Below are 127,164 nucleotides of genomic sequence, written 5' to 3'. Positions count from 1 at the left end.
TTATTTATTTATTTATTTATTTATTTATTTATTTATTTATTTATTTAAAGGAGGCTCTATGCCTAACGTGGCACTTGAACTCAAGACCCTGAGATCAAGAGTCACATGCTCTACTGACTGAACCAGCCGGGGCAGCCAGATGCTCTGCAACAAAAGCCCTTTAAATTGAAGACTACAGGGGCTCTTGATCTTGGGGTCATGAGTTCAAGCCCTATGTTGGGTATAGAGATTACTTAAACAAATAAAACTTAAAAAATCAATTAGCTATAAAACATTAGTAAAAGAAATTAAAAGAGATAGAAAAATAGAGGAACATACTTTATTCATGGATTGGAAGACTAAATATTGTAAAGATTTAAATTCTCTCTAATAGATCTATAGATTCTTGCAATACCAATAAAAATTCCAGGCAAATTTTTGGGGTGGAAATTGACAATCTGACTCTAAAAGTGATCAGAATATGCAAAGTGCCAAGATAGCCAGTCTTGAAGATTAAAGTTGAAGAACTCACATTACTAGTTATGAACATTTATTATAAGCCTATAGTAATTAAGTCAGTGTGGTACTGGCATAAAGATAAGTAGACCGATGGAACACAGTAGAAGGTCCAGAAATGGATACATGCATATATAGTCACCTGGTTTATGACAAAGGTGGTATTATAGTACAGCGGGGAAACTATGACCTTTTTGAGCAATTCTGGGTCAACTGGATATCCATTTGGAAAAAAAAATCATGATCTCTAATTCATACTACACACAAAATATCAATTCCCTATGTCTGGGATTCTGTTACTATGAGTATAGGAGAATGGCTATTAGGTAGGTAGGTATTTGATACTCTTAGTGATGTATTTATATCTGGTAAAATAAGTCTCTCCTAATTATTCTCTTTTAGAATTCTGAAATGGGGGGCAAATTTCTAGGAACACAAAACTTGCCAAGACTGAATCATGAGGAAATAGAAAATCTGAATAGAGCTATAACTAGTAAGGAGATTGAATCTGTAATCAAAAATCTCCTAACAAAGGAAAGCCCTGGATCTGATGGCTTCACCGGTGAATTCTAACAAATATTTAAAGAAGGTCTAACACCAATCCTTCTCAAACTCTTTGAAAAGACTGAAGGGAAGGGAACACTTCCTGACTCATTCTATTAGGCCAGCATTACCCAGTCAACTTCACTGGGCTAAGGGATGCCCAGATAGCTGGTAAAACATTATATATGGGTGTATCTGTGAGGATGCTTCTGGAGAGATTTGCATTTGATTCAGTAGAGTGAGTGAGGAGAGCCACTGTCCCCAGTGTGAGACTTTTTTTGGTGTGCAGTTTTATAAATATTAACACATGCATAGACTCATGTAACAACCACTGTAATCACCATATAGAACAGTCCCATCACCCTACTAAAATTCTTTTGTGGTATCCCTTTATCATCACACCCCCTCCCTAGTCCTAACCCCTGGCAACCTCCTCCTATTTGTTCTCCATCACTGTATTTTTTTTTTTTTGAATTCCATAGAAAAGGAATCATATAATATCTTAACTTTTCAAGACTACTTTTTTCATTCAGCATAATGCGTTATAGATTTATCCATGTTTTTGCATGTAGAACAAGTTTATCTCTTTTTATCACTGAGCAATATTCTATTTTATGGATTATCACATTTTGTTTATCCACTCAACTATTTAAAGTCATCTAGATTGTTTCCAGGTTTGGGCAATTATGAATAAAGCTGCTAGAAGCATTTGTGTACAGGCTTTTGTGTGAACATAGATTTTAATTTCTCCTGGGTATGGAGTATGATTTCTGAATAATATGGTAAGTGTATATTTAAGTTTATAAGAAACTGGTAGATTGCTTAAGTTTATAAGAAACTGCTAAATTGAGGCTAAATTGTACCATTTTGCATCTCTACTAGCAAAGTATGAAAGTTCCAGCTGTTCTGCATCCTTGTCAGCACTTGGTATTGTCAGTATTCTAAGTTGTATCTCATTATGATTTAAATGTAAATTTAATTTAAATTTCTCTAATGGCATCTTTTGGACATCTTTTCATGTACTTACCTGCCATTTGTATATCCTTTTTGTTGAAGTGTATAATCCATTTTAAAAATTGGGTTGTTTGTATTATTCCTGTTAAGTCTTCAGAGTTCTTTAAAGGACTTCAAGTCCTTTGTCAGATATTGATTTGCAAATATTTTCTCCCAATCTATAGCTGCCTTTTCATTGTTTTAACAGTGTCTTTTGCAGAGCAAAAGTTCTCATTTCGAAAACCAAGTTGAAGGCCAATTTATCAATTTTTGTTTTGTGGATTGTGGTTTCGGTGTCATATTTAAGAACTCTTGGCCTACTCCCAGGTCTCAAAGGCTTTCTCCCATGTTTTCCTCCAAGTATTTTATAGCTTTACACTTTATACTTATATATGATACTTCTTGAGTTAATTTTTATATAAAGTGTGAGGTTTAGATTAAGGCTTATTTTTTGCATAATGATGTTCACCGTTCTAACACCTTTGTTAACAAGACTATCCTTTCCCCATTGAAATTGCTTTTGTAACTCTGTCAAAAATCAATTGGCCACATTTGTGTGAGACTATTTCTGGACATTCTCTTCTGTTTCATTGATTGTTGTGTCTATACCTTTGCCAACGTCACACTATCTTGATTACTGTAACTCTATACTAAGTCTTGGGCGCCTGGGTGGCTCAGTCATTAAGCATCTGCCTTCGGCTCAGGTCATGATCAGGGCTCTGGGATCGAGTCCCACATCGGGCTCCCTGCTCGGCAGGAAGCCTGCTTCTCCCTCTCCCACTCCCCCTGCTTGTGTTCCCTCTCTCGCTGTGTCTCTGTCTGTCAAATAAATAAATAAAATCTTAAAAAAAAACACAACTCTATACTAAGTCTTATCATTGGGGTAATGGTTAATTCTATGTATCAACTTGGCTAGGCTGTGGTACCCAGGCATTTAATAAAACACTAATGTTTAAAGAAAGGGAAACTACCTCAGATGAGTTTGCAGACTCAAAGTGCAAAGCATATGATCAAAGATATCCAACAAACCCAATGGACAGAAGAATTCACTCCTGAGTAAAGGTAAATGATTGAGCAATGGATCAAAAAGAGGGCTTTAAATGAGTATGATTAAGATCCTTAAAGAGATAAATAAACGAGTACCATCCTTAAAGCTAAAACAAAAGGTTACAAAAGAGGCAGATATTAATTAGGGTTGAGTAGCCATGAAAAAGAACTAATTATAAATTAAAACTAAAAAATATATTCACCGTAATATACAAAAATAAGAAGCAATAGACAGGGTTATTTCTTAGTGGGGTTACTTTTGATGACTTCTGGTGTTCCAGCTTCTGAGATAAGGCTTGTGTTTATTTATTTATTTATTTATTTGAGAGAGAAAGAGACCACAAATAGAGGGAGCAGCAGAGGGAGAGGGAGGGGGAGAAGCAGGCTCCCTACTGTGCAGGGAGCCCAATGCGGGGCTCAATCCCAGGATCCTAGGATCATGACCTGAGCCAAAGGCAGACACTTAACTGAGCCACCCAGGCACCCCAAGACCTGTGGTTCTGACCTTGGGCATAAAGATATTGAAGTAGACCCAGAGATCATTTTATGACTCTACCTTGTGTTGGAAGTATCTTACGGGGTTGGGCTTGGTCAAGATTAGAGCAAAGGAGTGAGACAGTCCCTGCTACAGTCAGATACCAGGTAAACCCCTTCTCTTTCTTGTCCATTGGACTTTGGGTTCTTTAAGCAAAGAATAGGTGCTGAACTGCTATTCTTAAGTATTCTCTGGAAATTATTGGATAGCCTTGATTATCCAGAGGCTTGCTACTCCAGGACCACTGATAACTTGTCCAGCTTCATATAAACATCTTGGGAGGACAGAATGTTTTCAAGAGCTCTCCCTTTGGACCTTCAACTATAAATTTTTCAAGGTTATGTCAGAGGTGCTGTGGCTCAGAGCAGGGACTCATGAGAGGTTAAATGGGCATATAAATCAAGATGTCATCTAAACAGATGACAACTATTCTATGAGGCTATGAGAAATCCATTCATTAGACCTATGAAGAATACAAGGTCATTTGTCAGAAGAGCCCAACATATTCTTTTGGCTAATGCCGAAAAATGGAAATTCATTAAAATCGAAGGTCTGTGGAGATGGTCCAGAATGTTGGTGATCTGTTTAAATTGTCTGCTGTCCTGTTGAGTGATCCTGTTGAAGCTGTAGCAATCTTAAAAACTGGATGTTTGTTTTTCTTGTTCACAAAATGTGCTGCCCTCCCTTCCCCAGGGGGAGCCAGGGGCTTGCTGAAGCTGCACTGCAAGTTGGTACAGGTTGGTTTCAGGCTTAGAGAGCAAAGCAGTCAGGATTCTTTAGTTACTAACAGAAAAAACCAACTCAAAGTAGCTTAAGATCTCAGGGGTGTCTCATGAAAACGAGGGAAGGAATACACCTGGATCTCAAGAGGAATTGTAATAAGAACACAGAAAACCCAGTTTGAGTCAGAAATCTAAGAAATACCATCTTCATCTCAGGTGCTGTGTTTCCTGGAGAGTTTGCTTCATTCTTTCTTGCCAGATAAGCTTTCTTAGATACAAACCTTCTCCACTTGACAGGGAAAGCAGTCCCTTAGAACCAGGTGTATCCAGTCATACTTAAGATGTCAGGATCAGTTTCTTTTAGTTCAAGTTAATAAACATCTCCTGGTATGTGATTTATTTATCTAGGCTTCTGATAACAAGGCAGGATAGGGAGGTTGTTTTCAATTTGCAGAGTATGTAAGCTGATGTGTGAGGTAAAGTCGAAGGTTTAGGTATTTTAGGTAATAATGTGGTTGTCGGTTTGAGCCAAAGTCTGAGGGTCCAGGGGAAATGTGGCCAGCATTTCAACATTCTCCCACATGCACAGATGGAGTTGTCAACTCTTCCCATGTGGCTAAGACTTGGTCCTCAAAGCCCTTTTTGGTAGCTCTGTTTATTCTTAGCATTCACTGAGCGGTAGAGCTTGCTATTTTTATTTATTTAAGATCTTATTTATTTATTTGACAGAGAGAGACACAGCGAGAAAGGGAACACAAGCAGGGGGAGTGGGAGAGGGAGAAGCAGGCCTCCTGCTGGGCAGGGAGCCCGATGCGGTACTCCATCCCAGGACCCTGCTGGGATCATGACCTGAGCTGAAGGCAGACGCTTAACGACTGAGCCACCCAGGCGCTCTGAGTTTGCTATTTTTAGCTCTGTGTGGTTATAACCTTTATTTCCCATCTACCTATGTTGAGCCCCAATCTAAACCTGTGATTCTCAATAGCTTTGGCTTAGTTCTAGTACAAGCTTTCCTGAAAAGGGGCCTATTCTACTTTATCATTTGAAGGAAGAAACAGTTAGTTGGCTTAATAAATAACCCACCATCCCTTCTTTGTTCCCAATCTACGGATGACACTGTTAGCCATTTTTTATGCGGGAGGCCACTGAATACAAAGACCAGTCTGGTTATTTGGCTCCACTTATCCTGCCAAAACAAAACAAAACAATATGACGTATTCATACTTTTGTATATGGGGACCAGTGTTCCATCTATAGTAGTATGTGGAAAGAATTACTGAGTGGGAGTCTAGTAGTAGTATTTTCTGGTAGTTAGGCAGTAGCTATAGGGGGAGGTAGCTTAGGAATTTTTAAGTGTAGTTCTCAGAGCTCTGAGCTAATTATAGTAAGTTGCAAGTACAGTGTTTACAGGTAGCAATGCAGTTCCTTCCTTCCTTCCTTCCTTTTTTTTTTTTTTTTTTTTGCATCCCACAGGACTCCTATGTTACCCAGAAGAAAGGAGCAGAGCAGATGTTCCCTAATGGAGGAAACAGTATAAAGATTTCTAAGTTTAGACTTGAGACTAGCCCTCAAAGTTGACCAAGTCATGAAGTTTAGGCTTATGAGGTTAAGGAAGGGTGTGTCCACCCCCTAACTTACTGTGGTCTGCCCTTTGGACATGATGCTTGATCAAACCTCTTCCATTAGTATCAACTCCTTCTTATCTGGTCCCATTTTGTACTAAACCATGGTTTAGTAAGTTAGCAACCCAATTCCCAAACTTTGTAGGGCTAATAACAATTTACAAAAGCAAAGTAGTGCACCTACTTGGACTGATACCCATCCTAAACAGAGCATATTAAGAGAATACAGGTTAAAGGAGAAGAACAAAGAGCTTTTTTTTTTTTTTTTTAAAGATTTTATTTATTTGACAGAGGGAGACATAGCGAGAGAGGGAACACAAGCAGGGGGAGTGGGGAGAGGGAGAAGCAGGCTTCCTGCCAAGCAGGGAGCCCGATGCGGGGCTTGATCCCAGGACCCCAGGATCATGACCTGAACTGAAGGCAGACACTTAACAACTGAGCCACCCAGGCGCCCCGAACAAAGAGCTTCTTAACTGTGAGAGTGGCCAGATAAGAGAACTGAGAATGTGAAAGGCCATGGAGTAGAGGGTTTCAAGGAGGATGGGATCTCCATAGAAATACAAGAAAGAGAACTCAGAAAATACAGTTAGGAGGTCATTGGTGACCCTGGAGAGTAACCTTCAATGAACAAATGAGCTTTGAAGCCCGAGTTCAAAGGCACCAGAAATGATTAGGTGCTAAAGAAAGAAAGGCCACGGGTAAAAGCTATATTTACTAGGCATGAATGGTAGACAGAGGAGGGATCAGTGTTTGGCATAGGTTTTTTTTTTTTTTTTTTTTTTTTTTACGATTTTATTTTTAAGTAATCTTCACACCTAACACAGGGCTTGAACTCACAACCCAGAAATAAAGAATCATATGCTCTACTGACTGAGCCAGCCAGGCACCCCGGCATAGATGTTTTCAATACAGAATAGACTTGTGCATGATTGGAAACTAGAGAAAAGAGCTTATAGATAGGAAAAATACATTCATTTTTACAATTCCTGATGTGTTTAGTTTAGCAGTCAATTTTCAAGTTTTATTAGTCCCCAAAATCTTGATCCTATAATGAGGCTATATTGCCCCCATGTGGTATAGGCTGCCCAGCAACTTCATTCTAAACTAGGAATTGACAAACTTGCTGTAAACAGTAAATATTTTAGATTTGAGTAAGAGTAGCCACAGATATACATAAACAAGTGGGTGTGACCATGTTCCACTAAAACTTTATTTTCAAAAGTAAGTAGGGGATAGATTCGTCCTGTAGCCACTAGTTTGTTTGTTCACTCTTGATCTAAACCTCAATATTTGGGCTGAACATTAAAGTTATCTGGGGGTCTTTTTAAAAAAATGTGGGTGCCCAGGCCCTACCTCAGACTTATTGAATAAGAACCTTTGGTTGTGGGGCTAGGTAACTGGTACTTTGTGAAATTCCATCAGGGATCCATTGTGCAACCAAGGTTGAGAATTACTGATTCAAAGCAGTAAGTTTCTAGTTTTAAGTACAAATAATAACTAATTTCACCAAGTGGTTATTATATTATGTTATATTTTTGTTTATTTATTTATCATATATTATATTTTTAAATATAAATTTTTAAATATAAATAAGAGCATTCCAAATATTATCTTATTTAATCCTTACAACAACTCTATTAATTGGGTACAATTATTATGCCCATTTTATAGATAACTGAATTTTAGTGAGATTAAGTAATTTGTTCAAGGTTGAGGGAACAGAATATGCCACCCCCAAATATGCCACTTTGGCATAAGGATTATTTTAAGCTAAGGGTATTTGAGATTCAACAGCTGCAGAAAAAAAATGGCTTTTTAGAGCGTTCCTTATCTGACTAAAAGCAACAACTTCTGGGAAATAAGACTACCATAAATTCTTCTTGAGGACAGATCTACTCCCAGAAGGAAGGATGAGAATGAAATAGAATGAAAATGAGAATGAAAAAAAAATGAGAATAAAACCTACCTTAAATCCTTTATTTAGGGAAGTTTTATGGTCCAAAAGGAGACAAAAAGACCAAGATAGAAAACCATTGTCACAAACTTTCTTATTTCCTGTTTGTTCTCCTGAAAATCCATTTATCTTTCCAAAAAGTCATTTGTTTTCCTCTAAGTGCCTTTCTCCTCCTCCCTTTCACCTATTAAGATGGTATATAAACCCCAAACCTAATAATCTCTTTGAGTTATTCATCACTGATGTCTCTCATGTGTGTGCATGTTGCACATGTAAATAAACCGATATTTACCTCATGTTAATCTGTCTTTTGTCAGTTTAATTTGCAGGACTCCAGGAACAGAACCTAAGAGGGTAGAAGAAAAGTTTTTTTTTTCCTCACTTACAAGGTCATGTAGCTATTAAAAGGAGGAACAGGGATTTAAACCCAGACATCTGCTTCTAGAACCTGGGCTCCCCATTACTAGACTACTCTATTTATTATTATTGTTATTATTATTATTATTATTTTAAAGATTTTACTGATTTATTTGACAGAGGCAGACACAGCGAGAGAGGAAACACAAGCAAGGGGAGTGGGAGGGGGAGAAGCAGGCTTCCCGCGGAGCAGAGAGCCTGATGCGGGGCTCGATCCCAAGACCCTGGGATCATGACCTGAGCCGAAGGCAGGCGCTTAACGACTGAGCCACCCAGGCACCCCAATTTATTATTAACTGAAAAAAAAAAAACTCCATCGTAAACTATTTTACCACACACTGTATTTTATAATTTTTTTTTTAAGATTTTATTTATTTGAGAGAGAGAGAATGAGAGAGAGCGAGTACATGAGAGGGGGGAGGGTCAGAGGGAGAAGCAGACTCCCCACCGAGCAGGGAGCCCGATGCGGGACTCGATCCAGGGACTCCAGGATCATGACCTGAGCTGAAGGCAGTCGCTTAACCAACTGAGCCACCCAGGCGCCCCAACCACACACTGTATTTTAAATAAAGTATATAAAAAGTCACAAGCACTTTTCTCCAGATTTAAGTTAATGTGCTTTTTCTAGTGCCACTGAATCTTATTTTGAATCAGATTCTTCACATACCTTGTCTACAGCTTTGGCACATTACAGAAATTTATTAAGTACCCTTTCAGTTTGTTTTCTGTCCTATAGATTTTCCCCCTCTTGGCCACTGTTTGACTCCACATCTGTTTAGGCTATTAATATTATTCAAAGGCAAAGCTTTCATATGATTTCCTTTATTTTAGAGGTAATATGGTACAGTGATTTTACATATGAGCTTTGAAGCCAGACAATCCTGAAGCCAGAGAATCCAGTTTGAATTCTGCACTGTCACTGCATGGTAAGTACTCAGTAAATATCAGCTAGTCTTCTAGCATTTTATTTTATTTTATTTTATTTTTTAAGACAATCTTTTTTTTTTTTAAAGATTTATTTATTTATTTGAGAGAGAGAGAATGAGAGAGAGCACAAGAGCGGGAGGGTCAGAGGGAGAAGCAGGCTCCCTGCCGAGCAGGGAGCCCGATGCGGGACTCGATCCAGGGACTCCAGGATCATGACCTGAGCAGAAGGCAGTCGCTTAACCAACTGAGCCACCCAGGCGCCCTCTTCTAGCATTTTAATCAACTAGAATGTGTGTCTTGCTTCAATTTCTCTCTTCATGCAGAAGCAAAAAGGACCTTAGTCATCTAAGGTGCCTTTAAATAACAATAACACTACAATTTTAACTATCACCACCACAACAATAATAGCTGACATTTATTGAGTGACTACTATGTATTATCTTAAATACTTTCCAATGGATTAATTTAATTATTTCAATAACCCTATAAAGCAGGAGTTATCACTATCTTTAGTTTATAGACAGGAAACTGAGGCCCAGGGAGATTAAGTAACTTTTCCAAGGTCATGTGGATAAGTGGCAGAGATATTTTCTGAACCCAGGTTATGTCTGGCTTCAGAATCCACACTCTTTATTACTTTTCTATATTGCTTTATACTGCTTCCTATAGGAAATGCTACTGTTATGTATTTCTTCAAATCAGAAGGAATAATTTTCCAGTGTCTCCAAAAACAATGGTTCCTAGTCTTAGGACTTCACAAGATATTGAAATTTAAAAGAAGATTCTGATAAACAGCATAGATTTGCCACTTTTGACAAGAAAGGACCTCAAACTACCAACCACTACCACTATCATTTACTATTAGTCCAAAATAAAGGAGGACTTAATACCCCCAAAGTAGTATGGATATAACTTAGAAAGATAGCATCCTAATGCTGTATGTATTCATTCGTACTGTCCTTAAACTTTCCACTTTGTTGAGGACAAAGACTTTAAACAGTCTCCTTCCTTCTTCCTAATACTAGGTTAATAGCTAGATGCTACTTGCATTTACTTATTTATTTTTTTTTCATTTTAACAGTTTTTATTTCAAGTCGCATATAAGATTACTTTACTCCTGCATCTTCTCAATTGTTTCTTCCTTATATTTGCCCTTTTCCTTTCCTACTTGGTGAGATTTGGCTTTACGTTCAAGGATCTTTTTGCGGTCTTTGTTCAGTTTTAGTCTGGTGATAACCACCTTGCTAGGGTGAATGCCTACATGGATGGTTGTGCCGTTTGCCTTCTCTCGCTGCACTCGTTCAATGTAGATGACGTACTTCTTCCTGTAAACCTGGACTACTTTGCCAATCTGCTGACCTTCGCAGTGTCCTCGCACAACCTGCACTTCATCATCCCTTCGGATGGGCATGGAACGAACGTTGCACTTCTGTCTCAGCGCTTTGCAAAGAGGGAAAGACATGATCTTCCTGCAAATGTGGGAAGGTGCACTGAAATGCTGTTTTCGGTTCTTGCTCCTGTCAGAAGTCACAAAGGGATTAAACTTCATTTTGGCCGCTGGCGCTTCAGCGATGGCCGCAAGAGGGAAGAGCTAGATGCTACTTGCATTTAGATGTAACAGCTCTTTTAGTAACGTTCACAACCTGTCTTTCTAGAAAGAACCTGTATTTTGGATCTGGAAACTGACAGTGGTATTAATTAAAAGTTGTTGCTTTTTTTTTTTTAAGATTTTATTTGACAGAGAGAGAGAGACAGCGAGAGAGGGAACACAAGCAGGGGGAGTGGGAGAGAGTGAGAAGTAGGCTTCCTGCAGAGTAGGGAGCCTGATGTGGGGCTCGATCCCAGGACCCTGGGATCATGACCTGAGCTGAAGGCAGACGCTTAACGACTGAGCCACCCAGGTGCCTCTAAAAAGTTGTTGCTTTTTAACAGAAGGTGGAATAAAAGATCTTATAGGCATTTTGTTCCACTAAAGTGGCCAAAGGACTTAACAGTCTGAGTGGCCTTATTTCTCATTCTTGAAATTTTGAAAGGTGAAATAAACAGTTTTGGGATTAGCACTTCTTTCATTCCAATGCATTAAATTAGTAGTGCATACCACTGAAAATGAGAACATTTCAGTTAAAACCTTTAAGTTTGCAACAGTGACAGCATTTTAATAGGATTTTTTTTTTAAAGATTTTATTTATTTATTTTGACAGAGAGAGAGAGAGAGAGACAGCGAGAGAGGGAACACAAGCAGGGGGAGTGGGAGAGGGAGAAGCAGGCTTCCCGCGGAGCAGAGAGCCTGATGTGGGGCTCGATCCCAGGACCCTGGGATCATGACCTGAGCCGAAGGCAGGCGCTTAATGACTGAGCCACCCAGGTGCCCCAATAGGATTTTTATCTTTTGCACCTTTGATTCCCTCTGGAGTCCTGATCCCTGAGTGTTTTCAGCAAATTGCCACATCAGCAGAAATCTACATGAACACTGGCTTTATTAATTTTTTACTGATAACATTGTGAAATGAGAAGGCTCAGTGCTTACCAGTTGCACTTTGAACTTGACAACAAACATGAATTATGTATACATGGAAAAATTATTTGAAACAATTTTCTTTTAGTTAACAGTCTATTGGACCCTTGTTTTATGTTATGCCTTTAGATAAATTAAATTTGAATGATTCACAATTATAACCGATTATATTGAGCTTCAATTATAATTCCTAATTGATTCAAGCCTATTAGCACAATGTTAGTAAAAGGCAGTGGTTTGCTCCTAATGAACTTTTATATATTAGGTAATCACTAAATCACTAAAATCACTAGTCATTAAAAACAGGAGTCTCCTAAATGTCTTAGGGTGGATCCCGCAGATTGGATGTCTGGGTTCTCAAGACCTGGATTAGCATCTTTTGAGAACAGAAAGGAAGTTAGGACAAAGAACATAACTCGGAACACTAAATAGCTTCTTATTCGTCCTGGCGCCACCAGTCCAGGGTCCTGCTCCCTCACAGTTCTGTAATCTACGCTCAGTGACTTTTTTCTTTCTCAATACAAAGGAATGACCATTTTCTTTCCTCATCGATCCTTCTAGTGTTTTGTTTGGAGGATGATGGTACATCGAAAAACTTTTGAGAACCCCTCCCTCCATTTTGAGAATTCAGAACTTTATAGCTTTTGTATAAGGATTAGAGTGAAGACTCTTACAGACTCATGTTGGAATAGCAAGCACGAAGGCGGCAACGTACGGACGTTTGGGTGAAGTGAACCTGGAGTGTGGACAGAGGCGGTAGCTGAAAAATCGTGGAGACCAGGGTGTAAACTCAGTTCTAGTCAACGCGGGCATGGGTTCCAGGTCTGAGACACCAATCACCTCACAAGAGGTGTGGCGAAATTCCACATTACCCAGAACAACAGCAATCCAGACACAGGTCGACCCCTACCGAACTCCGCTGCAGGTGCTCTGTAGGCGCTGGATGATGACGTACTCCGCAGACCAGGCGGTGATTGGCTTACAAATGGGGCGTCGGCTGCTAACGCGACGCGGGGCAGTCCTCGCGAGAGCTGCGGACTCCGGTGCGGGATGGCCGCTGAGCCGGGCGGAGCTGGCGCGCGGCTCCCGAAGCCGGCTCTCCGGCCCAAGACATGGCCCGGGGGCCCGGCCTGCTAGGCCGGCCTCGCCCCGACGCGGTCGCCATGCCCAAGAGAGGGAAGCGACTCAAGTTCCGGGCCCACGACGCCTGCTCTGGACGAGGTGGGCGAGGGGGCGGGGGCGTTGAAAGACTGGGTGCTGGCGGCAGGGAGGGGGCTGGACAGCGCCGAGGCGAGCGCTCGCTTGCCTGTAATGGGAGGGCGCTGGGGCCGGAGACCTGCAGTGAGCAGGAGGTCTTGGCGGAGAGGACGCTGACGGAGAGAAGGCTTCCTCCTTTGAGGGTTGTTGCTGTATTTCAGTGACCGTGGCGGATTATGCCAACTCGGATCCGGCGGTCGTGAGGTCTGGACGGGTCAAGAAAGCCGTCGCCAATGCTGTGCAGCAGGAAGGTAGGCTGCCGAAAGACTCAGGCCGGGAAGGCGGAACTAGGTGTTTTATTTTCCTGGAACTCCGCCTCAGTGTTTTTCTTGCAAAATCCTTTGGGCATCTTCCCATAAACGTGTTCGCTGTCTTCAGTGGCCCCTCATGTATTCGGAGGAGGGGGGAGGGAGGATTAGCCAAGAGCAGTAGCGCTTTTTGTAGCAGAAATATTTTCTTTCTTTGCATCAAAAAAAAAAAAAAAAAAAAAAATCTTTGCGTACTCTTCTGTAGTTTCCACTGCTTTCTTCTTGGTTAGTCATCTTTTTCCTGTGGTTCACATGTATTCCCCACTGACTGTGCAGTTTGTTTCTTTGTGTAATAATCCTGAGGTATGCTTTTCCTTTTCTCATGTTTCTCTTACTTTCAAGCTTTTTACTCACAGGTACCTGAGACTTGTGTTTTTATGACACCTACTGTCTCCAGCATAGGAACAGGGTCAAATTGGCTTCATTTTCTCTCAAACATTGCTCCTCAGAATTTATACAAATGAGAATAGCATTTACTTTTTGTTTTTATCCTGCAGGATTTATAGTGGGAGAATAATGCGCTCCCTTTTTCTTCAGGTCTGAAGTTGACACTTTTAAGGAGTCAATCTCTGCAACTTTGGGGTCAGTTTGCCTATTGCTTTCCAGTTTTTAGTATTTAAAATGCTAAAATTTCTTTCTTCTTAGTTCTCACCTTTCTTCAGCAGACTCTCTCACACTATTGCTTCCCCCCCCCCCCTTGTTTTCCTTATCCTCATGGATGCTGATATCCTGTCTAAGTCATTTGTATTTCTGGATGGGACTCTGCCATTTCATTCTCCCCTTATTTTCTTCTAGTAAAATCTCTTTGTGGCTTGGAAGCCTCCCAGGTTCCTGCAGTGGAAGCTCTTTCTGGGGTTGGTGAGCCCTGTGACATCATTGACAGCAGTGATGAGATGGATGCCCAGGAGGAGAGCATCCGTGAGAGAACCGTCTCCAGAAAAAAGAAAAGCAAGAGGCATAAAGGTATAGGGCTTGTTTGCTTTTGGATTAGTCCTGTCTGTGGTGATAACTTGAAGCTATTCACTTTCTCAGTAGCATAAGAGGTGATATCAGTGGAGAACCAGGGTTTGGATCTTAGTAGTGGGACAGGTTTAATATACCAGGGCTTTCTGTTTTGTCTAAAAATGAGAAGAAAGGAGATAGGTAAGAGTCAGATAGGTAAGATAGTCCAGTAGATTTCTGGAGCTGTAAGCTCAACTATAGTAGCCATTCCTTGAGAACATGTCATTATTAGATGAAAACCCATATGGTAACATGAAAACAAAAAGCCTTTGCATTTCTGGATTTCTGAACAGGTAAGGAATCAAAGATGTGACAAAAAAATGTTTTCCCAAGTATGTGGATTGTATCTAACCGATTTCCTTTCAGCTGAAGCTAGATACTACTATGGACTTTTAAGTGCTCTGCAATTATTAATGTCTGCTTTATGTCTAATAGATACTGTGGGAAATAGAAAAGTATGTGATTTTATACCTAATGGCAATAAAACTCACACAAGTGAAACAAAGAAAAATAAGCTAATAGTATATAATATGCCAAACCTCCATGCAGTGGTTTGCTCTAGACTTAATGAATCAGACTTTCTTGGGGTAGTACCCAGAATAGCTATTAAAGCTAAAGTGGTTCCAGTGATCAGTTAGAGTTAGGGGAAGCTAATGTAATAAGTGATACATGTATTTTTGGTTTCAGATCTACCAGAACTTTTACCTGTACTTGAGAGTCAGATAACAAATATTTGGGGCGCCTGGGTGGCTCAGTTGGTTAAGCGACTGCCTTCGGCTCAGGTCATGATCCTGGAGTCCTGGGATCGAGTCCCGCATCGGGCTCCCTGCTCAGCGGGGAGTCTGCTTCTCCCTCTGACCCTCCTCCCTCTCGTGCTCTCTGTCTCTCATTCTCTCTCACAAATAAATAAATAAAAAATCTTAAAAAAACAAAAAAACAAAAAAACACAAATATTTGTATTTACTGAAATACATTGAAATAATTGATAATTAATGAACTGCCATCGCTTTGCAATTATGCCAATTATTGTCAGTGATACCATTGTTTTCCAGAAGGCCAAAATTAATATTTACATTCCTCATACTTCTTTGTTTTTTAATTTCTTTTTTGAAATCCTTGCTCATCATCACCATGCTATTAGAGATTTATCTTGCTCTGTTTTGTTCTTGGGCACACTCCGTAGAACAGCTTGCAGACTTTTAAAACATCCTTATTGACATAAAATTCACTTTTTTAAAGTGTTCAATTCAGTGGTTTTAGTATGTTCACATGGTTGTGCAGCTATCAACGTGCTTTAAGTTTAGAACATTTCTATTACTCCAGACCTATTAGCATTATTTCTCATTCTCTCCCAACCCTCCCACTCCCCCGGTCCACCCCCCTGACCACTAATTTACTTTCTGTCTTTATAGATTTGCCTGTTCTGGACATTTCATATAAATGGAATCACATAATATGTGACCTTTTGTGTCTAGCTTTTCTCACTTAGCATGTTTTCAGGTTCATTCATTTTGTAGGACAGGTCAGTCCTTCAGTGTTTTTTCAGTTGGCTATTTTGAATAATGCTGCTATGAACACCCTTGGACAAGTTTTTACATGGACATACATTTTCATTTTTGTTGGGTAGGAGTGAAATTGCTGAATCACATAATAACTCTAGTTTAACTTTTGAATAATTGTCAGTGTGTGTTCCTGTGTTGTATTTTATTTTTGAATAAATACAAATTTTTTTTGTATTTATATTTTTGAATATTTTGAATAAATAACTCTAGTTTAACTTTTGAATAATTGTCAGTGTGTGTGTGTTGTATTTTAAAGATTTTATTTATTTGAGAGAGAGAGCATGAGAGAGCACAAGCCAGCAGGAGGGGCAGAGGGAGAGGGAGAAGCAGACTTCCTGCTGAGCAGGGAGCCCAACACAGGTCTCAGTCCCAGGATGCTGGGATCATGACCTGAGCTGAAGGCAGACACTTGACGAACTGACTGAGTCACCCAGGCGCCCCACCGGTGTGTTTTTTGAGGTTTCCATTCTACATTCCACCAGCAGTGTGCAAAGAGATCCAGTTTCTCTACATTCTCGCCAACACTTGCATTGTCTGACTTTTTAAATCATAGCCATCTTAGTGGCTGTCAAGTGGTATCTCATGGTTTTGATTTGCATTTCTTTGATGGCTAATGATGTTGAGCATCTTTTCATGTGTGCTTATTGCCCATCTGTATGTATTCTTCAGAGAAGAAGAAATGTCTATTCAAATCCTTTGCCCATTTTTTTTTTAAGATTTTATTTATTTATTAGAAAGAGAGTGGGTGCAACAGAGAGAGCACAAGCTGGGGTCTCCCAGCTGGGAGGAAGGAGAAGCAGACTCCTCGCTGAGCAGGGAGCCCAACATGGGACTTGATCCCAGGACTCCGAGATCATGACCTCAGCTGAAGGCAGATGTTTAACCGACTGAGCCACCTAGGCGCCCTCCTTTGCCCATTTTAAATTTGGGTTATCTTTTTATTACTGAGTTGTGGGAATTCCTTGTATATTCAGGATACTAGTCACTTACCAGATATATGATTTGTGGCTTACAGACTTGTAACTATAATTCATCTTTTAGTTGTTTGCTCTGCTTTACTCCCATTAGGTTCCTTTGTTCTAGTCAGACTGGTCTTTTTTTCCCCTTCTTTCTTTAGCTTCTTTTTAATGAAATGAATATAGAAGAAGAGAGAATAGTATAAGGAATCCCACCTAGCTCTTAACCCAGCATTAACACTGACTCATGGCCATTTTTGTTTCAGCCACTGTCCCCGCACCCCAACACACACACTGTGCATTATTCTGAAGTAATTCCCAATATCCTATTATTATCTCTAAATGTTTTGGTAGTTCCCTCCAAAAGACAAATACTCTTTAATAAAAAAAAATTAGTCATGTCTAAAAAAGTTTACAGTAATTTCTTGATAGCATCAAAATCCTGTTAAACTTTTCTCTTTATTGCCATCACATGTATTTTGTTTTTCTAAGTATCTGGGCTTCCTGTTAGCTATTTATTTCAATTGGAATACTTTTGCTCTTAATCTGTATCTATCAAAGTTCTTTCTGTCCTTCATGGCTTATCTCTGTGGAGCTTTCTTTTACTGATTCCATTTCCTATGTTTTGAAATTTCTTAATAATGTTGTTTAAAACACAGTTATTCCTCATCAGTAATTACTGCGGTTTGTCCCTGAAGACAGAACATTTTTTAATAGCACTGTGCTTTGTAAAGGTCCTGATGGGTCTCAGAAGAAATTCTGATAGTCATTTACCTTCTCCTTCAGAGAGAAACTTAATGTGGGAGAAGATGGGGCTCAAACATGTTAGGACTAAGCCTTCAGTGGTCACTGGAGATTACAGGGAAGATTAGGAACCAGAAAAGAGGATGTCATTTTAGAAGTACTGGTCTCTGTTATGAAGAACCTAATGCAATAACCTGTCTGAGTCATACTGCTGCAGTTAGCTTGAAAAGTAGAGGCAGCTTTGGGGAGCTAGTGTAGGATCTTTTTGCCCAGGAAACAGAAAGAAGAAAGCTGGTTTTTGGATAGTTCTGTGAGTAGGTCTGAATTATAGGTTAGAAGTAGGGTTTGCCCAGATGCAAGTGTCTTTGTGGAGTGTGAGTTTTTACTTGGACCTGAGACACCGAGTGGACCTCAGGGTCAAGAGAATGAATCCTAACAAAGTCTGAAGGAGAAGGAGGTGGGGATACATTGTCACAGGGCATCTGAGTACTGAACGCCTATGGCTGGGATCATAGGTCAAACTGGCAATGAAATGAGGAACTAGAAGGAAAGAAACGTCTACAGGCATTTACTGAGTAATGAAAATATACCATAACTTACTGGGTGTTTTATTGAGCTTGCACTTTGAGGTTTCCTCATACCATCTTAAAACCAGTTGTTGTTTTAAATGACTGAACTGAAGACAATGTTTGGTGGAAGGGGACCATGAGGGAAATCAGGGGCAGAGTTTTTAGTGCAAAGCTGGAATTTAGAGTAGAAACCTGGGTCCGTTTACCTTAACTAGTGGCAAGGTTATGTCTTCTTACTAGTAAAATGGGCACAGTAATATTTTCTTTATTTGGGTTGAAGAATTATTAGAATGGAATGATAGTAAAGTGTGCAAAACTTTGATAAACTTTGAAAACTTCAAAATAGTATGTGAATAGTTGTTAAAGAAAGGCCTTAAGAATGAGACCCAGTCACTTGGGCAACAGGAAACGAAAGTTTCCAGCAGCTAGAAGAAGCAGGAAATGATGAGTCTGAGAGGCTTCATTGGACCTATTTAAAACTATTTTCTTAACTGTGCAAGCCCTGGGAGAATTGAAATGACTGGGGATCTTTAGATATGTCCATAATCGAAGTTCAAAGCTTATAGTTCTTTTTTTTCTGTTTCAGAAGACCTGGACGGGGCTGGAGGAGAAGAGTATCCCATGGATATTTGGCTATTGCTGGCCTCCTATATCCGTCCTGAGGACATTGTGAATTTTTCTCTGATTTGTAAGAATGCCTGGACTGTCACTTGCACTGCTGCCTTTTGGACCAGGTTGTACCGAAGGTGCGACCACAGAGACTCGCTCTGTTATCTGTGTAGCTGATTTCATTGCTGTTTGTGATTTGGAGCTACTCCCTGGATGGTGACCTCTTTTCATTTTCTCTACTCCATGCCTGGGCATGAGCCTAGCTTTGGACTCCTTGAGCCCCTCTCTAATTTAAGTTTGGTATTATTAATTTGTCCAGGTAATCGTCTTCCCTTTGGTTGCCCCCCCCCCCCATCCAGTATCCACTTTCAGCAAAAAGTCTTGCTTCAGGTCTTAAAAAGAACTGTGTTTGACTTGTCTTCAGAAGTTTATCTTAGCTAGAATTTTCGAAAGCTGTCGATGCCTATCTATTTATCTTTCTAACTGGATTGGTTGTTTCTTAGTTGGGTAGTTACCATGAAGTATCACAGAGTTTTTGTACTCATGCTGCCCCGTGTTTAGTTGTAGTGGTGAGGAAAGAGTGAATGATAGGATTAATAAGACAGCTTTTGATACCGGGTGCAGAAGTGTAATGAAGATTATAAACTGTCAGGATGTTGTGGGAAGGGATGTTGAAGTGGAAGGGTGTAGAGAACTTGCTGAGACCCGTGGTGGGAGAACCTGGTGGTTCTTCAGTACACATTCCTTTTGAGCAACTGAAGTATATTCTACTGGTGTCAAGTCCGAGACTTGCCGTTTTTTGGAGTAAAATAGGATTTAAAATTTTAACATGGTTGGAGGGCAGGATTATAAGGTATATGTGAATTGGGTTTTGCATAGCAAAGAAGCAAAAGTAGCTGAGAAATGAAGGAGGTGTGGTGTGTGTGTGTGTGTGTGTGTGTGTGTGTCTGTGTGAGTGAGAGAACACTGGGGACAAGCTAACTACTGGCCAGTAGAACAGTATAGTTAAATGGACACAGAGACCAGGGGTCCTAGGAGACTGAGGTAGAGCAGGAGAGACAGGTCACATATTGGTAGGAGTAATGTGTCGTGTTTCAGGCACTACACGCTGGGTGCCTCTCTGCCTTTGCGCCTGCGACCAGAGTCAATGGAGAAGCTGCGCTGTCTCCGGGCGTGTGTGATCCGATCTCTATACCATATGTATGAGCCGTTTGCTGCTCGAATCTCCAAGAATCCAGCCATTCCAGAAAGCACTCCCAGCACATTAAAGAATTCCAAAGTAAGTGAGAATTATTGTTGGGGCCTAACTAATGGTATGGTGGGCCTGTTATTATGGCTTGTCTCCGGATTCCTTGATGGGGAGGGCTAGGGCTGTTGGTCCCAGGCTGCCAGGGGACTAATGCAAACTTTCAGGGTTTCACTTCTCTAAGACATTCCTGCTCTGTTGGGCTGGCTTCTCTTCTCTTTACCTTAAAGCTTTCTTGTGCTTTTAGCATATTCTTTATTCTCTTTAATTTATTCTCATGCATTGTACATTGGACCACTTTAGATGATTTTGATGGTTTGGGTTAGGAAGAGCACAACTCAAATGGTAGATGTAAACTGTAAATCTTCCAGGGTGCTGTAAATCATGATGCAAAGATATAACATGAACACCTTAGTAATTTTCTTTTCCTAACGTGACCTTGATATCTGGGATTCTTCTTTCTTGTTGACCTCTTTAAAAGATTTTGGTATAGACTTTAACATACGCTAAGGGCCAACTATTGCCAAGCTCTGGGCTAGGTTGTTTCAGAGACTATAACTCACAGACTTTAGCTCTCTAAAATTCTTCCTGTATCCTAGGCTATTTCTTATATCTTGGGATTTCCCCTGTAGCTTATATTCATACATTGTATTCAAGTGTTTGGCATTCTTCTGATTTGTAAATAGGTCTGTTAGCCTTTGATCCTTTCTCTCCTTTTCTCCATAATGAAGTATCCAGTGAACCCACCTTTGCCAAGCTATACCAGTACAACAGATATGATTACTTAGGCAAGTTGATGTCTCAGCCTATTTCTCCTTCAACTAATGCCATTGTCTGAATTTTGTATCTTTTGAGTTGGTAATTTTTATTACTCTGTTCCTACCCCAAATCTGGTGTCCTGTAGCACTTTCTATTCTCTTCTATTTTGTTTTTTGGGTGTTCTGTAATGATTCTTCTCCCCTAGTTTAGCTCCCGTGTGATAATATTCCACCTGATACATATTGACTGAAAGGGTACTGTTGGTTTCAAGATTATCAGGGTTCCTTTGAGGGTCGCAAACTGAGATGGTCAGGGCCATGGGCTGAGCTCAATTCAGTATCACACTAGCTGGTGGCTTTAGGGCAGGAGTAGAATGTGTGGTGAGTAGCATTTCACCTAGCAGCTGCTTCTGCTAGTAATATGAGTGGACACTGTATCATCTCACATTTGCAGTTTCCCTCCCCAGAAACATTTGATAGTATCAGACCAGCTCTGATGAGGTGGGGATCATCCCAGAGCTAACCATGCCGGGTATCAATCAGTTGCCGGGAGTAGAGCAGCGTTAGGCAGACTCCTCGTGCTCAACACATCCTAGCGGCTCCAGTGCACAATGCAAGTGCCACTGCCTAAATCGAAAATGCCCGTGTCTGCGTGTTCTAGTCACTGCATATTAAGTTTTTAAAAGTAGATTATAAAAACCAAGGTGGTGAGAACTAAGTTCTTAATCCAGACAGTAAGTCCAGGCCACCTGGCTGCTGCTTTTGTGCCTCGTTGTTAGAGATCTCTGGAGAGGATATGGGACCTGCAGTGACAGGTGTCCCACGCATGGCCTTGCCACTTGTATAACCACAATCGCATGGCATTCAGGGAGTTGGCAGCATGCCTAAGGAAGTTGTCCCAGGTTCCTGGACTCCAGCTTTTCGTATTTGATTCTCCCTCTCTCTCTTTTCAATCGCATAGCTTGTATGGGACACTGGAGCCGCTGTGATGGCAGCAGAAGTATTTGCCCCTTAAAGCCAAGCCCATTATTTTTGATGGAACAGCGGGACGTACAGGGCATGTCTGAAGGGCAGGACAGCTGGCACGGCGGACGACCCACCCCTTATCCCCTGGGAGGTACTTAACTTCTTGTGTTAACCCTAGCTGTAGCCTGACTTTCATGGAGGGGCTTACTCTAGATAATTCGGCCCAGCTCTGTCGTTTTCACACGGGCTCTCTGCTCCCAGAAGGTCCTGAGTGGCTTGCTCCTGTTCCAGGGATGGCCATCTCTGCCTGCCTTATGGCTTTGTTATCATCTTGCCTGGTGGCTACTGGCTGCCCTTATATTTTCATATAGAGGAGTGGCTCACTGACTCAGAGAATGTCCCAGTCTCTAGAGACCATGTTTCTGTCTTTAAAGATGAGAACAGTGGGGGTTGCCTTCAGCAGCATCTGAGGTTGACTTATATCAGTCCCTCTTCTCTTTACTGAATAGCCCTGGGATTGTCTCTTTCCATGTTGCACCAGTGTCAAACTGGGGGGGTCTCTCTCTGTGCCAAAGTAAAATCTCAGCATTGGGCCTGTGGCTGGCCTTGGAGCTGTCAGACAGGTTTTTGCTGATTATTTTTTGTTACCTTACTTTGATTTTTTCCTTTTCTATCATTTATTTATTTTTGGTCTATTTTATTTTTATTTTTTTACAGTGCTTACTTTTCTGGTGCAGAAAGATTGTTGGGAACAGACAGGAACCAATGTGGGAATTCAACTTTAAGTTCAAAAAACAGGTAGGTAGTCATATCTTCTCTTTGTTTTTCAGGTAGTATGTTGTTCTAATAAATTTCACTAGGCATAAAATTGTCTTATTGAAATCAAATAGTACACATCAAAATTTGCGATAACGCCATGAAAAGAAAAGGTAGAAGGAACTATTCTGTACGAAAGAGACACAACAGTATACTAGCTGAATGAGTGGGTACTGGAGCGGGGAACAAAGGGCTGTAAAAGACACTTGGGACAATTCAAGAGATGTGAGTATGCTGTAAATGTTAGATGACATGAAATTATTGTTAGTTTCTCAGGTGTGATAATGATACTGTGGTTATATGTAAGTGTCTTTATTCATGCTGAATAGGGGTGGAGCGTCAGTGCTCCTTTCAGATGGCTTTGCCCCCTTTACCATCTTCTACATAAAATGAGAGGTGGGAGGAGAGGAAGCAAATACGGTGAAATGTCTAACGGTAGAGGGTATATAGGAGTTTATTGCACTATTTTATTAACTTTCCGTATAGTTGAAGACTTTCTAAAGATGGGAAAAACGGGAAAACTTGTTTTAACAATGTACTGAGGTTATTTGCCTATAATTTTTTTGTTTTTCAAAGCAAATGTATTTGCAGACAATAATAATTTATATGGTTTTATACCTGAGGCAGTTCGGGGAAGTCATGAGGAAAGGGACCACCGCCAGGAGGCTATTTATAAGAAGAATAGATAGTATCCTACTCCGTTTCTGCCTTTTGCTTGGACTGTACCTGAGATCTTGGCCACAGAGAGGATCTACTTTGCTTGCCTTTACTTCTTTTCCTCAGCAGCTCATTTCTTCCTTTTGTCTCCCCTATTTAGTATCTCACTGAAGAGACACATTACAAATAAGATTAGTTATCCCTCACTTGATGAGTTACAGATAAATTTGTAATTAAAGTGAATCATATTTTTCCATTGATTTTTTAAATTTTTTATTGTTATGTTAATCACCATACATTACATCATTAGTTTTAGATGTATTGTTCCATGATTCATTGTTTGTGCATAACACCCAGTGCTCCATGCAGAACGTGCCCTCTTTAATACCCATCACCAGGCTAACCCATCCTCCCACCCTCCATTGATTTTTCATAAACATGGCTTTAGGGAAGAATTTTGGTTTCTAGTCATTTGATTTTAATAAGATGTCTTCAACTGTGATATCCATTAGATGGTGGTGGTAAATCCACCATAGGACCTTTCTGGGAAGGGGCTGCAGGGCAGTCTCAGCAGTGTTCAAGCTGAGAGCGGAATTAACTGCAGGAAGGTGAATGCCCAGATTCTTTAGTTCTGAGACTTGTGGTTCTTTTATTTATGGTGCCTAGAATTAGGTGGCCACTTCTGCTTCTATCCCTTTTGTGCAGCAGATGTTCTGTGGAGTCCGACGAGTCACGAGGAATTTGCGATCTTTCAAACATTGGGGAGCCTCTGATAGAACTATAAGTTTCCATTTCTTGCCAGATGGCAGGAAATACCATCTAAATGAAGCATATACCGACTACCACATTGCTTATCCAGATGTGTTTCCTCTTCTTTCAAAGGGCAGGTTTTCCTTGATCTGTATAGAAACCAATATGTATATAAAGAGAAACAGGATTTTCACTGGTGGAGTCTTAGAGCCATCAACATTTCCTCTAAGCTGTTCAAGTAATTTTCAGTTCTCTTTAGTCCCCTAGATTAAAGAGCAAGTGTGTGGGAGGGTTGCAGCCTCCCATTCAGTATGAAGATGTTCATACCAACCCAGACCAGGACTGCTGCCTACTGCAGGTCACCACCCTCAATTTCATCTTTATTCCAATTGTCATGGGAATGATATTTACCCTGGTAAGTGGAAACAGAATGCCATCCTTAGTTCTTTCGTAGACTCTCATTATACCTAGGTTTTGAAAGAAATTTGTAAATTTAACCATTGAGGAAGAAATCTTTGAAGTATAATTTTTTTAAAAAGTTTGAAAGCAGACTTGTATATTAGGAATGGAGTTAATTATGTCTGGATATTTTATCTCTGTTTCCTTCTTATAGTAAAGGGAATGTTTTTGCATCTTCTTTGTAGTGATCATTAATATTTGAGAAACAGTATCCTTTCAGGGATAATAATGAGGCTTATATATGAGCACTGTATTTCAGGACCTTGAGGCTTGCTTGTGGTGTCGTAAATGAAATACTAAAATGTAAGGTGACCAGCTCTGTCCATTATGTGATGATGACTATTCAAGCCTTAGCTAAGAATTAGATTAGTAAATAACAGATATGTCTCTGGCATATTTTCCAGGTTTTTAAAATTTTTAACTGGATTGATAACTTGAGAGTATATGCAGTTTATCTTCTCTGTCCTTTAGGCTTATGTTCAGAGATACATGGGGTTCCCCACTCTGCACTGAAAATAGCTTTGTTCTTATTTATATATTTATTCATTCATTCATTCATTTGAGAGAGTGAGCGAGTGAGAGAGAAAACAAGAGCTGGGGTGGGGGGTGCAGAGGGAGAGGGAGAAGCAGAGTCCCCACTGAGCAGGGAGCCCCATGCAGGGCTCAGTCCTGGGACTCCAGGATCATGACCTGAGCTGAAGGCAGATCCTTAACTGACTGAGCCACCCAGGCGCCCAGCTTTATTCTTTTTTTAATGGTAAAATAAATAATGCATACTTCATGGAAAGAATTTAAATAATACATAAATACATGAAAAAAGTAAAGGTGACCTAGACTCTTACTGGCCTCTAACTATGGCCCTTTAGGGAACTGTTCTTTAATGTATCTGTTATTATGTACTTGTATACACCCACTCTCTTAAATAATTTTGTTTAATTGAGATTATACCATATATGCTGTTTTGGTTGTTAGGCACCTCTCCCCTCCCTCTAGGTTAAGTCACATTAGTGACCTAGTAATATACTTATATTCCATAGACTTCATATTCATATAATTCTGTTCAGACCAGCATATACATAAACAGATTTAGAGAATTTGTGGTTTATTTTACCAAAAATGTGATCAAACGTATGTTTCATGCATCTTGTTTGACTCGCTTAACAATATCTCATCAGAACCCCTTCAAGTCATTTTGTATAGTTCTAACCCAGTTTTTAAAAAATTGGCTTCAGTGCTAGTCTGTGTGTATGTATCCTAATTTATTCAGCCATTTGAGAGGCTTTCTTTAGCATGGTTTAAATATGAAGAATTTCATTTTGTGGCCTAGCCAGTGTAAATTTTGTCTAGACTGTCTTATTTCAGAATGAGCCGTGGGAAAACAAGGTTGTTTAATTTGGGTACTGAATTTGCTTTTCCCTCCTAGTTTACTATCAATGTGAGCACGGATATGCGGCATCATCGTGTGAGACTGGTGTTCCAAGATTCTCCTGTCCATGGTGGTCGGAAACTGCGCAGTGAACAGGGTGTGCAAGTCATCCTGGACCCAGTGCACAGCGTTCGACTCTTTGACTGGTGGCATCCTCAGTATCCGTTCTCCCTGAGAGCCTAGTTACTGCTTCCTGTCCCTGAGGGCAGCCCTGAGCTAGGCCAGTCCATTAGTAATCAGATTCCAGTTTGGAAGGGGTGTCTGGATTGTATATCTGGTTAGTAATGCACATGCTCTTCCGGTTCCCAGGGCTCCTGTTAGGGGAAGGAGAAGGATTGAATCAAGAGGAAACACAACTATGATTTATAAACATATTTTAATGTAAAAATTTGCATTTGAAAGGAGAAACCTGGCCCTATTTTCTGTGTTAAACCCCATTTGGTGCTATTGAGTTTGTTGTTCTTTATTCTTTTATCCCAGCAAAAATGGATGATCTTGCTCTAGGGAAAAATTAAACTCATCCATCTCCAAACAAGGAAGTTTCAGCATTCCCTTGTGATCAGAGAGGAGCCTTCGAGGCCTGAAATTGTTGCTACTGTTGCTTCCCGTTAAGCTGCCCCTCAAATTCAAGTGAATATTTTCTCTTCTCCCTTTACCCTTCTCCATAAATAAAGCAGGTGACAGGGTTTTCAGAATCTTACAAGATTGACTTGTGTATCTTTCTTTAAGAATACTTTTTGGATATTTATTGCGTAAATATTCTTTTGCCGATTTTGGATTTTAGGTATTTTTTTTTTTGCATGAGGTTTGATAGTGGTGGTGATGACTTTGTGCCCTTGGTACTGTACTAGGAACTTTACGTAATATCTCTAATTCTCATGATCCTGCAAGGTGGGTGATATTGTTCCCATTCTGTAGTTGAGAAAACTGCATCAGTGACTTACCCAAGGCCATATGGCCAGGTCTTTTTGCTGTATCACAGTTAAAAAAGTTCAGTTTCATTCCCTGTGGTAGATGGTGGCAAAAGGGAGTAGGCAGAGTGTACATAGATAAGAAAGTAAAAGGGTGAGTAAAAATTTGATCGTGATATTACCTTATCCCTAATCAGCCTAAAGCGTATATAAGATTGATGAAAGAGTCTTTGAAATCTGTGTTTCTAAGTAAATTGTAAAGCTAACCAAGAAAGGCAGGAAGGATAAGAAGGATAATGATATTTTCATTGAGTTGTTAGAAAGGCATTATGCTGAAGGTCATTTAAAAAAAAAACACATCCCATATTGAAACTAGCCTCCTGAACTATAAGCACTTAGTGACCTTCTTCTGCTCTGCCTGGCCCTGTGCTGCCTATCATCCTGTGTGCCTACAGGAGCCTGGCCTTTCATCCCTGCAGAAATGCTAATGTCCTGTTAGTCAGAGGACTTGCTGTAGCTGGTGGACTCTGAGAAGAGGATCACGGGTGGGATTTTGGTTTTATTGTGTGTTTGCTAACAAGGTAACCTTGCTACTTGTCCTCCCTTCTCAGCCCTCCAAGTTAGCCAGTGAGCTGGATATTAGCTGGATGTTGCCATGAGATGGGCATTAATATATTCTTAAAACATGAAAATCTTGTGGGGGCAGTTATTATCACAAACCAAGCTGTTAAATTAGTGTGTGGTTTTTTTTTCCTTAATCATCCTCCCTAACCCCTGCTATTTAAAGAATATTCTTAGGAAGCAGCTGCTTAATACTGCTGCTCGTTACCCCGCACTGAGGGTGGTACTCAAAGCTGTTCACACGGAAAGTGAGCCTTGGTCAGTGAAAATCAGAATTTAGACATGTAAATGGTAAGAAACAAAAGAACCCAAAGACAATAAGCATCCTGGACAATAAGTACCTTTCACAAGCAAAAGTTGCTTCTTTGAGGCAGAAGGAGAGAAGCACAGAGTTCTGGTTCCCTGGACTGAAGATGCCAATGAAGTAGAAGGGAATTATTCTGGTGGATCGAAGTCCTCCCCCATTTGGGAGGTACCTTTAAAAGGGGAGTGAAATTAATTGGTTTAATAACTGTGTTCTGACTCAACTTCTAAGTTTTCATACTAAACTTTATGATGATAATAGGTACAATATTAGGTATTGTCTCAGCTGTTCTCTTAGCTTGATATTGACAGACACTTGGTAAAGTGTGTTATGGCTTCAGCCTTCCCTCTGCATTGACTGAGTTGCCTTTTCTAGGATGATTCATTTTAGTGAAAGGATAAGCGAAGTGTCTCAGATTTCCTCTTGAAGAACCCCAAACCACCTGGAGAAGAGTTGGAACTTTCTGGACTACTTTTGTAAAAACTGCTTTGTAATTTTCACTTTTAAAAATACATCTCTTGATTTTGCTCTCAGGGTCAGACAAACAAAATAACACAAATTTAGCTTCATTTCTCACCCTCATAATAAATCAGAATTACTCAGATTTTTCTGCCTTTTGCTGAAGATACAAGGAAACGAAGCCAATTGGTGAATATACTGGGAAGAAGAAAAAAAAATAAATGAAAAGTTGTATGTTCCACTGATTTCAACTACATACAGCGTTTGTTGCAGAAGATACAGAACATGTTGTATGTATATTTATAAATATGTACACATTGCGTGTGTATAAAAATTCTTTGCACTTGTAACAGCGCTTACTGGGTATTGTAAGGGATTGAGTAGGCACTGTGATGACACTTCACAAACCAGATGGGAAAGATGCAATTAATAGCCACATGGGACAGGGTAAGGAGCAATTCAGGAAAATGGAGAGGTTTAACTAAAATTTGTCAGTCGGGAATTTGGCATTGAGACTGTCTTCATACTATGTCTATGTAACATTTCATATTCTAGTAACCGTGTTAGCACAGCCAAGGTCCTGAATTCAGGCGAGCAATTCACCCAAGCGCACACTACGAAATGTATCTGGATTTCAAGATTCTCCACTTAAGAAACAGATGCGACCAAAAGAAAAGTAATCAATGGGCACAAGAGGGCAGGTGTGAAAGGTGACAGACCATTGGCAACGATTACAAGGCCAGGACTGAGGCCACTTTAGGGACAGGTGGTTAGATGAGGAACAAGGGTGGAGGTCAAATGGACAGGCTGTGTGCTGCGCCTCACTGGGAGGGAGAGAGGGCGCCGCTGAGCCCCGACACTTTAGTCCTCTTGGGTAAAACGGTTCTCTGCCACCTCGGGGACTCTCCAGGCCAAGCCAAGATGGCGCGCAGTAGCAAAGTGCCTCTGGTCATGTGCCGGGGCGGGGGCGGGGCCTGGAGGGAGCCGGCCAGGCCCCGCCCTTGGGGGTGGGGCCAGGGGGAGGCCGGGGAGGCAGGGGCGGGGCTTTGAGGCGCGGCGCTTCGGCGCTGGCGGAGGCTGCAGCTACCTCGGCGCCCGCTCGGCTCCCTAGGACGTGTCGGGCTCCCCGGGTCGGGGGCGGCTCCCTTCCGCTTCGGGGCTGAGCTGCCTGGCTTTCGACGACTGCAGGCAGGTGAGCGTCCAGAATCTGGAGGTGGGAAAAGGATGCCTCTTTTCCCACCTCCAGCTCCCCTCCAGTTTGGGGAGGGGTCTCTGTCTAGCGCGCCTTGGAAAACAGCCCCGTTTTACTCCGGATGTGTCGTCTCCGGCTGGCATAGATACTGCTCCCTCCGCCGCCCCTCGCCGGCCTTTGCAGTGCCCTGTGCCCTTGGGGGTGAGAATGGGGGGCAGTGCCCGGCTTGCGGGAGGGCGTGGAGTTCGCCCTCAGCTCCATCAGCCTCGGAGGAGGGGGGCTGAGGTGGCAGGTCTCCCGGTGCGAGCTGGATGGACTGCGCCCCATTTCCCATCCTGGAGAGTCAGAGAAAAAAGCACCTCTTAGCTCCTGGGCCAGCTCCGCTCATTTGGGCACAAGAGATGCTGAGATCTTCGCGCTTATCGGGGGTCTTAATCCTTCCCGCGTTGCTACTAACACCCCTTAATATCGCTAGCTCTCTGTTCCTTGAACTGCCAGTCTCAGTCTGTGCCAGAAATGCCCCCGTCTCCGCAGTGCCAGGGCGATGGGATGGAAGGAGCGGCCAACCCGAGGTCTGGTGGGGGTGGGGGTGAGAGTGGGCGCAAGCGGAAAAGGGAGCTGGAATAGATTCCTGAACTGAGAGGGTGGGAGTGGGGAGTTGACTTTGGACCGCGCAGTAGGGGTGTTTTCCGGTATAGATCCTGCAGGGTTCGATGGTGGGTTGGAAGAGAGAGGTCGGGTTGGAGGACTTGGAAATGTGGTGTGGGTGGTTTTCTTTGAGAAGGAGGACGGATCCAGGACAAGGTGCCACTAGGTGCTGATGTCACCTTTGAGGAGAGGTATGCTGGTAGTACCCAGTAGAGAGATATGGGAATTGGGGCTGCTATTCTCCTGTTCTGTGTGGTGAGCAAGTGGTTAAGGAGGAGGCTCTGCTTAGCATGGAGATCCCCTCCTGGTGGGAGCTTAAGGGGCCCCTCCAGTAGCTAGGTTTCAGGGACTTCCCTCCGTCTTTCCAGAGGTGTTGGAACTGATACCTAGTACTTTGTTCAATACCCAGCAAACATTTATTGGGCACTTACTATATGCCAAGCTCTATACTGTGTGCTGGGTCTTCTGAAGGCAATTTAGGGCCATGGAGCAGCTGAAAAGTACACACAGTAGGCACTCTCTTAACGGCCCCTGCCCCCCCATTTTGTTACATTGCTATTAAATTATAAAAAAGCAGAGCCCTGGGCGCCTGGGTGGCTCAGTCGTTAAGCGTCTGCCTTCGGCTCAGGTCATGATCCCAGGTTCCTGGGATCGAGTCCCACATCGGGTTCCCTCCTCGGCGGGAAGCCTGCTCTCCCTCTCCCACTCCCGCTGCTTGTGTTCCTGCTCTCGCTATCTCTGTCTATGTCAAATAAATAAATAAAATCTTTAATTAAAAAAAAAAAAGCAGAGCCCTGTCCACGTGCTTTCAAACAGCTGTCTAAACTGGATCCCAACCCATCCACCCCCTACCACTGTTAACTGGCCAGGTAGCCCCAAGAGAAGCTGCCTTAGCAAAAGGAACAGTTTGAAGGATTTCCCTGGGCTATTTTCTAGGACTTTGTCCTGATGCCTGAGAAGGCTGCCTGAGATAAATAGCATCTCAAAATAATGAGATGATGAATAGCACGATGATTATTGGGGGCCAAGAATGCCCTGGACACCCGGCACAGTGGGAGATGCCATCTCTGGAAGATAGGAGAGTGTGGGGGGAGGGGGTGTGAAGTGAAACCTTGTCCAGGGATATCTGGGTGTGTGCTGATGAGCATGTCATGATGTCAGAAGTGTGGAGTATATGAGGTCTAGCCTTTGGGTGATAAGGAGGGATTGGAGGGGCAGGGCAGGGCAGGCGACCAGGCTCCTGGGTCTCTTTCCTGAGTTGATTGCTAGAATCTTAGAGTTGGCAAGAGTCATCAGGGACTTCAGTGGGTCTTTTCAGAGCTTCTGAGGATAGCAGGGTGAGAGCTGGGGAGAGGAGGAGGAGTCAGGGTTGAAGGGCCAGGGAGCTGGGGGAGAGTCAGGAGTCTTTAGGATAGAGGCACTAGAGGAGGCCTTTTTATGTCAGGGACACTCTCCCCTGGGGCTCTGGGCCCTTGGATGGGTTGCTGTAGAAGCAAGGTGTGGCTTCCGATTGGCACGGAGTTGCATGTGGCATGCGTGTCCTGGAGAGGAGCTGGTAAGGAGCAGGGAGGAGAGTGGAAGCTGGAGTGGAAGCTGCCTCAGAGTCTAGGTCCCAGGTATGGGATCAGGAGAAATGGAGGGGAGGTCAGGGGGAGGGGTGGTGTGTATTGCAGCCACATGAAGTCACCATCTGTCCCCCCTCTGGCCTGCTAGCTCACTGACCTATAATTAGCTCTGGAGGGCATACGGTGCTGGCTCACAAGAGCGTGGCACTTTGGGTGGCCAGTGGAGTAAAAAGTACTGGGATGGGCCGTGGTGAGAGGGGCAGCTTCTAGGGGCCCCTCAGTCTTTGTTGTGCTGGGAGGGTCCTGTGGGAACTGAATGCTATGGGGACAGGACCGGTGTCGGGGGGGGGGGCGCGGGGGCAGGGGCGGGGGCATAGTGGGAGAAGGAGCTCTGAGCTAGCATGGTGTGAAACTCCAGGGCTGGGCGGAGCTTGAGGACTGCCCTCTCCTCCTTGGCAATGGCCCTCCAGTCACACAGGAAACATGACTGCTGCCCAACTCTTTGCTTGGCTCTCAGAGAGCCTTGGCTGGGTGCAGCAAGACCGCCCCCCACCCCACCACCATCAAGTGTCTTCTATTCCCTTGAGTGAAGTCAGCTCTAACACAGAGCAGCTTCCTGCCTGTGGGGCTGAGAGGCCTTGGCTGGGGCTGCTTCATTCTGAGAGAGCTGGAGGAGAAACTGTCACCGCTTAATTCAATTGGTCAGACTCCAAGTAGTGCTCGGTGCTGACCCCCAGACTGTGCCAGACACTGGATATTTGGTCACATGCTACTCCCTGTAGCTTTCGAACCATTGCGTGGGTATAGTAGTCCCCCTTTTCACAGGGGATACATTCCAAGACCCTCAGTGGATGCCTGAAACCACGGATAGTATGGAACCCTATATATACTCTATTTTTTTCCCCAGGCTACACACCTATGATAGTTTAATCTATAAGTTAGTCCCAGTAAGAGATTAGCAACAATAATGATAATTATTGGACTATAAATAGAGGAATCTCCTCTCTCTAATAAAATAGGACAATTATAACAATTTACTGGAATAAAAATTATGGAAATGTGGTTTCTCTAAATATCTTACTGTACTCACCTTTCTTCTTGTGATGATGCAAGATGATAAAATGGCTATGTGATGAGATGAAGTGAGGGGAATGACGTAGGCACCATGATGTAGTGTTAGGCTACTGTTGACCTGATGTGTCAGAATCATATGCTTCCATCAGTGGTTGACCGCTGGGAACTGAGATCACAGAAAATGAGGCTATGGATTGGGGGGGGGGGAGAACCACTCTATCTGTGTTCTTTCAAGTAGACTGTAAACTTTTTGAGGGTTGATGGCATATCTTACCTACCTTTTGTATCCATAACAACTCTTAACTCAGCATTGGATTCATGGAAATCTACTCAGTAGGTTAATTGTTGGATTGGATCGAAGAGGTCTATCTTCTGATTCCCTGAATTCAATGAAGCAGGGCCTCCTTGCCACCAGAAATATTTAACCTGGAGCAGAAAAGTGTCTGGGGACCCAGTATGGTGGTGTTATACACCTCAGTGGGAGAATTAGATTCTATAGGAAGTAGGTAAAGTGAAAATCCCTAAATCTCCCATAAAGCATGGTATATGGTTTTAGGTTTCTAATGCTGAACAATAATGTTAATGTACAGATATGGTATACATTATACACATTATATATTAATTATATAATGTGTACAGTGTTTAAAAAGAGTACTTACATACAATATAATTTTGTAGTTAAGTGTCAGATGAAATAGCTGGTTTGCATTATAGACTTTTATTGCTTATTTTGCTCACCCAAGATAGTTGAATTCTCATAGATGAAATATGCTGCCCGTGTGACTTCATGGCCACTGTCTTCAGATAGATAACTGTCACTTCAAAGGGGAGCTAGTTTTCCATTCAGTTGAAGAAGAAGTTTCCTTAGGACAATGAGGGCTTCCTCATTTAGTAGTGAGCTCCTGTTCCTGAAGGATAATCAAATAAAGGCTGAGCTGTTGGGGAGGTGTGGAAGGTTGGCCTACATGACCTTGGAGAAGGTCCTTCCAAGTAGGAATGTGCAGTTCTAGGTAAGGGATGAGGTGGGGTAGGCAGTGGATGGTAGGGGTCTTTGGCAGCTGCTCCAGAAGAGGACTCTCCTTTGTGTGGCTTGGAGGATGCTAAAACTGGAGGGCTCCAGGAGGGGTCCAGACCAGGACCTTGGCCTGGGCTGTTTTATGAGGAGTGACATGCTGGGAGATCCATGGGGTGACTGCCGCCCTCTCTAATGCACAGGGAGCCCTGGGCTCGGGAGACCCTGCCGTGCAGCTCTAAGGGGTGGCAGTAAGGAGAAGGGTGAGCTGGGTGCAGTTTCTTGACCTCAGCTCGCACCAGGCCGACTGCAGAGTACCCAAAATGTTGGGCTCTTGTTTGGGGCAGAGCACCTGGAACAAAGGAGGTTTTCATTCTTTCTTTATCATCTCCATCCCTCCTTCTTCTCCCTCTCACACATTCTCACACAGGTTCAAGCCCGCGCATGCACGTACACTCTTCATGACCAGCTGTATCTGCTTTCATGATCACACACGCGCGTAAGCTCTCGTGGTGCCCACGTGCTCTTATGAGTACACATGACTTCATGACTCCCAGGTGCACGTGCTTACATAACCACACATGTTCACTCTCATGACTGTACACACAACACATTGGCATGACCGTAGACATACGTCATGAGTCCTTGACATATGACCACACACAATCTGTCTCGCCATTATGCGTACCTACCCACCATTATGCACACCCACTCACTGCCCACACACAGGCTCTCAGGACCCCGTTCTCATGACTGTTCTCTTACCCACATGCGCTCTCATGGCCATCCGTACACACCACACATTCTCATGACTCTACTCTTATATGCTGTTGCATGGATGCACATGTCCCCCCACACATTCTCTCTCTCTCATAACCACCCCCCACACCCTCTGTGACCATGTACACACACACTTTAGGACGCAGTTCTGAGTACTCTGGGCCTTTCATGCCCTGGCACCTGACAGCACTTCCCTCTTGTGTTCCTGACGCCCCTCCGGGTGGCTCTGCTTTCCGCTATGGGGCAGCTCCCTAATCTATGGGCTGATCTACTAATGCAGAGACTTCTGAGCTTTTTTTTTTCAATGCCAGAAGAACCATATTTGGCCCACAGTTTTGGACCCCTGGTTTTGAAAGATTTTTATTCTCCAAATATGCCACACTGATTACTTTGTTTCTTCTTTTGCAAACAATTTTTAAGGACATATATGAGGGTTAACCAATGGCTCTGATGAGCAGAAGTTGGCTAGGGTTACTGAACTTAATGAGGTAAGTTCAGCCAAAAGCCATGTGCTGCATTCAGGGGTGCGGGCTTCATCTTGGTTGATGCAAGTATATGATCTCTGGGAGACCTTTAGAATATGGGAAGGAGTCAGCGGCCCCCCAGTGTCACCTGTGCAGGCTTCTCAGGCTGACCGCCCTGTGACACTGATGTGCAGACTCTCCGAGAGAACAGATGTGTTTGTTTAACAGGGGCCTTCTGGACACAGTACTTTAACTTACAATGCTTTTTAGAGTTGGAACCCTTTTATACAAATGAAACCTTAATCAGATGTTCAGAAACATTGACAGATTTGGAAATTAAGAAAAGGGAGTTCAGAGTCCTTTGCTTTTACCTCCCCTCTGTGCCACGGGATCGTCCCTGAGCAGCCCCCAAAGGTACTCTCTCAGTCTGCAAATCCTGTCTTCTTTTATTTCTTTAAAGATTTTATTTATTTATTTGACAGAGAGACAGAGAGAGAGAGCATGCAGGGGAGGGTTAGAGGGAGAAGCAGGCTCTCCGCAGAGCAGGGAGCCCAATGCAGGACTCGATCCCAGGACCCTGGGATCATGACCTGAGCCGAAGGCAGACATGCTTAACCGACTGAGCCACCCAGGTGCCCCATCCCATCTTCATTTAAAGAGGTAGTTGTGATGGCTCTACTTTTGGGTATTTTAGAAGAGGAAGTATGAGAAGAAGAGACTCCCAGTCCTCCTTTCCCCACTAGCCTTTGACGTTAGTCCCCCTGGGGTGGTGATAGTGAGGGTGACCATACAGCCAGGTGTGTCTCAGTTTACACCTGAGTCCTGATGTGATTGTTCACAGTGCCTCCATTCATTCTCAAGAAGGGCCTTGTTTGGACAGTAAGTCGTATGCTCACCCAAGTGGGAGGCCATGTCTCGGGAAGAAGTGGCCCAAACCTAACTTCTGGGGAGCAGCTGGGGAGATGGGCTTCACAGAAACAGGCCCAGGGGAGCCTGTTAGAGACCTCGCTCCCTGTGCCTACTTGAATGTGCACGGCATGAGGACATGGAGGGCCTGGGTGGCCGTCAGTGCCCACGGGTCCTTTGGTAGCATTTTATACTCCTCAGATCAGTTTCTGTCTTATCTCCTTGGACCCTCATGATGACCTAGAAGATCACTAGAGCATGTTATGTGTTATGACCTTCATCTTCCAGATTTGAGAACCCGAAGCCCAGAGAGATAAAGTCTCACTGCTGGTCTTTTCGGGGGCCTGGAGAACTGGTGCTTTTGAAGGGATTTGTGCAGCCATGAGAAACTGTCAGGAGAGCTTTTCCAAGAGGTTTCCTCTGGCAGTGGCTTCCTCTAGCTATATGGATTTTTAGTTTTCTTACTGTGTTCAGAGTGGGCCCGGCCTTGAGGTGCCTTAGGAGCCTAAGGTGCTAAGAGTTACCCCTGAACGTTGGGCCGTGACCCCAGCCCTCTGTGTACGTTAACTCCAGTGATCCTCATCAGCTGTCTGAGGTGGGCATTGCTATCATCCCCTCTGGGCTCATTTCACAGATGAGGCACTGAGGCTCAGAGAGATTAAGTATCTTTCCCGAGTCACATGAGTGGTCAGTGGAGGAGTCAGCATTCAGACCCATCAGTCTGCTCCAGAGTCTGCCTTGCAAAGCAGGAGTGGCCCCTGTCTTGCTCTCAAGAAGCTTTAATTTTCAGAGGGCAAGATAAATGAACCTATTCCCAGGCCTTGAGCCAGTTTTTACCATTTTGGAGTTCCTCTTCTTTGAACTTGGGCAGGCATGGCCTGCCCAGAGACGACCCTGTCACGTGTGTCTGTTCAGTTCCGTGTGTGTTGTGACCGTGTGTTGGAGCGTCCAAAGATAAGTAGGACATGGTTCTCACCCCTGAGTCGTCAGAGGAGATGATGTGTCACAGAGAGAGGTAGGAATAAAGGGCCGTGCTGGGTCCATGGAAGGGTCGATCTTACCTAGGGAGGAATCAGAAAAGGCTCCATGGACGAAGTAGTGTTTGAGGTGGGCTTAGAAAGGTGATGAAAAGTTCTTTAGGCTGACATGGAAGGGGAGACTGAGGCAGGCTGGGTGAGATGCTAGAAGGTCGTGAGCCATAGTCAGTCCAGGGAGCATGACCGTGAGCAGGGTAGGGAGTAACAGAGGAGGAGGGTCACTGGGCTCTCAGAGGAGAGGAGGAGTGAGGGCAAGGCTTTTTGGGGTGGTGGGCTGAACAGGGAGAGGGACGGGGGAGGAGAAGCTTCTGGGTTAGAGGGAAGGAGAGGTGGCTGCTGAACGTCACTGCCCTGGGACTGTAGTATCTGAAAACCACGCAGGGTGAGGGGAGCCCGGGGCTGTTTCTGCAGTTCCTGCAGGAATGTGGTGTGGTGTGTGGGGCCCAGGGCACTGCTCACAGCCCCGTTTGGAGTCCCTACGGGGGATGGGATTGAGGGAGAGATTCGGGGGGGATGGCAGCTGAGGCTTTGGGCGTGGGTCGCTTCCGGTGGGAAAGTGGCTGCTCGGGAGCATGGTGGCAGCTGTACAGAGATCTTCCTTCCCCGGGGGGGGCGGGTGGAGGAGGGCCGAGGTGAGCAGTTCCTAGGCTGCCATGGCCTTGGACGAGGGCGAGAAATCGTGAAGGAGTCATGGCCGCTCTTCCCCTTTCTCAACCTCCATCCCCTCCTTGGAGTCAGACAGACTGGGATGGAATCCTAGTTCTTCCTCTTCACAGCTCTGTAGACTTGGGCACATGACTCTGAGACCCAGTCCTCACATCTGCGGAGTGGGAAGAATTGAGTCTTCCTTGCGAGGAATTGTGAGGATTAAAGTAAGTGAATATATGACAACAGATAGCACAGCGCCTGGCATGCGGTAAATAGCCAATAAGTCAGAGCTGCTCTCATAATCGGTATTATTTTCCTGGAGGAAAATACCTCCCTTCCTCCGGTCAAGTGGGGGCACAGCCCTCCTCTCTTACCTCATCGCTCCGGGGGGCTTCCACCCTGACACCCCCTCTTTGCCTAGCTCATGGCCCACTCACAAGGGCACAGCGCCAGCTAGCTTTGCCCTGGCCCTTTGGCCTCCACGAGCTCCCTCCCCAAAGTGGGGCCGGCCTGCCATCTGGTAGGGCAGTGGGGAGCCAGCCCGTGTGTGTGTGTGTGTGTGTGTGTGTGCGCGCGCGTGTTCATGTATGCGTGCACGTGTGTGGCTGGCCAGAGCATCAGACCCAAGTGTACAACCCTCCTGTTTGTGGGGAAGAGATGGGGGTGACTTTTGAGAAACCAGAGAGGCCTCCGATTTGCCAGACACCTGGTGTGGGTCTGACACCCGCCCCCAACATGCGCACGCACATGCACACTCACCCCTACGCCTGCTCTCTCTGGAGCCCCCTCCCTCTGTTTCACAGCCTCCCCACACTCCTCACTGGCAAAGCCCCTCAAATGCTCACTTTGGGGGCTGGTAACTGTCGCCTCGGAATCAGGACCTGAGAATGTTACTTAGAAATGGTGCAGGAGTCGAGGAGACTTCTGTTAGGCTGAGATGATAATTGTGCTATTTAAAGCTGGCCCTGGAGCCAGAAGGAGCCAGGTGTCCCTGCGTGGCTGCCCTAGAGCTGCCTTCTGCTCTCCATGCTGCACCAGCGGGGCCAGGGTGGGGGGGCCCCGGCCAGCCATCTTGGGGCATCTGCCTGGCAGCACCCTCGGGCTCGTCCTCAGCCTGCTCTCCACGATGCCATTTCACTAGGGGAGGCAGAGTGGCTCCCTGGCACCTGGCTGGGAGGGAGGCTGGGAAAGGGATGGTGGCAGCCAACCTCTCTGTTGCCAGAATGATCAGGAGGATTTGGGGAGGCCAAGTTGGACCCAATAGCTAGCACATTACCGCAGGCGGCCTGAGGTCTGTTCTCCCTTCCTGAGAACTTCCCAACCCCTTCCCCGTAAGGAGTTAGCACCACCCCTCCCATAGGCCTGCCTTTGCCCACCACTCATGGTCGTTCATGCGCCCCTGCGATCCTGCACTGCTTTCTGCTTTCCCAGCCTCTGGTTATCTGTGATCTCCTCCCTCGAGGGTGGGCAGAACAAGGGTCATGGGTTCCATCTGACAGCAGAGCTCCCAGTAGGTGGTGACAAGCCCAAGGTCATCCAGCTGATCAGTGGCAGAACTGCAGCCTAGGTGTTCAGAGTCCCAGCTCTACACTACACTGCGGGATGCCTGGGGATCTTTGGGCTGAGGCTGCTCCCAGGCCCCTGAGTTCCTGAGCACGCTATCCTCTTCTCCAAAGGACAGATTCTGCCACAAGGGGCCCCTTCCCCAGCCTGGCCTTCACTCCTGCTCTCTCATTTTTTCCTGGGGTGGGGTGGAGGAGTGGGAGGAATGAGGACCCGGCTGCTGATGAGCTTGGAGAGGTCTGGGGGGGGCCATCGTGGCGTTCAGCCTCACAGATCGGAGCATTCAGGGTGAAGGGTCCTGGACACAGTGGGTGGGAGAACTGGAGGAATTGCTGGTATCAGCACCAGTGAGTTACCAGTCCTGGCAAGACTGGGCTGGCAGCCCCTCCTGTCCACTCCCCGCTGCTCTGTGGGGCGGGGATGTTGAGGTAGGGAGGGTGCAGACCAGGGTGCTACTTTTCACCTCTGTCGTTTGCTGGGACCCTGCCCTCCACAGTGGCTGTCCAGCTTGGGGAAAGGATCCTCTGGGTTAGTGTCTGTGTCTAGTCTGTCTGGGAGCATGTGTGTGGCCGCACGCCTATGTCCCAGGTCCCCAGGGTTCTGCGTCTGCCTGCATGCGTGTGTGGGCGTACCCCCATGCCGGCCTGAACTCCTGGGCCCTCTGGGAAGGGCTGTGGGGGTGAGCTCAGGAGTTCTCAAGCTGGGGCTCTAGCTTGTGTCGGATCCAGGCCCACATTCCTCCCCAGCCTCCCTCCTGCTGCTCCCATTTTGCCTGGATCCTGAGTACTTGGGGGGGGGGGGAGGTGGCTGGGAGGATGACAGGTTCAGGTGGAGGAGGCTTGACCCTTCTCTGGTTCCCCTGCTGGGCTCAGCCCTGCCACAGGCTGGGGGCTGCCCAGGGTCTGACTCCTCACATTCGGTCCCGATACCTCCTGTCCCCTCCCTGACCGTCCCAGCCTGCCTGTTGCCCGGTCAGCCACCTGCGGGGTGTCCCTGTGTCTCCCAAATGGGGAGAGGAGGGAAGGGAGGAAAGCACCATTTATGGAGCATCTCCTGTGTGCCCAGGGCTGTGCTGGCGGCCTTTCGTCCTGTTTCTCATGCAGCAGGAGCTCTGAAGACAGCTTCCTCTGAAAACTGATCAAATGGTGGCCTTCCAGCTGTGGCCAGGGGGGTTGGAGGCCGATGGCGGGCAGAGAAACCCCCAGCTGCAGCCGCCTTCCCCAGCACACCTTCGTTTGCTCTGATCACTGGGCTTCCCTGTGCCAGGCTCAAGGAGTCGCATGAGCCAGACTGTGTACACACTAACCGCCCTAGCTGGGGACGGCTGGCAGTGCCGGCAATGGACAATTACACAGAAGATGCCCAGCCATGAGCCGGGGCCCGTGCACCTCAGGAGAGTGACACCCCGTAGCCCCGCATGACCCCAGGTTCCTTCGCATCATTCAGTTCCTGCTCCAACACAGAGGTGGTGGGCCATGAAGTCAGCATGGAAGCCTGCTCTTTACCCGGTTTCAGGAGTGGGGATGATTTGAGCCAGAGCCTCTTTTCCAAATGATGGGCATGGAGCAGGTCAGGGCTGTCTGCCACCCCAGGGTCCAGCCCATGCCTTTCCAAGGAACCAGACTGTGTCAGTGGTCAGGGTAGGAGCCACCCTGCTCCTGTTTCCTATGACCCTACTAGCCCACCCGGTGTGGACTCCCATCCACGAAGAGCTCTTTAACCCTTTCTGTGCTTACCTGGGCCTAAGTGTGGGGGAGAAGGCCATGGTGGGGGCAGAGACCCTATTCCCCCGCCCCCCACTTTCCCACCCCGTGGTCTCAGGAGGACTCTGGGCAGCCTGCTGGCTGCTCCCTTGCCACTGACTGAATCATTTCTATATTTGGCCAGGGAGGCACGTGGGTGGGGAACCACTCCACTGCGGCTGCACTTCTGACAGCTGGGGGTGGGGAGAGCGGGAGGCAGAGGCTACAGCAGGCAGCGGGCTTGTGCATTCCTTGGGAGAAGTAAGGAAGGCGCCGTCTGAGTGAGTAAGCCTGGAGCAGGGCCATGTGCCAACACCTCCCTCTCCTCCCCCACCCGCTGGTCCAGGTCCTGTCTCCTGCCCCCACCCCTGCCCGTGGATGCCCTTCTCTACTCAGCTGGTCCTCACGGCAGGCTCTTCTTCCACAGACCGCTGCCCTCCAGCAACGATGGGTGTCGCTAGACCCAGCTGGGACTCGGCCAGGCTCCAGCACTCAGCCTAAGCGAAGGGCCCTTTTCCAGCCTTGCTCCGTCTGCCTGTCATGGCCACACTCGGCTGCTGCCCGCTTGTCTGGGGACATAGGGCACCCAGCCCCAGCCCTGAGAGGTTAAGCCAGGCCCTCTGGCTCCATTCCACAGGGGCGCCCCGGGCACCAGGCCCCTTTCAGAGCAAGGGCAACTGATGCCATGGGAGAAGCCCCTGCCCACCTGTCCACTCGCCTGGCACTGCCCGCTCTGAGACCCATGCACTGGGTCCCCCTGGACGTGCCAATCCTGTGAACTCCTCCCCTGTCCCCCGACACTGAGAAGGCCCTGCCCACCCCCACCATGTGTGAGGTGATGCCCACAATCAATGAGGGGGACCCCCTGGGGCCCCCCCACGGCGCCGACGCTGACGCCAACTTTGAGCAGCTGATGGTGAACATGCTGGATGAGCGGGAGAAGTTGCTGGAGTCCCTTCGGGAGAGTCAGGAGACCTTGGTGGCCACGCAGAGCCGGCTCCAGGACGCCCTGCATGAGCGGGACCAGCTCCAGCGCCACCTTAACTCCGCCCTCCCCCAGGTAAGGCCACATTGTCTGCACCTCTCTCAGCCCCTGCACTCTCTGGGCCCTCAGCTTATCTGCACCTCTTTCCATATCAACAAATGGAATTCACAGAGCATTTAACTTTCCTTCATCTCCCTACATGGGTCCTTTCCCTGTCAGTCTCAAGCTCCTCAGCCTGGAATTGGCTTCACCTGGAGAAAGGGATGGACTTTGGTGCTGGAAGAAAACTCAGCCATAGCGGCCCACTGCAGTGAGCCCATGTGGCCAGCAGGTGGCACCCTAGACTGGAAAGGCACCTCTGCCTTGCCTGCACCTCATCAGTGCCCTATTCTTGGAGGTGGTGGGTGGGGAATCAGAGGGTGGAAATGGAGAAGCCTTAGGAGATCATCTAGTCCACCAATTATTGCACAGATGGAAAAAACAAGAGGCGTTGCATAGAAAATTCTAGGCAGAGTTGAATCTAGAAGCCAGGTATCTTGACACCTGTCTTGCTCTCCTTAACACTACTGCTAGCAATGATAGTCACTGTTTCTGTGTGTTTTCTGTGTACTAAGTAAGCACTTTGTGAGCAGTTTACCTTGCTAAATGCTCACAGCAATGACGTTGGGACTATCACCACCATCATCTCCATTTTACAAATGATGGAAGATGGGGTGCCTGGGTGGCTCAGATGGTTAAGCGTCTGCCTTCGGCTCAGGTCATGATCCCAGGGTCCTGGGATCGAGTCCCGCATCGGGCTCCCTGCTCGGCGGGGAGCCTGCCTCTCTCTCTCTGTCTGTCTCTTATGAATAAATAAATAAAATCTTAAAAAAAAAACACAAATGATGGAAGATGATGCTTGAGGAGATTAGCCAGTTGCCCATCTTGTGTGTGTGTGTATGCAGGGGAGGGTTGCTGCTGGGACCGGGGGGCAGCCATGAGGAGCCACACACCTGCCTTTTCCCCACATGAGGGGAGAAGAATCAGGGTGAACCCAGGTGGGCTGCAGAAAGCTCCTGCCCAAGGCTCAGAAGTTGTGGGGGCAGAGTCTCGTAACGCTTCATCGACAGGGATATGGAGCCCTGCTGGAGAATGGGGTTCACGATGCCCCGAACAAGCCATAGATTGAAGGAGCCAAGCCCTGCCCTTGGGGCTCACAGACTAGAAAGGAGATAGATAAAAAGCCGATGATCGGAAGACCAGGCAGGGGAAGAGAAGAGTGGCCCCAAAGGTTGTTAAAACAGCATTGATGGTAAAAGTCACTTGTGCTAAGTGCTTTCCATACATTGGCTCATTTAGTCATTGTAGCAACAAGGGAGGGAGGCCTCTACTTCTATCTTACAGATAGAGGCGGAGCTTCAAAGAGGCTAGGTAACCCGGCCAAGGTCACACAGCTAACGGGACAGGGCTGGGATTTGATTCCAGCCCCACACTGGGAGCTGCAGGAAGGCAGGGATTAGGTCTTTCTTGTCTCTGTGTCCCCAGGGGGGAGCACAGGACCTGGTACACGGTCGGTGCTCATAGTACTTGTGGTTGAATGATAGGCTCCTAAGCTGGTGCTCTTGAGCTCTGTTCCAGAGAGTACTTAGAGGAGGGAGACAGCCTTCCACGGGGGAGTCTGGAAAGGTCCCAAGGAGGTGTATCCTTTGAGACAGGCTTTGAAAGATAGATGTGATTTCATCAGGTGGTGACAGAGGGTTGGGCTTTCCAGGGGGAGGTAGCCCACTGAGCAAAGGTGTGGAATCAGGACGGCTTGCTGGTGATTGGACATAGCAGGTGACCCAGGTTGACCAGGTCTTAGGATGTATGAAAAGGAACCATGAGAGAGAAACTTGAAAACCAGGATAGGAAGCTTCTATTCAACATTGTGGACAACGCCGTGCTTTGGGAGATTGTCCTGGCAGCAGTGTGCCAGATGAGCTAGAGTTGGGGAGGAGGCAGATGTCCTGGGGTGGAGAGCCCGGGGCGGGGGGACAGAGCACAGGTCCTTTGGTGGGGGCGTCATGGTGTGGGGCTAGGGGCGTGCCGAGTCCTGTCTCTGGGTATAAGTGTGTGTGTGTGTGTGTGAGTGTGTGTGTGAGAGAGAATGTGTGTGAGTGTAAGCGAGTGTATGTGGTGCGTGTGAGTGGGTGTGTGTGAGTGGGTGTGTGTGAGAATGAGTGTGTGTGCGTGTGAGAGTGAATGTGTGTGTTTGTGGTGCGTGCGTGTGTGTGTGCGTGTGTGTAACCTGAGGAGTGGAGCAGCACTGGGGCTAGGCCTGGCCTTCTGGGGGTAAGATGTTTGGCCTCCTTTGGCCATGGCCTTGACAGAAAGGCAATAATCAAAGAACAGGGTTAGAGGTCTGAGGCTTCTCAGGCTCTGGCATCCCTGGGTCCCTTGGTCCCTTCCCACAGCCCTTCTTGTCCTCTGTTGCCCAATCTGGAGCGATAAGAGGGGGTTGCTTTGGAATTCTTCCTTCAGTCATGAGTCCTTGGTGGATGAAGGAGGCTTCAGTTAGGAGAGGACTGCAGCCACCGTTCAGTCACTCCCAGACCCTGGGCATCCACAGAGTTTGGGCCACGTCTCTGAGAACTTTTCTGGAATGCGGTGATGTCTGCTTGAATAAATAGGATACAATGGACCTGGAACTGTGGGGCCAGCCTCTCACCCTTGTACACTGGTCCTGACTGAGATGGGGTGGGCTGGAAACGTGTCTCTGCGTGTCTGGGCCTGACAGTGTGGGAGCAGGGCTCCTCAAAGGGACACTGAGCATGGGTACTCGGTAAGGCCAGAGCGAGTGCCCTGGCATCAGGCACCAGGATGCAGCCCTGGACTAAGGAAGCGGGGATCCCTGGGATGTGGGCTAGAGCCACATGGCTGACCGGGCAAGTCTGCAGGCTCCCTTGCTTTCACATACGTGGGTCCTTATTTCACCGGCCACCTGTAGCTTGCAAAGCCCTGGGGAGGGTGTGGGAGGGAGCTCCCTGGGGCACTCGCTTCAAAGCCGCCTCTCTTCCTTGTCTAATATCCACCAGTCTCTGTCGGGACCTCACCATGCCAAACCAGAGGTGAGACCCCCCTCCATCTGTTTCTAAAGAATAATGTCATTAAATAGAAATACAAACTAGGGGAAAAGATCTAATTGGGTTATATTGTTGGCTTGAGGGGGAAGGGGCTGCAGAGCAGATTCGGTGACTCTCTCACTCTTGTTTCCACCTCTGTCCCCTTGTACCCTAACACACACTTGGAGTGCATGGAGGACCCAGAGATGGGGACCCCTCTGGGGGCACACATGTTAGCTGCGGCTTGTAGCCCTGCAATATGGATGGGTGGGGGCTGTTTTGGGAGCAGATGCCAGAAGTAAGGGATGCATGAGAAGATCCCACCACTGATGTGGGCATGCAGGACACTGGTCAGGGGGCAAATCCCCGAGCACTCAGGGGCCTTGGGGGTTTTCAGGAATTTGCCACCTTAACCCGGGAGCTGAGCATGTGTCGGGAACAGCTTCTAGAAAGGGAGGAAGAGATATCAGAGCTGAAAGCAGAGCGGAATAACACAAGGGTAAGTGGGGTGACCTGGTGTGTGTGTGTGTTGGGGGGCGAAGCCCCTGACCAAGGGCGTGGCCAGGGCCCATCCCAGGCCCCATGCTGACCTCTTCTTGTCTTATGTTCTGGGGTCGGTGCTAGGTTTTTCCACCCGTAGATGGGGGTAGCCCTGGGAAGGTCGGGGTCCTAGGACAGAGGCCAGGGCCGCTGGCTTGGGGAAGGTATTCAGTCGGAGCAGTGGCAGTTTACCAGCATGAAGCATTTCAATATTTTAACAACGGTGCGCACGGCCCCACTCATGGCTCCTCGGTGGTCACGTGGGCCCTGCTTCCAGCCCCTGGGGCACGTACTCACAGCCCTCCCTCTTGCCCTGCCCCCCGTCCTGCCAGTTGCTTCTGGAACATCTGGAGTGCCTGGTGTCCCGCCACGAGCGGTCGCTGCGGATGACTGTGGTGAAGCGCCAGGCCCAGTCGCCTTCAGGGGTCTCCAGTGAGGTGGAGGTGCTGAAGGCCCTCAAGTCGCTGTTCGAGCACCACAAGGCCCTGGATGAGAAGGTAGCCGGCGGGGCCCGCCGCTTGGCCCACCCCACCATCCAGCCTCGCCTCCGTGTGTCCCTCCTCGGCAATCTCTGCACCCCGTGTTGAGGGAAAACTGCCCTCTAGCTTCGCAACCGGCCCCTCCTCCCACCGGCCTAATTTCCAGGTCCTCCTGTTAGGTTCCCGCTCAGAGATGTGCCTCTTGGCAGGCCCCTCTCTTTGCCTTATGCCTCAGTGCTGGTAGATCAAGCCAGGCTCCTGCAGCTTGAGTCCCGTGGGGTCCCTGTGTCTTCCTCCATCCCCCCCTTCCCTCTGGCAGGTGCGGGAGCGGCTCCGGGCGGCCCTGGAGCGAGTCACCACTTTGGAAGAGCAGCTCGCCGGGGCCCACCAGCAGGTAAGCTGCCTACCCACCCTCCACCTGCAGACTGCAGCTCCCGGTAGCCAAGGAGGGTTCACTACTTTGCCCCACTCTGTTGTGCATTGGATTTCTTCCCCGGTCATGGCTGGAGACCGCTAGGCAACTCGAGGCTGGGAGGAGGCAGGGGACTCAGAAGGGTCTGGAATAAACAGGAAGTTCTCTTCTCTTTGACTCACTGCCCTGGGCGCTGTGCCCCACAGGTGTCTGCCCTGCAGCAGGGGGCCGGGGTTCGGGAGGGAGTGGCAGAAGAAGAGGGGACTGTGGAGCTGGGACCAAAGCGCCTGTGGAAGGTGGGTCACGGGGACCTGCGTGGCAGGGGCAGGGTCGCCCCCAGACGGGACGCGAGGGCCCCACCCTGACCTTGTTCAGGCGAGCAAATGCTTGAATGAAATTTGGGGCTTTCTCCAATATTCCAATGTCTCTTTCCTTCTTTCCCCCACCCCATCTGCGAAGAAATCGGCAGATATTTTGTGTGTGTACCCCACATACTGCTAGGCACGTAATATGTCGTCCACTTGAAGGGTTAGGCGCCATCTACCTTGTGTGTCAGTGTCAGGCCAGATCCCTTTTCTCTCCCCGAGCCTTTGTTCCCTTAGTCACGCCCTTTCCTGGGTTACAAGATTCTGAGACAGCAGGTAAACTAGAAACTACTGTTTTTCAAAAGAAACGCAGGGGAGCAAGGGTGTTTTGTTTGGTCCCCGTCTGGAGTGAGCTCCTGGGGCCCAGAGGAAGGACGGTGGCGCTGGAGGTGTGTGCGGCTTTGGAGGCGGAGCTGTGATCTGCTCTGGGTGTGCCGTCCCTGGGGTGGGCCAGGGGCGCGGGCTGCCCTGGGCCCCGATGACTGACTGATGGCTCACTGTCCCTGGAGGATGACACGGGCCGGGTAGAGGAGCTGCAGGAGCTCCTGGAGAAGCAGAACTTTGAATTGAGCCAGGCTCGGGAGCGACTGGTCACCCTGACGGCAACAGTGGCCGAGCTTGAGGAGGACCTGGGCACGGCCCGCCGGGACCTCATCAAGTCAGAGGAGCTGGGCGGCAAGCATCAGCGGGACCTCCGGGAGGTGAGCTAGGGCCCCGGCCTGCCCCCATCTGGTTGCATGTGGGCACTCAGCACTCCGGAGGGCAGCTGCTAGGATGCCCTAGGTCTGGAGGGAGGGCCAGGCCGGGGCTGGGGAGCTTAAGACTGAACACTGGGGTCCACTGTGCAGAGGAGTAGCGGGAGGGCTGGGTCAAGGTCAGAAACTGGCAGGGAGGCATGGGGAGGATACAGGCAGCCAGGCGTTGGTGGGGAGGTGGCGGCAGGATGGGGGCAGGGAGAAGCTGATGCCCTTCCCTCCCGTCCCCCCTTCTCCCGCCCTAGGCTCTGGCTCAGAAGGAAGACATGGAGGAGAGAATCACAACACTCGAGAAGCGCTACCTGGCTGCACAGCGTGAGGCCACGTCCATCCATGACCTCAATGACAAACTAGAGAATGAGCTGGCCAATAAGGAGTCCCTGCACCGCCAGGTACCTCCTCCCGCTGGTGTGGGGGCAGGCACTGTACTTGACCCTGGCAGTCCTGATGATCGTGCTGGAACCTTCCCTTGGTGGCCCAGGAGCCCCGGGGGTCCTGCAGGTCACCTTGGGAAAGGGGAGGCCATGCATCGTGGGCAGCCAAGAACCAGGTTGTCCTTGGCTCGTCTGGCCTGTCACCTGCTCCCTCCTGAGGCGGGGCCAGGAGGTGGGGGAGGTTTTGGGGCCCCCTCTTGACTCTTGGCGGCCCCCCCCTCCACGGTGCCAGTGTGAGGAGAAGGCCCGGCACCTGCAGGAGCTACTGGAAGTGGCAGAGCAGAAGCTGCAGCAGACGATGCGCAAGGCCGAGACGCTGCCGGAGGTGGAGGCCGAGCTGGCTCAGAGGATTGCAGCCCTCACCAAGGCAAGTGGGCCCAGAGCCCCGGGATCTGCCTCTGTGTCTGCTTCCCGAACTCTTATGGAGCCAGGCAGTGCGTGGAGAGAGTGGGAGGCACGCAGGGCTGGGAGCCAGGAAACTGCCTCTCACCGCATGACTCCGGGAAGCACCCTGTCTGTGTCTGTCTGTTGGAAGAGTAATCCCTGCCCTCATCACCCCTCAGCGAAGTGACGGTCTCCTGAGGAGGGCTGCAGAAGTCCACGGAGAAGTAGACGAGACTTTGCCGAAGCAAAGTGTTTTGATGATCATTTACACTATTGTGTTAATACTAGCTTTTGTTGGGGGCTGGAGTGGAAAAATTAGGACTTTCATCTCTGGAAAGATGAAATCCAGGAGGAGATAGGATCAAAGTGGGTGCGGGGTGGCAGTGGGAGCGCAGGCTGAGCATGCCTTTCTCCATCAAACTGAAGGGTTCTGGATCTAGGGACCAACTCTGGTTGCTTGAAGGCTGCAGCTTTAGGATTAATAAAAGGGAATAGATTTGTACCTGATGGATAGTTAACTTTATGGAGGAATAATTTCTAAGAGGTAGGCAGGCTGAGATCATTGTTGGAGCTGGAAGAGCTGGGTAAATGCACGCACCTAGACATGCGGTGGGCTAATCAAGAGCATTTAGGAGTGTTTGCAGTGGGTTGGATGCTTTCAGGGGGGCCTCACGTGGGGTCACCATAGCTACCCTCCCCCGAGCCGTGGAGAGAAGGAAATCAGCAGTGGGTAAGCAGCAGGCCCCGGAGCCTCTGGAGGATAGAGGCTGGCCGCTTTGAGCATGTCATTAGCTCTATGATGATAGGGTTAGACTTGGCGATGTCAAAGGTCTTTCTCGCTCCTAGGGATGCAGTGCTGGGTTTAAGTGCGCTAGAGGATGCCACGTGTGGGATGCTGAGCCGTCAGCTTTCATATCTCCCCAAACTGACAGGAAGGGATGGGCTGAAGTGATTCAGATGTTCAAATGAGTCATAGTAGGGGGCTTTAAGGAGGGATTTCCTGACTGTAGGCTGTGTGCTAGTCTGGAATATCTTGCCAGCTGAGACATGGGGTTTCCATCTCTGGAGACAAGTGAGTGGAAGGGAGCCCACTCTGCCTGGGTGGGTAATAACCATGGCTAGCATTTGCTGAGTGTTTATTGCGTCCTAAGTGTTTGCCATGGATTATCTCATGTAGTCCACACAATGGTCCAACGGGCATAGGGGCTGTTACTATCCATATTTTACAGTTGAGGAAACTCAGGCACATAGAGATCCAATAACCTGCCCGACGTCACACACAGGGGAAGAGAGGGAGCCGGGCTTTGAACCCAGGCAGTCTGGCTTGCATTCATATTAAGTGCAGGTCCATCTACCTGGAGGCATAGAGGAGATTTATGGTAGCTCATGCTTTCAAGTGGAGATTTTTTCTGGAAGTGGGGAGTCCATTGGGCTGCCAGCTCCAGGATGTTTTAAGGCAGGCCCTGAGCAGGAAGAACACTTGGCAGGGAGGAGAGAGTGCTTGGGAAGAAGGGCAGTGGTGGTGGCAGTTCTGCTCCAGGGTGAGAGGCCGAGGGCTGGGCTTCGTTGGTACTGAGGCCCTGAACCCCGAAGAGCCCCCTGGCACAGGGTGTGTGGGATGCGGGGCCTGAGCAGGAGGGCAGGGGATCTACAGGCCACACTGACCTGTGCCCACCTCCAGGCTGAAGAAAGGCACGGCAGCATTGAGGAGCACCTGCGGCAGCTGGAGGGGCAGCTGGAGGAGAAGAACCAGGAGCTGGCGAGGGTGAGAGCACCGCGCTGGGCTTTCAGGCCCCCTCCTTGTCCCCAGGGCAGCCTCCCAGGATGGCGTGTGGACAGGCCTGAGAAGAGTGGGAGCTGGGAGGGGCCTGGCCAGGGACAGAGCCATCGAGGGGCCGCAGGAGGTGGTCCGGGGAGCTGGAGAGAGGGGCTCCGGGAGGACGAGTAGGGGACAGGTGAGTGGGGTGCAGCCAGGCGGGAATGCGCGGCCTTGGGGTGACCTGGGACCAGGTGTGCCGGCTCTGCAGGTACGCCAGCGGGAGAAGATGAACGAGGACCACAACAAGCGGCTGTCAGACACCGTGGACCGGCTGCTCAGCGAGTCCAACGAGCGCCTGCAGCTGCACCTCAAGGAGCGAATGGCCGCCCTGGAGGAGAAGGTGCGCTGGGTCGCGGGCCTGGGTGGGCGGGGCTGCCAGGGTGGGCGGGGCGAGGGTGTGGGTGTAGCCGAGGGGAGGAGTTGGGATGCGAGAGGTCAGTCAGGGGCGGGGCGTGTCTGGGACGTAGACCTTGGTGGACGGACCTGGGGAGGCTGGAGAAGGGAGGAGCAGGAGGGGTGAGGAGGGGCGGGCTGGCCTGGAGAGTGGGGGCAGGGAGGGGAAGGCGCGGGCCGGTGCCGGAGTAGAGGAACCGGGGCGGGGCCCCTAGCTCCCAGCTGTTCTCCCCCAGAACACGTTGATCCAGGAGCTGGAGAGCTCCCAGCGGCAGATCGAGGAGCAGCACCATCACAAGGTACCCAGCTGGGGGCCAGCCCGCCGGCCTGGGAGGGCCGGGCTTGCGGTGAGGAAGGAACATGCCTGTGTTTCATGCAGCTGCTCTGACACCCAGCACCACGCTAGTCTGTGTACAGACGTGATCTCGCTGATCCTCGCTAGCGCCCGGCACGGTGGATGCATCGCCACCCACGTGTAAAGAAGAAACGGAGGCCATAAGCATAGGGCATAGGGTGGGCAGCAGAGGCAGGGCCCAGGGCACGATTTGTTGGGGCCTCAGGCCAGGTGAAGCAGGAGACGTCCGGTGATTCTGGGGGGACTCGTCCCTGGTCCTGCCTCAGCCCCGTCTGTGAGGTCTGGGTGGGCACCCTGCTCCCCTCAGCTGCCCAGCTCCGTCGCCATGCATTTGTGTGGTGGTGAGGGCTCAGCAAGCCCTATTCCAGTAGCATCCTTACCAAGACAGACCCTCTCCTGGCCCTGCCCCTCTGCCTGCCCGCCGCCCACCCTTCTGCTCACTTTCCAGTCGGACCTCTTCTCTTGGTGTTGTCTGTAGGCCTGGCCGGGGGCCCCTGGCTTTGGACTTTGCAGTACATTCTTCTGCTTCTCCCCAACTCTGCTGTCCTCTTTGTCCCTCTCTCCTCTCTCCGCCCCTCCCTGGCCCCACCCCCACCCCGGGTCTGCCTGGCACAGGGCCGCCTGTCTGAAGAGATTGAGAAGCTGCGCCAAGAGGTGGACCAGCTGAAGGGTCGAGGGGGGCCGTTTGTGGATGGCGTCCACTCCAGGTACTGGAGCGCGGGAGGCTGGGCATGCTGGGATGGGGTCCTGGAGGGACCCTGAGGAAGGAGACTTCCTCCCACCAAAAGACCGCCCAGGACCTCAGGGTCCTCCTCCTATCCAGGGTGGGACACTGAGGCTCCCAGAACTTGGTCAAAGTCACCTAGCTCACTTGGGCAGCGTAGAAGGAGCACCTGTCCTCTGAGGGATGCTGAGAGGCAAGTAAAGACGGGATGCTCCTTCCCCCAGAGCCATGGGACCCAGGCCGTGCTTCCTGATTCCTTGACAGAGGACATGCCCTTGAGAGGGGTCTGCTGAGTTACATGCTCACCTATTTCCCACAGGACTTGCTCACCTATGTCCCACAGGACTTGCTCATGGAGAGTGTCTGGTTTATTCTAGTTCCTCGGAGATACCATCTTTAGGGCTCTGGAGGATTGTTGCCTGAGAGTTAAGGACCGTGTAGGTTCAGGCAGCAGGCAGTGGGCAGAAAGGCAGCACGAGAGACTGACATGAGGCATCCAGAACTTCCTCACAGTTGGAAGTTGAGAGGCCACATCATGGTGGTGACCTCCCTTTTTCTGAAAACATTGTAAGAGATGGAGAGTGGCGCTTTTCACCTACCGCTGGAATTAGGTCCATGTTTTAGGGAACTTCTGGATTTTTCTCCACATTCTGTGAAGTAATTGACATTGAACGCAGACCTCAGTCCTGCCGCCACTTCTCTGCCCAGAGAGGCAGGGTGAAGATTGAGGATACTAGTGGGAAATGCCCCTCAAGGTTCATGGCTCCTGGCTGTTTTCTCTCCAAACCAAAGTCTCACAGAAGGGAGTCTTTGAGGTTCCCTTCAGTCATGCTCTTGCTATGTCAGGGCAATAGGGATCCATTTCCCTGAAGAGAGGTTACAGGAAATGTGTACATACACATTTGTATGGAGGGGTAGGGCTTGCATTAGGGGAAGGGACATTGAACCTGAAGTAGAGAAACCTGTGGGTGTCTGGGGTGGTAGAGACTTAAGTACCATCTTCAAGTTCATCAGGAATTATCGTTTAGGACAGCATGGAGAGAAGCAGGGAACAGAGACAGGGAATAGTAGTTGGGATCCCTCTGATTTCTTCCTTTCCATAGGTTTCTCCAAAGAGAACCCCCCCACCCCCCAATGAATACGACTCATGACTCAGAGTACACCAAGCTATTTCCCGCTGCTTGCTTTCCTTAATGGTTGAGAATTCTTGGCTTTGACCATAGAAAGACTGGACCCATCATGGAATTGGGACTGAGTTGGAGGAGAGAAGAGGGGGATAAGCAGAAACTCCCTTTTCCCTGCTCCATTTCCCTTATCCATTGTAGGCTTGCCCTGTCCCTCTGCCCTGGGCCCCCTCATGGTATCCAAACTGGGAAGCATCATAGGGAAGAAGTGTCACTAGGAGAGGCTTCCAGACATTCCAGAGCATCATTACTGGGATTCTAAAGTCTCAGGTTTGGAATAAACCCAGGGGGCATCTAAGTGGTTTTTCTAGCCCATGTCTCTGATAGAGTGTCAGGGCCTCCTGAAACTTCCTGGGGGAAAGGGAGTCGGCCTGGGTTGAATTTTGGCCAGGAACTCAGTCCAGATTATGGGGAAATCCAAGGAAAGTTGCTGAGGAGAAGACGAAGAAACAAAGACCCTAGAGATGAAAAGGACCCTTAGAAAAAAAAAAAAAAAAAGAAAGAAAAGGACCCTTAGAGACCCGCCCTTGCAAAGTCCCTCAGTGCCCGGAGCTCTCCAGCACCATTCTTGTTGGATGGCCCGAGAGCCGGGGTTGAATGCCTCTGATGGAGAGCTCAGCTCTTTAAAAGCCACCAGTTGCATCATAAACCAAATCTTACCATCTGAAGGTGCTTCTTACGTTAAATGGAAAGCTGCTTCCCTAGAACGTTCTCCCCTGGATCATTCTGATCCCTGGGGCACCAGAGAATAAATTGAATCTCTTGTTTACACGGCAGCCCTTAAACCATTTCCAGTAGCTTTCTGCCAGCTAAGACTTCTCTTCGCCAAGCCAAAGATCCCTTAACTCTTTGGACCTTGGGTGTGAGATGGGGCTCTCAGTCCTCAGGGCTGGTCTTTTCTCCCCGCCCCCCGCGCCCCCCCTCAACCACTCAAGGTCGCACCTGGGCAGCGCAGCGGATGTGCGGTTCTCCCTGAGCGCAGCCACCCACTTGCCCTCAAGCCTGCACCGCCACTACTCAGCTCTGCGGGAGGAGTCTGCCAAGGTGAGGGGTGGAGGGGTGAGTGTGGAGGGGTCTCCCCGGGGAGTTTGGGGTCAGTTCGGCCGCGTGCCTGGCTCCAGTTTCACAGACGGCTGGTGTGCGGTGCAAATCCCCCCCCCCCCCGTGTGGACAACAGCTGCAGCCCTGGGGTTGGGGCCATTGTTAGCTGCAACAGCTGTGCCCCCTCGCCTTGGCCTCCTGGTGGGCAAGTGGTGGGGCTGGCGGGCGGCCAGCCAGTCCCTGAGGCCCTACTGAAGTGTGTGCACGTGTGCCTGGGGGTGCAGGCGTGTGTTTCTGGCCGTCAGGGTGGGAGATGCAGGGGTGAGATGGAATTGGCCAGCTTTCTGGAACACAAGCTGTGGTTTATGGGGGAGATGAGGAAGGGATGGCAGGTTTAAGTGGCCCTGGGGAGATGGCACCTGAAGTTTTCTGAGAAGCAGCTTTGCGTTCCTGCTGAGACTGCCTGGGGGGCTGGGAGGGGGAGCAGGAAAGAACGGGGCAGAAAAGGACCAAGACCCACCTCATCTTCTATCTGGGGAAATGTGATTCCATCCTAGCGCCATAATTGTTTAGCATGCTCTGCCCTGAACCCAGGTCCTCTGCATGCTCTAAGGCACTGCAAGATATGGGTAGAGAAGGAGGGAACTCCTAGCCTGACGGGGGAGGATTCATCTCTGCCCTTAGGAAAGCCCTAGTCTGATGGGGTCACAGTCTGAAGGCATCTCTTTCTCCCCTCACCCTTTCCTCTTTCCGTTGATAAGAACACAGCAGGTGCCCAGGAGCTAGAAAAGAGCCCTAATGGGAAGTTGGGGGTCTGGGTCCTAGAGGATGGGGTTAGAGCACCTCTCTATCCTTGGCCCCCCTGCTCTTCTGGCTCGCTTAGCCCACTTCTGTGCTCTTTCCTCTTCTGGGCCTTTATCCACTGAAGAGGTTTGTAGGGTGACTTCTGAGACCACCACTTCTCAGGGTTGGGTACAGGGTCCTGCGATGTGCTGAAACCCTGGGAGACGCAAGACAGACAGGACTGCTTGGCTTCTCTTGTGCCCTGGATCTAGTAACTCTTTGAGAGTTTGTATTCATGGAAAGGGATCGCCTTTGTATAGTGCCAGACACTGTGCTAAGTGCTTTCCATGCATGTCCTCACTCTGTTCTCACGATTACCTACAACGTAGGTAGGTACTATTACCATCCCCGTTTTACAGATGAAGAAACTGAGGCCCAGAGAGGTTAAACAGTTTTACCTCCGTTGCACAGCTAATAATCAGGTTTCAAAGCAAGGCAGTCTCTTTCTGGAATCTGTTCCTGACCACTCTGCTACCTGGCTCCTTGAATTGGGGTAGTATTTCTTAGACTCTAAAGGGCAAATAAATCACCTGGAGGTGCCAGTGCTGCTGGGATAGGTGGGGAGGGGCCTGCTCCTCAGCGGTCTGGTGTATCTTATTCCTACTCTTCTCCCCTCCTTTACTAAGGACTGGGAGCCCTCTCCACTGCCTGGGGTGCTGGCCCCCACAGCCGCTCCTGCCTTTGACAGTGACCCCGAGATCTCCGACATGGATGAGGATGAACCAGGGGGTCTGGTGGGCTCCGTGGATGTTGTCTCCCCCAGCGGCCACTCGGATGCCCAGACCCTGGCCATGATGCTGCAGGAGCAGCTGGATGCCATCAATGAGGAGATCAGGTTCGGGCTGGGGCGGAGGGTCTGGGAGGCGCCTTGTAGGACAGGGGCCCCTTTAGGTTCGGGCACTACAGGACAAATTCTACGTGTATCTGCTTGTCTTTTCTAGCTGCACCTCTGAGTGCTCAGTCTAGGGACTCTGTGCGGGGCGGGCATCAGGCCCCATACCGGATGGAGAGGGGTGAGACCTCAGCCTGACTTTTCGGGCTTCATTTCCCCTCCCGGGGCTGGGGAGGCTGTGTTCCTGCAGCTCCTGCGGCTGAGCCTGGAGCCCCGCCGACCGAGACCACGTCAGGGAGAGAACTTTGTAGATGCTCCCGTCGGTCCGCCCCCGCATCTCTGGGGGAGGCAGCATTATTTCCATTGTTCAGCCAAGGGAACTGAGACCAGAGAGTTTAAGGGATTTGCCCGAAGCCCCACCGTAAGTGGCGGGGCCAGGATTCACATTCAGGTCTACACTCTGTGTATTGCAGCATTCCTCCCATCCCTAATGAGGTGTCAAACAGAAACCAGTGGCAGGGAAAGCGATCAAGACCTGGACTTTACCCTGACTTTGTAGGAGGTTTGTGAATGTTTGTGACCAGCGTCAAAGAAAAATCTGAGCCAGAGGGCTCAGAGCTTATAGGGCTATATGGGACATCTGGTTCCATGGTTCCCACACTTTGGGATTTCACAGACCAGTTAGAAAGAAAACACACTCACGCGAGAGAAGGGTAGGAACCTAGGGCTGCCAACTTTTATTCTGCAAAGGAACCCATGAAAAGTAGCTGCTGTCCCCTATCACAACCATTCTACAAAAGAAAGGGCATTTTAACACCCCTCACGTTGGAAAGACAGACTCTGCATAAAGACAAGTCCGGCTCCTAACGGGCAGTTGGCATTGTCACATCAACACATGCGTGTGTATGCACGTGCGTGAGGCTGCCTACACACGCCCCCCTCCCCCACAGGGTTATCATGGGTTTTCTCATTTTTCATGGAACAGGGAAAACTCCATCAGGGGTCAGCGTCAGTTAAAGACCTGGGTTTGGGGCCGGCTGGCTTGGACATTGCATGGGTCTAGTGGGAAGCTGAGGCCAAAGAGTCTGACTCCAGGGGGCCCACGTAGTCAGTGGTAGGTCAAGAATTCTGCCTTCCAGGATGGTTTGTATCCCACTGACTAAATGCCTCCTTTGTTGAGCTGGAGAGTTTTGTTACGTGAAGTCAGCTAACAGGACAGAGAGAGAAATGTTTCTGAGCTGCAGTGGAAAGATCGAGCTGTGTCCGCGAGGCCTTGCGTGTCCCAGCGATGCCAGAAACAGCGCGGCGTTCCCCTGGGCATTGCCTGCTGCCTGGGCTCCCAGAGTGGGAAGTGCGGTGCCGGCCCCTGCCCCCTGCTGGGCCTCGCTGGGGCCAGCGTAACGTCTGGTTTTGCCCGCCTTCCAGGATGATCCAGGAAGAGAAGGAGTCCACGGAGCTGCGTGCCGAGGAGATCGAGACTCGAGTGACCAGCGGCAGCATGGAGGCCCTCAACCTGACCCAGCTGCGCAAACGCGGCTCCATGCCCACCTCTCTGACTGCCCTGTCCCTGGCTAGCGCGTCCCCTCCGCTCAGCGGCCGCTCCATGCCTAAGCTTACCTCCCGCAGTGCTGCCCAGGACCTGGACCGCATGGGGGTCATGACCCTGGTGAGAGCCTTGGGACAGTTGATGGACAACCCTAGTCAACTCTGGGCTCTGCTTTGGGGGCTGGCCGAGGGTTGCTGCGAAGGCTTGGTAGGGCTCACTCCTTCTCAGCTGGGCCTGGCATCCTCTTCCCATGATGTGTGCAGACCCCAGCATGTCAGGCCGCCAACATGTTCTTCTGGCGTGGGCCCGTCATGTCTTCCTCAACCTTCTCTCTTGGATAAGTGCAGAATGCTTAAGAAACTCACCCCCTGCCCATACCTCTCCCTCTCTTCCAGAGGTGGCCCTGACTTATTTTTCCAGGCCAGCTTTTTTCTGCTGGGGTATTCTCTCTCGGCCTGTGTAAGGCACTGAATCCTATCTTCTCCTCCTAAGACCACCGGGCTCCACTTGGGGTGGACTTTTGGGCATCCGGAGGGTGATGCTGAGCTCACCCTTTACTCTCTCTTCCAGCCCAGTGACTTGAGAAAGCATAGGAGGAAACTGCTGGTGAGTGCTGCCCGATGACCCAGGTACTAATGGGTGAATTCTCCCAGGCCCTTCCCTTTTGGCTTCTCTCCCCTGGCTGGGCCCTTGAGTCTGAGTCTGGGCTCAGAGAGGGCCCCATTCTTCCCACTACATTTCTCCAAGCTCCTCTGCCTCGACTGGGCTGGGTAGGCAGGCCCCAGATCTCTCCCTCTATCCCCTGACGGCTTCACTGTCTGTTCAGTCGCCAGTGTCTCGGGAAGAGAACCGAGAGGATAAAGCCACCATAAAATGTGAGACTTCTCCTCCTTCCTCACCCAGGACGCTGCGGCTAGAGAAGCTTGGCCATCCAGCCCTGAGCCAGGAAGAAGGCAAAAGGTAAGTGGCATGGCCCCACCTTGAGTCCCTCTACCCCCAAGGTCATCTCATCCCTCCCCCTGCCTCTGGAGGGACGGAGTCTCACCTGTCCAGGTGTCTAAACATCTTGCTTCTCTCTGAAACACTGTCAGGGAAGGACATTCCCATATGTCCTTTGGTCACCTGCTCTGATCATAATCCATCGCCCCCCCCCCCCGCCCGCCGCCCAACCTCTGCCACTTACCGTAAGTCCTTCCCGAGGTCTCACTTCCAGGTCTCCTGTTATAATGCAACCATGTTTCTTTTCATTCCACCCCCTTGTGGCCGTCCTGTAGTGCTCTGGAGGATCCGGGCAGCAACCCAAGCAGCAGCGACGGCAGCCAGGACTCCTTGCACAAGGGCGCCAAGCGCAAGGGCATCAAGTCGTCCATCGGCCGCCTGTTCGGGAAGAAGGAGAAGGGCCGGCTAATCCAGCTGAGCCGGGATGGACCCACGGGCCATGGTGTCTGTCCACGTCCTAGCGAATGGGTGCAAGCAGAGGGGCCAGGGCAGGAGGGAGTCCTGGGATCCGGCCTTCTCCGCCTGCCTCCCAGGGGCCCGTGGGTGGAAGCCACAAGTCAGGCAGATTTCAGCTCCGGAGAGGAGAGGCGAGGCGGGCGCTTTGGGTTAGAGCTATTTCACAGGGCCACGGGCTGCCCCAGGAGCCGCTGGCTCCCACCACTAGAGGCGTCCGGCTGCAGGTGGGTGGCTGTACTTGGAATGCTGTGGAAGGGATTCCTGTACGGAGCGAGAGGTTGGACCTCTGAGGTTTCTTGCAGTTTGAAGGTTTTCTGACGTACCGTGCTCAGGACCTTCAGGAGGAATCTCCGGGTTCTTTCTTGAGGAGAATCGGTTCTTGATTAAAACTTATTTCTAGTACATCAGGTCTCCAGGACGCAACATGTCATAATGCCTTTTGATGGCTTCATAGATATTCGCGGAAATGCTTGGGCAGGAGTAGCATGACCACTTCTGTGCTAATAGAAAGTTCTTGTGCGTGCTTAGCGCCTGCCAGGTACACAATGAATGTCAGCCGTCTTCCTCTGCCCTCCCCTATTCCTGCTTTCCTTTCCTTCCTCCCCTCCCTTCCTCCTGTTTGCCTCATCTACCAGTCATTTGTTCAACAGACATTTATTGAGTAACTGCTGTATACAAGGCGTTGGGTGTTGGAACAATAGGCCATTCCCTCAAGGAGCTCGGTGTCTCCTGGAAAGGGAAAAAAAAAAAAAAAAAAAAAAAATATATATATATATATATATATATATAAAGAAATGATTCCAGAACAGTGTAATGATAGCAATGTGCTTCAGGTGCTTCTGGAATGCAGAACTCAGCCGTGGAGTGGTAGGGACACCAGCAGTGCCTTCCTCTGCTAGGCAACCGCTGGGCCGAAGCGGGAAGGCTGCGTAGGAGGGGGCCAAGCCAAGAAGAGTTGTGCGTGAGGGGACCGGGGGTCTGGGAGAGGCAGGTTCTGGGGCAGGAGCTCTGTACACAATCGAGTCTATTCAGAGCGGGGGAGAGAGAGGCTGGGAGGAGTGGAGGAGTGGCTGTGGACCCTAGGCTGGGCCCCGCTCAGAAGGGCCTTGAGAAGTTCTCCCAAGGCAGCGGGAGCATTGACAATTGCGTGCAGGGGGAGGGCCTGATAGACGAGAAGAAAGGAACCTTTGAACCCAAAGGCATAATTAGACCTCCCTGCACCTCAGAGAAGGTGTGGATCAGAAGCTAGCTAGCTGAGTGAGGAGGAAGTGGAGGAGGAAAGGCACCTCTCGTCTGGGTGGGGAATGAGGTACAGCACCCTGTCCCCAGCCCTCAGGAGCTGACACAGATGGGGCTGGGAGGGGGGCTGAGAAGGTCTGATCTGTGGAAGAGGTATTCTGTGGGACGTCTTAGGATTTTCTACGCTCCCCGCACCCCGGCGGCGCCTAACCCTAAGACAGCATCTCACCTCGGCTTCTGGATCGCCCACACCTACGGCCAGCCGCGCTGTGTGGCGTGCCTGGAACTTGATGAATTCTAAGATGTGGTGCCTGCCATGAACTCCGTAGGGGTCTGGCGTCCTTTTCAGGAGATCCTTAATAGAAGAAGACCGAGCTAGGAATGTTCCCCCATGGGGTTCGTGCAAGTGTGCTCCCTGAAAAAGAGGCCAAGGGGCACGTCTCTCAGTGTGCCCGTCTTCACACCCCCTGCTGGGTCAGGATAATCCTCTCTGAGCCCAGAGCCCACTCACGTCTGGCTCTCCAGGTTTCCTTTGCACCTTGGTTTGGAGGAGAGCTATGTTCTGTCTAGGATTCTGCTGCTGAAGGGGTAGGACAGCCTCGGTCCATCTGGCTGGAAAATGCCTCCAGGGTTCAGGCTCCCCTGGGGAGACTCTCTGGGCTAGGGGACCTGTTTGATGCCACTGTGGGGCCACCTGGATGTAGGGACATCGAGCGGAGGCTCTAGGAATAATGGATGGCCCCATCAGGCCTCCTGGGTTGTTAAACATTGAGGAGCCTCCTGTGGGTCTGCTCCCCAATCCTGGCCCAGGCCAAGGGAGGAAAAGGAGAGGGCTTGGCTCACATGTCATCTCTTCCCTTCTAGTTCTGCTAACAGACTCCGAGCTTGGTCTGCAGGAGCCCATGGTGCCTGCCAAGCTGGGGACCCAGGCAGAGAAGGACCGGCGGCTGAAGAAGAAGTAAGAGCCACAGGCCAGGATGGCACCCAGCCCCTCACCCACTGTCCTTCCCTTGGCCTGCCATGGGACTGAGCATTCTAGGTGCCATGGGACTGAGCTCAGGCAGCCAGAGCCGGATCCAGGCCCTTTCTGAACTGAGTTGGCCTGGTCCCCCTGGGCACAGCAGAGACTAGGAGGTGGTTTTTACTCTGACCCAAGGGAGAAGGAGGCTGGGGGACTGTGGGAAGGTGACCCAGGACCCACATGTGGGTCTCTGGCAGAGCAGACTGAAATGTCTATGGGTCAGGCCATGTGCAAACAAAGCCAGAGCCCCTTGCCCTCTGGGAATGGAGAAGAGTCCTGCCCCATGTCTTGGCATCATACTGCTTCAGGCACAGAGCAGGGGTAGCAGTCCAGTGGTGGGGAGTTGGGCTGTGGGAGTCCCGCTTCGCACAGCCCATGGCCCCAGGAGTAAGCATGGTTGGGAGAAAAGGAGACTAGTGAGTCTGTTCTTCCTCTTCCTGCAAGACACCAGCTGCTTGAAGACGCCCGCAGAAAAGGAATGCCCTTTGCCCAGTGGGATGGCCCTACTGTGGTCTCCTGGCTGGAGGTAAGCCTAGGCAAAGGGAGTCTACTCACGGGACTGGTGGGAAGGATGTGCAGTGTGGGACGAGGACTCCTCGGGTAGGTAGAGGGGTGGTGTCCCTAGAACTTTCCCAGCTTGTTTCTCCCCTGCCAAGTACACATGTGGCATGCCTAGCATTTAGCCCCGCTCCCTTCCCCAGCAAATGCATGTACCAATTACTGTGGAGGGCAGAATCGATGCCACTTATGGCTGATGCCTCATGGGTAGCTTGGTTTGGGTTAGGGGAACTAAGTATCACCGAGCCATAGGCTTTTGCAGGCAATTTGACTCCCTCTATAGGCTGTCCCCAGGAGCTGGTCACTCATGTGATGTTGGGAAAATCCCCTCACATTCTCGGACCTTAGATTTTCCATCTGTAAAATGGGCAAGAGAGGCATTTGGTGATTGTCATCTCTACATTTCTGAATTCTGCTCTGTGTTTGCTCTTTTGAGACCATGGATGAGGCCTGGCCCTTGCTCCCTGATCTTGTCAAGCTCTTGGCAGCGGGGCCCAGATCTTGGGGAAGGGGCTGAACTTACCCCCTGTGCCCGTATCTGCAGCTCTGGGTGGGGATGCCTGCCTGGTACGTGGCAGCCTGCCGGGCCAACGTCAAGAGCGGTGCCATCATGTCGGCCCTGTCGGACACGGAGATCCAGCGTGAGATCGGCATCAGCAACGCCCTGCACCGGCTCAAGCTCCGGCTGGCCATCCAGGAGATGGTGTCGCTGACCAGCCCCTCCGCCCCACCCACCTCCAGGACTGTGAGTGGCGTCTCCCTCACCCAGGACGTTTTTCGGAAGTCCTGGAATAGTATTTGCAAAGTTTCCCGTTGGTCTTTGGGAAGATGGTAACATTGATTCCTGCCCCTTCTGGTCCCTCAAAGGGCTCAACCTGGTCTCCAGGAGGGGCTGACACTGATTCCAGGAGGATCCCAGCAGCCTCGTTCCCTGCCTTCACATACCACCAGTGGGCCCCATCTCTCTATACCCACTCTGCCAACAATTGCAGATCTCTGGGCAGTTTCCAAAGGACAGGGCTTCCAGGGGTTCTGTGTTGTTGCTGGACTCAGGGAGGCAGAGAGGCAGGGCATTTGTGAATTCTGTCCTCGTCCTCCAACCTCTCCATCAGAGTGCAGACTAGTCCATGGAGCCTCAGGGTAAAATCATTCACTGCTGTCCGTCTCTTTGATTGGGATCAGCCCATTTTCCACGATCGGTGCCATTCATGCGTATTCATTCAGGAAATGTTTGTTGAGCATTTCTAGCTGCCAGGCACTGTGCCGCATAGTGCGGCTACAGTGATATGGGGAGTTGCTCAGAGCCAGACAGTATGCGGGGCTCGGGGCTGGGCCTGTGGGAGGACTCAGGGGAAGGAATGTTTGTCCTTGTCCTTGGGGTTCCCAGCTTCAAGGGAATCTTGGGGACCCACATGCAGGACCTGCTAGGTTTCCTCTCTGCCTACAGTCTTCCGGGAATGTCTGGGTCACCCATGAAGAGATGGAAACTCTGGCAACACCCACTAAAACAGTGAGTCTGGCCCTGGGCCTTGGGCCTGGGTTGGGGCTGATGACCCACATGAGGACGAGGGGAAGGTGGTGGGAAGTCAGAGGGGGTTGCAGTCGGTCTAATATGAGACTGGTATCCCTGATGTGTGTTGGGTTCTGTTCTCAGGGTGGTGGGTTGGTGGGAGAGGAGTGGGATTGGGAACAGTTTGTGTGTGCTGGGGGATCCGTCTCAGGGGCTCCCGAGCTCACCCTAGGCCACTGGCGCGCTGCAGTGGAGAAGAGCCGGCCTTGGGGATGGGGAGTGCTTTGCCCTGCCCTGGGCAACAGAGTCCTTGCCCTTGTGCTTGATGCTTGGTGGGGGACCAGGGAATGGGAGAGCCTGGCCCTTGTGGGGCTTCCAGCCAAGCCTGCGAGGTGTGGGAGTGTGTTTTTGCTACACACACATTTGCTCCCCACTCAGCGCCAACACAGACAGATGCACCAGCCTTGTGTTCTCTCTTGACCATCCCAACAAGCCCTCCTTAGTCACCCTTCCAGCCACTGGGGTGTCTGCTCCCTCTGCTTGGTGGGGCCTGGGGTGGACGCTTCCAGGTTCCTTGACTCTGCCTGTTTCCCCTGACACGCTGCACTCGTTCCCGCTAGGACAGTGAGGAGGGCAGCTGGGCTCAGGTAAGACCCCCTTCTCTGTCCAGAACCACCTCTCAGGATTTCAGGGCAGTATTTTCCCAACAGGCTCTCTGCCCAGCAGGACTCCCTGAGTCCCAGTCTATTTATGTCCCCTCTTTGCACGGAAAGCCATGGACAGGTTTTCTCCTCCCGCTGAGGCCCCCTCCCTCTTCATTCCCCTCTAGCTACTTGTTCTGGTTTCTCAGGATGGCCAGTGGGGAGCCTTAGAGGGCTGTGTCCCCAGCACACCTGCTTCTTCCCCTCTCGTCCCGGGAATAATGAGACCGAGATGGGTACAAATCCTCTTCCTCACCGCATCCCGCAGGGGGCACCCCTGGTGAGCTGGGCAAAGACCTTTTACTCATTTAGTTAGTAGGCAAATATTTATTGAGCAGCTACGAGGTGTCAGGCCCTTCTAGGCTCTCTGGATACAGAAGTGGACTCTTATATTCTAGGGGAGAGACAGGCAAGAAACACACAAACACACCCACGACCACTATGTCATGTGGTTCTAAGGACAGTGGAGTAGCACTGTGGATACTTCAAGGGAAACCCAACCGAGTCCTGGACAGATTAGTCATAGTATATTTACACAGTGAAAACTTCAGCAGAGGAAATAGACGAAATTTAGAAATATTATGTCAAGTGCAAAATCGAAGCCCAAAAGATTCATAGAATTTTATACTAAAACTCAAAAATAAGCAAACTTAATAAATTTTTTTTTGAGAGAAATACACATTGGTGATTGTAAAAACTGTAAAAACATTTTTTCCAGCAAGGGCATGATAGAATACTCAGCATAGTGGACACCTCTAGAGGGGCAGCAGGGGATGGGATGGGGAAGGCGAGCATGGGGGCGACAGCAGCCGTGGGATAGCGCGGCTGGTGTCCATCAACGTTAACTTCTTCTTTATGCTTAATAACGAACCTGTGCTACATTTATTTTTATATGTATAATGATTTCGTTTTAAAAGATAAAATCAGTGTTTCAATCTAAAAAAAAAGGAAGTAGGGTAAGGAACCAGAGTGACGGAGGAGTGCTGTTCCTACAGTCTTTCTAAGGATAGGTGGACAGGAGCCCCTGAGTCGGCAGGAGGTGACAAGAGAGTGGGTGGAGGGGGGCGGCCAGGGGGCGGCTGGGGGTGCGCAGAGGGGGATGGCTGGGGGGGGGTGCGGGTGGTGCGCGAAGGCGGGGCAGCCGGGGGTGTGTGTAGGGTGCTGGAGAAAGCAGCAGAGGGCCTGGGGAATTCCTGGACTGGACAGCAGAGCTCAGAGTGCTGAGTGTTTCAGGTGCAGGCCTTCACCCGTGGCTTCTGACTTCTCTAGTCCATACGTAACTCTTGGATAGATGTGGGAGGCCACTTTGTGGTCCCCTGTAATGGGGCCTGTCCCCTGGGCCCAGTGGGCTAGAGGCCGGCAGAGAACCAGGAAGGTAGGTTGGCCACACAACACCACAAATGCATTCCTGAGTCGACAGGAAGGACCTCGTATTATCTGCTGCCTGGATAGTTGCTTCTGTTCATTAGTGTAGATAATTGATCTGTGAGTGGAACCATATCATTCTGTGATCTTAAAAAGTGCCATTTAAAACCCCCATCTCCTACCACTCCCAGCTTCTTAGTGAAAATCAGCTGCCACGGCGGATGGAGGGATGTTTCTCTCCACGGGATATGCCGGCCGTGGCCAACTGGCACTGCCTTCCTTCCCAATAGCCGCTCTGCCTTGTCCCCCCAGACCCTGGCCTATGGGGACATGAACCACGAGTGGATTGGGAACGAATGGCTCCCCAGCCTGGGGCTCCCCCAGTACCGCAGCTACTTCATGGAGTGCCTGGTGGACGCCCGCATGCTGGACCACCTCACCAAGAAGGACCTGCGGGTCCACCTGAAGATGGTGGACAGCTTCCACCGGTGAGCAAGACCAGAGCGTGCCGCGGGCCTCCCCCAGCCCTGGGGGTCTGTCTGCAGGGATCCAGGGGCCTCCAGCTCCTTGTGTGGCCCGTCTGGGCGCTAATGGGTCTCCCGCTTGTGAAAGCCGATCCTCGTCTCATCCTGCAATGTGAGGGAGGATTTGGTCCTCTCACCTCCAGCCCTTAAGACACAGAAAGTCATTCTTCCTTAGCTTCACATTCTTGGAGATTTCCCTCCTAGGTCTGCATTTCATTTCTTTGTCTTTGGGCTTGCTGGAGTTTCTCTGTTCACCCTGGGAAGCCTCAAACTGAAACCAGTGTCCCGTTTCGGGGTCTAATTCCTTCTAAGTTGAGAGGAAAGGTCTTTCTGGGTCCTAGTCCTGCCTGCATCCCAGATCTGAGCCTCTCAGCTTTGAACCCACGCCCTTTGGTATACGGGATGCCATCCAAGTCTCTCCTCCCCTTTGCTGAAAAGGTCTTCTGTTCGCAAGTGTCTGTAGCAGAGGTCTCCACGACTGGCAGCCCGTGGGCAGGATTTGGCCCCACAATTGTGTTTTGTTTGGCTGACACGGTATTTTAAAGATTATGAATTTAGTTGCCAGCATTTAAACACTAGGAAATTTTGCACAAAATTCTGGATGTCTGGCTTCTCTTAAAAAACTGGAAGCTCTGTTGACACATTCTAGCATGGAGACAGCCAGCTGGAGCTGGTGGTGGCCGCCCTCCTGCCACAGGTAGGCGCAGTCCCCAGATCCTGCTTCATGCACTGCGCTACCTGCTTGAGCACAGGGGGGGGCACTTGCGTGGGGGAGCAAGGTGGGTGGTCATTCCAGGGGTTGACAGTCGCTAGGAAGGCTTTTTAACATCTAGCTTCAAATCACACAGGAACCTTGCTCTTTGAGCCAGGTTCTTTGTCTTTTACCTCTAATGCCCATGGCTGCCCTGCAGGAGCGGTATGACCCCACCTCGCATATTCTGAGTGCCACTCCGCTGGAAAGTGGCACAGCTGGTGTTCAGACCGAGGAGAATGAGAGGATAATGCGACGAATGTTGGGGCTGGGAGCGTGTGGCTTTTCAAGGTTCTCTTGGGGCTCTGTGGACGTCTCTTGGTCTCTCTGACTCATCAACCACGGAAGGTTCAATTTGTAAGGGGTCTAGCTAGCTTCCCCGTTTTATGGGGGAGGAAACTGAGGCATGGGAAGGAGCATCAGGGATGGTAGCCAAGTCTAGCCCCCTTGCCACCACACCGCAGAGCCTGTGACGCTAGAACTCCCTACTGTGACCTCCCTCGGCGCTCCCCCACCCCTTCCCAGGGCCGAAAGGGAATCTTTTGTCTCTGTCCCAGAGGCTGCCAGGCCTGGCTGCACCTGTCCCCTCCTCAGTGATTGATAGGGCTGGGGAGAGAAGGGCTACTCCCCTGCCGAGCTGGGATGTGCCTGGTCGGCCAGGGGATCAGTCAGCCCGGCCCCACCCAGCATTCTGGAGGTCCTCCTGGTGACCCTCTGCAAAGGCCCCAGGAGAGCTCAGCCTGCACACGTGGTTCCAGATTCAGCTCTAAGTCTGGAGTACTTCAGGGTTTCTAAAGCATTTCCCTGTTCCTTACCTCAACTACCTATATACCTGTTTTTATTCCCCTTAACATTTCATAAGCATGCTCTTATGTTTTTAAAAATTATCATAATTTTTATGGCAAAACATATTTATTTATTTATTTATTTTAAAGATTTTATTTATTTATTTGAGAAAGAGAATGAGAGAGAGAGAGAGCTTGAGAGGGGGAGGGTCAGAGGGAGAAGCAGGCTCCCCGCCGAGCAGGGAGCCCGATGCAGGACTCGATCCCGGGACTCCAGGATCATGACCTGAGCCGAAGGCAGTCGCTTAACCAACTGAGTCACCCGGGCGCCCCTATGGCAAAACATATTTAAAAACCCTCCTTTGTGTGAGGAAAACAAGCCCGACAGAGACCAGGAGTGTCACCAGGTGACACAGACTGGGGCCAACATCCTTCTTTCTTGACATCGATTTCTGAGCTCTTTTCCTTGGAACATCGTGTTCCCTTGAGCAGCTTTCCTAGAGAACCGGCGGTTTTGATAGGAGAACCGGCACACACAATCATCGGCAGCGTTCTCCTGATAGTGGTACCATTGCCGGGTGCCTGGATGCTCCGGGGGCGAGGCCGAGCCCTTCCACGCACGACCACCTGTGATGCCCACGGCAGCACCGCAGGAGAGGGGTGGCCTCATTTCCATGTGCTGAGGGCCCCTGGGCTGGGAAGTGGCACAGCTGCATTCAGACCTAAGTTGATCGGACTTCAAATTTTCTCCATGCAATGCAACAGCTTTGAAAGTCCTAGGACCTAGGGGCGCCTGGGTGGCTCAGTCGTTAAGCGTCTGCCTTCCACTCAGGTCATGATCCCAGGGTCCTGGGATCGAGCCCCGCATCGGGCTCCCTGCTCCGCGGGAAGCCTGCTTCTCCCTCTCCCACTCCCCCTGCTTGTGTTCTCTCTCTCGTTGTCTCTCTGTCAAATAAATAAATAAAATCTTTAAAAAAAAAAAAAAAAAGAAAGAAAGTCCTAGGACTTGGACAGAAAATGATAGCAAGTGAGATGGAAAGTAGGCAGAAGGCATTTCCGGTCAGGAGGTGTGTGTGTTTCTGCCGCCTCCAGCGGACCAAGGCTTAAACCAGTGGCTTGAGCAACGATTGGTTGGTTGCCTTGGGCCAAAAGAGGGTTCCTAGAAGGGGTGTCTGTGAGCTGCGAGGGATTGTTCTAGGAAGCAGGGCTGCCTGGGTGGAGCTGAGGGGAGAGAAGGAGGGAGTAGGCAGCGTAATTTAATTTCACAAGGCGATGCCTCAGTAATAGAGTTGGGAACGTCTATTCCTCCGTTTGATAGATGACAAAACCCAGAGAGGCTTGAATGAAAAGCAGTATTCAAGTGAAGGAGGAACATTCTAATGAAAGGTGGGATGAGCACCTCAAGAGGTCGTGAGTTCCCCGTCTCAGAGGTGCTGGGTACAGTGTTCACACTGCTCAGAAGGATGCTACACAGGAGACGCCTGTGTAAAATGGGGGCTTGGACTGGTGGCCTGTGGGGTCCCTTCTAACCTGCTGGTTCTGTGGTTCTTGGCCTGGCTTGTGATTATTTATTGAATGCTTACTCTGCACCTGGTACTGTTTAAGTACGTTTAGTACTTTCTGTGAACCATTTCATTTCATTCATTAACACCATAAATGGTATTGACTATGTGCCAGGCACTATTCCAGGGGTTTGAGATATATCAGTGAACAAAACAGAGTTGCCCTTCATGGAGTTTACATTCTAACTGGGAGAGACAGACAAGGAACTATCTATCTATCTGTAGATAGTATCTATCTATCCATCCATCCATCCACCTATCCATCCATTAATCTATCTATACTGTATATATATACTATGTTAACAGACAAAAAGTGCGAGGAAAAAAATTAGACCAGGGTAAGGGGGTTGGGAGTATGGGCTGCAGTGGTGATGGTGATGTTGTAGTTTTAAATCAGGTGGACAAGGTGACCATTGAATTGAGAAGATGATATTTGAGCGAAGACTTAAAGGAGACAGGGGGTGAGCCATGCAACAGATTGGGGAAGGAGTGTTCCAGGCAGAGGGAGCAGCTAGTACAAAGGCCCTGAGGCACATAGGCAGGCGTAGTGTGCCGGCTGTGTTTGAGGAAGAACAGAGATGTCAGCGTACAAGGCAAATCGTGTAGCATGCGTAGGTTATTGTAAGGACTCTGAGTGAAATGGGGAATCAAAGAAATATCTGTAGGGATCTTTCTGTGGGGTCCTAACTGTATGGGTCAGATATCTGTAGGGTCATTCCAGAGCCTAGAGCGTGGGGGGCTGTTGCTTCATTCAGAGAACTTTCCTTCCATCTGTCAGACCCATACCCTGGCTGAGAGGGAGGACGTGGGTTGGGCAGAGGAGGGGAAGTAGCCTTGGGCTGGGTCACATGTAAGCCCCGGGAGAAGGAGGAACGTGAGTAGGCTGGGAGGCTCTTTGAGCTGGAAGACGTGGGCCTGGACATGCTATGGCTGGTGGTGGATGTGGAGCAGAGGTGGCAGGAATGTGGCCCCACTGAGACTCTGGCTCAGGGAGGGCTATGTGCCTGCAGAACCAGTCTTCAGTACGGCATCATGTGTCTGAAGAGGCTGAATTATGACCGCAAGGAGCTGGAGAAAAGACGGGAGGAAAGCCAGCACGAGATCAAGGGTAAGCTGGTCAAGCTCAGCGGGCCTCCTCTGAAAGGCATGGAGCAGCCTTGGGGGAGCAGGCTCCTACCTTGCTGTTCCCTGCCCTGGGTGAGTGGCGGGGAGAGGAGGCATTCTGTGCCTCGGGGAAGCTCCAAACCCAAGAGGGAAGACTCAGCCCCAGTCTGTGTGATGAGGCAGACATAGTCCATGCCCAAAGGATGCTGCCATCTGGTGGAGAAGAAACAGTCCCTGCCCAGTCAGCTGTAACCGCCCCCCCGCCAACGATGGCCACCGACTGGACAAATGCAGTGAATCCCCTAGGATTCCTAGCGCTAGAGACTGGTATGGGAAAGTGCTCATGGAACTTGGTGATCTGGGTGGCATTGGGCAGGAAAGAGAGACAAGTCTTAGAAGACCCTTCAAAGGTGGAAAAATAAGAGGACCATTCCAGCCTGGGGGCAGGAGAGGGCCCAGGCAAGGGCTCTGGGGAGAAAACCGGGAGCCTGATGGCCTGGCCTTGAGTCCTATCGGCTGGCAGGGATGGAGGGAAGTGGGGCTTGTTCTCTAGGAGCCCAGGTGCCAGGGAAGACAGACCGAAGACAGAAAGCAGGTTAGACTGGCGCTCTGGGTCCAGGGAGCCACATTTCTGTCCCCAGAGGGGGCGTGGCCAAACCTCTTGCCTCTTCCTGCCTCTTTTCTTGTTCTGCCCTCCAGATGTGCTCGTCTGGACCAACGACCAGGTGGTTCACTGGGTCCAGTCCATTGGGCTGCGGGATTACGCAGGAAACCTGCAGGAGAGCGGCGTGCACGGGGCCCTGCTGGCCCTGGATGAGAACTTTGACCACAACACGCTGGCCCTGGTCCTCCAGATCCCCACGCAGAATACCCAGGTGGGCATCCTCGTCATCAATCAGTCTCAATCTCAGGCTCCCCCTCTGCCCCACTCTCCTGCTCTCTCCTGCTCACATACACGGGTTTATGGATTTGTTGGGGGACCATTCTAGGGCCTGTCTCAGAGGGGAATCACAATGGCCTCAAACCTCCAAGTGGTCCCGGTGCATAACCAAGCTGCCCAGGGAACCAGTGTCCTTGACATACAGAGCCCACCCAGCCCACCCCCACAACACTGTGTTCATCCCCTCCCTGCCGTGGGCACCCTTTCTCTCCCCCGAGCCCATCTTTGCCTTTGACACTCTGCGCCTTTTCCTCACCCTGCTTTTCTGACCCGACTTTTCTTAGAGGAGAACTAGCCCCGGGGTCTGAGGTGATCAGAGAGCCCACTGTCTCCTTTGTCTCCCACCCTAAGGATCTGCTCCTGGGCTCCCAGGCTTGAGAAAGCTAAACATACCAAATAACACAGCCCCGAGCCTCTCCGTGCCAGGGCTTTGTCTCCCTGTCACCAGCTCAAAAGATGAGACATCTCTTTAAGTTATGTTTCATAATTATTATGGAGCTGTTATCCAAGACTATAGCTAAACTCTCTTGAACCTATTTATGTTTGGCCTTTCTCACTTCCTGTGGGCAATGGACTCTCTTGTGCAAAGTACTTTCTGATTTTATTTGTCCTGAACGTGCCCCGTCAGGCTCTCGCTGGGGAAGGAAGGGCACCGCCTCCTCCTCACTGACTGGGTTTGACCCGGCCTCACCTTTGGTCATTTCATTGACGCTGATTGTGTTGCCTCGGGGCCCAAGCCTTTGTCCCTCCAGACAGAATGGTCTTAATTCTTTTAGGCTTTCCTCATATAGACGCGCCTCTGTGCCCTGATCATTTTAGCCACCCTTGTCTGGACTGTGTGCAGCTGTCAGGGCTCTTGAAATTCAGCCGCCAGAGCCGCACAAGCTATTCCGGGAGCAGATGCGTGTTGGCTTGTGTGAGGGTTGGTGGTGTTGTCTCGTAATTCTGGGGGGCGCGTTGGCCTTTTGGGGGTGTCGGGCAGCACGCAGGGCCAGTGTGTCCCATAGGCCCTCTGCGGTGACCCCTCCAAACCAGTTAGAATGGAGGGCACAGATCCCCTGTTCTCTAAGAGCTGAGGTCCCCTGCCCCCCATGCGGTTTTCTGGACGTGCCCATCTCCGACCTCCTCTGCTTTCTCGCCCGCTCCCACAGCCTGGGGAGACGTTGCTGAAGTTTGCATCAGCTTCACCTCTCACTGCCCTGAGGGGCAGTGTCATCTGGATACTTGGAAATTGACTGTGCTTCTCCTTTCCCATCACTTAGGAGGCAGGCCTTCCGAAGCTCTGGGGTTAACATTTTCCACCCAGAAATGGGCTTGTTCTTCTCTGTCGTTGGTCTCCTGCCTCTAAATGTGTCCGGGTTTTGCGTAGCCGTGCGTCTGCAAAGAGCTGCCGGAGACCTCTCTGGTGCTTGCTAACCTTTCTGGTTTTCCTGACTGGTCCATTTAGCTCAGCTCTTAGAGGAAGTGGGAGCTGACCCAGCGTGGAATTCTTCATCAACAATGGTTAAAAATATCTGGGGGTGGGGCGCCTGGGTGGCTCAGTCGTTGAGCGTCTGCCTTCGGCTCAGGTCATGGTCCCAGGGTCCTGGGATGGAGTCCCGCATCGGGCTCCCTGCTCCGCGGGAGGCCTGCTTCTCCCTCTCCCACTCCCGCTGCTTGTGTTCCCTCTCTCGCTGTGTCTCTCTGTCAAATAAATAAAATCTTAAAAAAAAAAAAGATTTATTTCTTTTTCCTTCTGCCTTCGGCTCAGGTCATGATCCCACGGTCCTGGGATCGAGCCCCGCATCGGGCTCCCTGCTCGGCGGGAAGCCCGCTTCTCCCTCTCCCGCTCCCCTTGCTTGTGTTCCCTCTCTCGCTGTGTCTCTCTCTGTCAAATAAATAAATAAATAAAAATCTTAAAAAAAAAAAAATCTGGTGGCAGTTTCAAAAACGTTGTTGTTCCTGGCTTTTCCCAAATCTCCTGCTGAGTGAGGCTCCTGGGAGGCTGAGTCAGGGCCTGTAGGCACTAATCAGCCCAAGGGCCACCAACATCTATGACTGAGCAGTCCTCCTGGCTGAAATTTTTGATGTGGAGCCTTATGAAATATGTTTCTTTAATCTAAATAAATTAAATCCTTCTTTTCTTTTTTTTTTTTTTTAAGATTTTATTTATTTATTTGACAGAGAAAGACACAGCGAGAGAGGGAACACAAACGGGGAGTGGGAGAGGGAGAAGCAGACTCCCCGCCGAGCAGGGAGCCCGATGCGGGACTCGATCCAGGGACTCCAGGATCATGACCTGAGCCGAAGGCGGTCGCTTAACCGACTGAGCCACCCAGGCGCCCTAAATCCTTATTTTCCATGGTCTACATGCTTATTTACCCCTCCAGAAAGATAGGAATGCATGATTTTCCCGTATAGACAGAATATGGGGCTTTCCCCCAGTAAGTGAATCCTGCACATCCATGCATTCTGTGGTCCTACTTTGTTCAAAGTTACAGTTTTCTAATGTGCTCCATATGAAAGAATCCTAACAGGAGCAAGATGGCATAGAGGTCATTAACTATACCCCTCCTATCTCTCCGTCTCTCACCCTGTGGACTCCAGGCACGCCAGGTGATGGAAAGAGAGTTCAACAACCTGTTGGCCTTGGGCACAGACCGGAAGCTGGATGATGTGAGTACTTGGCTGTGAATTAGGGGCCTCTGGGATTTGGGCATTGTTGGTTCGCTGGGTTGAAATCCATGAGTTGTGCTTTCCTTGGGCTGATGATTGGTGGGGTGGCCTAAGGGAGGAGAGCTGGAGGGGTTGGGGATGAAGTCAGGGAGTTTGGGGTGGGGAGGGGCAGGGCCAGACCTAACAATAGGCCTAGGGAAGTCTCCATGAAACTCCTTGTACAAAAACTAAAGGCTCTTATGTGTTATACTTCTAGCATCTTCCAACTCTGTGCCCCACTGCCCTCCTAACCACACAGGATTGAAGGTTCCCCCCAAAGGCCATCTCTTTGGGATCACACCTTTTTCTTCATTTCTCAGACCCCATCTCTCAGTGCTCTTGGCACAGCATGACTCCAGCCTGCTTCTCAGGATTCCCATCTGTCAGAGCGTGGTTGTTCGGAGGTCGGCATTATGCTGAGGTCCTTAAAAGAAGGGTCTGCTTGCTGGTTCGGCCGTGTGGTTTGACACGCTGGTCCAGATGTTTATCAGTGCAGTTTCCTCTCCAGTTCTACTCTTGAGTTACCTTCAAGCCAAGTTAAGGTTCTCCTCTCCTGGCCCCCCTGGCCAGTGAAAAACCAGCCTTTTTCCCTGGGTTTCGTCAGGCCTTTCCCTGAGTTTAGGCTGTCCTAAATGTCCGGATGTCCTGAGCTGTAATGCTCCCATTGGAGATGCCTGCCCAAAGGTACCTGTCTCCTGAGGAGGCAGCCCCCTCCTCAGCCCTCCTCCTCTTCCCCCTCCCCTCCTCCCTCCCTCCACTTTCCCATCACCAGCCTTGCGTGCCTTTGCCTATCTGGTCAGGCTTGGTTGCCTTGGCTCCAAACAAGTTAAAAAAAGAGCCCAGATTATTTATTTTTAATGTTTCCATCTTCAACCAGATCTGTTTCTTCTGCTCTCCAAGGTCTGTGTAGCGTCCCTTTCTACACACCCCTGCCCCGACCAATGCCTCTGTTTAGACTTTTGGGCCTCTTTTTTGGGACCCCATTAGTGTTACCTACGTATCAATTAGTCTTTCTCCATTGGGTTTAACAGGGCTAAAGTCCACCTTTGTGGAATGATTGTTCTGCTTCAGTAGATAGGACACACTCAGGAATACACAGAATTTGTGGAGGGGTATTTTCTTCACAGAGGTACCTTGAAATTTGGAGTGTGTTATTTACACACACACATAATTTACATGTGTGTGTGTGTGTATTCCTGTCAAGGAGATAAATTGCCAGACCCCACCAGCTATCCCCACTCCCAGAGATCTTAATTTTCCCAATGCCCCTGCTACGTGGAACCCTCCTCTTATTCCCCACACACCTAGGATCTTAGCTTTCTTTGATGCTGCTTGGAAAAATGATGCCTGTATATCTTAGTGTGGTGCTTTCTAATTAGAAAGCTATTTATTCCTTCCATCCTTACAAAAATATTCTTTGAAGGCCTACTCTGGGCCAGGCATTGGCCTAGGCAGAGGGGTATAGTGGTGACAGACATCTCATTTTATGCTCACACTCATCATGTGGGACGGGTTATTATCCCATTGGACTAACTGATGAGGAGCTAAGCTCAAAGAGGTGACCTCCCTACTGTCACACGCCGATGCATGGCAGAGCAGGGATGGAGTGAAAGTGTATCTGATTCCTCTTCTCTCCCTCACATCCTGCTGCCTCCCGGAAGCATGTAGAGCTACCCAGCCTCTCTGGCTTCAGACATTGGGGTGGGGTTATTGAGTAGATGATGTCATCTTGGCAGCACAGAGGGATTTCTGGGATGCAGCTAGGTGTGGGGCTGCAGAGGACTGGTTCTTGCAGGAAGCTCAAAGTTGAAGGCCAGGTTCTGGGAATAAGGTGGGATTTGGTGGTGGTGGGTGCAGGGGAGGTCGGAGATCCAGGGAGACTGCTTCCTGTCCAGCCATCTAACAGCATCAGCAACCTTGAGCTGGTCTCTTGAACTGTTTCCTCTGTCAATTCTGGTTCTCAGTTTCCCCTCTCTAGCTTCAAGGCCCTGGAGGGTTGCATCCAATTCTCCCCCTACATGGAGAGCAGGACTCCAGGGAAAAGAGGAGAGGAGCAGGAAGGATATCTTTTAGGGGACAAGCGATATAGACACAAGTCTTAGGGTTGGCAGAAGGTGGAAATGAAAAAGAGAGAGAGAAGGAAGCAGGGAGGGAGGGAGAGAGAGAGAGAAAGGGAAAGCACTCTGGGCTAGGTTAAGGGCAGGATCATGGAGCGGACAGAAGTGATGAGGAAAGTTCCTGATGAACTCACAGATGGGATGCCTGCATAGGAAGCCAGCTGCCATCCATTCATTTAACAAATATTTACTGAGTGCGTACAATTTTCCCAGGCACTACCTTTGGGGCTGGGGATACACTGGTTGGAACAAAAAAGATCATGGTCTCTGTCCTGTGGAGCACAGAATTTGAAAGTGAGAGGGAGAGAGTTGAGGGAGTAGAGGGAGAAGGAGAGGGAGAGCTTAATGAAATAATCTCATAAGTACATGAAAAGATGATACTAGGGTGGGTGCTGGGACAGAAGCACATGGTGCCAAGAAGTGATAGGAGGATTTGGCCTCCGCAGGGCACAAGCAGCAAACCCCAAGGGCTTGGGGCTGGGAGGGGTTGTTGAGGCAAGAACTGGTGGGTTAGTGTCCCTTGTTCCTCTGGCAGCTCTCTGCCTGCACCAGTTCTGAGAACACAGGGGTTGGCTTGGGGGTGGGGGGAGATTAGACATGGCTGCCAAGCAGGGTGGAAGTGGGCTCCTCAGGGTGGGCTGGGGAAGCCTGTGCAGAGGGGCATCCTGTAGGGTTATGGCTCTGGGTGCCCTTTGGCAGAGAGAGTTTGGAGACTCAGCTGGTAGATGGCAGAGGCCTTTGGAGGAGCCTGCCTCTGATCGGCCAGCCACCTGACCCATCACTGTCACCAGGTGCTCTCACTCGATCCCATTAGGGATAGGCAGCCTGAGAAAGAGAGAAGGCAGATAATGTCCTTCCTATTTTACAGAAACGGAAGCTCAGAGAGGTCCCTTAACTTGCCCAGGGACACGGAGCTAGTAAAATGGCAGGGTCTCCCGACTCCTGGCCGGGTGCACTTCCAGCGCACCGGGCCGAAGCCAGAGTGAAGGCAGGAGGCGGGGGGGGGGGGGGGGGGGTGGGGGGGGGGGGGGCCGCCGCCCACTCCCCAGGGCAGGGGGCGGGGGGGGGGGGCATACTTGAAAGGTCAGTGGGCCTCCGCAGGCCGGGTTGAGATGACGGGGCTGGGCAGGGCAACAGTTCCAGGATGCTGCGGGATGGTGACAGGTCGGACCAGCGGGGACGCCACCCCACCTGGAGGCCGGGGGTCTCGGAGCCTGCAGGGGCCCCTGGGAGGCGTCTCCTTCAGCCCGAAAGGGGAGGTGACCCTGCCCCCCAGCCCCCCGCCCTCGGGCGGGCCGGGAGCGGCCGCGAGGGCCCTTCGCGCGGGCAGGGAGTGAGGGCCTCCGCGTGTCGCGTGCAGGGCGAGGACAAGGTGTTCCGGCGCGCGCCGTCCTGGAGGAAGCGCTTCCGGCCGCGGGACCCGCACGGCGGCCTGCTCGGCGCCTCGGCGGAGACGCTCCCGGCCGCCTTCCGCGTGGCCAGCCTGGGGCCGCTGCAGCCCCCGCCCGCGCCGCCCAAGAAGATCACGCCGGAGGGTGAGTGACGGGCCGCCGGAGGGGCCTGCGGGCGCCGCTGCACTAACGCTGCCGCCGGGCCGGCGGGCGGGCCGGCGGGGCGGGCCCCGGAGCGCGCGCACTAACCGCCGCCCTGTGTTCTCCCGCGGCCGCCGACTCCTCCCAGCCGGGACGGCGGGGGCGCCGAGACTGGAGCCCTCCACGGTTCGGACCTACTCCTGCTGACCCCCCCCTCCCGCCCCGGCCCTCGCGGGGTGTGCCCGCGGTGCGGGGTAAGTGGGCGGGGCCCGGGCCGCACGCCCCGCCCCCCCGCCGCACGCCCCGCCCCCCCGCCGCTGCTCGCGCGCGCTGCCCCCCGCCCGGCCCGCCCCCCTCTGCTTCCGCCGCTGCCGGGGCGCCTGGCGCTTGCAAGCTTGCGCTCACGCCTCTGCAGCCCCTGGCCCCCCGGGACGACTCCCCGCTCACGGCGCACTGCCTCTCTCTCTCCCCCTCTCTCTCTCTCTTAGCTCGCTCCCACTATCTCTACGGACACATGCTCTCCGCCTTTCGGGACTAGCCACGGCCCCCAGGGCCAGCGTCCTCCGGCTGGGTTTCACAGGCTCAGCTGGCCCTGGCCCCTCCTGCTCGTTCCCCATCCTCTCACGGCTCCTAGTCTCGTCGGTGACTTTCCAGTTGGCCTGGATCTCAGAATATACTCGTCCACCCCCTCGGCATCCCACTACCCTGAGTCCCACCGTGTGTCCTTTGTAAGTCTCTTGTGGCTGTGGCTGGGTGTCCAAGTTGTCCATGCTTGGGATTCTGCAGAAGGGACAGGACAGCAGTAGCCCAGGGCTGGGTGTGACTTCACCCTCCTTCTTCTGGACCTGGCCTGGTCTGGACTGCGACCTGCACCAGAGACCGGGACATGGTGCCAAGGGCTGGGGGTGGCCCTTCCAAGAAAGTGGCACTTCAGACTCTGCCTTGCTCAGGCTCTTGGGCCTTCCGGTCCCTGTGCACATCCCAGCTGTCTGACATCTGGTTTCGGCACTCCCAGCATCACGCCTTTCCCATCTCATCTCCACAAGGGCAGCTCCCGTGTCCAGAACCTCTGTGGGGGCTGGGGGTGGGGGCTGCAGAAAGCTCCGTTCTCTTTCAGGATGGTGAGGCTGGGGGAGGAGGAAGGCTAAGGTGGTGATTCCAGGCCCTTGCTTAAGATGAATCCCAAACGTGAGTTGGGGAAAAATCTGAGAAAAATGGCCCCCTGAGCTTTGAGCCAAGGTTAAGGATGGGGAAACTCTCAACCCTCCCGCCCAGGGAGAGGTGCAGGCTGGCCAGCGAGACGGAGAGCCAGTGGCCTGTGTTAGTCTGAAGCTCCAAAGGCAGGGGGAATGCGTCCTGTCCTGCCCCAGCCAAAAGGTATACGGTAGAGCTGCTGTTGGGGCAGGGCTGGGGGGTTGTGTGGGGTCTTGGCTCTGGGGCAGAAGAGAACTACCCATGCACTGTCCACTCTGCTCCCAGTATTCCTTCCCTGCTGTCCTTCTCTGCCCCACCTCTTTAGTAATCCAGCCCCTAAGAATATACACGATGGGTGGATTGAAGATACATTGACCTCCAAATCAGATTTGGGAAAAGGTAGTGTGAGGCTCTCTTCCCCTGATCTCTTGGGAAGAAAATAAAGCTTCCCCTTCCGTGAGTCTTATGCCAGGTCCAGGAAATCCAATGTTGGTGAAGGCCATCACTCTCCTGCTTGCCCTTAAATCACCCACCCCTTGTTCAGGGCTCTTTTGGTGTGCAGGGACTGCCTCCTCCAGAAATTCCGGAGACCCCCCTGCCCCCACCAGCCTCCAACATTTTAATTGCTTTCCTCAGCTGCTTGGTGGCAACTGGGGCTTAGGGATAGAGGTCCCGGTTTTGTCGGAATGTCATTCCCAAGAAACCCCTCCTCCTTAGCCACTTCCTCATCCTGCCAAAATGCCTGGAAGTGTTTGGGACCCAAGTTCAGGGTGAGGTGATGGACCCCAGTGAGAGGAGAGGAAGAGTATCTGGAGCAGGTTTCCTGGAGAAGTGCCGGTGCCGAGCCATCCTACAGGTGGCTGAGCAGCTGGTTTGCAACCTGATCGACTTGGGTTCTGTGCAGGGGCTTGGCTAGCAGGTGGGATAGTGGGTCAGAGCACCCTGGCCAGAAGGAGTGATGGAGCGATGCCAGGGCTTGGAGATGCCAGGGCTTGGAGCCTTCTGCTGTTTTTCAGTAGAGAAGAGGTCCACCCGTGGTGGGGCCGAGTGGGCTCCCCGGGTGTGGGCACGGCAGTCAGCTGCTCTGATTCTCCCTCATTGTTCCTTGCCCTCGCTGCCCAGCAGGCTGCTGTGAACGGAGCTGGAGGTGTTCTTGAGCAGCAAATGAGTTGGATGGAGAGAAAAGGCCCCTATCCCTGGGTGATGGATATTAGGATTACGGAGAAACCCCAGTTTCCTAAGATGGGTGGAGTTGGGGACCACCAGGCCCTCTGTCTGCATCCGGGGACTTTTGATGGACTAGCCAAGTGGGAGATTCAGCCCCAGCTTCTCCTCCACAACTTCACCCTGTCATGGTTGGCCATGTACCTGGGTCTATTCAGGGCATCCTGGGGAGTATTGCAGGGAGGTGACGGACAAGAGAATTCGTGATACAGTGATGGAAGGCTGTTATCCTGGTGTCCCCTTGCCTCACAGTCAATGTAGTTTTGGAGAGTCACCAGTGCTCCGAACCCCTCTCACCAGCCTCCTGTATCTTGTCGGTTCCCTTCTCAGTACTGTACCGGCTCAGTGCATCAGGAATGGGTGTGCGGGTGTGGATGAGTGTGAGTGTGGGTGTGTACGTACCAATAAACAACCTGGTTTTAAGACAACCTACACATGGCTCTGGTCTTTTCTTTTTTTTTTTTAAACTTAGAGCTCAGCTGACCTGTCCAGCTTCCTCCACAGTCCTCTGGGAAGTAAACATCCGAGTTTTATTTTTTATTTTTTTTATTTTTTATTTTTTAAAAGATTTTATTTATTTATTTGACAGAGAGAGACACAGCGAGAGAGGGAACACAAGCAGGGGGAGCGGGAGAGGGAGAAGCGGGCTTCCCGCCGAGCAGGGAGCCCGATGCGGGGCTCGATCCCAGGACCCTGGGATCATGACCTGAGCCGAAGGCAGACGCTTAACGACTGAGCCACCCAGGCGCCCCAACATCCGAGTTTTAAAGACATAAAGTCAGGAACCTTCTGTTTACTTACCTAACTATGGGATTGCTAGAAAGGCTAATGTTCAGGTTGCCTGTGCCGAGGGAATTAGGAAAAGGAGTGAGGAGCCCTGATGCTGGGCTTGATTTCTTCCTCTTCTTCCTCTCCACTCACCTGGTCCAGCTCCGCCCTCCTCCTGGCCTTTCACAAGGCTCCCAGGGCCACTGCCCCTCCACGGCCCCTGCTCAGATGACCCCTCGGCTCACGCTGCAGCAGCCCCCTCTGCCTGTCGATCAGAGGCCCACCCCCTCCGTGTAGCGTGACGGGCTGCCTGTGACTTGGCTCCAGTGCCCCCTCACTCACCAGTCTGAGTCCACCGAACTCAGAAATGTCAGTCCCTCAGCCCCAACACCAGAAGGCAACACGAGTGCCTCTCGCCTTCCCTTTGCAGCAATGAACCTTCCAGACCCACTTGGAACATCACCTGGGAGGCATGACCAGGCCCTCCCCAGCCGAACTAGATAAGCAACGACCCTTTGCTCCCTGGCACTCGGCACCCCACCATGCTAGGCAGTCTTCTCCTCGTCCGTTCCCACAGGGGGCTCTGAGGAAGGCCCTTGGGTCTGAATTATTGATCTTCGGGTCCCTAGATGGACACACTCGAGTGAATAAATGAATCAACCTTATCTCAGAGGGTTTTTAGGAGGATTATTATTAAATAAAGTAAAATTTACTGGGAACTATTGTGTGCCAGATACCGTTTAAGCATGCTCAATGTATTAGCTCATTTAATCCTCACAGCCCTGAGATGTGTTATCTTGGCTGTTTTGCAGAACAGGAAATTGTAAGGCTCAGACCACACAGCTGGTGAGAGACAGATGTAGGTTCCCAAGCTAAGTCTTCTGACTGTAGTGCCTTGTCCTTTTACTACAATATGTATGTTAAAACTTCTGACCCAGTGCCAGGACTCCCTACCAAATGTTACTTGCTTCTCTCTCTCTCTCTCTCTTTTTTTTTTTTTTTAAAGATTTTATTTATTTATTTGACAGAGAGAGATAGTGAGAGCAGGAACACAAGCAGGGAGAGTGGGAGAGGGAGAAGCAGGCTTCCTGCCGAGCAGGGAGCCCGATGTGGGACTCGATCCCAGGACCTGGAATCATGACCTGAGCCGTAGGCAGACGCTTAACAACTGAGCTACCCAGGCGCCCCTCTCTCTCTTTTATTTGCTTCTGTTTTAAGTGAGCTCAAGCCTCTGCCCCTTGGCCCCCCCTGCCCCAGCTCCCTTTCCCAAACCCACACTCATGTGGCACTTGGCTTCTGTGGACTATGTTTCTTCTGCTCACCTAAACTGTGGACTCCTTGAGAACAGCATAACACACCAAATCCTGGGCGCCGGGGTGGCTCAGCTGGTTAAGCGTCTGCCTTCAGCTCAGGTTATGATCCCAGGGTCCTGGGATCGAGCCCCGCATTGGGCTCCCTGCTCAGCGAGGAGCCTGCTTCTCCCTCTGACCCTCTCCCCTCTCATGCTGTTTCTCTCTTGCTCGCTCTCTAAAAAATAAATAAAATCTTTAAAAAAAAAAAAAGATCTTTAACAAAATTAAAAAAATAAAATAGAAAATGTAATAAATTAAAAAAAAAACAACAAAAAAAACCCCACCAAATTCTTTCCAGGGCTACCACTGTCCCAAACACTGATGGCACAGGGTGGCAGGGTCCATGGGCACAGGTGACAGGATGGGAGCAAGACAAGGCAACCTGTGACCCAGGAAGGGCACACAGAGGAGGGAAGGTGCTGGCCTAGGGCCTGCAAGCCTCTGCGGGTCCCTTCCCACCCACTCCACGGAGGTAGAATTGACCAGCCGTGGTGACCAGCTAGCTACAGGATGAGATCTGAAAGAATCCAGAAAAACTTTTTTTTTGGATTGAAAACTGTTTCCCAGTGTTGCCATCCACTGGGATGGGGAATGTGGAAGGAGCGAGCGTACGTGGACATGGGAGTTTAGTTATAGACATGCTGAACTTGAGATGAGACCCCAACATCCTGTTTCTGTCAGCGTTTGTAGAAAAGAAAGAAGATTCCAGATTTCTTTTCTAGAGCACTTTCCTTTGCCTCCCTTAGGAATGTTCCAGGCAGAGTGAGAGGCAGAGTCTGTGTCTGGTGGTTGCCTGTGGCTGGGAGGAGAGGCACAGCCAGAATTGCCATGGGGTGGAGATTTGGGGTTCCCACCCAGGCCTGGCCTATGGGTCCTTAGCCAAGACCCCAGCCGAACCTGGAACCTTCAGTCCTTCTTGAGCTTTGGTGCACCACTAGGCACCTCAGCTCCAGCCTGGAGCCCAGAAGCCAGGAAGTCAGACAAGTCCAAGGGATGTGACATGTTGGTGATAGGGTTCTATCCATGCAACAGACGCCTGATTTGAGGGGGCTCCTCTCCTCTCACCTTCCATTGTCCCCCTCCACCTCCCTCTCCAGGTGGTCCTACCAGCTACTATACCGGCAGCACTGAAATCATTTTCTAGTTGACCAGATAGATGACCTTGAAAAGTTGGATACCTAAGCAACCAATGGTACTGGAAGCATTCTGCAGTTCATGCTAATTAGCTAAACACTCTAAGAAGTTCCTATTTACACACTGACAACCGGGATGCCAATTCCCAGTACTTCTTATCTTTATGTTCTAGAGGATTCCCTGAAGTCCATTATTAGGTAACATTTGATTAACCCGGTTTGATTTATTGCAGGTACTTCCACTGGAGACCGGATTTAAGCTAATTTCCCTAAAGAACTACCACTCATTATTCATTAATTGGAGTCTTATCTGTAATTTAATTGTGAAGGCTAAGCATTTATTTTAGGAAAGGCTCAGTGCTTTGATGACAGTCGTTTATTCTGTGCAAATAATGGGTGAGGTTGGGCTTCCATTTGGCAAAGTTTGCTGTTCACACCTTTGAGATCCCAGCAGCTTGTCGCTCTGGTGGGAAGCTTAAGGACTTCAAGACCAAAGAAGAAATAGGTAGACAATGGCCACCCCTGACAATGATCAGGAACAGTTGACCCTGGTGGCCATTACTGAGGACTGTTCATTCTAACCAGGTTAGGAATATGAACCTCAGTTTCCAATTGACGTGATGAGTGAAGAAGAATAAACTTAGAAAATATGTCAGCCACTCCAGAGCCTATCAGCTGTGTAGTAGAGACGAATACGCTTGTCCTTTACTGCCCCTAGCTCCCCAGTGAGAAGCAGGGCAACTGAAGGTGGTGGGATTGTATCCACCTAGGAGCTTGGGAGGTACTAGGGACAGAGGAAATGAACTTGAGGGGAGCAGACCCCCCCCCCTTTGAATGTGTAGTTTAGTGTTTTTAGTGGATAGTAAGGGAGTGAATGTAGACTTGAGAGCCAAGGTGTTGCACCCAGGCTTGTGGGGATCTCCTCATCTCCAAGGGCAGTGAGTCAGGGGGAGCTAAGAGTCATGCAAATGACGTAGGTATTCCTCTCCGGCCCTTCCAAGAAGGTGAGACTGTAAACACAGGGACACAGACTCAAGAAGAAAACCCCACAGATAGGGCAGATGAAGCCAGTCTGTGACTCCCAATAGGCCTAACCCTGACTGGTTGTTGGAGACAAATAGGCCCTGGGGCGGGGGGCTGCTCCCTTCTGCACCCTCACCTTGGCCTGTGAGCCTACTCTGGGGCTTCCTCCTTCTCTTCCTTAGGCAGAGTTTCTGGGAGTGGGGAGTTGACAGCCCTCTTCAGGAGCAAGTCTGGAGGGCAGATATGGGAGAGATGGTCCCGCTAAGCCCAGAGCAAGTGCAGAATGGGTCCCAGAGCCTGGAAGGTTAAACTGGGCGAAGTCCCAAACAGGGGCCCGGAAGAATTGGGTGGGGGCTAGAATGTATCACGCTCCGAATCCCCAGACTTCTGTAATGATTCTGAAACTTATAATTTGCAAGAAATCAGACAAATTCAGCCTAAAGCAGTTGGAGTTAATAAAATTTTTAGTAGATGTTCATGGTCCATTCAAATTCTAGCTCCTGCTATCTCCCCAGCTAGTCCTTATGTAATTTATGTCCAGAATCTTCTCAATTTTCCACCCACCTTCTCCCTTCAGCCAGTAGTTGGAAGATACAGCATCCCATGAAGAGAACCCCAGCTTCTCTTCCTTTGATTGTTCTTTGTGAGGCCCTCCCTCTGCCCCCAGCAGAACTGCCTTCATCCTCTGAACTGTGGGCAGGGGGCCAGGATCCCTTTCAGCCCGGAGAGATGGAAGGGTGTGGCGAGGGGGACATGCTGGTTGGCCTGCAGGGAATGGACAGTGTCTGACGTCAATCACGCTGATTTATTCACCTCCCACTTTCCTGCAGGGCCCCTGGTAATGTCACACCAGAGGAGAGGCAGGGATTAGGGAGGGGAAACCCACAAATTCCCATTCTACAACCCCGCCTGCTGGTGGTGGGATGAGTGCTGGCCAGAGAGGATGTTCATTAGTTGGAAGGGACTGGACCTCTTGGGATTTAAGACGGAGCACATAGACTGTTGCAGTGTCCATGAGTAAGGAAGCGTGCCACAGAATGCTGGCCAGGCTTTCCTCTGGATCTCGGGGTGTTTGTGGATCTGGTCTTCACCTAGCCGGTGGACCACCCCCAGCTTCCTTCATGGTGGTAAAAAGAGCAGGGCTCCCAGCACATGGTGACCACCAGCAAGATAGCTGCTCAGCTGTCTTTGGGAGCTGCTTTTGGAACCCTACCAGGTCCAGTCCTTAGGAAGCACCTGAGGGGGTTGTTTGCACCACCGAGGGGGGGGCAGGAGCGGCGGCCACCCCCTCCCTCCACATCATCACAGACGCTCTTCTAGCACCCAGTCTTTATTCATTTTTTAAAAAAGAAATCCAAATAAGTTAGCAAAAAAAAAAAAAAAATTACAAAACAATGTCAAAACCACACAATGCTTAGTTAAGAAAAGAAATCACCCCGAGAGCCCCTGCCCCCCTCCCTGCCTGTCCCTGGCAACTTGTGCACAGGAGACCTTGGTCAGATGGCAGCTTTACAAACAACACAAAACATAAAACCACTGGAAGGTTCCCAGGATTCACTGCAAAAGCTTGGCCCCCCAGGGACTTGGGAACAGAGGATTGTTCCTCTCCCTTTCTTCTCCCTCGATTCAGGGCAGGCCCAGCCCAGCCACTGGCATCGGGAAGAGACAAGAACAGGACATGTACACAGCCCGTCCTGCTTAGGACACGGTCTTCAGCTCTCAGGCTGTTTCTCTTGAGGGGGTGGAATTGGCTGCATTATGAACAAAGGGAAGCTCCTGAGTTTGCCCCCTTGACGGGGCCCACGCGAGGGGCACTCTGGTCCCCTGCTTTATCTCCCTGGAAACAGGATGCTCCTTGCTGTAAGGAGTCAGCTAAATGAGAGCATCCATTCCCTCTCTGGGTGGCGAGTTACCCTTATATGGAGGAGGAAGGGGCTAGTCTGGCATTTGGCAGCCCCAGGGCTGGCTTTCCGGCATCAGGACAGCCTGGCTTAGGAAGCCCATGCTGCCGAGGTGGTGGCGTCTGTGGCCAGCGTGGGGGTCCCACGGACACCCGGCCTGGCAGACGGTCTCAGTTAGGTATGGTTTCATCGGGAAAGGCCACAGAGACATCTTCCACGGTGATGCTGTCCACAATGGAGGTGAGAGAGTGCAGGTTGTGAGCATCCGTAGGGTCAGCCGTGAGCAGGTGATCTGTAAGGAGAAGGGGGGAGGATGTTACCTGGGTGGCGAAGGGGTTTTCAAGACCCAGGACAGGGAGTGAGCTCTTTGGGGCTGACACAGGTTTTCCCGGACAGATAGGTGAACACAACTCAAGAATCCTACTCCCCAGCCCATGCCTTTCCCAGTGCCATGCGTGTGTACAATGAACGCGTGTGCCTCCTCTCTGAACTCCCCTAGTTGGGTTAGAATTTGAAAGCAACTACTCCGAGGTGGAGCCAGGACGGCATATCCTGGAGACTGGAACTGCCCTTTGCTGGCCCAGTCACGCTGCACTGACTCAGCAATTCCCAGGGACCCCTGGGGCAGAGACATTCTCCTCTCCAGGGAGAAGGTCAGGCCCCAGGCACGGGCTGGGGAGCTGTAGGAGGCCTAGACTGCTCCTTAGCTGGTCAAGGTCTTGAGGAGGCACAGGGCCTTGTGGCCCACCATTTGGGGCCCCGGGCTCAGCAGTTCCCCGGAGAGACCAAAGGAAGAGGGCTGGAGCAGAAGTAAGGTAAAAGGAGGCAACTGGGCCCAGAGACAGGCTGATGGGGTTGAGCCAAAGTTCTGAGGGTGAGGGTCTCACTTACCCGCTGTGTTGGGGCCAAACTCCAGTGTGCTGCCCCACTCTGGACTGCAGGAGGCGCTGTGGGAGCTGCATTCACTGGGCACCTGCAAGACAGGGTGAAGGCCCAAGGTCAGAGCACAGGCCATTTTTGGTGGTGTCTCTCTGTCCAGTTCCAATGAGCAAAAGCCCCCATTGTGGGGTTGGAGGGTGGCACATAAACTGCAGCCCTCCAGCCCAGGGCACCCCCAGCCTCAGGATCTTCACAATCAGCAACTTTCATGCCCCCGCCTGGCCACCGGAGCCCCTGCTTCTAGGCCTTTCCTGTCCTCCATCCTGGGTGGTGAGTCTGTCCTGGCAGGACACCCAGGATCAAGGGGTCCCTGGTTTTCCTGACCCTAGGATAAGGGTGGAGGATAAGGGTGAAGGAAGCAGGTGCAGGCTGGCTGGGGCTCTGGGAGAGACACTGGGTAGGTGTTCTCTCTGCTCAGCCACCTACACAGGATGGTGTGGGGCGGGGGGTACAAGGCGGCACTTGGCCACTTTCAGGCCCCATCCCCAGGCGCTGGGATTAATTCTCACTCCCACCCAGGCTGACTCTGGACTTGCTCTTGGATCCCTCCTTCGATCCTCTGCCACCCCCCTCCACATTTGCTTCTCCCCACTGCCTTTAGCTTGGCCTGAAAGGACAAAGGGACACCGGAGGTCAACCGGACAGCCCAGCTCTGACAAAGGAGGGGGTCCTGTGGCCCCTGTAAGATCCCACCTGCCACCTACTCCAACTCTCTGACTGAGCCCCACGCTCGGGTCCCCAGGCCGTCCAGGTGCCTCCTGTGCCCCTCCCCCTGGGGCACCTGGGTGGGACAGCCACTTACCCCTGGCTGGGGCCCGCCCCCGCCTCGGTAGCGGAGGTCCCGCTCTTCCTGGTTGAGGGAGCTGAGCAGGGCCTGCAGGCGCTCGATGTACTGGATGGCGCTGCGCAGGATCTCCACCTTGGGCAGCCGCTGGTTGGGGTTGAGCAGGGTGCTCCTCTTCAGGGCCTCGAAGGCCTCATTCACCTTCTTGAGCCTGCGCTTCTCCCTCAGTGTGGCCGCACGCCGCCGGTCCACTGACACTGACTTCCTCTTACACACCTTGCACGCCCACGGCAGGCACTGGCCCAGGCAGTGCTCGGGGGTCCCCAGCCCCTTGTCCTCGAGGGGCCCTCGGGCCTCGGGGCTCAGGCTGAGCTCAGTCCGCTCGTAGCCTGGCGGCTCGAAGGCCTGGAGGTGGACGGGCAGGTAGTTCTCCCCGTCATAGAAGTGGGGTTCCTGGTAGAAGTAGGGGGACGTCTCATAGAGCTCCATGGGGTCGGAAAAGCCTTGTTCCTGCCACTGGCCCCCAAGCTCCTGCAGCCCCTCACGCCAACTGCTGGGTGCCATTTAAACCCTCCCTGCTGGCATGGAACCAGAGATAAATATAGCCAATGCCGCAGAAACCTGAGCCCCCCCTAAGCTGTTGCTGCACATCAAGACGTTTACAGTGGATTAGATGTGATTCCCTTCCCTCTCCCCCCAGCCCCCCCCCCCCCCCCACCCCCCAGCCTGCCTGCCCCAGCCTGGGCTGGCTCCTGTGCACGGGGAGGGAGGCCGTCGGTGTAATTTGATTAGTTTTCATTTCTCAGCAGCCCCCGTGGGGCAGGGGAGGTGGGGGAGGACACACATTCTCCTCTCATCTGCTCCTTTCAATTACTCCTAGCCAGGCGGCCTGCCTGCTTTCCCCTTGCTAGTCCCAAAGAAGTGTGTGTGTGTGGGGGGAGCTGAGGGGAGGGAACAAGGAAGGGCAGGGTTCAGGCTGGAAGGGGACTGAAGAAGTCAATGTGTCCATCCCCCTGCCTCCTGACAGCACTTAACCAGCATCCATCCATCAGAAGCATGAGACCACTTCACATTCGGGGCGTGTTTGGGGGCTCAATGTCCAGGGTGAGAAGGAACCTGGACTTCTGGGTTTCCAAAGCAGCCTGGACATCTTAGGTCTCATAGGTCTCCTGTAACGGGGGAAATTGAGGCAAGAAGAATTTTTTGGTCCTTTTGGCAGGGGTCAGAAGTTTTCCCTTTGACAAAGCTGGTCAGGGGCAGAGCAAGAATGAGGACTTACAGGCTACCCCTCGCCACCTTCCCCGCAGGAGCAAGGTCAGGATCTATTAAATCCTCTGTCTCCTCCCTCTCTCCCTCTGGATCATTTATCCGTCCTTCTGTGTTGCCTCTTCAACTCTGTTTACTGTCCCATCTGGGCACCCAGCTTTTCCTGGCTGCTTACTGTGGGTGGGTTGGGAGGGAGAGAAAGCAGAGCCCTCCAGACTCACTTTGAATCTCGCCTCTCCTTGATCACCTGGTGTGGTGGTTCTGCATCTTCTCGTCTAAGCCATCAGTTTTACACGTAGCATGTAGGTCTCAAATGTCGGTGGGAGGAAGGACTACTACATCTTCAGGCTTCTCAGTCCGTGGTCACCTCTCAGCAGAGGGTTTGGGGTCTGAGAGGACCAATGCTCCCAAGACTGTGGCCTGGCCTGAGAGACCAGCAGTGAACAAGCTCAGCCCTAGGGCTGAAGAGTTACAGGGATGCCCCAGGCAGGGTCTCTGCCCTCAAGGACCTGACCATTAGTAGACCCCAGTGGTCACCTAGTTCCCGCCAACCCATGATGCCTGAATCCCCTTCACGGGTGGCCACTGTCCAGCTGTTGCTGACCTCACAGGGCAGCTCGTTTCACTGATGTGCAGCCCTGGCCACAGGGAGGCCTTCTGGATTTTGGACTGTGATGTGCTCCCCCAAAATCCTTTGGGCCCGTTTTTTCTCTAGGGTCCTGTGGATTAAGTCTGATCCCTCCTCCACTTGACATTTGAGATTGATGTTGTAAGTTCCAACCGGTGGCAATAAGAGGAGGAGGAATGGTGCTGGGGACTCAGAGAGGACTTCTCAGGGGTGGTGAGACCCATATGGAGCTTGAAGGAGCCGGCTTTCTTGCCGCTCATGATTTATGGTGAGGAGCCAGGAAAGGGCTGGTGTCTGTTTGGGGTCGGGACCAGAGATGAGGAGGGGTCGCAGCTGGGCAATAAAAAAAACCCAAGCATGTTGAGGGAAGCAGTGAGGTCTTCATTGGGTTCTTGGCCTTCCCAGTGTGGCAGCAGGGGGGCTCTGGATTCTCAACCCTGCTTTGACCCTGCTTTGACCAGCTGGGCTGAAGAAGAAGTGCTATTTCTAACACACATCCCGCCAAGCAAAGAGAAAAGAAAAACCTTGCCTCGGTTTACACCCTAGTCCTATGAGCCCTGAGGAAAGAAGTGATGTGGAAGTTACTATGGAAACCGAAAAATTGCATCGTTTGGTCCTTTTGGGATACAATCTGTCTTGCCCCTAAACAGGTGTTCACATCCTCTAAAAATGGAAGCAGGAAAGCTGGGCTTGTTCTGATTTCCAGGATCTTACTATCTAGTTGGCGAGCATGGACGCCGAAATGTGAATGTTAAACTGTAATGTAAGAGAGAGCTATTTTAATTCAGCAGGAAACATGGGGGCCGTGATCGATTGCAAATGAGTGGGCTCATCAACCGAGCATTTCGGGAGTTTATAGAAAGTCAAAATCACCAAAGTCTGGTCTCCGTGGAAGGCTTGAGGAGGAGGAGAGTGCTGGGCTGGCTCCTGGAGAACAGGTGGGATTTAGATGAGAAGAGAGGAGGGGAAGGTGGCTCTGGGCAGAGGGTTTGCACAGCTCTCGGGCTTCCAGTAAGGAGGCGATTCGACAAGTCTGTAAAGATGGGAGGAGGCCCAGCTGGACATGGGTGGACTCGAAAGCTGAGGCCATAGAAAACCATAGCAGTGATCCAGGAGTGAGGTGCTGAAGGTTCGAGCAACCCACTCAGAGGCGGGAGGATGGATTCCGCCAGGAGAGCGAGCGTGTTTCAGCTGGCAGAGGGCGTGCGTGCGCGTGTGTGCGAGAGGACCATGGTCGTTGTAGTAATGAAAGAGCACCTGGCACATGGAAACATCCGATAAATATCGGTCCCTTTCCTTGCTTTGTCCTCTCCACTCCTGGCCTGTATCCCAGGCTATTGCCCTGGCTGTCACCGCCTCCAGGGGACCAGAAGAGCAGGAGTGGGGGAGGGAAAACCTGGCCCTACCCCAGGTGTGTATCTATTTATTCACTCACTCTTTCAATCAAGAAACATGTATTGCACACCTTGTGCTGGGTGTTGGGGTCACCGATGTGAATAAGAGGTGGTCTTTCTGCCTGCAGCATAGTCACCGTTGAGTAAGGAAGAGGAGTACACAAAGTTATCTAACGAAGGTAGGCAGTGTTAGCTGGTAAAAAGTGCCATGCTATAATCCAGAGAAAGAATTTACTAACTATGCCCCTTCCTTGGCTGAACCCATTTTCCTAGGGGCCCACTCTGCGTCAGTCCCCGGGGCTGGGGCCGGACCTGGGTGAGAGCAGGAAATAGGCTCAGTGCCTACTCTCTGGTGGAGGTGTGAGTTTGGCCTTGTGTGTGTGATGTTCGTCTCTAACCAAGGGTGAGGGCAGAGCTGGAAGGTTAGGGTGATCTTCTGTGTCTGGGTTTCAATGAAGCCCTGTCTGTAGATGTGTTTGTGAATGTCTGTCCATGTAAGTGGCCTGAGGACCATGCCAGGGCCTAGCTGTGGGGCACAGACCATCCTAGGACTGAGAAGATAGAGTGGCCCAGGCATCTCTGACCTCAGAACCCTGATGGGGGGATTGGTCCTCTACCCACCTTGTTCCTCTTTCATAGCTGCGCTGTGGAGCAGCCGCATCTAGGGGCTTGGCCTTCCTCCCCTGCACACTCGTCCACCCCATGCAGGCTGCCCTCTGATGGATGGGAACACATTGGTGCCAAGCACAGAGCAGCCTTTGTGCTCGGCCACCAGTGGTGATCCATCAGCTCTAACCTGACAGCAGGGCGTCGGGCCTTAATCCCCACCCCTGCTGGCTTGGGCACACAGGGCCCCCTGCCCCAACTGTAGCCTCCTCCAGCCGTCCTGCTCCTTCCAGAGGAAGCCCTTATCCCTGGCTGGGGCTCCAGGGCCAAGCTGTTTGTGCCCCCACCCTGTCTGTCTCAACTCAATTCTGTCTATTTGCATGCTGTGCTGATCTCATTTGCATGGTAGTAGTTGGGTTTCAAAATGCCCAGAAATCCCCTTCACCTGCCTCTCGGGTCCTTCCTTCCCCCTCTGCTACACACCCAGCCCTACTCTCTGACTTCCAGTCCCTGCTGACCTCACAGGTGGGCTGACCTGGGCTGCCATGTTGCTTGGCCAACATCAAAGCGAGTTTCCCATTCTGGAGTCTCAAGTGCCTGGCAATAGAGAAGCAAAAAGGAGAAGAGTCTGGAAAGGGTGGGGGCTTCTGGCTTCTCCAAACAGGCCCCACTTTTTGTTTTCTTAGTCTGGGTCTCTGGGTGTTATGGATGAGAATTAGGTGGGGGTTGGGTGGCAGGAATGTGTGTACATTTCTAGGACCTAGATGCATGAACGTGGCATACAAATCAGCTTGATTATTTGGGGAGCAGTAACCTCACAGCAGGGTGAGAACCCATCACAGAATCATAGAATGTCAGAGCTAGGAGGTAGCCTAAGGATTAGCTAGTCCACCTTCTTTCTTCTACACACTGGGAAACTGAGGCCCAGAGGCGGGATGTGACTTGCCCAAGGGTACACAGAGCGCCAGTATCAAAAGTGTGAAGGGTTTTGGCTCTTGGACTGCCTGATTTTAGGCCTTGGGGCTGAATCCAGCTGTCTCCTTTCCCTCCCTGAGGCTGACAGTGAGGAACATGCTTCACGTGAGTACGTGCCTTCCAGGTGGGAGACAGTGAGGGAACTGGAGGTGCTCTAGGCTTCGAAGGGAGAGTCCAGGAGACTTGAAGACAGGAAAAGGGGGTGAGAGACACTGGGCTGGGGAGACCGAGGGAAGCCTGGGGGTTTGAGACAGGAGGAGAGGTCTAGAGGCAGATGGGAGCCCCAACTGAGAGGTGAGGAGCAGGGGGGCCCCAGGCCTCCGGAGGCCACACATTGTTTCCATTGAGGACTGAGCATCAGATAACCACTGGGAAATCCGTCCCTGCCTGGAATCTGGAGCTGAGAGCCAGGCTCATTCATCAAGAATCTCTGGCCTTGGGGTGGGGGAAGGTATGGGCCTGGAGGCGGAAGGGAATGGGTCCCCAGGGAGTGGGGGTCATGGGGGTGGTGATTGTTGGACACAAAGCACAGAACTAGGTTTAAAAATAACCAGACCAGGTTTCAGCAGAGTGTGTGACCGTGTGAACCTGAGGGCCTTTGGAAAAATGGGTGATGATTTCTTATGAGTATTCCATGTTCCTATGTGAGCTGGGCCTTCAGCTCTGGATTAAGACAAAGACTGTGAGGAAGTTAAGGGCAAGTGGAAGAAGAAACCCTGCGTAAGGGTAGGGCACAATGCTGTCATTTCTCCTCTCTGGTTCCCAGTTTCCCCATTTGTAAATCAAGATGCTGATCTGAATGATCCAAATGATCCTTTGAGAGGTAACATTCTTTTTCTGACTCAGCATGTGGGTCTGGAGGAAGTGCTCATAGGGTCAGAGTAGGACTGTTTGGAGAGTTGTTTGAACTGGGCCTGGCCCTAGAGAATGGACTTGTAGGATCAGAGAGGGTAGGTTTCCTTGGATTTTTTGTCCTTTTCCCATCTCCACTTCTGCTCCCATACTCAGTCTCACTGAAAAGCAACCAGATGGTTCTCCGGACTCATTTCAGTCTCCCTAGAACTGGCTGGCATATATTTGTCATACTTGCCCTCAGACTTAGCCCCCCACCTATCCCCCTTCCTTTCTAGTAACCAACCCCCCCCTTCTGCCTTCTCTGTGGATTCAGAAGACTTCTGCCCTCCCTGTGGGTTCAGAAGCTGCCCCACCCCCTTCCACTCCATGGACAGCTTCTATTTCTGCCTCTTTGACAAGTTGTGACATATTTGGGAGCAGCTGCTGCCTGGGTGGAGATGCCTTTGCTTTTCTCCTGGCTCTGTCTTCTCCTCCCCAATACCTCTCCCAACAGCCACCCCTTCCCAGAATGTGCTGGCAGACCCTCCCTGCATTCCCCTCTGTGGAACTCAGACATCCAGCTTTTTCTCCGTTTCTACAGGAGTGGCCCAGGCTCTAGACTGATACAAAGGGAGCCTTCTGCGATAGAAAGTCAGGTGGCTGGGTGTGGGGGATAAGATCTCTTCTGCCAAGCCCCAATCTGTGTGGTTTGAAGCAAGTCTCTTCCTCGCTCTGGGCTTCATTTTTCTATCTTTAAGATGTGGGTGATGAATAATGTCTTCCCTGGCAACAGCAGGTAGTTTTGCCACCTGTTAACTGTAGGAACTTGGGAACTCTCCCTGTGCTATTAATCCCATTACTCTTGTCTTCTCTAAAGATTTTATTTCAATGTGACCCACAGAGAAAAATCAGTCAATTGAAATGGATTCAGAAATGATAGGGAAGATAGAGGGGCACCTGGGTGGCTCAGTCAGTGGAGTGTCTGACTCTTGATTTTGGCTCAGGTCGTGATCTCAGAGTCGTGGGCTGGAGCCCTCGCGTTGGGCTCCTCGCTCAGCAGGGAGCCTGCTTGAAGATTCTCTCCCTCTGCCCCTCCCCCTGTGTGCATATGTGTGCTCTCTCTCTCTCTCAAATAAGTAAATCGATCTTTTTTCTTTTTTTAAAGAAATGATAGGGAGGATAGAATTAGCAGGTAGGGCCATTAAAAGAGCTAATATAGGGCACCTGGGTGGCTCAGTTGGTTAAGCGACTGCCTTTGGCTCAGGTCATGATCCTGGAGTCCCTGGATCGAGTCCCGCATTGGGCTCCCTGCTCAGCAGGGAGTCTGCTTCTCCTTCTGACCCTCCCCCCTCTCATGTGCTCTCTCTCATTCTCTCTCTCAAATAAATAAATAAAATCTTTAAAAAAAAAAGAGCTAGTATAAATATGCTCAGTATGTTTAAGGATTTAAAGAAAAACATGAACATAATGAAGAGAGAATTAGAAGATACAAAAAGGAATTACAGTTTCACTGGATAGGATTATAGATTAGTCTGCTTTTGTTGACTAACAAAATACCATAGACAGAATGGAAAGCAGAAATTTATTTCTCACAGTTCTAGAGACTGGAAGTTTGAGATCAGGGTGCCAACATGGTTGGGTTCTGGTGAGAGCTCTCTTCCTGGTTTACAAAAGGCTGCCTTCTTGCTGTGTAGTCACATGGCCTTTCTTCAGTGCACGTGTGTATATATAGAGAGAGATCAAGCTCTCTGGTATTTCTTCTTGGAAGAGTTGCTAATTCCATCAGACAAGGCTCTCACCTTGGTGACCTAATTACCTCTACAAAGCCCTGTCTCCAAATACCATCACACTGGGGGCAAGGGCTTCAACATATGAATATTGGGGAGACCACAGACATTCAGTACATTATATATTAATAGCAGATTAGATGTTGCAGAAAAAAGTTCACTGAATCTGAATACAAAGCAATAGAAATATCCAAAATGAAACACAGAGAAAAATAATATATAAAAAAAGTTTCACTGACCCATGGGACAATATCAAGGAGACTAACATACAGGTAATTGAAGTACCAGAAAGGGGCAGAAAAATGTTGGAAGAAATAATGGCTCTAAATTTTCCAAATTTGATGAAAACTATAAACTCATAAATCTAAATCATTTATCCCCAAAAGGATAAACACAAAGAAAACCGCACCATGGCACATCATAATCAAATTTCCAAAAACTGGTGGTAAAGAGAAAATTTTTTTTTAAAGATTTTTATTTATTTATTTGAGAGAGAGAATGAGACAGAGAGAGAGAGCATGAGATGGGGGAGGATCAGAGGGAGAAGCAGACTCCCTGCCGAGCAGGGAGCCCGATGTGGGACTTGATCCCGGGACTCCAGGATCATGACCTGAGCCGAAGGCAATCGCTCAACCAACTGAGCCACCCAGGCGCCCGGTAAAGAGAAAATTTTAAAAGCAGTCAGGAAGGGCACCTGGGTGGCTCAGATGGTTAGGCATCTGCCTTCAGCTCAGGTCATGATCCCGGGGTCCTGGGATCGAGTCCCGCATCAGGCTCCCTGCTCCTTGGGGAGCCTGCTTCTCCCTCTGCCTCTGCCTCTCTCTCTCTCTGTGTCTCTCATGAATAAATAAAATCTTAAAAAAAAAAAATTAAAAAGCAGTCAGGAAAAAGAGGCCCACTATATATAGGAGAATCAATATTGATTTATCATCAGATACTATGAAGGTCAGAAGACAATAGAACAGCATCTTTAAAGTGCTAAATGAAAAGCCTTCCATATCCAATACAAATATCTTTCAAGAATGAAAGTGAAGTAAAGACTTTTTCAGACAGAGAATAGCTGGCAGAATTTATCACCAGGAGGTAGTTACTATAATAAATGTTAAAGGGAGTTCTTTAGGCAGAAGGAAAATGATACAAGATGGAAACTTGAATCTGCAGAAAGGAGTGAAGAGCATCAGAAGTGCTAAGCATGTGGGTCATATGAAAAGAATTAAACTCCACCCCCAAGAAATTTAAAAATTTCTTTAAAAAATAGTTGCCTATTTAAGGCAAAAATAGTAACCTTGTGCTGTAGGGTATATAATATAAGAATAGAATGCATGAGATCAATAGCACAGAGAATGGGAGGTGGGAAATAGAATTATACTGTTATAAGGTTTCTACATTATATGTGAAGAAGTATAGTATTATTTGAGGGTAGAGTGTGAGAAGTTAAAGATGCATATTGTTAACACTAGAGGAACTTCTAAAAAATAAAATGTAGACCTACAGCTAATAAGCCAATACTAGAGTTAAATGGGAATATTAAAAAAAATATTCTGTTAATCTAGAAGAAGACAGGAAAAGAGACAAAGAGGAACAGAGAGCAGATGGGACAAATTGAAAACAATTTGCAAGATGGTAGATTTACCCCCAACTATATCTATAACTGCATTAAATGTAAATAGTACAACTGGATAAAAAGCAATATCCAACTACAGGCTGTCTACAAGAAATTAACTTAACATGTAAAGACAGATAGGTTGAGAGTAAAACGATGGAAAAATACATACCATGCAAACACTAATCAAGAAGTGTTGGGGTGCCTGGTTGTCTTAGTCGGTGGATCGTGTGACTCTTGATCTCGGGGTTGTGAGTTTGAGCCCCATGTTAAGGTATAAAGATTACTTAAAATAAAAAATCTTAAAAAAAAGAAAAAGAAGTGTGGAGTGGTGTATTTATATCCGGAAAAACTAGATTTCAGAACAAGAAATATTACCAGGGATAAAGAGAGACAGTACATGATAAAGGGGTCAATTCATCAATAAGACATATTAATTTTTGAATGTCTGTGCACCTAATAATAGACCTTCAAAATAGATGAAGCAAAAAATGATAAAACTGCAAAGGAAAACTAGATAAATCCAAAATTTTAGTTAGAAATTTCATTTTTGAAAAATTTTTATTTTTTAAGTACGCCCCATGCCCAGCGTGGAGCCCAACATGGGGCTCAAACTTATAGCCCTGAGATCAAGACCTGAGCCGAAATCAAGAGTTGGATGGTTAACTGACTGAACCACTCAAGCACCCTCGTTAGAGATTTCAAAGATCCCTTTTCAGTAATTCACAGAACGAGTAGGTAAAATTAATATGGAAATAGAAGACTTCACTCATTCCATTGATTTGCTAACTGCTGTTAGTAACAAGTGGCACATGGAACACTGACCAAGGTAGATCATATGCTGGGCCACTGAAAGTCTCAGTAGATTTAAAAATACCATAGTAAAGAGCATGTGCTCTGACCGCACTTGAATTAAATTGGAAGCCAGTAACAGAAATTTCTAGAAAATCCCCCCAGATATTTGGAAATTAAACTTTTAAATAACCCATGGGTCATTACTTACTGATCCCTTTCTGTCATGCCCTGTGCTAAGTGCTAGGTAATCCTCACAATAATCCCCACAAAATAATTACTATTATCACCATTTTGCAGATGAGGATCTGGAGCCCAGAGAGGGTGGGCAGCTGGTAAATTATAAAGCCAGGACCAGAAACTCAGATCCTTCTCATGCCAAAGCCCAGCTCACAATCAGTTATGTTGTTCAACAGTCAACTCGTTAGAGCATTTGAGATGGACACCCCAAATAGCACTGTGCTGGGAGAGCCCTCTTGGGCCTGGGGTGGGGGTGCGTGGCTGCGCTGTTGACAGGTTGCTTGCCTCCTCTCAGCTCCCCATCCCCGGTCTCACCCCCAGGCTTGGTGCTCAAGAACCTTCCGTGTGGAAAGTTTCACATTGCATGTTCCCTTGTGCTCTTGCTCACCCAAATTCGGCTCCCCTGCCCCCAGCCAGCTCTCTCCATGGCAACCTCACCGGCCTTTTGCAGGTGCTCCACCCAAACTCTTTCCAAGTGCTCCTGGTCTTCCTCTTCCAGGGGTCCTATTCTACTGCCCCCCTCCTGGTGCCCCCCTCCTGGTGCCCTCATCCTGATCTCAGTGGGCCTGCTCTCTGCTTCAGGCCTTTCTGGAACTTTATCCCCGGGCACTCAGTTCCAAGCAAGACCTGAGACACTATGCTCCTCGGACAGCCTTCTCAGACCAGACCCACTGTCGCCAGTCGCCTGGAATCCATGGTGATCAGAGTATCCCCAGACTGTCCAGCACTGCTCAGTGGCTTGCTTTTTCTTGGTCTTTTACTTAGGAGACCTTGAGCCAGACTGCCTGGCTTGTAATCCTGGCATTGTCACTTTTGAGCTTTGCGACCTTATACAAGTGACTTGACCTCTCTGTGCCTCTACTTTTGAATTCTTTTAATAAGGATAAAAATAGGACCTGTCTCATGGAATTGTTGTATAGATTAAATGGGTTCATATTTATAAAGTGCTTGGCACTTAGTGTCTACTCAGTTAATTTAGGTCCGTTGTTATTACTGAGCCTGCCTTCGGTCCTTGTCTCCTCCATCAGACTGGGAGCTCCCTGAGAGCAGCAGTGGTGTTTTTTTCTATCACTCTATCATCCTGGGAGCCCTCTGGGGAGAGGGGCCGCATCTTCCCTAATGAGCCAGGGGCTCCCCGAGGGCACAAAATGTGTCTCTACCATTAGACAGGGACTGTGTCTGTGTCCTCAGGCTCTGAATGTCCCTCTTTGCTTGCCTCTCTGTTCTCAGGACGGGGACGTGAATGTGGCAGGCCCAGGGGAGCCCCCAGGAGGTGAGGATGTTGCAGGGAGGGTCCCTGTTGAGGGAGCCATGTAGACAGATTCCTACCAAGGGCAGGGTGGCCCCCAGAGAGAGCTGGGCGGTCTTGGAATGACGTCACAAGGCAGCCTCCAAGGGTTACTTCTGTCCTCAGGAAGGGACCAGCCAGGAATTGTCCCAAAACCTTCTGTCCATGTCCACCACTGAGGTCATCAGCCCTCGGCACAACCTTATTCCTTTCTCTCCATCGGAAGACGGGAGATGCGGCCGGCACGGGGTAAAGAACAGCCCGAGATGCCATTGTATCCTGCTCTGCCGCTTGCTAGTTGTGTGACCTTTTATTCATTTACTATCTTGGAGACTTATTTTCACAGACAAAATGCTAATTAGAAAACCTGTTTCTCCGGGCATATCATATACTCAATAAATGTTTGTTGAATGAATGGATGAGTATTTGTTTCCTTTCTTTTGGGGGCAAGGGTTAGGGAGTGGTGCAACCAGCCATGCTTCTGGTAAGTTGAATTCTAGCATCTGCGGGCTGAACAGGTCATTGAGATGACATTTAGTTCATTCCCAGCCTTTAATCCATCCCAGGCACACACTTATATAAGCTCCCAAAATGGAACCCTTGGTAATGCATTCCCATGCTTTGGCCATGAGAAAATCCCTTCTAACATCACTTCACCCCCTCCCTACCCCACCCTTAAGGGCACATCATAGGCGTGTCTTGTCATGGACTCTTTTCTGTAGCTGGGATGAGGAATGTGGTGTACCTCCCTGAGTTGAGAGTCAGGACATCTGTATTCTACTCCTAGCTCTGCAGCTAACGCCCATGTGGCCTTGAGAAATGGAAGCTAGTATTTGCTGAGTCTCTACGGTGCGCTGGACACAGTGCTAAGTGGTCTATGTACGTTACCTCCCTCATTTCTCACAAGTATGTGGAGTGAAGACAGAGTCCCTGTTTTACTAAGAGGAAACCTGAGGCTCAGAGAAGTTAAGGAACCTGCATCAAATCACACAGCTTATAAATGAGGAGTTCCTCTCTCTGACTCCATAGTTTCTTTCCATGGTGCTAGGCTGACTTCTCTAGGGGCCTCCGTGTCCTGATCTGTAAAACAAGGGGATTGGATTCAGTGTTCCGGAAGGTCCCTCCCAGCTTTGGCATTTTGTCACCCCCTGCACAAGACCTCTGGAAGGTTCTTAGGAAATTGGTACTTAGCTTCCTGGCTTGGGTTCCCTGCCCTTCCCCGACCTTCTCTTTTGTTTGTCTGTCCCTGGGCCCTCCTCACAATCCTCTTCAGTAAGTTGGTGTGAGACAAGAAACCAAATGTTTCCCTGTAGTTGGGGCAGATCCATCTGCTGCGTTCCCCAAATAGCGGGCTGCGGGAACACTGCGTTCTACCCTCCGGCCCTAGTGCCTGGAGTGTTTTCCCTGAGCAATACTGCCTGTTTGCATTCCCCTCTCTGTGGGGGCTTGGGCCAGCCCAAGGCAGGACCCATTTGCTTTTCTGCGACTGAAAGCAGATGGCCTCCTGGTGGTAGGGGTGGGGTTGGGTGGACTTGCTTCCCAGGCCCAGGGATTTTTCCTCTGTAGGCTGTTTTCATTCCTAAAGTGCCAAGCCTTGCACCCTCAGACCACTGATGGAGTTCACTAACTCGCATGCTCCATGCCCTCACTCCATCTTGGCTCCCCTGCAGTGGACATAGAGCCCTGACTTCCGATTTTTAGCCATGGCTTCTCTCAGCCTATGGTTTGCTTTTCTGCATTTATAGATAGGCAAGTTGAGGCCTTGGGAGGTGGGTCAGGAGCTCGGACTGGGACAGGAACTCATGCATTCACCCTTCCCCAACTGGGCTGGACTCCCCACCCCTGTCTTTCAATAGGGCTGCTTTCCCAACACTGTGTCTGGCTTCCCAAGTCTCCAGTTGCCTATTTCTCATCTTTCTTGGCTGTAACCAGATTTTTGAAAGAGACTGTTTCCTTTGTTGGCTAGTGAGCTCTCACACTTCCTGGTCCAGGGGTGAGGAGCAATGTTTTCTTAGAATCCCAAACCCAGAGGCAGCTGCCTTCTCCATCTCATGTCGCCTGGTAGGCATTGGCTGGTCAGGGGAAGCACCCTGGGTCCAGAGCAGGATTGACTCAGGGGGACAAGGTGACTGTCATTCCTAGGTCATCATCAACAACTACCTCACCATTTAGGACTTTCCTGTTTACCAGGGACTGTGATAAATGCTTTATACACACAAACTATTTGGTCCCTACAATAATTCTATGAAGTAAGTATTATTACGTCAATTTTCAGACTGGGAGTCATGGTTAAGAAATTTGTTAACGGGGGCGCCTGGGTGGCTCAGTCATTAAGCCTCTGCTTTTGGCTCAGGTCATGATCCCAGGGTCCTGGGATCGAGCCCCGCACTGGGCTCCCTCCTCTGCGGGAAGCCTGCTTCTCCCTCTCCCACTCCTCCTGCTTGTGTTCCCTCTCTTGCTGTGTCTCTCTCTGTCAAATAAATAAATAAAATCTTAAAAAAAAAAAAAAAAGAAATTGTTAACAGTACTAATAGAAGGTGGAGGCAAGAATAGAACCCAACCTGGCAGACTCCAAAGTTGGTGGACGGTCTCCTCCATGAATGTCTACTATCTCAGGCTCCAGCCTTAGGCCACCTTGGTGAGCAACTCTGCTTTACAGTGGGTAAACAGTAGGTATTCAGCAAGTGCACATGTAGATGTTCACTACATACTTACTGATTAGCTGAGCTAAACAGCTAAACAGTGGAGTCCACGTCATCAAAGCAAGTCCCTTCTTTGGCACAGAATGAGAGTCCGGGTCATTTTTCCTTCTCTGGGCTGACCTGAATGTCATTCTCTGTGAACTGGGGTGAATTCCTGGCTCTTTGGGTGCTGGTGGTACCCACTGGGAAAAGTGAAAATGTCATACAGAGGGGCATAGAACTGTAGACAGGTTGAGGCAGGAGGCTGGACACCTCGACCTTCCGAAGGCCTTTTGCAGAAACGGTGAACTTCATCGAGCTGCCTGGGGATTTGCTTATTCTGAGACAGACAGCCTCGCTCCTAGAGTCATGAATTTAGGAACATTCCGTCTACCTATTAGCGGGCACGCCTGGCACCAGTGCCTGTAGCCCTGGGAGTGGGTGTTGGCATGATCAGTGATGCTCATTGTGCCTTATTCCCTGCCATGTGGAGCTGATGGAGACAAGCCTCCTGACTTGTCTTCCTTTTGCTTTGCTCTTGCTGGCTGTCCTTGCCAGAGCTGGTTCTTGGCCATGCAGGTGGGTAGCCAAAAACTTGACTTCTGACCTCTGACAACTCCAAGCCTCCCCCTCCCCCACACTTGCTAACTCCAGTGAAACCAGAGCTGCATAGATGATCAGAGCTGGGAAGAATCTTAGACCAACTGTTTCGTTTTAAAGAGGAAAAACTGAGAGGTAGAGAGGAGGAAGTGACTTGCCTAAGGTGACAGATGGTAGAGTGGGGTAAGTCATATTGGACTTTAGCAGCCTGCCTGCCTTGTCTTTGAGAGCCAGGAAATAGTCATTTAATATACATGTAATGTCTTCTATGTATAATCACATTGCCTCCCGCTGAGTGATCACCTGGGCGTACACACACGTTGTCCAGAGCCTCCCTTCGGTACTGCCAGCTCACTGTCCCCGTCTACCCTATCAAAGTTCCTGGGCCAGATTTCTGCCCCTTGGGATCTTGCCCCTTCAGGTGGCTACGGGCTGATGTGACAGTGGAAGATATCTAGATATCTAGACCCTTGACCTCTCCTCCTTCCCACACAAGCCAGGGCACCAGGCAGAGAGCTTCGTCGCTTAGAGTAATGAGGCCTTAGGTTGGTTACTTACCCTCACCAACCCTCAGCTTTCTCATTCGGAAAATGGGCATAATAATACACTTAGCTTGGCGTCTGGTGCCCAGTCGGCTAATAAAGTGTTAGTTCCCATGTATTATTATTAGTGGGACCATTATTCCTGAAAGCAGTTCTCTGGGGGATTTCTCACCTAGCTGAGAGATGGGGCTGGGGTTCCATGATGGGTCCCCCTCCCCCCCCACCGCCAAACACACACACACACACACACAAGACTAGCATTCTAGGAGTCCTTAGGGAGGTTTCAGTCCCTACCCTGGCCCCATCCATTGTCAAACAAGCCCGTGGCATTTCACGGATCTCAGCTCTGCCTGTTGCGAGTTATAAATAACCCCTGGCCATCTGTTCTATGAAACCCCAATACTGAGCCCAAAAGCAGAAGCTTCCTAGATCCCTGTCTCCATCCTTACCCATCTTCTTCTGTTTCTGGCAGGATTTTTATTTTCTCTGCTTTAGAATTTAAAGCTCTTCCCAAGCCTGTGTGTGAATTCTCCATCATTGCAGATGTCGAGGAACTCTCTGGGGAATGGTTCTTTTGGAAGGAAATGCCCATTTAAAGAATCGCCCATGGCCGGGCAGGGTCAGCGGCTACACGGCAGCTGGAAGGTGCACAGAAAACCTGCCGGGCCTATGAGGCAGATGCCCCCCTACAGCAGAGGGGCTCAGAAGCAGTGGCTCTTGGAATCCCCAGAGTTAAGCAAACCCTCAACCTTGTGGGGGTGATGAGGTGAGAATCCCTGGGCCCTCCCTTTGTTCTCATTCCTGCCCCCTAAAAACACATAGGAGTCCTGTGTGCCCCGGCCCCTCTCAACCTGCAGTAATTAGCTAGGTATAATAAATATTAGCTAAATATAACAACTGGCTAATCTGGGTGGCTATATGCTATGGACTGACTGTTTTTGTCCCACCCCCACCCCTCCAAATTCAGATGTTGGAGCCCTAACACCTAGTGTGATGGTATTTGGAGATGGAGTCTTTGGGAGGCAGTTAGGGTCGGAAGAGGTCATGGGGGTGGGGCCCTCATAATGGGATTAGTGCCCTTTTAAGTAGAGACAGCAGAGACCTTGCCCTCTCTCCATATGTACTCACTGAGGAAAGGCCGTGGGAGCAGAGCCAGAAGGAGGCTGTCTGTCAGCCAGGAAGGAGGACCTCACCAGAACCTGACCATGCTGGCACCCTGACCTTGGACTCCCAGCCTCCAGAACACTGAGAAAATCAATTTCTGTTGTTTGAGCCACTCTGTGGTATTTTATCATGGCAGCCTGAGCTGACTGACACACTCTATAAACATATTGGTCAGGACACTTGCTTTTCTCAGGAACAGCATTTCAACAGGGCCTTCCTGGAGACAGCATCAGTGACTGTGGTCTGCTTCTTAGCTGAGACCTGGGATAGCGGCGGCCATGTTTCTTCCACCACAAGCCAACTGATCAGAAATCCATATGGATGTGAGATACAGAAAGTGTTAAATGTATCACATTTTACTAAATAGAAAGTAATATTTATAAGTTACAATGTATAACAATAAAAATTCAACAAACACTCACAGTCCGGCTGTTTGAAGGAACAGGCCATGGCAGCATTGCCTTTGAATGCCTCCCTAATCTTACCCATTCCCTCCTTGAGCTGAGGTAAGCCTCATCATTAATTCTGTGCTTACAATTTCCTTGCTTTTCTAGGGCGCCTGGGTGGCTCAGTCGGTGAAGCATCTGCCTTCGGCTCAGGTCATGATCCCAGGGTCCTGGGATCGAGCCCCACGTCAGGCTCCCTGCTCAGCACAGGAAGCCCGCTTCTCCCTCTCCCACTCCCCCCTGCTTGTGTTCCCTCTCTCGCTGTCTCTCTGTCAAGTAAATAAACAAAATCTTAAAAAAAAATTTCCTTGCTTTTCTTTACAGTTTTATCACATTTCTATTCCAAAATGAGACATGGCTTGATTTCATACGTTTTTGAATATTTTATCATTGGAATCAAAGTACACATCTTCTCTTGAGACTGGCTTTTTTCATCGGTGTTGTGTTGTGTTGCTATTCACTTTTTCTTTCATTATAGTGCAGGATTCCATTGCGTGAATATACCACAACTTATTTCTCAATTCTATTGCTGATGGAAAGGATGGATTTTTTTTTTCCCCAGTTTGGGAGTTCTGGGAGCTACACTGCAACAGATGTTCTTCTCCACAGAAGAGCTGCTCTAGGGTGTATACAAAGCGGTGGAATTGAATTGTTGCCTCACAGAGTAAATACGTCTTAACTTTGTTAGATAATGTAAAACCTGTTTTCTAAGGTGACTGCCCCAATTTACACTTCCACTAATAGTGATATCGTCAAACTTAAAAATTTTGTTTGTTTATTGGGAGGGATTAAAATGGTATCTCTTGGAGTGCCTGTGTGGCTCAGTCTCTTAACCGTCTGCCTTCCGCTCAGGTCATGATCCTAGGGTCCCGGGATTGGCGCCGCTCAGCAGAGTCTGCTTATCCCTCTCCCTCTGCCCCTCCATCCACCCCCCACCCCGTTTGTGCTCTCTCTCTCTCTCAAATAAATAAATAAAATCTTTAAAAATAAGACAAAGTGGCATCTCTTGTGGTTAAAATTTGCATATCCCGGACGACTAGTAAAGTTGAATATTTTTTCAGATATTTATCAGCCATTCATATTTCTTCATTTGTGAAATTCCTGTTTAAGTACTTTGCCCATTTTTCTATTAGATTGTTTATCATTTTCTTAGTGATTGTAGGAGTTCCTCATATTCTTTCTTTCTTTCTTTTTTTTTTTTAAAGTGGGCCCCATGCCCATCACAGAGCCCAGCGTGGGGCTTGAACTCACAACCCTGAGATCGAGACATGAGCTGAATTCAAGAGTCAGACACTGAACTGACTGAGCCACACAGGCGCCCCTCATATTCTTGATAGTAGTCATTTGTCAGAGAGAAGTATGACAGATATCCTCTCTCACTCTGGTTTCCTTTTCACTCTTAAGATGTCTTTTTGCTTCTTTTCCTTTAGAGTTAAGGATTTTTGTTCCTGTTTAGGAAATCTTTGCCTATTACAAGGTCATGAAGATACTTTTTTCTGTTTTCTTCCAGAAGTGGGTTTTTTTTTTTGACCTTTCACATTTAGGTCTCTATGTCTGAACTGAGTTTCGTTTGTAGTGTGAGGCTGCTGGTGTCCCCACAGAGCCGGCTATTGGGGACCCTGACAGCATTGCCATGTGGCTGATATTGATAGCCCGCACCCTTCTTCTTCAGACATGTCAGGTAAGCCAATGTCCCTAGTGATCTTTCTTTGTGGGTCTTTTCTATTCTTGCTTCATGGTGTTGCTATAGGTTCTTAAATGGACTACTGAGACCTCCCAGGGCTATTTTTGTTTGTGGATAGCTGTCTGTTGTTTTTTGTGGGGGAACAAAGCCTGCTGTCCCCTACTCGGCCACCTTGCTGATGTCACTCCAAAGTTGTGTTCGCTGTTTATAAATTCTAAATCTGCAGTTATTTGTCTTTAGAATTTTAAAGATGTTACTCCATTGTCTCCTGGCTTTCATTGTTTCTGTTGAAGAGTTTGCTAACTCTATTAGCTCCTTTGCAACAATGTGTCTTTTTACTGTGCCTGCTTTTAAGATTTTCTCTTTGTTTTTGTTTTCTCCAGTTATAGTGGAGTTTTACAGTTTTACTATGATGTATTTCTGGTGGTTTTTTTTTTTTTTTTTTTGCATGGGAGGAGTATGGATATTATTGAGTCTATGGCTCCATTTTTGTTGTTGTTGTTTTGGGTTTTTTCTTCATTTCTCTTTTTCCTGTGTGTGTGTATTTCATTCAGGTATAGTTAACATACAGTGTTATGTTAGTTTCAGGTGCACAATATAGTGATTCAACAATTCTATGTATTATACTGTACTCATCATGGTAAGTGTACCCTTCATCCCCTTCATCTATTTCACCCATCCCCCTATCCACCTCCTCTACCATTTCGGAAAGTTCTAGGATTTGGAATACTTACATTTGTTTTTTGTTTTTTGTTTTTAAGATTTAAAAAAAAAATTATTTGGCAGGAGGAGAAGAGAGAAAGAGAGAGAGAGAACGTGAGCGGGGGGAGGAGCAGAGGGAGAGGGAGAAGCAGACTCCCCACTGAGCAGGGAGCCCGATGTGGGGCTCGATCCCAGGACCCCAGGATCATGACCTGAGCCGAAGGCAGTCGCTTAACAATTGAGCCACCCAGGTGCCCTGGAATGCTTATATTTGAAGTATCTCTTCAAATACTGCATCTGTTTTATCTTTCTTTTCTCTTCTTCTGGCACACCAATTACACATATATTGGGATTTTAACCATATACTATGTGTCTTACACATTTTCCACCTTTTTGGGAGAGTGAATTTTAATTTTAATCTGATTTTTTTCTATTGATTCATCTTCCAGTTTACCAATCCTTTCTTTTGCTTTGTCAAATTTGCTGTTAGACCCATCAAATAAATTATTTGTGGTTAGTTATGTTATTCTGTTTTTCAGTCCTAGGATCTCTTCAAGAGAAGAGAATCTTTCAAGATTCTGTTCCTCTGCTGAAATATACTATCTTTTAATGTGTTTTCTTGAATACGTTAATCATAGTTATTTTAAAGTCTGTATCTGGTAAATAACAAATCTGAATCACATATGGGTCTGGGTTTTCCTCTTGGGGATAGGGTCTTTTTTTTTTTTTTTTTCCTCTTGGCTTTCAATCTCTTGTGTTGCCAATTTTTGATTGATTGCTAGATGTTGTTTCTGATAAATTGTAGAAGCTCTAGATGATGTTAACTTCCTCCAGATAAGGATTTAATTTTCTTCTGGCAGGCAGATAGATTATGATCAAATTAACTTGATTCAATTAAGACTGGTCTGTTTCCATGTTACCCTTACTTCTAGGATCTAGTTCTTCCAGTGGCTAAATTGAAAGCCGGGGCCCTTGAACTCTAATTTGTGTCTCCTGAACCATAGCATTGCCAAAATTTCTACTTGGTTTCTTGAAGCATTGCCTTACATATGCACAATTTAGGCAAATTACTTGGAAAATTGTCTTTAGAATGTTGGGATCAGCTGAGGACCTTGGCCCTTCATCCAAGATGGCTGCCATGCCTTCAAACAGTTTTATCTAGCTTTTAAAGTTCTCAGTGTGAGGGATGATCTGATACCAGTTATGTTTTTATAAGTAGAAGCAAAAGTCCCTCCTCCATCAGATTGAAAACTCAATAAGCGCAGGGACAATGTCTATCTTGTTCTTCACTGTATCCTAGTTTCTAGAGCAGTGACTAGAATATAGCGGGTGCTTAATAGATGGGGCAGCCCAGTCTTGGCTTCTACATGGGTCACATTAGTGATGTGATTTGCCTCAGAAATTGCAAGTGAACCTGAAAATCTGGGCAGATGCTGCACCTGAACCACTATGGTATCTCCTGTGATTTTAATTGGAATTGCATTGAAACTATCAATTTCACGGAGAATTGACATCTTTATAATTTTGTGTATTCCAAACTATAAATAAAATGTCTCTCTCCATTTATTCAATTTACTAAAAGAAAGGCAACATAATAGATTAAGAGCATGGATTCTGTGGCTAAACTGCCTGGGTTCAAATCCTAGCTCTATTACTCGATAGATTTGTGACCTTGTGATAGTTTCTAGTTTCCTCACCTGTAAATGCAATGATTATAATAATAATGTCTTTCTCATAAGGATGGTTATGAGGAATTAGTAGGTTAATAATTGTAAAGCATTAGAAGCACTTGATATGTAGTGGGTTTTGCACAACTGTTATATGAAATAATAATTCCTCCTTAACGTTTTCCAATAAAGTCTTAAATATTTCTTCATAAACAACTTGCAATCTTCTGTTAGATGTATTCCTAGTTACTTTATGTTTTGATGTTATTTTGAATGACCATAGTTTTAAAACTTGTATTCTCTATCTGTTTTTGATGGTTCATGGAAATAAAATTAAGTGAAATTGATTTTTATATACTGATATTTTTGGTCAGTAACCTTGCAAAATGCTTCAATTTGTTCTAATTACTTATCTGTGCATTCTTTAGGATTTGTCATACAGATAATCTTATCATCTGTGGAAAATAACAATTTTGATTATCCCTTATCAATTCTTATAACCTTTCCCCTCCCTTCCTTTTCTCCTTTCCCATCTTCTGTGTCTTGCTTAGAACTTCCAGGGGGTGATAATGTATATTCTCTTCTTGTTCCTGATATTATAGGAAATATTTCAAGGATTTGCCATTAGGATATAGTGCTTGCTGTGAGTTTTTTAAAGGTTATCTTTTATCAATTTCCTTCTGTTTCTAGTGTGCTAAAAGATTTTCATCATGAACAGATATTTAATCAAATGTGTTTTTTTTTAAGTTTTTAAAAAAAATTTATTTATTTGACAGATAGAGAGAGAGCACAAGTAGGCAGAGCGGCAGGCAGAGGGAGAGGGAGAAGCAGGCTCTCCGCTGAGCAGGGAGCCAGACGTGGGGCTCGATCCCAGGACCCCAGGATCATGACCCGAGCCGAAGGCAGCCGCTTAACCGACTGAGCCACCCAGGCGCCCCTAATCAAATGTTTTTTTAAGTAGGAAGTGAGATGATTTATCTCCTTTAATCTGTTAATGTGGTGAATTACATTAATTGGTTTCTTAAAAAAATGATGGAACAACATTCATTCCTAGAATAAACCCTTGGTCAAGATGTATTATATTTATATATGTTGCTATATCTGGTTTGCTAATATTTTGTTTAGATTTTGCATGTATATTCATGAGAAAAATGACCTATAAAATTTTGTTCTCATACTTTTTTTTATCTGGTTTTGGTATCAAGGTTATGCTAGGCTTGTAAAATGAGTTGGGGATTTTTCCCCTTTTTATACATTTAGAAGAGCTTTTTTTTAAAGATAGGAATTATTTATTTCTTGAATTTTTGGTAAAACTACTGACTCAATTTCCTTATTGGTTACAAGACTATTCAGATTTTTTTCCTTGGGTTAGTTTTGGTAAATTATATTTTCCTAGAAATTTTTCCATTTCACCTAAAGTTCCAAAATTTTGCACGTAGAAATTTTCTTAATATCTCACTATCTTTTTAAAATCCTTGTAGCCTATGTAATTTTGTCCCCTTTTTCATTCTTCATTTTTTTTGTGTCTTCTCTTTTATACACGATCATTCTTGCCAGAGTTTTATCAATTTTATTAGGCTTTTCAAAAAAGCTCACTTTTGGCATTATTGGTTCTATTTTCTATTTTATTAATCCTGGTTCTTATCTTTATTGTTTTCTTCCTTCTACTTTCTTTGAGTTTAATCTATTGTTCTTTATTAAATTTCTGAAGTTGAATGGTAAACACATTAATTTTTAATCTTTTTTTTCAAAGATTTATTTATGTATTTTAGAGAGAGAGAATGAGAGAGCGGGGGTAGGGGCAGAGGGAGAGAGAAACTTAAGCAGACTCTGTACTGAGCACTGAGCCCAATGCGGGGCTCCATCTCACGACCCTGAGATCACCACCTGAGCCGAAATCAAGTTGGATGCTTAACTGACAGTGCCACCCAGGTGCCCCTAATTTTCAATCTTTTTATTTTCTAACATAAGCATTTGAGATTATGATTTACTTCTAAAGTGCCAATTTAATTGTATTTTATTTTATTTTTTTATTTTTTTAAAGATTTTATTTATTTATTTGAGAGAGAGAATGAGAGAGAGAGAGCATGAGAGGGGGGAGGGTCAGAGGGAGAAGCAGACCTCCCACCGAGCAGGGAGCCCGATGCGGGACTCGATCCCGGGACTCCAGGATCATGACCTGAGCCGAACGAAGGCAGTCGCTTAACCAACTGAGCCACCCAGGCGCCCCAGTTTAATTGTATTTTAAAAATTTGACATGTAGTGTTTTTGTTTTTAAGCTTTTGTAAATATTTTTAATTTCCATTATAATTTACTCTTTAATCTATGAATTATTAAATGTTTTTATATCTCTTTCATGGATGATATTTTCACTAACAATAATAATTCTAGGATGAGAGTTATTTTTTTAGTATATTAATGATATAACTCTACTGTCCTCTGGCTTTTACTATTGATGAAAAAAGCAGTCAGTCTAATTGTCCTTTACTTGAAGGTTATATATCTTTTCTCTCTGACTGCTTTTAATATCTTTTCATTCTTTTGAATTAAAAAAAACTGAGGCAATCTGAAAATTTCACTGTGATGTGGTCTAAGTGTGGATTACCTTTTATTTATACTGCTTGTGATTAGCTGGACTTCCCAATTTAGTGGACGGTTATCAATTATCTATTCTTTAGTCCCAAGAAAATGTCAGCTATTAACTCTTCAAATACTAAGTCACTCCTTCTCTCTCTCATGTCTTCCAGAATTCCAGCTTAATTTTTCTGTCATACTTTCCATCTCTTTGTGTCTCTGAACTGCATTCTGATAATTTCTTCAGATCTGTCTTCCAGTACAATAATTCTCACTTCAGCTTTGTCTAATTTGCTGTTAAATCTGCCACTTCATTTTTAAAACATTTTTTTTTAATTGGGAAAATGCAACACAATTCAGAAAAGTGTGAAAAAAATAAACACACATCTTAACAATTATAAAACAAATTCCAAGTAATCACCCTAGAAATAGAACATTACCAATAGTCCAGAAGCCCCTGTGTGTCCTTTCATGATCTCTAACCCCTTCCTCCACGAGAGGTAACCACCATTCTGACTTCAATGTAATCAATGTCTTTGCTTCGCTTTATAGTTTTATCAGCTCTGTCCATTTTTGTTTGTTCTCTTTAATAATCTGTATATATTTGGAGTCTTGCTTCTTTCATTCACCATGCTGTGGTGTCATTTACTTTCACTGCTGTGAGGTAGTCTATTGTATGAATATATTATGCATTTTCACTCCATTTTGTTGGGTTGGTTCGTCCCCCTTTTTGAGGAGGAACCACTTTTAACAATGCTGCTATGAACATTGGCATATGTACATGTACATGTACATGTATACACCATTGTATACGTGTGCTGGAGCACACATGTAGGAGTTTCTCTAGGCTATATACTAGGAATGAACTTGTTGGGTCACAGACTGTGTATATCTTCAATTTTGCCAGATAATTCAAAGCTATTTTCCAGAATGGTTGTTCCACTAGTTTTAAAATTTCAGTTGTTTTACTTAATTCATTTTGAGAATTTTTTTGGTTCTTCTTCAAATCTGCTTGACAATACACTCCCTTGTTCTTTACTCATATGTTAAATGTCTTCAAGTCTGCACTTTTACTTATTGCATATACTATTTCTGATAATTCCAAAACAGAAGCTTTGGAGGTTTGATTCTTCTGTCTCAGGGCTTCTCAACCTTGACACTGTTGATATGATGGGCTAGACAAATCTTTATTGTGGGAAGCTGTCCTGGGCATTGTAGGATGTTTAACAGCATCCCTGGTCTCTATACACTAGATCCAGTAGCACACATTTCTCCCTCTCCAGTTGTGACAACCAAAAATAGCCCCTGCAGGGCAAAATTGCCCTGGGCTGTGAACCACTATGCTTCCTATTTTTTTTTTCTTCTGGGACCTCACTCATGGGGTCTTGTTTCCTTGTGTTTTGTGATTTGTTTTTACCATAAGCTCATGTTTCTTAGAACTATGCCTGTGGAAATTCTCCAATGCCTGGGTTGAAGGTGTTTTCTTCCAGGACTGTTTTTCATTTGCTACTGCCAGGCACCTGAGGGCACTGGCAGCTCAAGATCGCAAAAAAGTAAATTCTTGGTTGTGATTATTTGGGCCACCCAGGTAGTGTGAATTTGGGCAGCAACTCTGCACAATGGCTAGCTGGTAGTTATTAATTCTCCAGAGAGATGTTTTTCTGCCTTCTGTTCAGTGCAAAGAGGTAGAGCATGGGTTTATTTTGGCAAGTAGGTAGAGCATGGATTTATTTTGAATTCACTCATATAATAAATTGTAATCTTTGGGCTCTAGGTTTATAAGTTTATGCTGGGAGTGCAGACTCCTATTAGACTCCTCACCTTTGACAAGCCCTCCAATGCCTTGTGAGGTTTGTGAAAGTTGAAGCTCATTGTAAATGCTGACATCAGTATGAGGATTCTCTCTGGCTCCTGCTTTCACGACTTTAGGCTTCCAAATTCACCTTTCATTCTTTTGCAGTCAATTGATGCATTTAAAAGAGGTGTTTTTGTTTGTTTGTTTGGTTGGTTGGTTTGGTTTGCTTTAAGAAAAAGCCCCAAATCAATATGGCTTTTATTGAGTCTTTAAAATACCACAAATAAGTCTGAAAAGTCATCTGGCACTTTGCTGTTTCTGTAGCTGGACAAATTAGATCTTATTCATCAGCCTGCTCAGAAACATAGATACCATCCCCAAATGTTCTGATATCCTTGTTTTAATTGTTGTGGCTTGCTGAATCAAAATAGCTGAGTTTGATACAAGTTCAATGTCATTTCCTTCACGAATTAACTCATCTTTCTGGGCTTGAGATACTGAACAAGCAACATCTAGCCTCATCCAAACCCTGTGGATATATTTTTCATCCACGAAATTTTGGGTTTCAACCAGGGAACCATTCTCCTGAGTAACAACATTGATGGGGAAGTGAGCATACCCGGATCTCATCCTGTAGTGGAAGCCCAGGTAGCGCCCTTGATCATGTTCTGTACATGACTACAGATTGTGCGAATGGTAGCCAGTTCTTTTCTAGGTCCCACCATTTGTCAGCTCGGAGCCTCTTCTTTTTTCTTTCCAAGGAGACTGAGTTCTACATCAGTGTGACTGAAGTCCCTTTGCAGGGATCCTCTGGGGCCCTTCAGAGTAACAGTGCATCAGAGTGATGTCAACATTTTCTGGAATGTCGGCAGTCTTTTGCTGAGAATGGTCTTCATTCTCACAGTAGATGACGCAGAGTAAAAAGAGGTTTGCAGTGATTTTGTCCAGTACTTTTAGTTGTCTTTAGTGAAAGGATCAATCAGTAAACTCCTCTGCTATACTTTAGAACCTGAAGCCCACCACTTTAAAAAAATTATTAGCAATAGTGAAGCTAGCTGAACATATGTATGGATTTTTAGCAGCCACACAGAAGCAGTACAAACTGAATTAACACAGTTTACACAGAAGTACATCCCTGTGCACTTACGCTAGATGTGGGTCAGTTTTGAGAATATCAGTGAAGACCATGAGGACAGGTTTTAACAAAGGGAGCAGTGGAGTGTCCTTCAGTCCAGGCACGTGTCAACACAGACCCCAAGTATACATCACTAGTGACAGTTTCAGGGGTAGTCTCAGTTGTTATATGAGAAGAAGGAAATGGAGCCAAACATCGCCTAGAGTTAGACCACGCAATAGGTGCGTTTTCCAGTGCATTCTAAAATTCAAGGAAGAGTAAGTCTTCTTGGTGAGCGTAATTCACTTTCATTGTAAAAGTTCCCTGGAGATGAAGCCCCATTGATGGGGCTGATGCTCCATAATTTGGATCTATCCTCTTAGTTTATGAAAAGTGGTCAAGAGCACTGTGGTCAGACTGCCAGGGTCAGAGCCCAGGCTCCCCCACTTAAAAGGTTTTGCTTCTTAACCTCTCTGTGTCTCTGTTTTATTATCGTGAAATGAGAATAATTCTAGAAACCATCCCACAGATTTGTTGTGCAGTGTGTATGAATAAGTGCCCATAAGACACCAAGAATAGTGCCTGGAATATATAAGCACTCGATAGATGTTAACTTTAAAAAGGTAAAAAAAAAAAAGCAAAACACAAAAAAACCCCTCAAAAAAAAAAACCTCCAGAAACTTAAAACAAAACTCATACTTAGCAAAATCCAAGAATTTCTCCTAAAATGTGATGTCATGCCCATCAGATAGCACTGCACTTCTTTTTTTTTTTTTTTTTAAGATTTTATTTATTTATTTAACAGAGAGTGACACAGCGAGAGAGGGAACACAAGCAGGGGGAGTGGGGGAGGGAGAAGCAGGCTTCCCGAGGAGCAGGGAGCCCGATGCGGGGCTCGATCCCAGGACCCTGGGATCATGACCCGAGCCGAAGGCAGACGCTTAACGACTGAGCCACCCAGGTGCCCCAGCACTGCATTTCTTTACCATTGGTGGTTTCACTGTACTCAGAGTAGTCAAGCAATAAGAAATTGGTCAGTGGTCAGTCACTTTGTCTGTGGTTCCAGCTTATGTTCAGTGTGAGCACTTCCTCCATCTAATACATCAGCAGGGTTTTACTTTCAAGATGAGAGTGTTTACAAGTCTTGTCACATCAGTAACACGTGATCCGCCTGAGGTCTGATGAGTTGTGTCCTTCAAAGCCTTTTAATTCCCTGTGGTGGGAAAGTAGTTCAGTAAATCTTTCCGACAGGTTTCCATGATGTCATCACCCAACAGCATCAACATAAACAACGTCTCCACACTCTGCTTCATCTTCTTCCAAACTTCCAATAAACCAACAAAAGCCCACAAAGAAAGAAAATTCACAGTTTTGGTGACTTGCTCCGTGGAATCATGCAGTGAATGTGATTTTTGCAAAGCGCAAGGTCCATACTCCTCAAACAAATGATGCCATGCAAACTCCTTTCAATGGGACTAAACTGCTGAGCCCCTTCTGCCGCCATCTTTGCCTTTGTTTGTTTGCCTAGCTATCTGTAGTGAGCTCTGTTTTTGCATGTTTATAGCCACACTCTTTTTAACAACCTCTTCTTGGGAGGCTGAGGTCTGGTTTCGTCAGAGAAGTCTCTGGTGGACTGCCTTTTGGGACCAGGGCGGCAAAGTCTTTCCCTGGTCTCACGGAAAAAGCCTAGCCTGCTAAGCGTGAATCTTATTTTCAGTTTCTGCACTTTTCGCTTGTTTTCTTTAAGTTAGCATTTGTTGGGCACTTACTCTGTGCCAGGAACTATTCTAGATGCTTTCCATGTGATTCATTCAACTGGAAAGGCAATAAGCAGCCTAAGCCACATTTGGCTCTTCTCAATGGGGTAGGAGCAAAGCAAGAGTGAGAGGTCCAAGTCACAGCCATCATCTGCCTGCAGACACCCCCTGACCCTGCACTTCCTGATGCAGTTGATGGCTCTACTGTCCAGCCAACATCTGAGGTGGGGACCTCGAAGGACCTCCCTCCCTTCCCACATCCCATCCGCTCCTAGCCCCTCATGGCCTTTCCCTCACTGGCTTACCTCTACTGCATCACTTTTCACATCGATCTGGAACCATCTCTCTCCCCGTCCATCTTCCCCTCTGAGGACAGAGACTGTCTTCCATCTCTGAATGCTCAATGCCATAGCAGACTCTCAAAAGGTGTTCATTGCATAAATGAATAATGTCCTTTCATTTCTACATAAGAATTTCTTGCGTTAATCCCTCTGTCCCCGTCCCATTAACTGCCCCAGTTGAGGCTCCTGCTCTTTCCCATCAGAACTCTTTTCTTTTTTTAAAGATTTTATTTATTTATTTGAGAGAGAGAGAGAGAGAGAAAGAGCACAAGATGGGGGAGCGGGAGAGGGAGAAGCAGACTCCCCGCTGAGCAGGGAGCCCGATGCGGGGCTCGATCCCGGGACTCCAGGATCATGACCTGAGCCGAAGGCAGTCGCTTAACCAACTGAGCCACCCAGGCGCCCTCCCATCAGAACTCTTAAAGTCACCTCCTAACCAATGTTCCTTCTCTCCACTTAGGCTTACTCCCGCTCACTTTCCTCATCCTCTCAAGGGACATCTGTCCAAGGCACAACTTAGAGTATGCTGTTGTTCTGATTAAACACTGCAGTGCTTCTCTTTGACCTTGAATAATTCAAGGTCTCATCACATGCCTCTGTTTCTCCTGAGCCCTATAGTTAGCCAGGCTAAATGGTAGTGTATGTGCAGTGTGTGTGTGTGTGTGTGTGTGTGTGTTTAGGTTTCCTTGCCTTTGCACATGTGACTTCCACCTGGGATGCTACCCCCTTTTCTTTACCTGCCAATCTCCTGCCATCCTTTGAAAGCCAGCTTGTGAGGACTTCTGGGACTCTAGAGCCTCCAGCTTCACAGAATTAGATCTCTGGTTGAGCATTTGTTGATTGTCATTACTTACATATCTATGTCCCCCTCTCTCCCTACCTGCTAAGCTCGAGTCCCTTAGAATCCTGAGCTTGGGATTCCTAACTCCTTGGTAAGCTTTAAAAAATACTGGAGGGCAGCAGGGGGGAGGTGTACATCTGTGTGCAGTGAAAACTGCTTTCAGCCCAAAGACCCTGGAGGAAGAGCCCGAGTCGACACCGTGGCTGACATGGCTGCTAAAGATGGTCCAACCCCCAGAACATGGGCTTTTACTCCAGCCTCCCTGCCTCATCTCTCCGTCCATGCGCTCCTCCCTCCCTCTCTTCTTCTTTTCTTTTATTCATTTTCCTTCCCTTCCTTCTGCCTGTTGCTATTTAGCATTAATCATATATTGCACAAAACAATATTATAGCAATGATAATGGAAATAAGTGATAATAATAGTGTACCCACAATTCTGCCCCCACAACAAATCCGATTGTTTTCATTTGTTTGGATTCCCTTCCCATCTTTGTATGCCCACATCATTTTGCAGAGTTGTAATCATAATGCAGTTTTAATTTTGTAGTCTACTTTTTAACTTAATATCAGAAGCATTTTCCATGCTCCTACATAGTCTTCATAATTATCATTTTAATGGCTGCATAATATTCCGTAGAATAGATACGCCAAGTTTTACTTAACTGTTTCCTTTCTGCTGGACAGTTCCAGTTTTTCCCTATTGCAGAGAGTGCCGTAATACACAGGATCTTTTACAAAATTCTTTTCCTTGTTCCTCCCTGTTCACTTTTCTTCACTTTCTCCTCTCTTCACTCTCTCCCATGTCTCCTTCTACCTCCTTGACCACAGCTGTCTCCTAGAACAGTAATTTGCCCCCAAGTGGATATGGAAATCATCTTAACAGAACCCAGGATTTGGGGGAAAAATTACTACAAATTGGTTATAAAATGCTCCCAAGGTCACTTTTGCTATTTTTGTACCCTTAAAACTGTAAATGGTAAACCTTCTTGCCCACAAGGGGTAGGAACATAGGATTAGGCAGGACTATGAGAGAAGGCTCAAGCCTATGACAGGGACACAATGTTTGTAATGGAAGAAAAAGAGAGATGACCTGAATGTCTATTGATAGGGAAATAGCTAAGTAAACCATGATATGTCCATGCTCAGAATATTATGTATCATTTAAAGAGATTGTTGTAGGGACACCTGGGTGGCTCAGTTGGGTAAGCATCTGCATACGGCTCAGGTCATGATCCCAGGGTCCTGGGATCGAGTCCCACATTTGGCTCCTTGCTCAGTGGGGAGACTGCTTCTCCCTCTGCCTGCCGCTCCCCCTCCTTGTGCACTCTCACACACTCTCTCTCAATAAATAAATAAAATCTAAAAAAAATAAAGATATTGTTGTAGACCTGTATGTACCAGCTTAGGTAGATAAGCCTTTTTTTTTTTTAGTGAATTTAGTTGCAGAATATTTGTAGTTACAATTTATATGAAAAAATAACAGCGGGCGCCTGGGTGGCTCAGATGGTTGAGCATCTGCCTTCGGCTCAGGTCATGATCTCAGGGTCCTGGGATCGAGTCCCGCATCGGGCTCCCTGCTCCTCGGGAGCCTGCTTCTCCCTCTGCCTTTCTCTCTCGCTCTGTCTCTCATGAATAAAAAAAAAAAAAAAAATCTAAAAAATAAATAAATAAAATAACAGCAAAACCCAAACCCACATGATAGTACCTTATATTTTCTAGGATATATACAGACATGCTGGTAATAGTGATCACCTCTCTGTTTAGGAGAAAAGGTGTGGATTTGGGGGACCAATCAAAGGGAATTGGAGCCTGAACTGCAGTGGTTTCATTTTTGTTTTAATCAAGGAAAATGTATTCACATATTGCTTGTATAACAAAAAAATTAATTAAATGAATGTCGCCACCATTTTGTCTTTCTCTTTGCGTTGTACACTGACCAGCCCCGGATTCAGGCGCTGTCCGGGAAGAAATGGAACATAATAAGAGTATGCCGCTAAATATGCAAATGTCCTTTTGGGAAGAGTGGGCTTTTTGCTCACCTCCCCCCGCACATTGGTACGTAGGTTGTTTCAGACAGTACTGGTGGGCCCAGGGTGGGGAAGCTCTCCCAAGAGATGAGGATGCCCCTGACTCAGTCCTTGCCTCTCAGCCAGTCCTCCCCACCCCCATCCCAGCAGGTGGAAGCTGAGGGTTTTGAAGTGTAGTCTCTTGCCCTGAATCCTGGATGGAGGACAACAGATGGGGCCACACAGCCTTGCTGCTCAGACCGAGGGGAACAGGTGGAGGCTTTGGGGCCAGAGTGTGAATGCTGGCGATTCATGAGTGGTGCAGGCAGGCGGAGTGCCCAGCTCCAGGCGGGGGACAGCTGGGCGGCACGTGGGCGGGAGAGGGAGCAGGGGCACGGGGGTGGGCTGGGGTGGGTGGGTTCGGCCACGCAGAGGAGGCATGAGAGGGCAGAGGATAAGGGAGGGAAAGGGGGAGAATTCCTCCCGCCCACCCGGGAAGGAGGGAGGTCAGAGGTCCCAGGCTGACCTGAAAGGCTTAGGGAGTAGCAGGATGAGTGGACATGGTGAGGGAGGAGAGTGTTCCTTTTCTGCCCCTTTACCCTCCTCCCCCATCCCAGCTGTCCTCTACCTAGCCTTAAACCCGAGGCATTTGGGCCATTCCAGCAGCTGTGCCAGGCCTTTGGCTGGGTCAGGGCCGGGGCGGGGGAGGAAAGCAGTTGCCCCGCCCCCGCCCGCCCCTTGCCGACAAGGGGTAGAAGCACGAGGAGGTGACCAGGTTGGGAAGTCACGAACACAGGACAGGACAGTCCACGCTTTTCTGCCCAGAACTCCCATCTGCCTACGGCACACCTCACCCCATTTCTCTTTAGTTAAGTGAAAGAGTAGGAGAGGTAAGAGAACTGTGAATATAGTGATGATTATTAGTAACATTTACAGAACACTTACTGTATGCACAGGGCTTTTGATTTTGTAATTTATCACTGTACCCTTCCAACAGCCCACTGTGAAAGTACTGTAACTTCCATTTTTACAGGTGAGAAAACAGGCTTCTTGGTTAAGTAATGTGCTCAAAGTCAGACACTTTGACTTTGAAGGGACAGAAGTAAGATCTGATGTCAAATTTGCTTGACACAAGAGACCAGACTCATAACCTTTGAGGAGGACTGAATGAACAAATTGCTCAGCTGAGAGCCAGCAGTTCCCCTTTCCAGAAGGAGCAAGAGGTGGATGGGCCTAAGTGAGCCTTTTTCATTGTCAGAACTGCGAGCAGTTAGATGAGGTAGGGTGGAAGGTAAAGGAAGCTAGAAAATCCTTTTCTATGGAGTTTTTTCCAAATAGGAGCAATCCCATCCCTTTGGGCTGGTTTAGGAGACTTGGCCTGGAAAAAAGGGAACCCAGCACTTTGGGTTGAGCATCAGGAGATAGGAGTCTCTCCATTCCCTCTGGGTGGGCAGGTTTGCTGGCATTCCTAGACCCCAGCCCCCCTTGGTCTTACAGCTTTCCAGCTTTCCGTATGGGCAAGACAAAGACAAAGACTCCGGGGGTCGGCGGGGCGGGAGGGGGGGGAGCTGGGGGGTGGTGCAGGGACTTCGTCTCCCTCTGGCCTGGTGCACTCTGCCGGTGGAACATCTCACCTGACGCCTGGCGCAGTGCACCTGCGAGTCGCCCTACCCCTGAGCCCAGATATGGCTCCCTCTCCCAGCCTCAGGAATCCCGCCCAGAGCGGGCTGGGGTTGGGAGCGGGAGCTGCGGGAGTGGGGGCCGGCCCTGGCCAGCTCCTCGCCCCACGCCCAGACTTCCGTCCGGCCAGCAGGGGGAGCCCGAGGCCCAGGCAACAGCCCTGAACGGGGCGGCTTCTTCTGGCTCCGGTTGCTGTGGATCCGCAGATCCACACACCACCCTAGCCTCAGTTTCCTGGTCTGAGAAATGGGAAAATAATTATACTTACTCATCAGCAATGCTATCAGAGTTAAATGAGTCCTAGACAATAAACCATTGCTAGACTTTCTTCTTGTTCTCTTGTACTATGTTATTCTGCTCATTCAGCATTCAGTAAATGTTTCTTGAACTCTCCTAGGCACTAGAAACCCATTTTTAGTCCTGGATGAAGCCTGTCTAACTTGTGGGCCATGGACAGTGGTAAAAATGGAAAAGCTTGGCAACTGGAGGGCTCCTCTGTGCCTCCCAAGCCCCTGACTAGATAGAGTGGGTGGCTCTTGGGGGTAGGTGGACACGTCCAGCAAGCTCCTGTTTATTCCTCTGGCCTGGAATTTGGGACTTTAGGGTGGGCCCGCAGAGGAGGCAGGGAGCCCAGGCCACAGCCCACCTCTCCCCCTGACTTTAGGAAAATGCACTTAGTGCAAAGACCTTTCACACCCCAGGGCTGTCTGGTGACAGGGACTTGGGCTCAGGGCAGAGGGGCAAGGCAAATGTGAATGGAGTAATCCCCGACTAGCATTTAGAGTTCTGCTTAAAATCAGGGTAAGACTGGAGCTGAGAAAATGGGCTGAAGCCAGAAGCTGTGGCCAAGCCTGAGATTTTTCAAAGGTCTCTTGTCTGTTCTTTTCCCAGGAATGTGGCCCCGTTTGGATGCTGCAGTGTGATGGAGTCTTTGCCTAGCGGTTGGGCTCCTGGCTCCCATCCCTGCTGGGCGGGTCTTCCATCAGACCATCACAGTGGAAGCCTGTGTGTGTGGCTGGCTTTCCACCTCGCTCCTTCCAAGAAGCCTCAGCTTCAGCCGGCAACCCCCCACCCCTGGACGCAGTCCGCAAAGCACCTGATGAGGAATTCAGCGTGACAAGGTGACTGTTCACACTGGTTATATGGCTTTTCAAATTCCGGATGTTTTGTTCCCTTGGGTGGACCACAGACTGAGAGGGGCTCGTCGTGATGTGTTGCAAAGAACCTGGACCAGGAATGGGAGGCCTGAGCTCATGTTTCAGTACCAGCCTTTGGTGGTCCCAGGCTCCCTCCGAGCCTCTGTGTTCTGCACCAGGCAGCAGGACAATACCTCGGATAGATGAGACAAAGGTCCAAGCATGTGGTCCGGCCCCTCCTTCTGTCTGCATCTCCCCAAAACAAGTGAGAACACGTGTTCACACAAAAACTCATACACGAATTTCACAGCAGCCTTATTTATAATAGCCTCAAAGTGGACACCACCCAAATGTCCATCAACCGATGAGTGGATCAACACAGTGTGGTACAGACGCTCGCTGGACTATTACGCAGTCCTCAAAAAGACACATGTATTATACAGGTGAACTCTGAAGACATTATGCCAAGTGAAAGAAGCCAGCCACAAAGGACCACACGTTGTATGGTTCCGTTCATATGGAGGCTCCAGAACAGGAAACCCCATGGAGACAGCAAGCAGACTAGTAACTGCCTGGGTCTGAGTAAGAGAGGATAGGGGTCAGGCAGTGACCGCTAATGGGTGCAAGGGTTTTTTGGAAGGTGATGGAAATGTTCTCAAATGAAACGATGGTGATGACAGCACAATTTTGTAATTATGCCGAAACATCATTGAGTTGTACACTTTAAGTGGGTGCACTTTATGATAGGTAAGTTACACATCAATAAAGCTGTTTAAAAAATGCAACTGGGTGTTCTGAATTTAATCTAGAAACTCTTCTTCTGCCCCTCCTTCCCTCTTTCCCCCAACCCTCATGGCCCTCTTCTCCCTCTCCGAACATACAGAAGGTAATGGGCATACTTCTCTTTCTTGAGGGGCAAGGCACTGTTGGATGTTGGGAAGGGATAGGAAGCATTAGGGAGTCTGGATGCCACCCTGCCTAACCTACAACGGAAGCAACAGGAGCTCCCCTGCCTGGATTTCCCCTTCTGCCCACTGTGAGGAGAGGAAGCAGGGGCTCCGTGCCCTTGCATTCCTGAGATGGTGTCTGGGGAGGCCAGGAAGGTGGGGAGAATGGCGGGGGTGGGGGGGTGGGCTGTGCAGGGAGCTCTAATGAGTCTGTTACATGGTGGAGCCGACTCGGGAATCTTCCAGGCAGTGTTGGGGTGTCAGGTGGACTGCACAGAGGTACTTCTTTGGCTGCAATCAGGGCCAGAGAAGCCAAGAAATCCATGGCTGGCGCCCTGTGGGCTGGGGTCAGGGGTGGGGCCAGGCCATGGGCTGCCAGATGAGGGGTTGCTGGTGCCTAGAGAAGGCTGATTCTTTAATCGGTGTGCAATGTGGCAGGGCAAACTGCTGGCCATGTGTCTGGTGGGGGTGGTGTGGGGGGGGAGTGGGGGAGAGACAGGCTGGGCCAGGAGGCCCAGGGGCCTGCCCTTAAGACTCAGTGGGGGCGGGAGGAGAGGCGCTTGGAGATGGTGGAAGCTAGTACCTCCAGGTCTGTGAGCACCCAGAGCTCCGTGCCCAGCCAGCTGTCATCAACCGCTTAGGATCCTTGACAAGTGGGGTCTGTTCTCAGTTTCTCTTCCCTCCGATTCATCTCTTCTTTGCCCCTGCTTCACTCCCTCAGGCTATGAGCATGCTCAGATATCCCCGCCTAAAACCAACCTCTTTTTGACCCCACTCTCCTGCAGCTAACAGTCCATCTTTTATTCTCTTCCCTGCCAAGCTCTTTCAAAGCCTTGTCTGCACCCGTGCCCCCCCCTTTCCCTACCTGCTCCAGCGTTTAACTCTGGAGATGGTGCTTCTACCCCCGCTCCTCCCCCTTCTTGTCACCAAATCCTACCACTTCCCCCTCAGATCCTTCACTGCTGCTCTCCAGGCTTGAACCACTCAGCACCCTTCTTCCTGAAACACCTGCTAGCTTGCCAACCCCCCACCCCGGGCTGTTCTTCCCGGTGCCGTGGGCAGAGCCGGCTTCGTTCCAATTTTTCTTGCATGCTCCCTCCGAGTGATCTCCTCTCCCCCAGAGCTTTGACTGCCACTTGATTGAGATGACCCAGCTGGAGCTCTGACCGTCTCCTGGGCTATTTCCACTAGCCTGCTGGCCCTTGCGCCTGGATGTCCCCTTAGGCCGATCCCACCCAACCTGTCCTCTTGCCCCCAGCCCCTGAAAGCTGCCTCTCCTGCTTCGTGTCCATCTCACAGTTGCCTGCATTCCCCAGGAGCCCCAGCTAGAAATCCAAGTCATCGCCTCTCCATCCTCCCTGGCTGCTCTGCGTGACGGGCCCAGGAGGCTGGGAGTCCCATGTGACGTCTCTCTCGTCCATTTTCTCGGTTCCCACAGCTTCCTCTTATGTTTGCCTTTTAATCTTCTTTGGCCAAGACAGGTCTTCCTGTTTTACCTCTCCCTCCTCCAGGCCACTCTGCACAGGGTCACAGAATGGTCTTTCCAAAGCATCCTTCAGATCCTTCCGCCTCCTGCTCAAAAATGCTCAGAGGCTTCCCATCACTAATATCTGTCTAGCGATTTACAACCTGAAAAGCACTTTCGCACAAATAAAGCAGGTAACGTAATTATTCCTCTTTTATGGAAAAAAGGACTGAGGCTCAGAGGGACGCGGTGAGTGGTTGGGGTTCACCCAGTGCTAGAGGGGTGAGCTGGTACTGGGGCTGAGGCCTTCTGGATTCAACTGGGTGCATGGCCCATGCGAGTCTTCTCAGCCTTCCCTGGGAGGCCACCAGCTGTCACCCTGTTGTCCAGCCTGAGGTCAGTGCCCTAGCCAAGGCCCTGATCTTGCCCAGAAACCCCTCCTCCATGCCACCAGAACTTCTCCACAAACACAGAGCATCCTGCTCCTTCTCCAAGGCCCCCAGGCCGGCCAGCCCAGTGAGCTCTCTGCCTTCTCTGTGGCATCTGGAACGTACCCCCTGGAGCTCTAGCTAATTCTAAGCAGGCTTGACGCTAGCCTGGTCCTCTGGGTGCCACACTCTGAGCTCTTGGATCACCTCGGAACAGTGCCATCTTCATCGTAGGTCCCTAATAAATACTAGTTGAGCAAGCCAATGAATGGATGAGGTTGCTGGAGATTCTTTTCTCCAAGAACCCCTTCCAGACCAATGGGTTCAGTGATTCCAATAACGCCCTGACCCTCCTTCCAGGAGGAAAACACACCACATCTGGATCAGTCTCAGCTCTGCCAGTTGGCTTCCCTTGAACCTCTCTGGGCTTCAGTTGACAATGGCTTTGCTACCTGCCAGGTGCATGGTGAACATTAAATGGGATGCTCTATGTGGGACATAACATATGTCTTTCTGAACATTCAATTGCTGTGTACCTGGCACGCTTTTATCATCGTGGAAGTGTGCATGCACTCGAGGCTGGCTCTGTCTGGGTGTGTTAGCAGCCTCCCTCCCTCCCCTCTGAGCTGGGGAAGCTGTGAACGCCAGCTGGGGTTTAAAGGGCTGGTGTTCAAGGGGTTCCCCGAGGGATCCATGGGGCCAGGGCCCAGAGTGTGGCTTATTTCTGGATGTCACCAGGCTCCTCCCCATTTCGTGGGTGAGTTTGACGAAATTTCCTGCCTCTCTGGATCTTGGTTTCCTTATCTATACAACGAAACGTTGAGTAGAACTTCAGATTTTCAAGTTTTTTAAAGCCACAGAGCTCATAAAATCTTATATTCAAATAAAATCTCACACCAGGAACCCACATGTGAGCTCAGTTAGAGCAGAGGTGCTCTAGCTAAAGCAGGGGTGGCTTTGTGAGCATCCAAGACCTGACCCTCCTTCCCAGCCTCGGAGGTCCTGAGGCCCTCTGCCAAGTGTGAAGGGTCCTCAGCTCCCAGTGCTACCTGCCCACCCCACCCCACTGGTGAGAGGGCTGCCAGCCACCCTTCCAGCCCCGGCATTTTTAGCTCTTTTTCATCCCTGCTGAAATTCAACAAGACTGGTGGGAGGGAAGGGAAGACCGAGGTTAGAAAGACATCCTGATCCTCACAAGAAGGATGTGTATTCTTCAAGCTGATGCTCCCCACCTGATCGGAGCTCTTTCTGGAAACTATGGGGGAGACTCGGTTTTCTTAGCTCTCTAATCCCAGTGCTCAGCTCACTGTCTGATACAAGAAAGGGGAGCAATAAATGTTTGTTGAATAGAATAAAAGAATGAATGAATTAACAAAGGAACAGTGAGGCTGAGAAAGAAATGAAAGTGACATCCTGCTTCAGGAACACTTCTGAACTGTCTGGAGGAACTTGGACTAACTAGCCCCGACCTAGCCCATGTCTCCCCTGCCCTCACGAGCATGCAGGCACGCAGGGGAATTCTCAGGCCGGGGTGAAGCTCCTTCCTCAGCATCTCACCCACAGGAGCCTCTGGCCTGGGAGAGGGGAGAAGGGTGAGGAGGCAGAGAGACCTAGATTCCAAATCTGAAGAGGGAGGGAGCTTGGAGGAAGGCACAGCAGGGCATCGGAGGTGGGCTTGGGGGGGGGGGGGGGGGGGGGGGGGAGGCCAGGGGCTTCCCAGCCATCCAGAAATCCTTCCCCTCCAACCTGCCCACAGCCCTCCTCCCCCTTGTCCTTGGACACATATTGCCCAGGACAATGCTGAGAAACACTGCAGGGACCAAAATAAGCTCCTACCTGCTGGAAAGGGTAAGAGACAAATCTTAAAACCTCATCCACTCCCCCAGACTTCTCTGGGGGCCTCACTGGCCTTGCTACCCCCCGTCCCTGCTGGTATCCTGAGGCAGGGGTGCTCGGGAATGGCTTCCCTTCTTGGACAGGCCCTTCTCTGTCTAGTTTTGAGAATTCTAGGAGGAGGGCATGCAAGGTTGTCCCTCAGGGGTGCTACACTTCAGCCCCCGCCTTCTCCCTACACCCCTGCCCTCAGCACAGAGACTGCAGGGGTGAGGGGCCTGGAGAAGCCCAGGATGAGGCTCCAGAAGGAAAGAAGTAGGACCAAGAGGTAAAGGGGCAAGGGGGTAAAGGGTAGTCCCCTTGGGGTATTTAGACTCACTGTGATATTATCTCACCCCCAGAGCCACATGCCAGATAGAAGCTTTTCCCTGGGTACCTATAGGGGCCCCCAAATCTGGTACTTGTGGGATTTAGCATGACTGGCTGCGCAGAGCAGATTCCAGAATTTTGCACTCCCCTACTCTTTTACTGCTGACACTACTCCACCCGCCTGGGGTTGCCTACTTGCCTTGTGGATAAAATATCTGTGCTAGCCCTTCTCCATAACTCAGCTCATTACGCCCTCGCAACTATGCCCATTTTATGGATGAGGAAACCAAGACACAGCTGTTCAAAGCATGGATGGTCATGGGGAGTGTCATCTGGTCGGGGGTCCTGGACATACTTCGAAAGCCGGAGAGTTTTTGGCTCAATGTAAACTCTGGATATCTCGTTTCAGCTGTTCTGCCTATATGTTCCCACATTGTTCTTTTCCCACTACAGACCTCCGATGTCCCCTTTCTCCTGCCACAAAAGTCTCTCCCTCTCCGTCCTGGAATCTGCCCTAGATGGGGTAGCCAGGACTCACAAGGTTTCTAGGTGGAAAGGCCTAGCACCCGTGATCTCCATCTTGGCCATGTTTCCCACCTTAGAATGAACTTCCCAGCTGTTGGAGCAGGAGAGGACGAAAGATGTCATTTGTCTAAGTTGACCGATGGGTAAACGGAAGCCAAGGGAGGAGACGTGATTTGCCTGGACCACCCATCCAGTGAGTGGCAGCGTAAGGCCTAGAAGTCTGCTTCCAGCTCTTCTGACTCTTAATCAAGTGCTCTTTTCAGGGCACCAAATGGCTTTGCTGCCCAGGAGCACTGTGTTTACCACGGACACCCCCACTCCCTCCTG

The 127,164-nt window shown here is 49.2% G+C and overlaps 4 protein-coding genes across 8 annotated transcripts; 2 read left to right on the top strand and 2 right to left on the bottom strand.

Annotated features, from left to right (window-relative positions):
* Positions 1-10,327: 10,327 nt before the first annotated feature.
* On the bottom strand, positions 10,328-10,819 carry LOC118013678 (60S ribosomal protein L26-like). Its single transcript, XM_035009525.1, has one exon. It carries the CDS (start codon positions 10,802-10,804, stop codon positions 10,367-10,369), a length of 438 nt encoding a protein of 145 aa, XP_034865416.1. The 5' UTR covers positions 10,805-10,819; the 3' UTR covers positions 10,328-10,366.
* Positions 10,820-12,797: 1,978 nt separating this feature from the next.
* On the top strand, positions 12,798-26,555 carry TMEM183A (transmembrane protein 183A). Of its 4 annotated transcripts, none has more exons than XM_035010289.1 (9): positions 12,798-12,991; positions 13,189-13,278; positions 13,873-13,917; positions 14,131-14,298; positions 18,758-18,914; positions 19,876-20,056; positions 22,465-22,545; positions 24,230-24,385; positions 25,853-26,555. In XM_035010289.1, exons 1-9 carry the CDS (start codon positions 12,883-12,885, stop codon positions 26,036-26,038), a joined length of 1,173 nt encoding a protein of 390 aa, XP_034866180.1. In that variant the 5' UTR covers positions 12,798-12,882; the 3' UTR covers positions 26,039-26,555. The 4 variants fall into 4 exon arrangements, with proteins under 4 accessions (XP_034866180.1, XP_034866179.1, XP_034866182.1 ...); XM_035010288.1 differs by having other exon boundaries at positions 18,755-18,914; XM_035010291.1 differs by lacking the exon at positions 13,873-13,917.
* Positions 26,556-29,208: 2,653 nt separating this feature from the next.
* On the top strand, positions 29,209-78,421 carry PPFIA4 (PTPRF interacting protein alpha 4). Of its 2 annotated transcripts, XM_035010285.1 has the most exons (30): positions 29,209-29,342; positions 41,209-41,841; positions 45,244-45,345; positions 45,719-45,883; positions 46,185-46,259; positions 46,484-46,573; positions 47,152-47,343; positions 47,643-47,789; positions 48,064-48,198; positions 49,897-49,980; positions 50,243-50,374; positions 50,664-50,726; positions 51,398-51,489; positions 53,626-53,734; positions 55,201-55,409; positions 56,832-57,072; positions 57,523-57,558; positions 57,779-57,912; positions 58,227-58,393; positions 60,511-60,604; positions 61,112-61,193; positions 61,770-61,970; positions 62,673-62,735; positions 63,356-63,382; positions 65,114-65,289; positions 69,434-69,531; positions 70,227-70,402; positions 73,054-73,122; positions 76,639-76,813; positions 77,299-78,421. In XM_035010285.1, the coding sequence occupies exons 2-30, from the start codon at positions 41,608-41,610 to the stop codon at positions 77,346-77,348; spliced, it is 3,618 nt and encodes a 1,205-aa protein (XP_034866176.1). In that variant the 5' UTR covers positions 29,209-29,342; positions 41,209-41,607; the 3' UTR covers positions 77,349-78,421. The 2 variants fall into 2 exon arrangements, with proteins under 2 accessions (XP_034866176.1, XP_034866177.1); XM_035010286.1 differs by lacking the exon at positions 63,356-63,382.
* A 6,298-nt stretch (positions 78,422-84,719) lies between these two features.
* On the bottom strand, positions 84,720-87,699 carry MYOG (myogenin). The gene is made up of 3 exons (XM_035010292.1): positions 87,147-87,699; positions 86,297-86,378; positions 84,720-85,697 (listed from the first exon to the last, which is right to left on the bottom strand). Exons 1-3 carry the CDS (start codon positions 87,690-87,692, stop codon positions 85,576-85,578), a joined length of 750 nt encoding a protein of 249 aa, XP_034866183.1. The 5' UTR covers positions 87,693-87,699; the 3' UTR covers positions 84,720-85,575.
* Positions 87,700-127,164: the final 39,465 nt, after the last annotated feature.

This window comes from Mirounga leonina, unplaced genomic scaffold (assembly GCF_011800145.1).
Source record: "Mirounga leonina isolate KUSES-001 unplaced genomic scaffold, KU_Mleo_1.0 Mir_154, whole genome shotgun sequence".
NCBI lineage: Eukaryota > Metazoa > Chordata > Mammalia > Carnivora > Phocidae > Mirounga > Mirounga leonina.
Note: the sequence above shows the minus strand (reverse complement) of the source record. Positions and strands in the feature narration are given on the sequence as shown.

Coding starts and splice junctions, on each gene's coding strand:
- PPFIA4 (XM_035010285.1), top strand. CDS start 41,608: ATGTGTGAGGTGATGCCCACAATCAATGAGGGGGACCCCCTGGGGCCC. Junction 51,490..53,625: donor GTGGATGGCGTCCACTCCAG/GTACTGGAGCGC, acceptor CAACCACTCAAG/GTCGCACCTGGGCAGCGCAG. Junction 60,605..61,111: donor GACCGGCGGCTGAAGAAGAA/GTAAGAGCCACA, acceptor TCTTCCTGCAAG/ACACCAGCTGCTTGAAGACG.
- MYOG (XM_035010292.1), bottom strand. CDS start 87,692: ATGGCACCCAGCAGTTGGCGTGAGGGGCTGCAGGAGCTTGGGGGCCAG. Junction 86,379..87,146: donor GGGGCGGGCCCCAGCCAGGG/GTAAGTGGCTGT, acceptor CCTGTCTTGCAG/GTGCCCAGTGAATGCAGCTC. Junction 85,698..86,296: donor GTTTGGCCCCAACACAGCGG/GTAAGTGAGACC, acceptor TTCTCCTTACAG/ATCACCTGCTCACGGCTGAC.
- LOC118013678 (XM_035009525.1), bottom strand. CDS start 10,804: ATGAAGTTTAATCCCTTTGTGACTTCTGACAGGAGCAAGAACCGAAAA.
- TMEM183A (XM_035010288.1), top strand. CDS start 12,883: ATGGCCCGGGGGCCCGGCCTGCTAGGCCGGCCTCGCCCCGACGCGGTC. Junction 12,992..13,188: donor CGACGCCTGCTCTGGACGAG/GTGGGCGAGGGG, acceptor GCTGTATTTCAG/TGACCGTGGCGGATTATGCC. Junction 14,299..18,754: donor GAAAAGCAAGAGGCATAAAG/GTATAGGGCTTG, acceptor TTTCTGTTTCAG/AAGACCTGGACGGGGCTGGA.